Genomic DNA, 144,179 nt, shown 5'->3' with positions numbered 1-144,179 from the left:
CCGGACCCCCAGAACACAGAAATAAGAACCAGGATCCCCTAAACCCCCAGAACACAGAAATAAGAGCCAGGATCCCCCGAGAACACAGATGAGAACCAGGATCCCCCCCGAACCCCCAGAACACTGAGAAGAGAACCAGGATCCCCCGAGAACACAGATGAGAACCAGGATCCCCCCCCTGGACCCCCAGAACACTGAGAAGAGAACCAGGATCCCCCAAAAACACAGAGATGAGAACCAGGATCCCCCCGGACCCCCAGAACACAGAGATGAGAACCAGGATCCCCCCGGACCCCCAGAACACAGAGATGAGAACCAGGATCCCCCCAGAACACAGAGATGAGAACCAGGATCCCCCCGGACCCCCAGAACACAGAGATGAGAACCAGGATCCCCCCGGACCCCCAGAACACAGAGATGAGAACCAGGATCCCCCCAGAATACAGAGATGAGAACCAGGATCCCCCCAGAACACAGAAATGAGAACCAGGATCCCCCGGACCCCCAGAACACAGAGATGAGAACCAGGATCCCCCGGACCCCCAGAACACAGAGATGAGAACCAGGATCCCCCGGACCCCCAGAACACAGAGATGAGAACCAGGATCCCCTAAACCCCCAGAACACAGAAATAAGAGCCAGAATCCCCCCAGAACACAGAGATGACAACCAGGATCCCCAGAGAACACAGAGATGAGAACCAGGATCCCCCCGAACCCCCAGAACACAGAGATGAGAACCAGGATCCCCCGGACCCCCAGAACACAGAGATGAGAACCAGGATTCCCCCAGAACACAGAGATGAGAACCAGGATTCCCCCAGAACACAGAGATGAGAACCAGGATCCCCCCAGAACACAGAGATGAGAACCAGGATCCCCCGGACCCCCAGAACACTGAGATGAGAACCAGGATCCCCCGGACCCCCAGAACACAGAGATGAGAACCAGGATCCCCCCGGACCCCCAGAACACAGAGATGAGAACCAGGATCCCCCCAGAACACAGAGATGAGAACCAGGATCCCCCCAGAACACAGAGATGAGAACCAGGATCCCCCCAGAACACAGAGATGAGAACCAGGATCCCCCCAGAACACAGAGATGAGAACCAGGATCCCCCCGGACCCCCAGAACACAGAAATGAGAACCAGGATCCCCCGGACCCCCAGAACACAGAGATGAGAACCAGGATCCCCCGGACCCCCAGAACACAGAGATGAGAACCAGGATCCCCCGGACCCCCAGAACACAGAGATGAGAACCAGGATCCCCCGGACCCCAAGAACACAGAGATGAGAACCAGGATCCCCTAAACCCCCAGAACACAGAAATAAGAGCCAGAATCCCCCCAGAACACAGAGATGAGAACCAGGATCCCCCGAGAACACAGAGATGAGAACCAGGATCCCCCCGGACCCCCAGAACACAGAGATGAGAACCAGGATCCCCCGGACCCCCAGAACACAGAGATGAGAACCAGGATCCCCCCGGACCCCCAGAACACAGAGATGAGAACCAGGATCCCCCGGACCCCCAGAACACAGAGATGAGAACCAGGATCCCCCCGGACCCCCAGAACACAGAGATGAGAACCAGGATCCCCCGGACCCCCAGAACACAGAGATGAGAACCAGGATTCCCCCAGAACACAGAGATGAGAACCAGGATCCCCCGGACCCCCAGAACACAGAGATGAGAACCAGGATTCCCCCAGAACACAGAGATGAGAACCAGGATCCCCCCAGACCCCCAGAACACTGAGATGAGAACCAGGATCCCCCGGACCCCAGAACACAGAGATGAGAACCAGGATTCCCCTAGAACACAGAGATGAGAACCAGGATCCCCCCAGAACACAGAGATGAGAACCAGGATCCCCCGGACCCCCAGAACACAGAGATGAGAATCAGGATCCCCCGGACCCCCAGAACACAGAAATAAGAACCAGGATCCCCCGGACCCCCAGAACACAGAAATAAGAACCAGGATCCCTTAAACCCCCAGAACACAGAAATAAGAGCCAGGATCCCCCGAGAACACAGATGAGAACCAGGATCCCCCCGGACCCCCAGAACACTGAGAAGAGAACCAGGATCCCCCCGGACCCCCAGAACACTGAGATGAGAACCAGGATCCTCTGAAACCCCTTCCCCCAGCCCCCAAGAACACTGAGATGAGAACCAAGATCCCCCCGGACCCCCAGAAAACAAGATGACAACCAGGATCCCCGGACCCCCAGAACACAGAGATAAGAACCAGGATCCCCCGGACCCCCAGAAAACAAGATGACAACCAGGATCCCCCGGACCCCCAGAACACAGAGATGACAACCAGGATCCCCCGGACCCCCAGAACACAGAGATGACAACCAGGATCCCCCGAGAACACAGATGAGAACCAGGATCCCCCCCTGGACCCCCAAAACACTGAGAAGAGAACCAGGATCCCCGAGAACACAGATGAGAACCAGGATCCCCCCCTGGACCCCCAGAACACTGAGAAGAGAACCAGGATCCCCCAAGAACACAGAGATGAGAGCCAGGATCCCCTAAACCCCCAGAACACAGAAATAAGAGCCAGAATCCCCCCAGAACACAGAGATGAGAACCAGGATCCCCCGAGAACACAGAGATGAGAACCAGGATCCCCCCGGACCCCCAGAACACAGAGATGAGAACCAGGATCCCCCCGGACCCCCAGAACACAGAGATGAGAACCAGGATCCCCCCAAAACACAGAGATGAGAACCAGGATCCCCCGAGAACACAGAGATGAGAACCAGGATCCCCCCGGACCCCCAGAACACAGAGATGAGAACCAGGATCCCCCCGGACCCCCAGAACACAGAGATGAGAACCAGGATCCCCCCAAAACACAGAGATGAGAACCAGGATCCCCCGAGAACACAGAGATGAGAACCAGGATCCCCCCAGAACACAGAGATGAGAACCAGGATTCCACCAGAACACAGAGATGAGAACCAGGATTCCCCCAGAACACAGAGATGAGAACCAGGATCCCCCCGGACCCCCAGAACACTGAGATGAGAACCAGGATCCCCCGGACCCCCAGAACACTGAGATGAGAACCAGGATCCCCCCGGACCCCCAGAACACAGAGATGAGAACCAGGATTCCCCCAGAACACAGAGATGAGAACCAGGATTCCCCCAGAACACAGAGATGAGAACCAGGATTCCCCCAGAACACAGAGATGAGAACCAGGATTCCCCCAGAACACAGAGATGAGAACCAGGATCCCCCGGACCCCCAGAACACAGAGATGAGAACCAGGATCCCCCAGACCCCCAGAACACAGAAATAAGAACCAGGATCCCCTAAACCCACAGAACACAGAAATAAGAGCCAGGATCCCCCGAGAACACAGATGAGAACCAGGATCCCCCCGGACCCCCAGAACACTGAGATGAGAACCAGGATCCTCCGAAACCCCTTCCCCCAGCCCCCAAGAACACTGAGATGAGAACCAAGATCCCCCCGGACCCCCAAGAACACAGAGATAAGAACCAGGATCCCCCGGACCCCCAGAAAACAAGATGACAACCAGGATCCCCCGGACCCTCAGAACACAGAGATGACAACCAGGATCCCCCGGACCCCCAGAACACAGAGATGAGAACCAGGATCCCCTAAACCCCCAGAACACAGAAATAAGAGCCAGGATCCCCCGAGAACACAGATGAGAACCAGGATCCCCCCCTGGACCCCCAGAACACTGAGAAAAGAACAAGGATCCCCCAGAACACAGAGATGAGAACCAGGATCCCCCGGACCCCCAGAACACAGACATGAGAACCAGGATCCCCCGGACCCCCAGAACACTGAAATGAGAACCAGGATCCCCCGGACCCCCAGAACACAGAGATGAGAACCAGGATCCCCCGGACCCCCAGAACACAGAGATGAGAACCAGGATCCCCTAAACCCCCAGAACACAGAAATAAGAGCCAGGATCCCCCGAGAACACAGATGAGAACCAGGATCCCCCCCTGGACCCCCAGAACACTGAGAAGAGAACCAGGATCCCCCAAGAACACAGAGATGAGAACCAGGATCCCCCCAGAACACAGAGATGAGAACCAGGATCCCCCGGACCCCCAGAACACAGAGATGAGAACCAGGATCCCCCGGACCCCCAGAACACAGAGATGAGAACCAGGATCCCCCCAGAACACAGAGATGAGAACCAGGATCCCCCCAGAACACAGAGATGAGAACCAGGATCCCCCGGACCCCCAGAACACAAACATGAGAACCAGGATCCCCCGGACCCTCAGAACACAAACATGAGAACCAGGATCCCCCGGACCCTCAGAACACAGAGATGAGAACCAGGATCCCCCCGGACCCCCAGAACACAGAAATAAGAACCAGGATCCCCTAAACCCCCAGAACACAGAAATAAGAGCCAGAATCCCCCGAAAACACAGATGAGAACCAGGATCCCCCGGACCCCCAGAACACAGAGATGAGAACCAGGATCCCCCGGACCCCCAGAACACAGAGATGAGAACCAGGATTCCCCCAGAACACAGAGATGAGAACCAGGATCCCCCCGGACCCCGAGAACACAGACATGAGAACCAGGATTCCCCCAGAACACAGAGATGAGAACCAGGATCCCCCCGGACCCCCAGAACACAGAGATGAGAACCAGGATCCCCCCGGACCCCCAGAACACAGAGATGAGAACCAGGATCTCCCGGACCCCCAGAACACAGAGATGAGAACCAGGATTCCCCCAGAACACAGAGATGAGAACCAGGATCCCCCAGAACACAGAGATGAGAACCAGGATCCCCCCGGACCCCCAGAACACAGAGATGAGAACCAGGATCCCCCCGGACCCCCAGAACACAGAGATGAGAACCAGGATGAGAACCAGGATCCCCCCGGACCCCCAGAACATTGAGATGAGAACCAGGATCCCCCTGGACGCCCAGAACACAGAAATAAGAACAGGGATCCCCTGAGAACACAGAGATGAGAACCAGGATCCCCCCGGACCCCCAAGAACACAGAGATAAGAACCAGGATCCCCCCGGACCCCCAGAACACTGAGAAGAGAACCAGGATCCCCCCGGACCCCCAGAACACTTGAGATGAGAACCAGGATCCTCTGAAACCCCTTCCCCCAGCCCCCAAGAACACTGAGATGAGAACCAAGATCCCCCCCGGACCCTCAAGAACACAGAGATAAGAACCAGGATCCCCCCGGACCCCCAGAACACAGAAATAAGAGCCAGGATCCCCCCGGACCCCCAGAACACTGAGAAGAGAACCAGGATCCCTCGAAACCCCTTCCCCCGGCCCACAAGAACACTGAGATGAGAACCACAGATCCCCAGAACAAGATGAGACCCTGGATCCCCCCGGTATCGCCCATAATGGGGGGGGGGGGGGGTTTCGGGGTTTTTGTTTCTTCTGGCTCTATTAGGGGGGGGGTCACTAGGGCTTGTACTGTTGTACTGTTCCCGGACCCCCAGAACACAGAGATGAGAACCAGGATCCCCTGGACCCCCAGAACACAGAGATGAGAACCAGGATTCCCCCAGAACACAGAGATGAGAACCAGGATCCCCCTAACCCCCAGAACACAGACATGAGAACCAGGATTCCCCCAGAACACAGAGATGAGAACCAGGATCCCCCCGGACCCCCAGAACACAGAAATGAGAACCAGGATCCCCCGGACCCCCAGAACACAGAGATGAGAACCAGGATCCCCCGGACCCCCAGAACACAGAGATGAGAACCAGGATTCCCCCAGAACACAGACATGAGAACCAGGATTCCCCCAGAACACAGAGATGAGAACCAGGATCCCCCCGGACCCCCAGAACACAGAGATGAGAACCAGGATCCCCCCGGACCCCCAGAACACAGAGATGAGAACCAGGATCCCCCGGACCCCCAGAACACAGAGATGAGAACCAGAATCCCCCGGACACCCAGAACACAGAGATGAGAACCAGGATCCCCCGGACCCCCAGAACACAGAAATAAGAGCCAGAATCCCCCCAGAACACAGAGATGACAACCAGGATCCCCCGAGAACACAGATGAGAACCAGGATCACCCGGACCCCCAGAACACCGAGATGAGAACCAGGATCCCCCGGACCCCCAGAACACTGAGATGAGAACCACAGATCCCCAGAATAGGATGAGACCCTGGATCCCCCCGGTATCGCACATAATGGGGGGGGGGGGTTTCGGGGTTTTTGTTTCTTCTGGCTCTATTAGGGGGGGGGTCACTAGGGCTTGTACTGTTATAGGGGCTTTATGGCTTGCTGGCTCTATTATGGGAGGCAATAGGGCTGGCTCTGATATGGGGGCACTATGACCGGGTGGTACTGATATGGGGGCACTATGACCGGCTGGTACTGATATGGGGGCACTATGACCGGCTGGTACTGATATGGGGGCACTATGACCGGCTGGTACTGATATGTGGGCACTATGACTGGCTGGTACTGATATGGGGGCACTATGAACGGGTGGTACTGATATGGGGGCACTATGACCGGCTGGTACTGATATGGGGGCACTATGAACGGGTGGTACTGATATGGGGGCACTATGACCGGCTGGTACTGATATGGGGGCACTATGACCGGGTGGTACTGATATGGGGGCACTATGACCGGCTGGTACTGATATGAGGGCACTATGACCGGCTGGTACTGATATGGGGGCACTATGACAGGCTGATACTGATATGGGGGCACTATGACCGGCTGGTACTGATATGGGGGCACTATGACCGGCTGGTACTGATATGGGGGCACTATGACCGGCTGGCTCTGATATGGGGGCACTATGACTGGCTGGTACTGATATGGGGGCACTATGACCGGCTGGTACTGATATGGGGGCACTATGACTGGCTGGTACTGATATGGGGGCACTATGACCGGCTGGTACTGATATGGGGGCACTATGACCGGGTGGTACTGATATGGGGGCACTATGACTGTCTGGTACTGATATGGGGGCACTATGACCGGCTGGTACTGATATGGGGGCACTATGACTGGCTGGTACTGATATGGGGGCACTATGAACGGGTGGTACTGATATGGGGGCACTATGAACGGGTGGTACTGATATGGGGGCACTATGAATGGGTGGTACTGATATGGGGGCACTATGACCGGCTGGTACTGATATGAGGGCACTATGACCGGCTGGTACTGATATGGGGGCACTATGACAGGCTGGTACTGATATGGGGGCACTATGACCGGCTGGTACTGATATGGGGGCACTATGACCGGCTGGTACTGATATGGGGGCACTATGACCGGCTGGCTCTGATATGGGGGCACTATGACTGGCTGGTACTGATATGGGGGCACTATGACCGGCTGGTACTGATATGGGGGCACTATGACTGGCTGGTACTGATATGGGGGCACTATGACCGGCTGGTACTGATATGGGGGCACTATGAACGGGTGGTACTGATATGGGGGCACTATGACCGGCTGGTACTGATATGGGGGCACTATGACCGGCTGGTACTGATATGGGGGCACTATGACAGGCTGATACTGATATGGGGGCACTATGACCGGCTGGTACTGATATGGGGGCACTATGACCGGCTGGTACTGATATGGGGGCACTATGACCGGCTGGCTCTGATATGGGGGCACTATGACTGGCTGGTACTGATATGGGGGCACTATGACCGGCTGGTACTGATATGGGGGCACTATGACTGGCTGGTACTGATATGGGGGCACTATGACCGGGTGGTACTGATATGGGGGCACTATGACTGTCTGGTACTGATATGGGGGCACTATGACCGGCTGGTACTGATATGGGGGCACTATGACCGGCTGGTACTGATATGGGGGCACTATGACCGGGTGGTACTGATATGGGGGCACTATGACTGTCTGGTACTGATATGGGGGCACTATGACCGGCTGGTACTGATATGGGGGCACTATGACTGGCTGGTACTGATATGGGGGCACTATGAACGGGTGGTACTGATATGGGGGCACTATGAACGGGTGGTACTGATATGGGGGCACTATGAACGGGTGGTACTGATATGGGGGCACTATGACCGGCTGGTACTGATATGAGGGCACTATGACCGGCTGGTACTGATATGGGGGCACTATGACAGGCTGATACTGATATGGGGGCACTATGACCGGCTGGTACTGATATGGGGGCACTATGACCGGCTGGTACTGATATGGGGGCACTATGACCGGCTGGCTCTGATATGGGGGGCACTATGACTGGCTGGTACTGATATGGGGGCACTATGACCGGCTGGTACTGATATGGGGGCACTATGACTGGCTGGTACTGATATGGGGGCACTATGACCGGCTGGTACTGATATGGGGGCACTATGAACGGGTGGTACTGATATGGGGGCACTATGACCGGCTGGTACTGATATGAGGGCACTATGACCGGCTGGTACTGATATGGGGGCACTATGACAGGCTGATACTAATATGGGGGCACTATGACCGGCTGGTACTGATATGGGGGCACTATGACCGGCTGGTACTGATATGGGGGCACTATGACCGGCTGGCTCTGATATGGGGGCACTATGACTGGCTGGTACTGATATGGGGGCACTATGACCGGCTGGTACTGATATGGGGGCACTATGACTGGCTGGTACTGATATGGGGGCACTATGACCGGGTGGTACTGATATGGGGGCACTATGACTGGCTGGTACTGAGCGGTGTGGCTGTCTGGCAGAAGGCGTCTCGCTCTCTCAGTCATGTCTGTTTTGCCCGGGGGCACCAGGCGCGGGGAGGTTGTTGTACCCGGGGGGCACCAGGCGCGGGGAGGTTGTTGTACCTGGGGGGCACCAGGCGCGGGGAGGTTGTACCTGGGGATGATGCCAGTTCAGTTGCGGCTGAAGAGAAAAGAAGATAATTCTAGTTGTCTCATCTCCTGTAATAACCACCAACTCCCTGAGCCCTGCGGGGGCGACCACAGACAGTATCCCACAGGACAGGCTTAGATACACTGACTCCGCAGACGGTATCCCACAGGACAGGCTTAGATACACTGACTCCGCAGACGGTATCCCACAGGACAGGCTTAGATACACTGACTCCGCAGACGGTATCCCACAGGACAGGCTTAAATACACTGACTTCGCAGACGGTATCCCACAGGACAGGCTTAGATACACTGACTCTGCAGACAGTATCCCACAGGAAAGACTTAGATACACTGACTCCGCAGACAGTATCCCACAGGACAGGCTTAGATACAATGACTCCAGAGACAGTATCCCACCGAACAGGCTTAGATACAATGAATCCGCAGACGGTATTCCACAGGACAGGCTTAGATACAGTGACTCCTCAGACAGTATCCCACAGGACAGGCTTAGATACAATGAATCCGCAGACTGTATCCCACAGGACAGGCTTAGATACAATGACTCCGCAGACAGTATCCCACAGGACAGGCTTAGATACACAGGATAGACAGCATCCCACTGGACAGGCTTAGATACACCGGCCTGAGCTCATTTCCTCACATCTGTCTCTATCATAATATTTACTCGCAGTTTTCCTCTCGCTGTGACATTGAATTTGTCAACAATTGTCGGGGGGGGGGGGGGGGGGGGGGGGGGGGGGGGGGGGGGGGGGGGGGGTTAGGAGAATGACCCCCACTCCCATCTGTGCACAGTTACCCCCCTCCCCTGCAGCCATGTGTCCAGCTGAGCATGCACTGCACAGACACCAGCAGGGGGCAGCAGAATTGTGAGCGCAGCTCTGACTGTGAGTGGAGCTCTGGATAGGACGCACCTCTGAGTGTAAGTGCAGCTCTGACTGTGAGTGGAGCTCTGGATAGGACGCAGCTCTGAGTGTAAGTGCAGCTCTGACTGTGAGTGGAGCTCTGGATAGGACGCAGCTCTGAGTGTGAGCGCAGCTCTGGTTGTGAGCGGAGCTCTGGGTGTGAGTGGGACTCTGGGTGTGAGCGGAGCTCTGGGTGTGAGCGGAGCTCTGGGTGTGAGCGGGACTCTGGGTGTGAGCGCGGCTCTGAGTGTGAGCGCAGCTCTGACTGAGTGCAGCTCTGACTGAGTGGAGCTCTGACTGTGAGTGGAGCTCTGGATAGGACGCAGCTCTGAGTGTGAGCGGAGCTCTGGATGGGAACGCAGCTCTGGATGGGAACGCAGCTCTGAGTGTGAGCGGAGCTCTGGTTGTGAGCGCGGCTCTAGATGGGAACGCGGCTCTGGGTGTGAGCGTGGCTCTGGGTGTGGGCGCGACTCTGGATGGGAACGCGGCTCTGGGTTTGAGCGGAGCTCTGGGTGTGAGCGCGGCTCTGGGTGTGAGCGGGGCTCTGGGTGTGAGCGGGGCTCTGGGTGTGTGCGGGGCTCTGGGTGTGTGCGGGGCTCTGGGTGTGAGCGGGGCTCTTGGTGTGAGCGGAGCTCTGGGTGTGAGCGGAGCTCTGGGTGTGAGCGGAGCTCTGGGTGTGAGCGGGGCTCTGGGTGTGAGCGGGGCTCTTGGTGTGAGCGGGGCTCTTGGTGTGAGCGGGGCTCTGGGTGTGAGCGGGGCTCTGGGTGTGAGCGGGGCTCTGGGTGTGAGCGGGGCTCTTGGTGTGAGCGGAGCTCTGGGTGTGAGCGGGGCTCTGGGTGTGAGCGCGGCTCTGAGTGTGAGCGCAGCTCTGAGTGTGAGCGTAGCTGTGACTGAGTGCAGCTCTAACTGAGTGGAGCTCTGACTGTGAGTGGAGCTCTAGATAGGACGCAGCTCTGAGTGTAAGTGCAGCTCTGAGTGTGAGCGCAGCTCTGAGTGTGAGCGCAGCTCTGGGTGTGAGCGCAGCTCTGAATGGGAACGCAGCTCTGGATGGGAACGCAGCTCTGAGTGTGAGCGGAGCTCTGGATGGGAACGCAGCTCTGGATGGGAACGCAGCTCTGAGTGTGAGCGGAGCTCTGGGTGTGAGCGCAGCTCTGGTTGTGAGCGCAGCTCTAGATGGGAACGCGGTTCTGGGTGTGAGCGGAGCTCTGGGTGTGAGCGCAGCTCTGGTTGTGAGCGCAGCTCTAGATGGGAACGCGGTTCTGGGTGTGAGCGGAGCTCTGGATGGGAACGCGGCTCTGGGTTTGAGCGGAGCTCTGGGTGTGAGCGCGGCTCTGGGTGTGAGCGCGGCTCTGGGTGTGAGCGGGGCTCTTGGTGTGAGCGGAGCTCTGGGTGTGAGCGGAGCTCTGGGTGTGAGCGGGGCTCTTGGTGTGAGTGCGGCTCTGGGTGTGAGCGGAGCTCTGGGTGTGAGCTGGGCTCTGGGTTTCAGCGGAGCTCTGGGTGTGAGCGCGGCTCTGGGTGTGAGCGGGGCTCTTGGTGTGAGCGGAGCTCTGGGTGTGAGCGGAGCTCTGGTTGTAAGCGGAGCTCTTGATGTGAGCGGAGCTCTGGGTGTGAGCGGGGCTCTGGGTGTGAGCGGGGCTCTTGGTGTGAGCGCGGCTCTGGGTGTGAGCGGGGCTCTTGGTGTGAGCGGGACTCTTGGTGTGAGCGGGGCTCTGGGTGTGAGCGGGGCTCTTGGTGTGAGCGGGGCTCTTGGTGTGAGCGGGGCTCTGGGTGTGAGCGGGGCTCTTGGTGTGAGCGGGGCTCTTGGTGTGAGCGCGGCTCTAGGTGTGAGCGGGGCTCTTGGTGTGAGCGCGGCTCTGGGTGTGAGCGGGGCTCTGGGTGTGAGCGGAGCTCTTGGTGTGAGCGGGGCTCTGGGTGTGAGCGGGGCTCTGGGTGTGAGCGGGGCTCTTGGTGTGAGCGCGGCTCTGGGTGTGAGCGGGGCTCTTGGTGTGAGCGGGGCTCTTGGTGTGAGCGGGGCTCTTGGTGTGAGCGGGGCTCTTGGTGTGAGCGGGGCTCTTGGTGTGAGCGGGGCTCTTGGTGTGAGTGCGGCTCTAGGTGTGAGCGGGGCTCTTGGTGTGAGTGCGGCTCTGGGTGTGAGCGGGGCTCTGGGTGTGAGCGGGGCTCTGGGTGTGAGTGGAGTCCGTTGGGGGTGAGATGAGTCGGTGTTTCCCGCCCTCATGGTGTCTCCCTTCCCCCAAGTTCTTCGCTTTGTCTCTTTTTGGCGGAGACGCTGAGAAATTTCCTTTGTATCCAACTCCAGCTGATCTGGACGGACGTGTAATATAATATAACGGGTGAGGACACCGGGCTGGGAAGTCCCCATCATCCCTGATCCAGAGCGTGGGACCGCAGACAGAGGGAAACCCTGCACCCCCTTCCCAGAATGTGTAATGGTGGGAGGTGTGCCGAGGAAACCCCGCCCCTCGCCGAGGTAACCCCGCCCCTCCTCTGTAACATATATAAAGGTTTCCATCATGTCCTCCTTTCCCTTCTTCCTCCTGTAACATATATAAAGGTTTCTATCATGTACCCCCTTTCCCTTCTTCCTCCTGTAACATATATAAAGGTTTCCCTCATGTCCCCTCCTTTCCCTTCTTCCTCCTATAACATATATAAAGGTTTCCTTCATGTCCCTCCTTTCCCTTCTTCCTCCTGTAACATATATAAAGGTTTCCATCATGTCCCCCCTTTCCCTTCTTCCTCCTGTAACATATATAAAGGTTTCCATCATGTCCCCCTTTCCCTTCTTCCTCCTGTAACATATATAAGGGTTTGCATCATGTTCCTCCTTTCCCTTCTTCCTCCTGTAACATATATAAGGGTTTCCATCATGTCCCCCCTTTCCTTCTTCCTCCTGTAACATATATAAAGGTTTCCATCATGTCCCCCCTTTCCCTTCTTCCTCCTGTAACATATATAAAGGTTTCCATCATGTCCTCCCTTTCCCTTCTTCCTCCTGTAACATATATAAAGGTTTCCATCATGTCCCCTCCTTTCCCTTCTTCCTCCTGTAACATATATAAAGGTTTCCATCATGTCCTCCCTTTCCCTTCTTCCTCCCCCTGTAACATATATAAAGGTTTCCATCATGTCCTCCCTTTCCCTTCTTCCTCCTGTAACATATATAAAGGTTTCCATCATGTCCTCCCTTTCCCTTCTTCCTCCTGTAACATATATAAAGGTTTCCATCATGTCCTCCTTTTTCCTTCTTCCCTCCTGTAACATATATAAAGGTGTCCATCATGTCCCTCCTTTCCCTTCTTCCTCCTGTAACATATATAAAGGTTTCCATCATATCCCCCCTTTCCCTTCTTCCTCCTGTAACATATATAAAGGTTTCCATCATGTCCCCCCTTTCCCTTCTTCCTCCTGTAACATATATAAAGGTTTCCATCATGTCCTCCTTTTTCCTTCTTCCCTCCTGTAACATATATAAAGGTGTCCATCATGTCCCCCCTTTCCCTTCTTCCTCCTGTAACATATATAAAGGTTTCCATCATGTTCTCCCTTTCCCTTCTTCCTCCTGTAACATATATAAAGGTTTCCATCAAGTCCCCTCCTTTCCCTTCTTCCTCCTGTAACATATATAAAGGTTTCCATCATGTCCCCCCTTTCCCTTCTTCCTCCTGTAACATATATAAAGGTGTCCATCATGTCCCTCCTTTCCCTTCTTCCTCCTGTAACATATATAAAGGTTTCCATCATGTCCCCCCTTTCCCTTCTTCCTCCTGTAACATATATAAAGGTTTCCATCATGTCCCCCCTTTCCCTTCTTCCTCCTGTAACATATAAAAAGGTTTCCATCATGTCCCCCCTTTCTCTTCTTCCTCCTGTAACATATATAAAGGTTTCCATCATGTCCTCCCTTTCCCTTCTTCCTCCTGTAACATATATAAAGGTTTCCATCATGTCCCCCCTTTCCCTTCTTCCTCCTGTAACATATATAAAGGTTTCCATCATGTCCCCCCTTTCCCTTCTTCCTCCTGTAACATATATAAAGGTGTCCATCATGTCCCTCCTTTCCCTTCTTCCTCCTGTAACATATATAAAGGTTTCCATCATGTCCCCCCTTTCCCTTCTTCCTCCTGTAACATATATAAAGGTTTCCATCATGTCCCCCCTTTCCCTTCTTCCTCCTGTAACATATAAAAAGGTTTCCATCATGTCCCCCCTTTCTCTTCTTCCTCCTGTAACATATATAAAGGTTTCCATCATGTCCTCCCTTTCCCTTCTTCCTCCTGTAACATATATAAAGGTTTCCATCATGTCCCCCCTTTCCCTTCTTCCTCCTGTAACATATATAAAGGTTTCCATCATGTCCCCCCTTTCCCTTCTTCCTCCTGTAACATATATAAAGGTTTCCATCATGTCCCCCCTTTCCCTTCTTCCTCCTGTAACACATAGTGTAATTTTTTACTTACCATAAATTATCTTTCCTGTAGTCCTAAGCAGCAGCACGAATGGGGAAGATTCTATCTCCCTGCAATGATAGGACAGATGGTAACAAGTAATTAAAGACTTAATTGAACCCCGCCTGTAAGAACCTGGCCTAAGGGCCCTATTCCACCGGACGATTATCGTTCAGATTATAGTTAAATCGTTCGCATCTAAACGATAATCATTCGGTTGAAATGCAGTTAACGATTAACATCCGAATGAGAAATCGTTGATCGCTTTATAAGACCTGGACCTATTTTTATTGTTGCTCGTTCGCAAAACGTTCGCAAATCGTTCGCATTGAATAAGACATCGCTCGGTCGTTCACAATAGATACGAACGCAATAGCGAATAAATAGCAAAGAGAAAACGATCGCAATTACGATTATAAGTAACGATTATCGTTCCATGGAAATAAGTGAACGTTTTCAGGTCTTTCGCAATAGTGGTCGTTTGAGATCGTTAATCGTTAACGATTATGCAAACGATAATCGTCTGGTGGAATAGGGCCCTAACCTAGGCTCCTTGGGTAATTCTAACAACAATACTTAAGAAAACATTTGGGAGGCTAGTCCGTGCTGCTGCTTAGGACTACAGGAAAGATAATTTACAGTAAGTAAAAAATTACCCTTTCCCTTACGTCCTAAGCAGCAGCACGAATAGGGATGTAGCAAGCCACATAAGAAGGGGAGGGGACATTTGCCATACAAACAACCTTCAGAGGAAGTGTGGTTATCACCTAATGTCCAGTCTATAAGCAAGAAGCAGTCATGCAGATTTTGTCAAGTATAGAATTTGTGGACATTGCCCTTGTAAAGGGGGCTTTAATAGGCTGAGGTACTATAAACCTGCCTTCCTGGTACAATACTGACTGGGCTGTATTATCCACTTAGACTTCAAGGATCTGCAGATTCTTGCTTTTCTTCAACTCTTCTTCATTGAAGGGTTTCAGCAGGAACAAAGGCAACTCAATCTGTCGATTTGTATTAAATTAAAGATGCAACCTTTGGGTAAAATTCTCACCAACACCCAATCCTACAGAAAAATAAGGCAGGGCTCCGACCCCCCAGTGCTGGAATTTTACTTACCCAATTTGCTGAGGTAACAACGGACAGAAAGCAGAGTTTCTGAGACAAGAAGTCAACTGGAAAGTCTCACAGAGCTGATCGACTAATGCTGGGTTTACACAAAACGATAATTGGCCCGATCGTATGATTAACTATGTCGGAGTAACGATTTTTTTTTCATAACGATCAGCGTTTAGACGGTACGGTACGATATATTGTACGGAAAAATCGTTTTGCGATCTCGCGCCCGCAGCCCGGCCCCCCGCTCATCCGCAGCCCGGCCCCACAGTCAACCGCAGCCCCCTGCGCTGCCTCGATCGCCCCCCCCCCCACCGCTCCGATCACCCCCGCCACGAGCATACGTTACCTGCTCCGCGTAGCAGGTCTTCGAAATCCTCGGCTCCCCTCTTCAGTGCATTGATTGGCTGAAGAAGTGAGCCGGGAATTTCAAACGGCTCCTCTTCAGCCAATCATTGCTCCTCTTCAGCCAATCAGTACTCCTCTTCAGCCAATCAGTGCTCCTCTTCAGCCAATCAGTGCTCCTCTTCAGCCAATCAATGCACGGCTTTACTGCATTCTTAACCCCTTTGTGACCAGGCTAATTTTCGTTTTTGCGTTTTCGTTTTTTCCTCCTTGTGCTTAAAAGGCCATAGCACTTGCATTTTTACACCTAGAGACCCACATGAGCACTTATTTTTTGCGTCACTAATTGTACTTTGCAATGACAGGCTGAATTTTTGCATAAAATATGCTGCGAAACCAGAAAAAAATTATATGCGCAGTGAAATAGAAAAAAAAAAATATTCTTTTTCTTTGGGGGGACTGTGTTTTTACGCCGTGTGTCCTATGGAAAAACTGACATGTTTTATATGTTCCTCAAGTCGTTACGATTAAAACGATATGTAACATGTATTTTCTTTTATCTGATGGCCTGTAAAAAATTCAAACGATTGTTAACAAATATACGTTCCTTAAAATCGCTCCATTCCCATACTTATAGCGCTTTTATCCTTTGGTCTATGGGGCTGTGTCAGGTGTCATTTTTTGCGCAATGATGTGTTCTTTCTATCGGTACCTTGATTGCGCATATGCGACTTATTACATTTTTTCTGGATTTGATGCGACCAAAAATGCGCAATTTTGCACTTTGTGATATTTTTGCACTGACGCCGTTTACCGTGCGAGATCAGGAATGTGATTAATTAATAGTTTGGGCGATTACGCACGCAGCGATAGCAAACATGTTTATTTATTTATTTACTTTTATTTATAACCTGGGAAAAGGGGGGTGATTCAGACTTTTATTAGGGGAGGGAGCTTTTTATTGACAACAATACCTTTTTTTTTTTTTTTACACTTATACTAGAAGCCCCCCTGGGGTTAGGGTTGTTAGGGTTATTCCCCCTGGGGTTAGGGTTATTCCCCCCTGGGGTTAGGGTTATTCCCCCTGGGGTTAGGGTTATTCCCCCTGGGGTTAGGGTTATTCCCCCTAGGGGACTTCTAGTATACACTTTGATCTCTCATTGAGATCTTTGCTGTATACTTATACAGCAAAGATCAATGAGATCGGCACTCGTTTGCTTTCGGGTGCTGCAGCTGAAAACAAACGAGTGCCAAGGTGGGGCTGGCGCCATTATGGAGCGGACCCCGTCCGGCTTCAGTAACGATCTCCCCCACTAGACACCAGGGAACGTCTGAATCCGGTAATCGGAGGCAGCTGTCATCTTTGACAGCTGCCTCTGATTATCTAATTAGCGGGCACGACGATCGGACCGTGCCCGCTAATAGTGCGATCCCGGGCTACATGAGGCATCCGCGCGGCCCCGCTCTGAACGCCCGCACCTGCACGAGGACGTACAGTTACCTCCTCATGCGGGAAAAGGTTAAATAGCCGCACTGGAGCAGCGCACAAAGGCTTCATAGAATCACTGCATCATCTGATAGCAGTATTAAGTAATCAGATAGCAGGTGTATCCAGTACACATCCAGCAGCTCTAAGGACCCTTTTACACGGAAAGATTATCTGCCAAAGATTTGAAGCCAAAGCCAGGAATGGACTACAAACAGAGATCAGGTAATAAAGGAAAGCCTGAGATTTCTCCTCTTTTCAAATCCATTCCTGGTTTTGGCTTCAAATCTTTGGCAGATAATCTGTCAGATAATCTTTCCGTGTAAAAGGGTCCTTATGGTGCATTTACACAGAGAGATTTATCTGACAGATTTTGGAAGCCAAAGCTAGGAATGGATTTGAAAAGAGGATAAATCTCAGTCTTTCCTTTATGACCTGGTCCCTGTTTATAGTCTGTTCCTGGCTTTGGCTTCCAAAATCTGTCAGATAAATCTTTCTGTGTAAACGCACCATTACATAGATCACTCATATAGTGAAGCAGTCTAAGGGTGCGTTTACACAGAAAGATTTATCTGACAGATTTTGGAAGCCAAAGCCAGGAATGGATTTGAAAAGAGGATAGATTCTAGTCTTTCCTATATGACCTGATCCCTGTTCATAGTCTGTTCCTGGTTTTGGCTTCAAAGATCTGTCAGATAAATCTGTCTGTGTAAATGGACCCTTACAGGACTTGCACAACAAATGTAAAAAAGTGAAAGATATTGAAACAAAACATTTAAGGCGTAAAAGCCTCATACAACATATATATATATATATAGCCTGGTGGATTATCTAGTCATATTGTATATGTATATATATATATATATATATATATATATATATATATATATACAATATGACTAGATAATCCTCCTGACACACAGGCCAGGCTTCCAGCTCAAAAAGAAAAAGCAGCATATCTTACCTTGCTGAAGTATCAAGAACCATCAGCAGCCGCCCAGGTGAGGACACAGATCTGGCAGCACCATGATACTTACTGCAGCAGCTTCATAGCTTCCCTCACACGGCGGCTTCATAGCTTCCCTCACACGGCGGCTTCATAGCTTCCCTCACACGGCGGCCTCATAGCTTCCCTCACACGGCGGCCTCATAGCTTCCCTCACACGGCGGCCTCATAGCTTCCCTCACACGGCGGCCTCATAGCTTCCCTCACACAGCGGCTTCATAGCTTCCCTCACACGGCGGCTTTATAGCTTCCCTCACACGGCGGCTTCATAGCTTCCCTCACACAGCGGCTTCATAGCTTCCCTCACACGGCGGCTTCATAGCTTCCCTCACACAGCGGCCTCATAGCTTCCCTCACACGGCGGCTTCATAGCTTCCCTCACACGGCGGCTTCATAGCTTCCCTCACACGGCGGCCTCATAGCTTCCCTCACACGGCGGCTTCATAGCTTCCCTCACACGGCGGCTTCATAGCTTCCCTCACACGGCGGCTTCATAGCTTCCCTCACACAGCGGCCTTATAGCTTCCCTCACACAGCGGCTTCATAGCTTCCCTCACATAGCGGCTTCATAGCTTCCCTCACACAGCGGCTTCATAGCTTCCCTCACACAGCGGCTTCATAGCTTCCCTCACACAGCGGCTTCATAGCTTCCCTGACACAGCGGCTTCATAGCTTCCCTCACACAGCGGCTTCATAGCTTCCCTCACACAGCGGCTTCATAGCTTCCCTCACACAGCGGCTTCATAGCTTCCCTCACACAGCGGCTTCATAGCTTCCCTCACACAGCGGCTTCATAGCTTCCCTGACACAGCGGCTTCATAGCTTCCCTGACACAGCGGCTTCATAGCTTCCCTCACACAGCGGCTTCATAGCTTCCCTCACACAGCGGCTTCATAGCTTCCCTCACACAGCGGCTTCATAGCTTCCCTCACACAGCGGCTTCATAGCTTCCCTCACACAGCGGCCTCATACAGCTGAGTGAAGCTGAAGCTAAATGATAGCTCTACTAAAAAAGTAAAAAATAATCTCTCTGATACAGCAGAGCAGGAAAAACAACATTTTATAAACTCCCCCTCTCCACACAACCATGTGGAAAGGAAGAATCATTGGAAAGGAAAGCCAGACACAAACATAGGCCTGAGCCTGCTTCCCTCTCCTACCACCTGTCCCGCAGGAGGACAGAAAAAAACACAAGGAGCCTAGGTTAGGCCAGGTTCTTATAGGTGGGCTTTAATTAAGTCTTTAATTGCTTGTTACCATCTGTCCTATCATTGCAGGGAGATAGAATCTTCCCCATTCGTGCTGCTGCTTAGGATGTAAGGGAAATAAAGGTTTCCATCATGTTCCTCCTTTCCCTTCTTCCTCCTGTAACATATATAAAGGTTTCCATTATGTCCCCCCTTTCCCTTCTTCCTCCTGTAACATATATAAAGGTTTCCATCATGTCCCCCCTTTCCCTTCTTCCTCATGTAACATATATAAAGGTTTCCATCATGTCCTCCCTTTCCCTTCTTCCTCATGTAACATATATAAAGGTTTCCATCATGTTCCTCCTTTCCTCTGTATGGCACTGTTACATGGGCACTGTTTTACCCTATTACATAGGCAATGTATGGCACTATTACATAGGTACTGTATGGCCCTTATATGTAGCCACTCTGTGGTACTATTACATAGATGCATGCACTGTTATATGGGCACTGTGTGCCACTATTATGCAAGCAGTGTATAGCACTGTTAGATAGGTATTGAATGGCACTATTATGCAAGCACTGTATGGCACTGTTAGTTGGGCACTGTATGGCACTGTTAGATGGGCACTGTATGGCACTAGTATGTAGGCACTGTATGGCACTGTATGGCACTAGTATGTAGGCACTGTATGGCACTAGTATGCAGGCACTGTATGGCACTAGTATGCAGGCACTGTATGACATTGTTAGCTGGGCACTGTATGGCACTAGTATGCAGGCACTGTATGACACTGTTAGATGGGCACTGTATGGCACTAGTATGCAGGCACTGTATGGCACTGTTAGCTGGGCACTGTATGGCACTAGTATGCAGGCACTGTATGGCACTGTTAGCGCACTGTATGGCACTGTTAGATGGGCACTGTATGGCACTAGTATGCAGGCACTGTATGGCACTGTTAAATGGGCACTGTATGGCACTAGTATGCAGGAAGTGTATGGTACTGTTAGATGGGCACTGTATGGCACTGTTAGATGGGCACTGTATAGCACTAGAATGCAGGCACTGCATGGCACAGTCAGATGGGCACTGTATGGTACTAGTATGCAGGCACTGTATGGCACTGTTAGATGGGCACTGTTAGATGGGCACTGTATGGCACTAGTATGCAGGCACTGTATGGCACTGTTAGATGGGCACTGTATGGCACTGTTAGATGGGCACTGTATGGCACAATTAGCTGGGCACTGTATGGCACTAGTATGCAGGCACTGTATGGCACTAGTATTCAGGCACTGTATGGCACTTTTAGCGCACTGTATGGCACTGTTAGATGGGCACTGTATGGCACTAGTATGCAGGCACTGTATGGCACTGTTAAATGGGCACTGTATGGCACTAGTATGCAGGAAGTGTATGGTACTGTTAGATGGGCACTGTATGGCACTGTTAGATGGGCACTGTATAGCACTAGAATGCAGGCACTGTATGGCACAGTCAGATGGGCACTGTATGGTACTAGTATGCAGGCACTGTATGGCACTGTTAGATGGGCACTGTATGGCACTGTTAGATGGGCACTGTATGGCACAATTGGATGGGCACTGTATGGCACTAGTATGCAGGCACTGTATGGCACTGTTAGATGGGCACTGTATGGCACAATTAGCTGGGCACTGTATGGCGCTAGTATGCAGGCACTGTATGGCACTGTTAGCTGGGCACTGTATGGCACTACTATGCAGACACTGTATGGCACAGTCAGATGGGCACTGTATGTCACTAGTATGCAGGTACTGTATGGCACTAGTATGCAGGCACTGTATGGCACTGTTAGCTTGGCACTGTATGGCACTAGTATGCAGGCACTGTATGGCACTGTTAGCTGGGCACTGTATGGCACTAGTATGCAGGCACTGTATGGCACTGTTAGCTGGGCACTGTATGGCACTACTATGCAGACACTGTATGGCACAGTCAGATGGGCACTGTATGTCACTAGTATGCAGGTACTGTATGGCACTAGTATGCAGGCACTGTATGGCACTGTTAGCTGGGCACTGTATGGCACTAGTATGCAGGCACTGTATGGCACTGTTAGCTGGGCACTGTATGGCACTAGTATGCAGGCACTGTATGGCACTGTTAGCTGGGCACTGTATGGCACTGTTAGCTGGGCACTGTATGGCACTGTTAGCTGGGCACTGTATGGCACTGTTAGATGGGCACTGTATGGCACTATATACAACAGTTCCGGTGGACAACACAAACAGTACAACTGTATAGGACTGTGCCTATTTAATATATCTAGTCCACCAAACACATAACTTAAGGCGATCTATCTACAAGAATTATACCAAAGAACACCCAGATCATAGCCAAAAACATCATATATTTTATTCAACAACAATTATTATTATTTTTTTTTTAATGCATAAAAACTCAAGGAAACAACACTCCAGTACTTAATCATGTAACTTGCTTGGTGGGTATTAAAGTATTACTTGTATAACATCAATGCATTTTCATGTAATAACAGAGCACATTGATATAGTAACTAGGGGGCATATATTTAATCCAAGTGGAGAATGCACTTAGCTGGGCACTGTATGGCACTAGTATGCAGGCACTGTATGGCACTAGTATGTAGGCACTGTATGGCACTAGTATGCAGGCACTGTATGGCACGGTATGGCACTAGTATGCAGGCACTGTATGGCACTGTATGGCACTAGTATGCAGGCACTGTATGGCACTGTATGGCACTAGTATGCAGGCACTGTATGGCACTGTATGGCACTAGTATGCAGGCACTGTATGGCACGGTATGGCACTAGTATGCAGGCACTGTATGGCACTGTTAGCTGGGCACTGTATGGCACTAGTATGCAGGCACTGTATGGCACTAGTATGCAGGCACTGTATGGCACTGTTAGCTGGGCACTGTATGACACTAGTATGCAGGCACTGTATGGCACGGTATGTCACTAGTATGCAGGCACTGTATGGCACTGTATGGCACTAGTATGCAGGCACTGTATGGCACTGTTAGCTGGGCACTGTATGGCACTGTTAGATGGGCACTGTATGGCACTAGTATGCAGGTACTGTAGGGCACTAGTATGCAGGCACTGTATGGCACTAGTATGCAGGCACTGTATGGCACGGTATGACACTAGTATGCAGGCACTGTATGGCACAGTCAGATGGGCACTGTATGGCACTGTTAGCTGGGCACTGTATGGCACTAGTATGCAGGCACTGTATGGCACGGTATGGCACTAGTATGCAGGCACTGTATGGCACTGTTAGATGGGCACTGTATGGCACTAGTATGCAGGTACTGTAGGGCACTAGTATGCAGGCACTGTAGGGCACTAGTATGCAGGCACTGTATGGCACAGTCAGATGGGCACTGTATGGCACTGTTAGCTGGGCACTGTATGGCACTGTTAGATGGGCACTGTATGGCACTAGTATGCAGGTACTGTAGGGCACTAGTATGCAGGCACTGTATGGCACTGTTAGCTGGGCACTGTATGGCACTAGTATGCAGGCACTGTATGGCACTGTTAGCTGGGCACTGTATGGCACTAGTATGCAGGCGCTGTATGGCATTGTTAGCTGGGCACTGTATGGCACTAGTATGTAGGCACTGTATGGCATTAGTATGCAGGCACTGTATGGCACTGTTAGCTGGGCACTGTATGGCACTAGTATGCAGGCACTGTATGGCACAGTCAGATGGGCACTGTATGGCACTAGTATGCAGGTACTGTATGGCACTAGTATGCAGGTACTGTATGGCACTAGTATGCAGGCACTGTATGGCACTAGTATGCAGGCACTGTATGGCACAGTCAGATGGGCACTGTATGTCACTGTTAGCTGGGCACTGTATGGCACTAGTATGCAGGCACTGTATGGCACTGTTAACTGTGCACTGTATGGCACTAGTATGCAGGCACTGTATGGCACTGTTAGCTGGGCACTGTATGGCACTAGTATGCAGGCACTGGATGACACTGTTAGCTGGGCACTGTATGGCACTAGTATGCAGGCACTGTATGGCACTGTTAGCTGGGCACTGTATGGCACTAGTATGCAGGCACTGTATGGCACTGTTAGCTGGGCACTGTATGGCACTAGTATGCAGGCACTGTATGGCATTGTTAGCTGGGCACTGTATGGCACTAGTATGTAGGCACTGTATGGCACAGACAGATGGGCACTGTATGGCACTAGTATGCAGGCACTGTATGGCACAGTCAGATGGGCACTGTATGGCACTGTTAGATGGGCACTGTATGGCACTAGTATGCAGGCACTGTATGGCACTGTTAGATGGGCACTGTATGGCACTAGTATGCAGGCACTGTATGGCACTTATCTGGGCACTGTATGGCACTGTTAGATGGGCACTGTATGGCACTGTTATTTGGACACTGTATGGCACTGTTAGATGGGCACTGTATGGCACAGTCAGATGGGCACTGTATGGCACTGTTAGCTGGGCACTGTATGGCACTAGTATGCAGGCACTGTATGGCACTGTTAGCTGGGCACTGTATGGCACTAGTATGCAGGCACTGTATGGCATTGTTAGCTGGGCACTGTATGGCACTAGTATGTAGGCACTGTATGGCACAGACAGATGGGCACTGTATGGCACTAGTATGCAGGCACTGTATGGCACAGTCAGATGGGCACTGTATGGCACTGTTAGATGGGCACTGTATGGCACTAGTATGCAGGCACTGTATGGCACTGTTAGATGGGCACTGTATGGCACTAGTATGCAGGCACTGTATGGCACTTATCTGGGCACTGTATGGCACTGTTAGATGGGCACTGTTATTTGGACACTGTATGGCACTGTTAGATGGGCACTGTATGGCACAGTCAGATGGGCACTGTATGGCACAGTCAGATGGGCACTGTATGGCACTAGTATGCAGGCACTGTATGGCACTGTTAGCTGGGCACTGTATGGTACTAGTATGCAGGCACTGTTAGATGGGCACTGTATGGCACTGTTAGCTGGGCACTGTATGGCACTAGTATGCAGGCACTGGATGACACTGTTAGCTGGGCACTGTATGGCACTAGTATGCAGGCACTGTATGGCACTGTTAGCTGGGCACTGTATGGCACTAGTATGCAGGCACTGTATGGCATTGTTAGCTGGGCACTGTATGGCACTAGTATGTAGGCACTGTATGGCACAGACAGATGGGCACTGTATGGCACTAGTATGCAGGCACTGTATGGCACAGTCAGATGGGCACTGTATGGCACTGTTAGATGGGCACTGTATGGCACTAGTATGCAGGCACTGTATGGCACTGTTAGATGGGCACTGTATGGCACTAGTATGCAGGCACTGTATGGCACTTATCTGGGCACTGTATGGCACTGTTAGATGGGCACTGTATGGCACTGTTATTTGGACACTGTATGGCACTGTTAGATGGGCACTGTATGGCACAGTCAGATGGGCACTGTATGGCACAGTCAGATGGGCACTGTATGGCACTAGTATGCAGGCACTGTATGGCACTGTTAGATGGGCACTGTATGGTACTAGTATGCAGGCACTGTTAGATGGGCACTGTATGGCACTGTTAGATGGGCACTGTAAGGCACTGTTAGATGGGCACTGTATGGCACAGTCAGATGGGCACTGTATGGCACTGTTAGATTGGCACTGTATGGCACAGTCAGATGGGCACTGTATGGCACTGTTAGATGGACACTGTATGGCAGTAGTATGTAGGCACTGTATGGCACAGTCAGATGGGCACTGTATGGCACTAGTATGCAGGCACTGTATGGCACAGTCAGATGGGCACTGTATGGCACTATTACCTTGGCCCCATGTTGTGTATGGAGGGATTATTTAGGGCCACTATGGCTCTCTGTTGGTTACTCTCTATGGGGGGGGCGCTCTTGTTTTGCCCCGGTCCCTCCATGCGCAGCGTGTTACGGCCGTCGCTCCGCACTGTATCCCAGACGTCTCCTCTAGGTCAGGAGGTCAGAGATGTGTCAGCCAGCCGCCATCCCGCCCCGCTGCGGTCTCTGATCTCACCGCTGTGTCATTACCTGGACACCGTGACTCATCGCACATCTGCTTCACTCTTACTCACCGGGAATATCTCCCTACATGTCACCACGTCCTGCAGCGCAGCCGGGAACATGGATCAGCATAACCATCGTATAGTGCTGGGGGGCAACGTATAGTGCTGGGGGCAACGTATAGTGCTGGGGGGCAACGTACCCAGCCGCCCTGCCGCACAGCCGGGAACATGGATCAGCATAACCATCGTATAGTGCTGGGGGCAACGTATAGTGCTGGGGGGCAACGTATAGTGCTGGGGGGCAACATATAGTGCTGGGGGGTGACGTATAGTGCTGGGGGCAACGTATAGTGCTGGGGGCAACGTATAGTGCTGGGGGGCAACGTATAGTGCTGGGGGGCAACGTTTAGTGCTGGGGGGCAACGTACCCAGCCGTCCTGCCGCACAGCCGGGAACATGGATCAGCATAACCATCGTATAGTGCTGGGGGCAACGTATAGTGCTGCGGGGCAACGTATAGTGCTGGGGGGCGACATATAGTGCTGGGGGGTGACGTATAGTGCTGGGGGCAACGTATAGTGCTGGGGGCAACGTATAGTGCTGGGGGGCAACGTATAGTGCTGGGGGGCAACGTACCCAGCCGTCCTGCCGCACAGCCGGGAACATGGATCAGCATAACCATCGTATAGTGCTGGGGGCAACGTATAGTGCTGGGGGGGGCAACGTATAGTGCTGGGGGGCAACATATAGTGCTGGGGGGCAACGTATAGTGCTGGGGGCAACGTATAGTGCTGAGGGGCAACGTATAGTGCTGGGGGGCAACGTACCCAGCCGTCCTGCCGCGCAGCCGGAAACATGGATCAGCATAACCATCGTATAGTGCTGGGGGGCAACGTATAGTGCTGGGGGGCAACGTATAGTGCTGGGGGGCAACGTATAGTGCTGGGGGGCAACGTACCCAGCAGTCCTGCCGCACAGCCGGGAACATGGATCAGCATAACCATCGTATAGTGCTGGGGGCAACGTATAGTGCTGGGGGGCAACGTATAGTGCTGGGGGGCAACATATAGTGCTGGGGGGTGACGTATAGTGCTGGGGGCAACGTATAGTGCTGGGGGCAATGTAAAGTGCTGGGGGGCAACGTATAGTGCTGGGGGGCAACGTACCCAGCTGTCCTGCCGCACAGCCGGGAACATGGATCAGCATAACCATCGTATAGTGCTGGGGGCAACGTATAGTGCTGGGGGGGCAACGTATAGTGCTGGGGGGCAACATATAGTGCTGGGGGGCAACGTATAGTGCTGGGGGCAACGTATAGTGCTGAGGGGAAACGTATAGTGCTGGGGGGCAACGTACCCAGCCGTCCTGCCGCGCAGCCGGGAACATGGATCAGCATAACCATCGTATAGTGCTGGGGGGCAACGTATAGTGCTGGGGGCAACGTATAGTGCTGGGGGGCAACGTATAGTGCTGGGGGGCAACGTATAGTGCTGGGGGCAACGTATAGTGCTGGGGGGCAACGTATAGTGCTGGGGGGCAACGTATAGTGCTGGGGGCAACGTATAGTGCTGGGGGGCAACGTACCCAGCCGTCCTGCTGTACAGCCGGGAACATGGATCAGCATAACCATCGTATAGTGCTGACGGGCAACGTATAGTGCTGACGGGCAACGTACAGTGCTGGGGGCAACGTATAGGGCTGGGGGCAACGTATAGTGCTGGGGGGCAACGTATAGTGCTGGGGGGCAACGTATAGTGCTGGGGGGCAATGTATAGTGCTGGGGGGCAACGTATAGTGCTGGGGGCAACGTACAGTGCTGGGGGGCGACATATAGTGCTGGGGGGCAACGTACCCAGCCATCCTGCCGTGCAGCCGGGAACATGGATCAACGTATAGTGCTGGGGGCAACGTAGAGTGCTTTTGGGGCAACGTATAGTGCTGGGGGCAACGTATCGTGGTGGGGGGCAATGTATAGTACTGGGGGGCAACGTACCCAGCCGTCCTGCCGCGCAGCCGGGAACATGGATCAGCATAACCATCGTATTGTGCGTGGGGGCAACGTATTGTGCTGGGGGGCAACGTATTGTGCTGGGGGGCAACGTATAGTGCTGGGGGGCTACATATAGTGCTGGGGGCAGAGTATAGTGCTGGGGGGCAACGTACCCAGCCGTCCTGCCGCGCAGCCGGGAACATGGATCAGCATAACCATCGTATAGTGCTTGGGGGCAACATATAGTGCTGGGGGGCAACGTATAGTGCTGGGGGCAACGTATAGTGCTGGGGGGCAACGTATAGTGCTGTGTGCACCGTATAGTGCTGGGGGGCAACGTATAGTGCTGGGGCAACATATAGGGCTGGGGGGCAACGTATAGTGCTGGGGGGCAACGTATCCTGCTGGGGGGCAATGTATAGTGCTGGGGGGCAACGTACCCAGCCGTCCTGCCGCGCAGCCGGGAACATGGATCAGCATAACCATCGTATAGTGCTGGGGGGCAACGTATAGTGCTGGGGGGAACGTATAGTGCTGGAGGAACGTATAGTGCTGGAGGAACGTATAGTGCTGGGGGGCAACATATAGTGCTGGGGGGCAACGTACCCAGCCGTCCTGCCGCACAGCCGGGAACATGGATCAGCATAACCATCGCATAGTGCTGGGGGCAACGTACCCAGCCGTCTTGCCGCGCAGCCGGGAACATGGATCTGCATAACCATCGTATAGTGCTGGGGGGCAACGTATAGTGCTGACGGGCAACGTACAGTGCTGGGGGCAACGTATAGGGCTGGGGGCAACATATAGTGCTGGGGGGCAACGTATAGTGCTGGGGGGCAACATATAGTGCTGGGGGGCAACGTATAGTGCTGGGGGCAACGTATAGTGCTGGGGGGCAACGTACAGTGCTGGGGGGCAACGTACCCAGCCATCCTGCGGCGCAGCCGGGAATATGGATCAACGTATAGTGCTGGGGGCAACGTAGAGTGCTTTTGGGGCAACGTATAGTGCTGGGGTCAACGTATAGTGCTGGGGGGCAACGTATAGTGCTGGGGGGCAACGTATAGTGCTGGGGGCAACGTATAGTGCTGGGGAGCAACGTACTCAGCCGTTCTGCCGCGCAGCCGGGAACATGAATCAGCATAACCATCGTATTGTGCTGGGGGGCAACGTATTGTGCTGGGGGGCAACGTATTGTGCTGGGGGGCAACGTATAGTGCTGGGGGGCTACATATAGTGCTGGGGGCAGAGTATAGTGCTGGGGGGCAACGTACCCAGCCGTCCTGCCGCGCAGCCGGGAACATGGATCAGCATAACCATCGTATAGTGCTGGGGGGCAACATATAGTGCTGGGGGGCAACGTATAGTGCTGGGGGCAACGTATAGTGCTGGGGGGCAACGTATAGTGCTGGGGGGCAACGTATAGTGCTGGGTGCACCGTATAGTGCTGGGGGGCAACGTATAGTGCTGGGGCAACATATAGGGCTGGGGGGCAACGTATAGTGCTGGGGGGCAACGTATCGTGCTGGGGGGCAATGTATAGTGCTGGGGGGCAACGTACCCAGCCGTCCTGCCGCGCAGCCGGGAACATGGATCAGCATAACCATCGTATAGTGCTGGGGGGCAACGTATAGTGCTGGAGGAACGTATAGTGCTGGAGGAACGTATAGTGCTGGGGGGCAACATATAGTGCTGGGGGGCAACGTACCCAGCCGTCCTGCCGCACAGCCGGGAACATGGATCAGCATAACCATCGCATAGTGCTGGGGGCAAAGTACCCAGCCGTCTTGCCGCGCAGCCGGGAACATGGATCTGCATAACCATCGTATAGTGCTGGGGGGGGGGGGGGGCAACGTACCCAGCCGTCCTGCCGCACAGCCGGGAACATGGATCAGCATAACCAACGTATAGTGCTGGGGGGGCAACGTATAGTGCTGGGGGGCAACGTACCCAGCCGTCCTGCCGCACAGCCAGGAACATGGATCAGCATAACCATCGTATAGTGCTGGGGGGGCATTGTATAGTGCTGGGGGGCAACGTATAGTGCTGGAGCAACGTATAGTGCTGGGGGGCAATGTATAGTGCTGGGGGCAACGTATAGTGCTGGGGGCAACGTATAGTGCTGGGGGGCAACGTATAGTGCTGGGGGGCAACGTATAGTGCTGGGGGGCAATGTATAGTGCTGGGGGCAATGTATAGTGCTGGGGGGCAACGTATAGTGCTGGGGGCAACGTATAGGGCTGGGGGGCAACGTATAGTGCTGGGGGCAACGTATAGTGCTGGGGGCAACATATAGTGCTGGGGGGCAACGTATAATGCTGGGGGCAACGTATAGTGCTGGGGGGCAACGTATAGTGCTGGGGGCAATGTATCCAGCCGTCCTGCCGCACAGCCGGTAACATGGATCAGCATAACCCATGTATAGTGTTGGGGGGGCAACGTATCCAGCCGTCCTGCCGCACAGCCTCGTAGGGATCTGTCATCTTTGAGGGTCACATGTGAATGGGGGTCCTCGCGTGTCTGTTGGGATGAGGAACATATAAGCCATAATATTGATACACGACCTTCATGGATCTTCTTTGTTTTCGGGAGGGGGGGGGGATAAGATCATTATCTATGGAATGCCTTGAGACTTGTCCCTAATTGACTGTAAGTTATGGGTGAGCCCCCCCTGCTCGCCCCCTCCCCGCCGGCCCCCGACTCCTCCATCGGGGGCTGGGTTGCCTTCGGTGGTCCTTCTGTGGCTTCTCGTGTACACAATGAGAAATCTTTTTGGAAGTGTCCGGCTTGTTTTCCTCCATCTGTCTCTCGTCTCCCGGCTTCTCTCTCAGAAGGTTTTGGGGAGGGGATGGGGGCAGCGGGGTCGGAGACCTCCCATAAGGCATGTAGGTGGTGAGTCACTGTAGGGTACACATGTGTGGCTGCCCCCCCCCCAGAGCCAGTGACTAGGAAGAAGCTCCCCCCCCCCAGAGCCAGTGACTAGGAAGAAGCTCCCCCCCCCCCCCAGAGCCAGTGACTAGGAAGAAGCTCCCCCCCCCCAGAGCCAGTGACTAGGAAGAAGCTCACCCCCCCCCAGAGCCAGTGACTAGGAAGAAGCTCCCCCCCCCCCAGAGCCAGTGACTAGGAAGAAGCTCCCCCCCCCAGAGCCAGTGACTAGGAAGAAGCTCCCCCCCCCATAGCCAGTGACTAGGAAGAAGCTCCCCCCCCCCAGAGCCAGTGACTAGGAAAAAGAGCTCCCCCCCCCCAGAGCCAGTGACTAGGAAGAAGCTCCCCCACCCCAGAGCCAGTGACTAGAAAGAAGCTCACCCCCCCCCAGAGCCAGTGACTAGGAAGAAGCTCCCCCCCCCCCCAGAGCCAATCACTAGGAAGAAGCTCACCCCCCCCCCCCCCAGAGCCAGTGACTAGGAAGGAGCTCCCCCCCCCCCAGAGCCAGTGACTAGGAAGAAGCTCACCCCCCCCCCCCCAGAGCCAGTGACTAGGAAGAGCTCACCCCCCCCCCAGAGCAGTGACTAGGAAGAAGCTCCCCCCCCCCAGAGCCAGTGACTAGGAAGAAGCTCACCCCCCCCCCCCCCCCAGAGCCAGTGACTAGGAAGAAGCTCCCCCCCCCAGAGCCAGTGACTAGGAAGAAGCTCCCCCCTCCCCCCCCCAGAGCCAGTGACTAGGAAGAAGCTCCCCCCCCCCCAGAGCCAGTGACTAGGAAGAAGCTCCCCCCCCCCCCAGAGCCAGTGACTAGGAAGAAGCTCTCCCCCCCCCCAGAGCCAGTGACTAGGAAGAAGCTCCCCCCCCCCAGAGCCAGTGACTAGGAAGAAGCTCACCCCCCCCCATAGCCAGTGACTAGGAAGAAGCTCCCCCCCCCAGAGCCAGTGACTAGGAAGAAGCTCACCCCCCCCAGAGCCAGTGACTAGGAAGAAGCTCCCCCCCCCCAGAGCCAGTGACTAGGAAGAAGCCCCCCCCCCCAGAGCCAGTGACTAGGAAGAAGCTCACCCCCCCCCCCCATAGCCAGTGACTAGGAAGAAGCTCCCCCCCCCCCAGAGCCAGTGACTAGGAAGAAGCTCACCCCCCCCCCCAGAGCCAGTGACTAGGAAGAAGCTCCCCCCCCCAGAGCCAGTGACTAGGAAGAAGCTCACCCCCCCCCCCAGAGCCAGTGACTAGGAGGAAGCTCAACCCCCCCCCCCAGAGCCAGTGACTGAGGAAGAAGCTCCCCCCCCCCAGAGCCAGTGACTAGGAAGAAGCTCCCCCCCCCCAAGCCAGTGACTAGGAAGAAGCTCCCCCCCCCAGAGCCAGTGACTAGAGAAGAAGCTCCCCCCCCCCAGAGCCAGTGACTAGGAAGAAGCTCACCCCCCCCCCAGAGCCAGTGACTAGGAAGAAGCTCACCCCCCCCCAGAGCCAGTGACTAGGAAGAAGCTCACCCCCCCCCAGAGCCAGTGACTAGGAAGAAGCTCCCCCCCCCCCAGAGCCAGTGACTAGGAAGAAGCCCCCCCCCCAGAGCCAGTGGACTAGGAAGAAGCTCACCCCCCCCCCCCCCCGAGCCAGTGACTAGGAAGAAGCTCCCCCCCCCCCCAGAGCCAGTGATAGAAGAAGATACCCCCCCCCCCCCCCCAGAGCCAGTGACTAGGAAGAAGCTCCCCCCCCCAGAGCCAGTGACTAGTGAAGAAGCTCCCCCCCCCCCAGAGCCAGTGACTAGGAAGAAGCTCAGCCCCCCCCCCCAGAGCCAGTGACTAGGAAAGAGCTCCCCCCCCCCCAGAGCCAGTGACTAGGAAGAAGCTCCCCCCCCCCCAGATCCAGTGACTAGGAGAGAAGCTCACCCCCCCCCCATAGCCAGTGACTAGGAAGAAGCTCACCCCCCCCAGAGCCAGTGACTAGGAGAGAAGCTCCCCCCCCCCCCCATAGCCAGTGACTAGGAAGAAGCTCCCCCCCCCCCCATAGCCAGTACTAGGAGAAAGCTCCCCCCCCCCCCAGAGCCAGTGACTAGGAAGAAGCTCCCCCCCCCCCCCAGAGCCAGTGACTAGGAAGAAGCTCCCCCCCCCCAGAGCCAGTGACTAGGAAGAAGCTCACCCCCCCCCCCCCAGAGCCAGTGACTAGGAAGAAGCTCCCCCCCCCCCCAGAGCCAGTGACTAGGAAGAAGCTCCCCCCCCCCCAGAGCCAGTGACTAGGAAGAAGCTCAGACCCCCCCCAAAGCCAGTGAATAGGAAGAAGCTCCCCCCCCCCCCCCCGAGCCAGTGACTAGGAAGAAGCTCCCCCCCAGAGCCAGTGACTAGGAAGAAGCTCACCCCCCCCCCCCCAGAGCCAGTGACTAGGAAGTAGCTCACCCCCCCCCCCCCAGTGCCAGTGACTAGGAAGAAGCTCACCCCCCCCCCAGAGCCAGTGACTAGGAAGAAGCTCCCCCCCCCCCAGAGCCAGTGACTAGGAAGAAAGCTCCCCCCCCCCCCCAGAGCCAGTGACTAGGAAGAAGCTCCCCCCCCCCCAGAGCCAGTAACTAGGAAGAAGCTCCCCCCCCCCCCCAGAAGCCAGTGACTAGGAAGAAGCTCCCCCCCCCCCCCCAGAGCCAGTGACTAGGAAGAAGCTCCCCCCCCCCCCCAGAGCCAGTGACTAGGAAGAAGCTCCCCCCCCAGAGCCAGTGACTAGGAAGAAGCTCACCCCCCCCCCCAGAGCCAGTGACTAGGAAGAAGCTCCCCCCCCCCCCCAGAGCCAGTGACTAGGAAGAAGCTCCCCCCCCAGAGCCAGTGACTAGGATGAAGCTCACCCCCCCCCCCCCCATAGCCAGTGACTAGGAAGAAGCTCACCCCCCCCCCCCCCCCAGAGCCAGTGACTAGGAAGAAGCTCACCCCCCCCCATAGCCAGTGACTAGGAAGAAGCTCCCCCCCCCCCATAGCCAGTGACTAGGAAGAAGCTCCCCCCCCCCCCATAGCCAGTGAACTAGGAAGAAGCTCCCCCCCCCCCCAGAGCCAGTGACTAGGAAGAAGCTCCCCCCCCCCCATAGCCAGTGACTAGGAAGAAGCTCCCCCCCCCCCAGAGCCAGTGACTAGGAAGAAGCTCACCCCCCCAGAGCCAGTGACTAGGAAGAAGCTCCCCCCCCCCCATAGCCAGTGACTAGGAAGAAGCTCCCCCCCCCCCCAGAGCCATTGACTAGGAAGAAGCTCCCCCCCCACTAGTCCAGTCACTAGGAAGAAGCTTCCCCCCCCCCCCATAGCCAGTTGACTAGGAAGAAGCTCCCCCCCCCCCCCCAGAGCCAGTGACTAGGAAGAAGCTCCCCCCCCCCCCACCCCCAGAGCCAGTGACTAGGAAGAAGGCTCACCCCCCCCCCCCATAGCCAGTGACTAGGAAGAAGCTCCCCCCCCCCCAGAGCCATTGACTAGGAAGAAGCTCCCCCCCCCAGAGCCAGTGACTAGGAAGAAGCTCACCCCCCCCCAGAGCCAGTGACTAGGAAGAAGCTCCCCCCCCGCCCAGAGCCAGTGACTAGGAAGAAGCTCCCCCCCCCCCCAGAGCCAGTGACTAGGAAGAAGCTCCCCCCCCCCCCCAGAGCCAGTGACTAGGAAGAAGCTCCCCCCCCCCATAGCCAGTGACTAGGAAGAAGCTCCCCCCCCCCAGAGCCAGTGACTACGAAGAAGCTCCCCCCCCCCATAGCCAGTGACTAGGAAGAAGCTCCCCCCCCAGAGCCAGTGACTAGGAAGAAGCTCACCCCCCCCCCCCCAGAGCCAGTGACTAGGAAGAAGCTCCCCCCCCCCAGAGCCAGTGACTAGGATGAAGCTCACCCCCCCCCCCCCCATAGCCAGTGACTAGGAAGAAGCTCACCCCCCCCCCCCCAGAGCCAGTGACTAGGAAGAAGCTCACCCCCCCCCATAGCCAGTGACTAGGAAGAAGCTCCCCCCCCCCCCATAGCCAGTGACTAGGAAGAAGCTCCCCCCCCCCCATAGCCAGTGACTAGGAAGAAGCTCCCCCCCCCCCAGAGCCAGTGACTAGGAAGAAGCTCCCCCCCCCCCCCCCCCATAGCCAGTGACTAGGAAGAAGCTCCCCCCCCCCCAGAGCCAGTGACTAGGAAGAAGCTCCCCCCCCCCCCCAGAGCCAGTGACTAGGAAGAAGCTCCCCCCCCCATCGATCAGGTTCCCACCATGTCTAGGACCCTCGGGTGGCCGACCATCTGACGGGTGGGGGGGGGGGGCAGTGGTCGATGACTAATCTCTGGCTACACGAGTTCTCCGTATGTTTTGGATAATGGGGGGGGGGGGGATAAGGAGATTATTTGTATTTCCAGAACTGAGAGAAAGAAAACGCTGACAATGCGAAAGAGGCGGCGGCTGCGGTTATGGTGTCTGGCCCTTTAAATGATCCCTAAGACTGAAGCTTCCATCCCGGCTGGATGCTCTGGCCTGCTGGGAGTTGTAGTTCTCCAGGTGTACACTCGCTGCCCCCTCCCTGGTACCGGGATCTTGTCTCACAATCTGGGATCCAAGGAAACCTCGGAGCTGTGACGGCCGTTCCTGGGCAGGCGCAGTGCTGCCACCACCATAGAGTGTAATGGAAGCTGGCAATGGTGGCTGCACAGGGGCGGAGCCAGAGGGAGCAGCGCTAATAAGATATATATATACACTTCTGTGATAGATATGATGCAGCTCTGGGTGTGGCTGGAGTAGTAGATATGATGCAGCTCTGGATGTCACTAGAGTAGTAGATATGATGCAGCTCTGGATGTGACTGGAGTAGTAGATATAATGCAGCTCTGGATGTGACTGGAGTAGTAGATATATGATGCAGCTCTGGATGTGACTGGAGTAGTAGATATGATGCAGCTCTGGATGTGACTGGAGTAGTAGATATGATGCAGCTCTGGGTGTGACTGGAGTAGTAGATATGATGCAGCTTTGTATGTGACTAGAGTAGTAGATATGATGCAGCTTTGTATGTGACTAGAGTAGTAGATATGATGCAGCTCTGGATGTGACTGGAGTAGTAGATATGATGCAGCTCTGGGTGTGACTGGAGTAGTAGATATGATGCAGCTTTGTATGTGACTAGAGTAGTAGATATGATGCAGCTCTGGATGTGACTGGAGTAGTAGATATGAAGCAGCTCTGGATGTGACTGGAGTAGTAGATATGAAGCAGCTCTGGATGTGACTGGAGTAGTAGGTATGCAGAGGCTCTTGGTGTAACTGAAGTAGAAGATATGCAGAGGCTCTGGGTGTGACTGGAGTGATAGATATGACGCAGCTCTGGATGTGACTGGAGTGATAGATATGAAGCAGCTCTGGATATGACTAGAGTAGTAGATATGAAGCAGCTTTGGATGTGACTGGAGTGATAGATATGAAGCAGCTCTGGATATGACTGGAGTAGTAGATATGAAGCAGCTTTGGATGTGACTGGAGTAGTAGATATGAAGCAGCTCTGGATGTGACTGGAGTAGTAGATATGATGCAGCTCTGGATGTGACTGGAGTAGTAGTCATGAAGCAGCTCCGGGTGTGACTGGAGTAGTAGATATGATGCAGCTCTGGATGTGACTGGAGTAGTAGATATGATGCAGCTTTCGATGTGACTGGAGTAGTAGATATGATGCAGCTCTGGGTGTGACTGGAGTAGTAGATATGATGCAGCTATGGATGTGACTGGATTAGTAGATATGAAGCAGCTCTGCGTGTGACTGGAGTAGTAGATATGATGCAGCTTTGTATGTGACTGGAGTAGTAGATATGTGATGCAGCTCTGGATGTGACTGGAGTAGTAGATATGATGCAGCTCTGGAAGTCTGGAAGTGACAGAGCACTGATGTGCTATGAGCTGATCTCTTCTTCTATCATGTGATGAATTGTCACTTGTGCTTTAGATGTAACTGGAGGACATTGACCTTGGCTTACTCTTGCGGAGCATTGTCCTGTCCATGAGGTCCTTGTCACCAAGAGGGGAGAACCTTATATCTCTAAATCTCTGTACAACCAGTACAGACCCCCCACACACAGCTCGGTCACCCAGCTTTCCCGGACCCTGAGAGGCAAATGTACTAAATGACCGGAGAAACATCTGGAGTCTAATACACCTAGAGGGAGAATTACCTGCAGCAATGCAGAGGCAGCCATATAGTCACCCAGCTGGAAGCAGGAGCCATGCTGCAGCTCTGGATGTGACTGGAGTAGTAGATATATGATGCAGCTCTGGATGTGGCTGGAGTTGTAGATATATGGAGTAGATATGATGCAGCTCTGAATGTGACTGGAGTAGTAGATATGAAGCAGCTCTGGATGTGACTGGAGTAGTAGATATGATGCAGCTCTGCATGTGACTGGAGTAGTAGATATGAAGCAGCTCTGGATGTGACTGGAGTAGTAGATATATGATGCAGCTCTGGATGTGGCTGGAGTAGTAGATATATGATGCAGCTCTGGATGTGACTGGAGTAGTAGATATATGATGCAGCTCTGGATGTGGCTGGAGTAGTAGATATGAAGCAGCTCTGGATGTGTCTGGAGTAGTAGATATGAAGCAGCTCTGGACCTAAGTCAGTGCAGCTGCTGCTTCGGATGTGACTGGAGTAGTAGATATGATGCAGCTCTGGATGTGACTGAGGTAGTAGATATGATGTAGCTCTGGATGTGACTGGAGTAGTAGATATGATGCAGCTCTGGATGTGACTGGAGTAGTAGATATGATGCAGCTCTGGATGTGAATGGAGTAGTAGATATGAAGCAGCTCTGGATCTAAGTCAGTGCAGCTGCTGCTTCGGATGTGACTGGAGTAGTAGATATGAAGCAGCTCTGGACCTAAGTCAGTGCAGCTGCTGCTTCGGATGTGACTGGAGTAGTAGATATGATGCAGCTCTGGATGTGACTGTAGTAGTAGACATGAAGCAGCTCTGAATGTGACTGGAGTAGTAGATATGATGCAGCTCTGGATGTGACTGGAGTAGTAGATACGATGCAGCTCTGGATGTGACTGGAGTAATAGATATGATGCAGCTCTGGATGTGACTGGAGTAGTAGAAATTAAGCAGCTTTGGATGTGACTGGAATAGTAGATATGATGCAGCTCTGGATGTGACTGCAGTAGTAGATATGATGCAGCTCTGAATGTGACTGGAGTAGTAGATATGAAGCAGCTCTGGATCTAAGTCAGTGCAGCTGCTGCTTCAGATGTGACTGGACTAGTAGATATGATGCAGCTCTGGATGTGACTGGAGTAGTAGATATGAAGCAGCTCTGGATGTGACTGGAGTAGTAGATATGATGCAGCTCTGGATGTGACTGGAGTAGTAGATATGAAGCAGCTCTGGATGTGACTGGAGTAGTAGATATGAAGCAGCTCTGGATCTAAGTCAGTGCAGCTGCTGCTTCGGATGTGACTGGGGTAGTAGATATGATGCAGCTCTGGATGTGACTGGAGTAGTAGATATGATGCAGCTCTGGATGTGACTGGAGTAGTAGATATGATGCAGCTCTGGATGTGACTGGAGTAGTAGATATGAAGCAGCTCTGGGTGTGACTGGACTAGTAGATATGATGCAGCTCTGGATGTGACTGGAGTAGTAGATATGAAGCAGCTCTGGATGTGACTGGACTAGTAGATATGAAGCAGCTCTGGATGTGACTGAAGTAGTAGATATGATGCAGCTCTGGATGTGACTGGAGTAGTAGATATGAAGCAGCTCTGGATCTAAGTCAGTGCAGCTGCTGCTTCGGATGTGACTGGGGTAGTAGATATGATGCAGCTCTGGATGTGACTGGAGTAGTAGATATGATGCAGCTCTGGATGTGACTGGAGTAGTAGATATGATGCAGCTCTGGATGTGACTGGAGTAGTAGATATGATGCAGCTCTGGATGTGACTGGAGTAGTAGATATGAAGCAGCTCTGGATGTGACTGGAGTAGTAGATATGATGCAGCTCTGGATGTGACTGGAGTAGTAGATATGAAGCAGCTCTGGATCTAAGTCAGTGCAGCTGCTGCTTCGGATGTGACTGGGGTAGTAGATATGATGCAGCTCTGGATGTGACTGGAGTAGTAGATATGATGCAGCTCTGGATGTGACTGGAGTAGTAGATATGATGCAGCTCTGGATGTGACTGGAGTAGTAGATATGATGCAGCTCTGGATGTGACTGGAGTAGTAGATATGATGCAGCTCTGGATGTGACTGGACTAGTAGATATGAAGCAGCTCTGGATGTGATTGGACTAGTAGATATGAAGCAGCTCTGGATGTGACTGGAGTAGTAGATATGAAGCAGCTCTGGATGTGACTGGACTAGTAGATATGAAGCAGCTCTGGATGTGACTGAAGTAGTAGATATGATGCAGCTCTGGATGTGACTGGAGTAGTAGATATGAAGCAGCTCTGGATCTAAGTCAGTGCAGCTGCTGCTTCGGATGTGACTGCAGTAGTAGATATGATGCAGCTCTGGATGTGACTGGATTAGTAGTCATGAAGCAGCTCTGAATGTGACTGAAGTAGTAGATATGATGCAGCTCTGGATGTGACTGGAGTAGTAGATATGATGCAGCTCTGGATGTGACTGGAGTAGTAGATATGATGCAGCTCTGGATGTGACTGGAGTAGTAGATATGATGCAGCTCTGGATGTGACTGGAGTAGTAGATATGATGCAGCTCTGGATGTGACTGGAGTAGTAGATATGATGCAGCTCTGGATGTGACTGGAGTAGTAGATATGATGCAGCTCTGGATGTGACTGGAGTAGTAGATATGATGCAGCTCTGGGTGTGACTGGACTAGTAGATATGAAGCAGCTCTTGATGTGACTGGAGTAGTAGATATGAAGCAGCTCTGGATCTAAGTCAGTGCAGCTGCTGCTTCGGATGTGACTGGGGTATAATAGTGGGTGGATTTCTAGCCCAGTGGCAGCTCTGATGATGTTCTGCAGCAGTCGCCTATGGGCAGCAGCCATAGTTGGTTATGTACTCGGCTTCCCTGGGGTGGTGGACTCTTTAAGCGTGGCGAGGCATTGCGGTGTAATGGGAAGCATGTGTGGGGACGCGGTTACACGTGTTTCCATGGTTATTCCTGCAGGTTTCTCTCAGTGTGTTTCGGTCCTTCCCTGTCCCATCCTCTCCTGTGCTGTCTGCACCTCCTATTCGCACCGTGAAGGTGAAACCCGGCCATGTTGGAAAAGATGGTGGAGCTGTGGTATAACTGCGCTGATCTCTGGAGTGATATACACTGTGATCCCCCTGCCGCGGTGTGCCATAGTATCCGCCATATTTGCCCCAGTTCTCTCTCACCCTCTGAGCCCCAGTCCACCGGCGCGGCCTCGCTCCCTGCAGCCATGTTATATCAGCGCAGTCCGGGGATTCCCAGTCTGATCTGCGGAATTCCCACCGTCTACCTTCTAGAATGTAATGGCCGCATGTCAGCCCACACCCGGCATCTCCTAACCAGAACCACATGTCGGCCTCCGCCACCGTACCTAGACACCGCGGGGTGAAGTGAGGACGGTGCCGTGGCCTCAGTGTTAAACCCCCTTTGGCGTTTGCGGGATGCTTTTGCGTTCCGAACACCCCGGTGAACACATGTTGTTTTGGCCACGGTCCGGCCTCGTGGATGGGATCTTGGAAAGCGATGGTTACGCGTCTGTTTTGCTTGGTCTGGTCCGGTGAGCGCTCCTGAGGGGGAGATAGGTTTCAGAGAGTGCAAGCGGGGACATAGGCCGGGGCGGCGGCGGAGCGGGAGGCTCAGACTGTTACATATTCCAGCAGCCCCCCCCATACACCATGTTACACTGTCTGAGATCGACCACTCAACCACCTTGTGATTGGGGACAAAAGCCGGACAAGGGGGAGAGTCCCATAAGTCATGCATTGGTTAAATCTCCCCGTCTCTCCCCCCGGCTGCACCGCACGCTCCCCCTCACCCCCACAATTGTATTAAAGGGAAATGGGAACATTAAACTCCGTCTGGACGTTCAGACTGGTGAATATCTGCCGGATCACACTGGTGAATCTCTGCCGGATCACACTGGTGAATATCTTACAGATCACACTGGTGAATATCTGCCGGATCACACTGGTGAATCTCTGCCGGATCACACTGGTGAATCTCTGCCGGATCACACTGGTGAATCTCTGCCGGATCACACTGGTGAATCTCTGCCGGATCACAATGGTGAATATCTGCCGGATCACACTGGTGAATATCTGCCGGATCACACTGGTGAATCTCTGCCGGATCACACTGGTGAATCTCTGCCGGATCACACTGGTGAATATCTGCCGGATCACACTGGAGAATATCTGCCGGATCACACTGGTGAATATCTGCCGGATCACACTGGTGAATATCTGCCGGATCACACTGGAGAATATCTGCCGGATCACACTGGTGAATATCTGCCGGATCACACCGGTGAATATCTGCCAGATCACACCGGTGAATATCTTACAGATCACACCGGTGAATATCTGCCGGATCACACTCGTGAATATCTTACAGATCACACTGGTGAATATCTGCCGGATCACACTGGTGAATATCTGCCGGATCACACCGGTGAATATCTGCCAGATCACACCGATGAATATCTGCCGGATCACACCGGTGAATATCTGCCGGATCACACTGGTGAATATCTGCCGGATCACACTGGTGAATATCTGCCGGATCACACTGGTGAATATCTGCCGGATCACACTGGTGAATATCTGCCAGATCACACTGATGAGTATCTGCCGGATCACACTGGTGAATATCTGCCGGATCACACTGATGAGTATCTGCCGGATCACACTGGTGAATATCTGCCGGATCACACTGGTGAATATCTGCCGGATCACACTGGTGAATATCTGCCGGATCACACTGGTGAATATCTGCCGGATCACACTGGAGAATATCTGCCGGACCACACTGGTGAATATCTGCCGGATCACTCTGGTGAATATCTGCCGGATCACACTGGTGAATATCTGCCAGATCACACTGATGAGTATCTGCCGGATCACACTGGTGAATATCTTACAGATCACACTGGTGAATCTCTGCCGGATCACACTGATGAATATCTGCCGGATCACACTGGTGAATATCTTACAGATCACACTGGTGAATATCTGCCGGATCACACTGGTGAATATCTGCCGGATCACACTGGTGAATATCTGCCGGATCACACTGGTGAATATCTGCCGGATCCCACTGGTGAATATCTGCCGGATCACACTGGTGAATATCTTATGGATCCCACTGGTGAATATCTGCCGGATCACACTGGTGAATATCTGCCGGATCCCACTGATGAATATCTGCCAGATCACACTGGTGAATCTCTGCCGGATCACACTGGTGAATATCTTACAGAATCACACTGGTGAATATCTGCAGGATCACACTGGTGAATATCTGCCGGATCACACTGGTGAATATCTGCCGGATCACACTGGTGAATATCTGCCGGATCACACTGGTGAATCTCTGCCGGATCACACTGGTGAATATCTGCCGGATCACACTGGTGAATATCTGCCGGATCACACTGGTGAATATCTGCCGGATCACACTGGTGAATCTCTGCCGGATCACACTGGTGAATCTCTGCCGGATCACACTGGTGAATCTCTGCCGGATCACACTGGTGAATATCTGCCGGATCACACTGGTGAATATCTTACAGATCACACTCGTGAATCTCTGCCGGATCACACTGATGAATCTCTGCCGGATCACACTCGTGAATATCTTACAGATCACACTGGTGAATATCTGCCGGATCACACTGGTGAATATCTGCCGGATCACACTGGTGAATATCTGCCGGATCCCACTGGTGAATATCTGCCGGATCACACTGGTGAATATCTTATGGATCCCACTGGTGAATATCTGCCGGATCACACTGGTGAATATCTGCCGGATCCCACTGATGAATATCTGCCGGATCACACTGGTGAATATCTTACAGATCACACTGGTGAATATCTTACTGATCACACTGGTGAATCTCTGCCGGATCACACTGGTGAATATCTTACAGATCACACTGGTGAATCTCTGCCGGATCACACTGGTGAATATCAGCCGGATCACACTGGTGAATATCTGCCGGATCACACTGGTGAATATCTGCCGGATCACACTGGTGAATATCTGCCGGATCACACTGGTGAATATCTGCCGGATCACACTGGTGAATCTCTGCCGGATCACACTGGTGAATCTCTGCCGGATCACACTGGTGAATATCTGCCGGATCACACTGGTGAATCTCTGCCGGATCACACTGGTGAATCTCTGCCGGATCACACTGGTGAATCTCTGCCGGATCACACTGGTGAATATCTGCCGGATCACACTGGTGAATCTCTGCCGGATCACACTGGTGAATCTCTGCCGGATCACACTGGTGAATCTCTGCCGGATCACACTGGTGAATCTCTGCCGGATCACACTGGTGAATATCAGCCGGATCACACTGGTGAATCTCTGCCGGATCACACTGGTGAATATCTGCCGGATCACACTGGTGAATATCTGCCGGATCACACTGGTGAATATCTGCCGGATCACACTGGTGAATATCTTACAGATCACACTGGTGAATCTCTGCCGGATCACACTGGTGAATCTCTGCCGGATCACACTGGTGAATATCAGCCGGATCACACTGGTGAATCTCTGCCGGATCACACTGGTGAATATCTGCCGGATCACACTGGTGAATATCTGCCGGATCACACTGGTGAATATCTGCCGGATCACACTGGTGAATATCTTACAGATCACACTGGTGAATCTCTGCCGGATCACACTGGTGAATCTCTGCCGGATCACACTGGTGAATATCTGCCGGATCACACTGGTGAATATCTGCCGGATCACACTGGAGAATATCTGCCGGATCACACTGGTGAATATCTGCCGGATCACACTGGTGAATATCTGCCGGATCCCACTGGTGAATATCTGCCGGATCCCACTGGTGAATATCTGCCGGATCACACTGGTGAATATCTGCCGGATCCCACTGGTGAATATCTGCCGGATCACACTGGTGAATATCTGCCGGATCACACTGGTGAATATCTGCCGGATCCCACTGATGAATATCTGCCGGATCCCACTGATGAATATCTGCCGGATCACACTGGTGAATATCTTACGGATCACACTGGTGAATATCTTACACATCACACTGGTGAATATCTTACTGATCACACTGGTGAATATCTTACTGATCACACTGGTGAATCTCTGCCGGATCACACTGGAGAATATCTGCCGGATCACACTGGTGAATATCTGCCGGATCACACTGGTGAATATCTGCCGGATCCCACTGGTGAATATCTGCCGGATCACACTGGTGAATATCTGCCGGATCACACTGGTGAATATCTGCCGGATCCCACTGATGAATATCTGCCGGATCCCACTGATGAATATCTGCCGGATCACACTGGTGAATATCTTACGGATCACACTGGTGAATATCTTACACATCACACTGGTGAATATCTTACTGATCACACTGGTGAATATCTTACTGATCACACTGGTGAATCTCTGCCGGATCACACTGGAGAATATCTGCCGGATCACACTGGTGAATATCTGCCGGATCACACTGGTGAATATCTGCCGGATCACACTGGTGAATATCTTACAGATCACACTGGTGAATCTCTGCCGGATCACACTGGTGAATATCTGCCGGATCACACTGGTGAATATCTGCCGGATCACACTGGTGAATATCTGCCGGATCACACTGGTGAATATCTGCCGGATCACACTGGTGAATATCTGCCGGATCACACTGGTGAATATCTGCCGGATCCCACTGGTGAATATCTGCCGGATCACACTGGTGAATATCTTACGGATCACACTGATGAATATCTGCCGGATCACACTGGTGAATATCTTACGGATCACACTGGTGAATATCTTACGGATCACACTGGTGAATATCTTACTGATCACACTGGTGAATATCTTACTGATCACACTGGTGAATCTCTGCCGGATCACACTGGTGAATATCTGTCGGATCACACTGGTGAATATCTGCCGGATCACACTGGTGAATATCTGCCAGATCACACTGATGAATATCTGCCGGATCCCACTGGTGAATCTCTGCCGGATCACACTGGTGAATATCTGCCGGATCACACTGATGAATATCTTACAGATCACACTGGTGAATCTCTGCCGGATCACACTGGTGAATATCTTACAGATCACACTGGTGAATATCTGCCGGATCACACCGGTGAATATCTGCCGGATCACACTCGTGAATATCTTACAGATCACACTGGTGAATATCTGCCGGATCACACTCGTGAATATCTGCCGGATCACACCGGTGAATTTCTGCCAGATCACAGCGATGAATATCTGCCGGATCACAGCGATGAATATCTGCCGGATCACACTGGTGAATATCTGCCGGATCACACTGGTGAATATCTGCCGGATCACACTGGTGAATATCTGCCGGATCACACTGGTGAATCTCTGCCGAATCACACTGGTGAATCTCTGCCGGATCACACTGGTGAATATCTGCCGGATCACACTGGTGAATATCTGCCGGATCACACTGGTGAATATCTGCCGGATCACACTGGTGAATATCTGCCGGATCACACTGATGAATATCTTACAGATCACACTGGTGAATCTCTGCCGGATCACACTGGTGAATATCTTACAGATCACACTGGTGAATATCTGGCGGATCACACTGGTGAATATCTGGCGGATCACACTGGTGAATATCTTACTGATCACACTGGTGAATATCTGCCGGATCACACTGGTGAATCTCTGCCGGATCACACTGGTGAATATCTGCCGGATCACACTGGTGAATCTCTGCCGGACCACACTGGTGAATCTCTGCCGGATCACACTGGTGAATATCAGCCGGATCACACTGGTGAATCTCTGCCAGATCACACTGGTGAATCTCTGCCGAATCACACTGGTGAATCTCTGCCGGATCACACTGGTGAATATCTGCCGGATCACACTGGTGAATCTCTGCCGGATCACACTGGTGAATCTCTGCCGGATCACACTGGTGAATATCTGCCGGATCACACTGGTGAATCTCTGCCGGATCACACTGGTGAATCTCTGCCGGATCACACTGGTGAATATCTGCCGGATCACACTGGTGAATATCTTACGGATCACACTGGTGAATCTCTGCCGGATCACACTGGTGAATCTCTGCCGGATCACACTGGAGAATATCTGCCGGATAACACTGGAGAATATCTGCCGGATCACACTGGTGAATATCTTATGGATCACACTGGTGAATATCTTATGGATCACACTGGTGAATCTCTGCCGGATCACACTGGTGAATATCTTACGGATCACACTGGTGAATATCTGCCGGATCACACTGGTGAATCTCTGCCGGATCACACTGGTGAATATCTGCCGGATCACACTGGTGAATATCTTATGGATCACACTGGTGAATATCTTATGGATCACACTGGTGAATATCTGCCGGATCACACTGGTGAATATCTTACGGATCACACTGGTGAATATCTTACGGATCACACTGGTGAATATCTGCCGGATCACACTGGAGAATATCTGCCGGATCACACTGGTGAATATCTTACGGATCACACTGGTGAATATCTGCCGGATCACACTGGAGAATATCTGTCATGTTTTGAGGATTTCCTTCATATGTCACAGGTGATATAATTATACTCAGTGCATCAGGTATTATCACAGGTGATATAATTATACTCATCAGGTATTATCACAGGTGATATAATTTTACTCAGTGCGTCAGGTATTATCACAGGTGATATAATTATATCCAGTGCATCAGGTATTATCACAGGTGATATAATTATACTCATCAGGTATTATCACAGGTGATATAATTATACTCATCAGGTATTATCACAGGTGATATAATTATACTCAGTGCATCAGGTATTATCACAGGTGATATACCTATACTCAGTGCATCAGGTATTATCACAGGTGATATACCTATACTCAGTGCATCAGGTATTATCACAGGTGATATAATTATACTCAGTGCATCAGGTATTATCACAGGTGATATAATTATACTCAGTGCATCAGGTATTATCACAGGTGATATAATTATACTCAGTGCATCAGGTATTATCACAGGTGATATATTATACTCAGTGCATCAGGTATTATCACAGGTGATATAATTATACTCAGTGCATCAGGTATTATCACAGGTGATATAATTATACTCAGTGCATCAGGTATTATCACAGATGATATACTCATCAGGTATTATCACAGGTGATATTATTATACCCGTCAGGTATTATCACAGGTGATATATAATTATGCTCAGCTGTATAGGGTCAGTGCTGCACACCTCTGCCTTAAATGTGGAAGCCGGTGCTCAGTGGTAAATGGGTTCTTCACCCATGAATCTTGTATCGGAAAGAACCACGGCACTTCGGTATTTGCAAGAATAAGTGAAAAGTTTATTTTAACAAAATGATATACGGTATTTTACTCCGACCATACATAGAAAGTATAAGGCATGAGACCAGGTGCAACGTTTCGGTCCGCTATGGACCTTCCTCAGGCAGTAGGGTCTCTTTAAACGCTGTATGCAGGGAGAGAGGTCGGTGGACCACCGACCTCTCTCCCTGCATACAGCGTTTAAAGAGACCCTACTGCCTGAGGAAGGTCCATAGCGGACCGAAACGTTGCACCTGGTCTCATGCCTTATACTTTCTATGTATGGTCGGAGTAAAATACCGTATATCATTTTGTTAAAATAAACTTTTCACTTATTCTTGCAAATACCGAAGTGCCGTGGTTCTTTCCGATATATAATTATGCTCAGTGCATCAGGTAGTATCTCAGGTGATATAATTATACTCATCAGTTATTATAACAGGTGATATAATTATACTCATCAGGTATTATCACAGGTGATATCATTATACTCAGTGCATCAGGTATCACAGATGATATTATACCCATCAGGTATTATCACAGGTGATATAATTATACTCATCAGGTATTATTACAGGTGATATCATTATACTCATCAGGTATTATTACAGGTGATATTATTATACTCAGTGCATTAGGCATTATCATAGGTGATATTATTATACACAGTGCATCAGGTATTAGCACAGGTGATATAATTATACACAGTGCATCAGGTATTAGCACAGGTGATCTTTGTATGGGAAATCCTCAAAACATGACCTGTTGGTGAGGCCTGAGGACTGGAATTGAGAAGTACTGTGCTAGATCACACTGTTGAATATCTTTCGGATCACACTGGTAAATATAAATAGCATCACACTTGTGAATATCTGCCGGATCACACTGGTGAAGTTGCTGTAGGTGTTTCAATGAACATGAGATAATGTTCCAGTGGAGTTGCGGTGAAGTTGCAAAGGAGTTACGGTAGGTTGCTGTAGGTTGCTTTAGGTGTTGCAAACTTATGGTAGGTTGGGGTAGGTGTTGCGGTACAGTTGCAGTAGGTTGCTGTAGGTGTTGCGGTGGAGTTGTGGTAGGTTGCTGTAGGTGTGGTAGGTTGCTGTAGGCGTTGCAGTAGGTTGCTGAAGGTGTTGCGGTGGAGTTGCAGTAGGTGTTGCGGTGGAGTTGCAGTAGGTTGCTGTAGGTGTTGCAGTGGAGTTGCAGTAGGTTGTTGTAGGTGTGGTAGGTTGCTGTAGGCGTTGCAGTAGGTTGCTGAAGGTGTTGCGGTGGAGTTGCAGTAGGTTGTTGTAGGTGTTGTGGTGGAGTTGTGGTAGGTTGCTGTAGGTGTTGCGGTGGAGTTGTGGTAGGTTGCTGTAGGTGTGGTAGGTTGCTGTAGGCGTTACAGTAGGTTGCTGTAGGTGTTGCGGTACAGTTGCAGTAGGTTGCTGAAGGTGTTGCGGTGGAGTTGCAGTAGGTTGCTGTAGGTGTTGCGGTGGAGTTGCAGTAGGTTGCTGTAGGTGTTGCAGTGGAGTTGTGGTAGGTTGCTGTAGGTGTTAACGAAAATTATATAGTCCTCTAAGGGCCCTATTCCACCGGACGATTATTGATTAGACTATCGTTCAGATTATCGTTAAATCGTTCGAATCTAAACGATAATCGTTCAGTTGAAATGCAGTTAACGATTAACGACCGAACGAGAAATCGTTGATTGTTTTATAAGACCTGGACCTATTTTTATCGTTGCTCGTTTGCAAAACGTTCGCAAATCGTTCGCATTGAATAAGATGTCGTTCGGTCGTTCGCAATAGATACTAACGCAATAGCGAATAAATAGCGAAGAAAAAACTATCGCAATTACGATCATAAGTAACGATTATCGTTCCATGGAAATGAGTGAACGTTTTCAGGTCTTTCGCAATATCGGTCGTTTGAGATCGTTAATCGTTAACGATTTTGCAAACGATAATCGTCCGGTGGAATAGGGCCCTAAGTCACAGCAGCCCTATGTGATTTAGTATTGAAACATAATAAAATAACAATATAAAATGCTGATTTAATTAGAATATATAAAATCACATATAATGATCATGGAAACAATAAAATACAATAAAGATACTAGTAAAAATGCCGCCGGGCCCTGGCGGGAAAATCAATAAATGAATATTTGGATACCAGCACTGCGGGTTAAGTCTGTAATGGGTGATGTCTGAACAGCAATAGGCAGAGTAGCTGTAGATATAATAGGCAGCTATGTGCCACGGAGTTTGCTGGTTACAGTAGTTCAGATGCAGTCACGTAGTTGTGGCAGTTTGTGCTCCACAAGGTAGCAACCTTGTATCAATCAGCAACAATGAAAGTTTTTCTGGATAAACGGATAGCGATCCATAGATAGTCTATAACAGATAACGATCCATAGATAGTCTATAACAGAGAGCGATCCATAGATAGTCTATAACAGAGAGCGATCCATAGATAGTCTATAACAGAGCGATCCATAGATAGTCTATAACAGATAGCGATCCATAGATAGTCTATAACAGAGAGCGATCCATAGATAGTCTATAACAGAGAGCGATCCATAGATAGTCTATAACAGATAGCAATCCATAGATAGTCTATAACAGATAGCGATCCATAGGTAGTCTATAACGGATAGCGATCCATAGATAGTCTATAACAGAGAGCGATCCATAGATAGTCTATAACAGATAGCAATCCATAGATAGTCTATAACGGATAGCGATCCATAGGTAGTCTATAACGGATAGCGATCCATAGATAGTCTATAACAGAGAGCGATCCATAGATAGTCTATAACAGATAGCGATCCATAGATAGTCTATAACAGATAGCAATCCATAGATAGTCTATAACAGAGACTGATCCATAGATAGTCTATAACAGAGACCGATCCATAGATAGTCTATAACAGATAGCGATCCATAGATAGTCTATAACAGAGAGCGATCCATAGATAGTCTATAACAGAGAGCGATCCATAGATAGTCTATAACAGAGAGCGATCCATAGATAGTCTATAACAGAGAGCGATCCATAGATAGTCTATAACAGAGAGCGATCCATAGATAGTCTATAACAGAGAGCGATCCATAGATAGTCTATAACAGAGAGCGATCCATAGATAGTCTATAACAGAGAGCGATCCATAGATAGTCTATAACAGATAGCAATCCATAGATAGTCTATAACAGAGAGCGATCCATAGATAGTCTATAACAGAGAGCGATCCATAGATAGTCTATAACAGATAGCGATCCATAGATAGTCTATAACAGAGAGCGATCCATAGATAGTCTATAACAGAGAGCGATCCATAGATAGTCTATAACAGAGAGCGATCCATAGATAGTCTATAACAGATAGCGATCCATAGATAGTCTATAACAGATAGCGATCCATAGATAGTCTATAACAGAGAGTGATCCATAGATAGTCTATAACAGAGAGCGATCCATAGATAGTCTATAACAGAGAGCGATCCATAGATAGTCTATAACAGAGAGCGATCCATAGATAGTCTATAACAGAGAGCGATCCATAGATAGTCTATGGATCGCTCTCTGTTATAGACTATCTATGGATCGCTCTCTGTTATAGACTATCTATGGATCGCTATCTGTTATAGACTATCTATGGATCGCTATCTGTTATAGACTATCTATGGATCGCTATCCGTTTATCCAGAAAAACATTCATTGTTGCTGATTGATACAAGGTTGCTACCTTGTGGAGCACAAACTGCCACAACTACGTGACTGCATCTGAACTACTGTAACCAGCAAACTCCGTGGCACATAGCTGCCTATTATATCTATAGCTACTCTGCCTATTGCTGTTCAGACATCATCCATTACAGACTTAGGCTATGTTCACACTACGTATATGTCCGGCCGCATATTTTTCGCGACCGGACATATACGTGTAAAACTCCGGGCGGAATTTACGCAAGAATTTACACGGTCCGCGAACTTACGCCCATAAGCTACGTACGCTTCCCGAGCAGCGTACGTAGCGATCTGACAGCGGTATTTTACTGGGATATCTTCGGCTAGCCCCGGACACCCCACAGAACCTTTTGGATCGGCAAATCAAAGTGGAAAAAAGAAGAAATCACCGCTCCGTACGGGACCGCATGTGACGCTACGGGCGTAAGTTACAGCATTTCCGTCCTCAAACAACGGTCTGGTTAATTTTTTACGGCGCCGCATACGACCCGGGCGTAAGTTCGTACGTAGTGTGAACGTGTGCAGCCGTAGATCGTATACTTTGCATTGTACGCAAACTACATAAATCTCCGGCCGCTTATTCACGGAGCGCGCTGCGGCCGGAAACTCACTTAGTATCTTTTATTGTATTTTATTGTTTCCATGATCATTATATGTGATTTTATATATTCTAATTAAATCAGCATTTTATATTGTTATTTTATTATGTTTCAATACTAAATCACATAGGGCTGCTGTGACTTAGAGGACTATATAATTTTTGTTAACACTTCTTGGTGCTCATATGCCACTATAGGTAGGGGCAGACTATATTTTAACCTCAGTCATTTGCACTTAGACCTGTGAGCTGCACCACTTCCCCCCTTGCGTTCTAGGTTGCTGTAGGTGTTGCAGTAGGTTGCTGTAGCTATTGCGGTGGAGTTGTGGTAGATTGCTGTAGGTGTTGCAGTAGGTTGCTGTAGGTATTGCGATGGATTTGTGGTAGGTTGCTGTAGGTGTTGCGCTAGGTGTTGTGGTGAAGTTGTGGTAGGTTGCTGTAGGTGTTGCTGTAGGTGTTGGGGTGGAGTTGCTGTAGGTGTTGCGGTGTTGTGGTAGGGTGCTGTAGGTGTTGCGGTGGAATTGTGGTAGGTTGCTGTAGGTGTTGCGGTAGGTGTTGCGCTAGGTGTTTTGGTGAAGTTGTGGTAGGTTGCTGTAGGTGTTGCGGTTGAGTTGCGGTAGGTTGCATTAGGTGTTGGGGTGGAGTTGCTGTAGGTGTTGCAGTGGAGTTGCGGTAGGTTACTGTAGGTGTTGTGGTGAAGTTGTGGTAGATTGCTGTAGGTGTTGCGGTGGAGTTGCGGTAGGTTGCTGTAGGTGTTGCGGTAGGTTGCTCTAGGTGTTGCGGTGAAGTTGTGGTAGATTGCTCTAGGTGTTACGATGGAGTTGCAGTAGGTTGCTGTAGGTGTTGCGGTAGGTTGCTGTAGGTGTTGTGGCGTTGGCGTGGCTCCTGATATTAATGGCTATTTCTGTACAGGTGCAGAGGCGCTTTATCTGGCGGCGGCCGCGGCCTGGGAGATGTTAAGTCATTCCTTCACAGAAGACTGGGCAGGCGGGGGGCGAGGGGCTTCATGTCATACCTGCTCCCCTGGTTTTGAGAGGGGGCAAAAAGCCAATGAGTGAACTTCCAGTGGTCAATAAAACGCTGAAAATGTGTGTCATGTCCCCTGCTGCCACCTACTGGCCCCACAGAGAACAGCAAGGGACTGGAGAAGAGCCAGAGCCACATCCAGGGCCTCTGGTAATTCTGAGGGTCACTGTGAGGTCCAGTGCCATCTCCCCAGATAGTAAGTATAGGTTCCACAATCTGTGGCAAAACTACATCTCCCATCATGCTTCTGTTCACTACAGCCACCTATAGGCATCCTATAGAGCAGAGTTCCCCAGCCTGCAGCTCTCCAGCTGTTACAAAACGACAACCCCCGGGAGGCGCATAGGAGCACAGGTGGAGCCACCCAGGAGGGGCAAAGGTGAAGCTGCCCAGGTGGAGCACGGCTGGAGCCCCCCAGGAGGAGCACAGGTGAGGCCGCCCAGGAGGGGCAAAGGTGAAGCTGCCCAGGTGAAGCACGGCTGGAGCCCCCTAGGAAGAGCACAGGTGGAACCGCCCAGGAGGAGCACAGGTGGAACCGGACAGGAGGAGCACAGCTGGAGCCGCCCAGGAGGAGCACAGGTGGAACCGCCCAGGAGGAGCACAGGTGGAACCGCCCAGGAGCATAGGGGGAGCAGGGGGAGCCACCCAGGAGGAACTGCCAACAAAGGGCACAGGTGGAGCCCCTCAGGAAAACCAAAGATGGAGCCACCTAGAAGCACAGGTGGAGCTGCCCAGGAGGAGCACAGGTTGAGCCGCCCAGGAGGGGCCTAGCAGCACAGGTGGAGCTGCCCAGGAGGAGCACAAGTGAAGCCGCCCAGGAGGGGCCTAGCAGCACAGGTGGAGCTGCCCAGGAGGAGCACAAGTGAAGCCGCCCAGGAGGGGCCTAGGAGCACAGGTGGAGCTGCACAGAAGGGGCAAAGGTGAAGCTGCCCAGGTGGAGCACAGCTGGAGCCCCCCATGAAGGGAATGGGTGGAGCTGCCCAGGAGGAGAACTGGAGCCCCCCATGAAGGGCATGGGTGGAGCTGAGAAAGGAGATTACTACTCCGAAACGTCGCGTGCTATGTAAAGTCACCATGATTGAGCATCCCACCGGCTTTGGAGGTCTCTGCTGGACAACTGTTATGTGGACTTCAACAGCGCCCTGAGCTGGACGCCAAGATGGAGTTCTATTAAGATTCCATTTTTTTGCACATGGGTGTTTTATGCAAAGACTTGAAAAGTAAAATTTGCTTTTTTGCTGAAAATGAATACAGAAAGAAATAAGAGAAAAGCTGTCGTGTCAGTTCATTTTTCTTGATGGGTGGAGCTGCCCAGGAGGAGAACAAGAGAACAACAGGAGCACAGCTGGAGCCCCCCATGAAGGGCATGGGTGGAGCTGCCTAGGAGGAGAACAGAAGCACAGGTGGAGCCGCCCAGGTGGAGCACGGCTGGAGCCCTCCAGGAGGGGCATGGGTGGAGCTGCCCAGGAGGAGCACAGGTGGAGCTGCCCAGGAGAAGCACAGGTGGAGCTGCACAGGTGGAGCCACCCAGGAGAAGCACAGGAGCACAGGTGGAGCCGCCCAGGAGGAGCACAGGTGGAGCTGCCCAGGAGGAGCACAGGTGGAGCCACCCAGGAGAAGCACAGGAGCACAGGTGGAGCCGCCCAGGAGGAGCACAGGTGGAGCTGCCCAGGAGGAGCACAGCGGGAGCCGGCCAGAAGGAGCATAGGTAGAGGTGCCCAGGAGGAGCACAGGGGGAGTCGCCCAGAAGCACAGGTGGAGCCACCCAGGAGAAGCAGAAGAGCACAGGTGGAGCTGCCCAAGAGGAGCATAGGTAGAGGTGCACAGGGGGAGTCGCCCAGGAGGAGCATAGGTGGAGCTTCCCAGGAGGAGCACAGGTGGAGCTGCCCAGGAGGAGCACAGCGGGAGCCGGCCAGAAGGAGCAAAGGTAGAGCTGCCCAGGAGGAGCACAGGGGTAGCTGTCCAAAAAGAACACAGGGAGAGTCGCCCAATAGGAGTACAGGTGGAGCTGCCCAGGAGGAGCACAGGTGGGAACTAAGTGTACAGGAGGAGAGATCTGTCGCCCTCCATAACCAGGACTCCCACAGGGAACTTGAATAATCTCAAGAGAATCCTCCATAAATGACACAACTAACACCAATAACTTCTATCCGGTGGGGGATGGTGACTACTATCAGGGCCGTCTTAACAGCATTATGGGCCCCTGGGCAGAGGTGCGAATTGGGCCCCACCCCCCGCGGCCGCCGCCATCAAAACCCCCCATCTTTGCAACCCCGCCCCTAGCCAGTACAATTACGTACAATAAAAAATACAAATTATTGTTAACATAAACTTTAATTCACAACACAATCTCTCAGCAGCGCAAAAACAAAAAATAACCGTGCGTGCCGCACCAAACCAGACCAGGTTGGCTTCAAAGTATCCAAAAAACGCAATGGAGACAGCACTTCCAACAGCAATCTGCAGGGTAACATGTCTCATATATAGAGAGGGGCAACAACATGACTATTATATATGAGAACCATGTTGTCTCCCTGTATGTATACTGTATAATACAATATACAGGGAAACAACATGTGTCATATATACAGAGGGGCAACAACATGACTATTATATATACAGAGGGGCAACAACATGACTATTATATATGAGAACCATGTTGTTTCCATGTATACAGAATACAGGGAAACAACATGGTTCATATATAATATAATAGTCATGTTGTTGCCCCTCTGTCTATATGAGACATGTTGTTTTGCCCTTCTCTATATATATGCCCCCCCCCCCCCCCGTATAGATGACTCCCCCTGTATTACCCCCTTATAGATGGCTCCCCCCTGTATTACCCCCTTATAGATGGCTCCCCCCTGTATCCCCCTTATAGATGGCTCCCCCCTGTATCCCCCCCTATAGATGGCTCCCCCGTATTCCCCCCTTATAGATGGCTCCCCCCTGTATCCCCCCCCCCTCGTATAGATGGCTCCCCCCTGTATCCCCCCCTATAGATGGCTCCCCCCTGTATCACCCCCTCGTATAGATGGCTCCCCCCTGTATCCCCCCTATAGATGGCTCCCCCTGTATCCCCCCCTATAGATGGCTCCCCCCTGTATCACCCCCTATAGATGGCTCCCCCGTATTCCCCCTTATAGATTGCTCCCCTGTATCCCCCCTATAGATGGCTCCCCCCTGTATCCCCCCTATAGATGGCTCCCCCGTATTCCCCCCCTATAGATGGCTCCCCCCTGTATCCCCCCCTATAGATGGCTCCCCCTGTATCCCCCCTTATAGATGGCTCCCCCCTGTATCCCCCCTTATAGATGGCTCCCCCGTATTCCCCCCTTATAGATGGCTCCCCCCTGTATCCCCCCCTATAGATGGCTCCCCCGTATTCCCCCCCTATAGATGGCTCCCCCATATTCCCCCCTTATAGATAGCTCCCCCCTGCAAAGCAGATAAAAAACAAACAAACACCCAACTCACCTACCAGCGCTCCCCCGTCGCTGCTTCCTCTCCTCTTCTGCCCCCGGCTGATGCGTCGCTCCTCGGGGGATTCTCCGGGAGCGCACACATCCGGAAGCTCAGTGTGCGCCCAGGCCGGGACTTCCGGTACAGGAAGCCCCAGCGACGCGCACTGAGGTTCCTGATGCGTGCGCTCCCAGAGAATCCCCCGGGGAGCGACGCATCAGTCGGGGCCGGATTTCCTCTTGCGACCGCAAGCAAGAAAGTGCTTGCGGTCGTAAGAGAAGGGGAAGGGGGGCGCGCAGGGCCGTCTTACCCATTGGGCATGGGAGGTGGCTGCCCGGGGACCCTTGCGTCCTAGGGGGCCCCTGCCCGCTGTCACAGCGGGCAGGGGCCCCCTAGGACACAAGGGCCCCCAGGCAGCCGCCTACCATGCCCAATGGGTAAGACGGCCCTGACTACTATCTCTATCTGTTACTGGATTGGGGTAACATGTACAGGCCACATCTTGGTAGGCCCTTGTCCGCCAGCCCTGGCATACATGACATTCAGAGTGTACGGCCAGCGCAGTTAGGCACCGTAACCACAGGCTCCCCCATGGCCGCCTCCGCTCCCCCCCATCCCCCCATGGCCGCTGCCGCTCCCCCCTCCTCTCTCCCAGGCCCGATCCTTTTGCTGACACATAGTGAATGCACATCTGGAAGTGATTGTCACTGTAAACAGAGATCATTCCGCCCGATCCAGCAGCGATAGACGCAGCCAGGGAGCCCGGTGTCTCCAGCCAAGATTGACATGTAATAGCCGCTGACATGGGGTACAAGTCATCATAACAACCCCCACCACAGGGGCAACATGGCCTCCAGCTGGGAACAGGGTAAAAACATATAAAAGCCACATAACATACTCTAGAGGGCGCCACCAGAGGCAACATGGCCTCCAGCTGGGAACAGGGCACATGACATACTCTAGAGGGCACAACCAGGGGCATCATCCTGTGACCATAACACAGCTATAATCTACAGCCGGGACCCCAAAAATCTGCAGAGAGGTCAGGGGTCTAATAATCTGCAGGATATATCACTATGTATCAGGAGGAGAGGACAGAGCGATGTTTTGCAGATCTGTAGAGAGGTCAGGGGTGTAATAATCTGCAGGATATATCACTATGTATCAGGAGGAGAGGACAGAGCGATGTTCTGCAGATCTGTAGAGAGGTCAGGGGTGTAATAATCTGCAGGATATATCACTATGTATCAGGAGGTAGAGAGGACAGAGCGATGTTCTGCAGATCTGTAGGGGGTGTAATAGCCTGCAGCGTATATCACTATGTATCATGAGGAAGAGAGGACAGAACGATGTTTTGCAGATCTGTAGAGAGGTCAGGGGGGTAATAATCTGCAGGATATATCACTATGTATCAGGAGGAGAGGACAGAGCGATGTTCTGCAGATCTGTAGAAAGGTCAGTGGGCTAATAATTTGCAGGATATATCACTATGTATCAGGAGGTAGAGAGGACAGAGCGATGTTCTGCAGATCTGTAGAGAGAGGTCAGTGGGGTAATAATCTGCAGGATATATCACTGTGTATCAGGAGGTAGAGAGGACAGAGCGATGTTCTGCAGATCTGTAGGGGGTGTAATAGTCTGCAGCGTATATCACTATGTATCATAAGGTAGAGAGGACAGAGCGATGTTCTGCAGATCTGTCGAAAGGTCAGGGGGGTAATAATCTGCAGGATTTATCACCATGTATCAGTGCGATGCTCTGCAGGTTGGATGGCGGAGTGACGCTGCGTTCTCCGGATTTCCCTCCTGGTTTCTGAACATGGAGCCGGATGTCCCCAAATCTCCCACATAAGACACAATAAATGGGGACAGATGTCAGAAAGCTGGAGAACATCTGGAGTAAGCCGCAGCGCCCCCATCTGGATTACGTTATATGTCTTCTATTATCATGCTGCATGGTCTGCTGGGAGTTGTAGTGCGATGCCCCTCAATAATCCCTGCTTTATCCCCTAGATATTATATAGAATGTTACATTCTATATACATGGACTAGGGCTGACAGGTAGTCAGGAGGAAGCACATCGCTTGTCTTTATAAATAAAGTTGATTGTAAAACATACATACAAGGCCTCATCCTGAACTACTAATAAAGAATGGAGCAGTTGCCCATAGCAACCCACCAGGCTGCAGCTTCCATTTGCCCAGCAAGAGCTAGCAGAGGAAAGAAGCCATCTGATTGGTTGCCATGGGAAACGACGGAGAACGCTGCAGGGTGCGCGGAATAGCAGAGCCAGAGAGACAAGCGCCACGTGTGGTTCTACTCAGCCAACATTAACCCTTACAGCATTACTACCCTATTAGATGCAGCAGACAGTATCACACATGGTGGGATTAGATACAACTGCTCAGCAGACAGTATCACACATGTTAAGATTAGAAACAGCAGCTCAGCAGACTGTATCACACAGTATAGGATTAGATACAGCAGACAGTATCACACAGGATAGGATTAGATACAGCAGCTGAGCATACAGTATCACACAGGATAGGATTAGATACAGCAGCTGAGCATACAGTATCACACAGGATAGGATTAGATACAGCATCTCAGCAGACAGTATCACACAGGATAGGATTAGATACAGCAGCTCAGCAGACAGTATCACACAGGATAGGATTAGAAACAGCAGCTAAGCAGACAGTATCACACAGGATAGGATTACATACAGCAGCTCAGCAGACAGTATCACACATGGTAGGATTAGATACAGCAGCTCAGCAGACAGTATCACACAGGATGGGATTAGATACAGCAGCTCAGCAGACAGTATCACACTTGGCAGGATTAGATACAGCAGCTCAGCAGACTGTATCACACAGTATAGCCCTGGGAAAGCTGGGTGATCTCCACTATGACTGCCAGCACAGCCCTGGGAAAGCTGGGTGATCTCCACTATGACTGCCAGCACAGCCCTGGGAAAGCTGGGTGATCTCCACTATGACTGCCAGCACAACCCTGGGAAAGCTCGGTGACCTCCACTATGACTGCCAGCACAACCCTGGGAAAGCTGGGTGATCTCCACTATGACTGCCAGCACAACCCTGGGAAAGCTCGGTGACCTCCACTATGACTGCCAGCACAACCCTGGGAAAGCTGGGTGATCTCCACTATGACTGCCAGCACAACCCTGGGAAAGCTCGGTGACCTCCACTATTACTGCCAGCACAGCTTTGGGAAAGCTGGGTGACCTCCACTATGACTGCCAGCACAGCCCTGGGAAAGCTGGGTGATCTCCACTATGACTGCCAGCAAAGTCCTGGGAAAGCTGGGTGACCTCCACTATGAATGCCAGTACAGCCCTGGGAAAGCTGGGTGACCTCCACTATGACTGCCAGCACAACCCTGGGAAAGCTGGGTGATCTCCAATATGACTGCCAGTACAGCCCTGGGAAAGCTGGGTGATCTCCAGTACACCACACGCCCAGCTATTCTCCATGCTGGATATCAGATCTGCCATGTGTCACGCTCGTTTAGCCTTCTCTGTGTATAGCTCTGCTCTGTCCTCCATGTTGGACGTCATCCAGCTTTCCCAGAAACAGATGTAAAGAACAGCCAGTGACATGAGTTGTGCAGCTAAGAATAGAGAGGTGTAGTGATGGTGCCCCCTGGAGGCAGACCTTCATATTACACAGCTTTGGGCTGCAGAAAATATAATTATAAATGTACAGAAGCCTATGAGGGTCCAAAAGGTGATGCACTGAGCACAAGGGCTGCGCTATGTGGTGCAGTGCATGACTAGCTGGGAGCAGTAGTGCACAGTCTATGTCATGTGACAGAATAGTGATGCTACCTCACACACAACTTTTAAAGGTGAAGTCCAGGTAGAGGTAAAAAAAAAATATGAAACTTCTTCAGAAGCATATAGCATTACTTACCTGTCTATCCCAGTTTTGAAACTACCAAAAATCTATTTACTTTGGGGAGGTTTTGTTCTGTTTTGTGTTTCTGTATTTCCTGGTTGAGCAGTTATACACAGTACTACAGGTTCCAGAATGCAATGCTTTCCCTCAGCTGTTCATCACAATCCTCCACCCTGCCCATTTCCCGCCCAAATCTGTTGCAGAACATCTAAGCTGTGTTCACACTGCAGTTTCTCTACCTGTAACACCACACAGCACTGTATTCTCTACCTGTAACACCACACAGCACTGTATTCTCTACCTGTAACACCACACAGCACTGTATTCTCTATCTGTAACACCGCACAGCTCGCTGTATTCCCTACCTGTAACACCGCACAGCACGCTGTATTCCCTACCTGTAACACCGCACAGCACGCTGTATTCTCTACCTGTAACACCGCACAGCTCGCTGTATTCTCTACCTGTAACACCACATAGCACGCTGTATTCTCTACCTGTAACACCACACAGCACGCTGTATTCTCTACCTGTAACACCACACAGCACGCTGTATTCTCTACCTGTAACACCACACAGCATGCTGTATTCTCTACCTGTAACACCACACAGCACGCTGTATTCTCTACCTGTAACACCACATAGCACTGTATTCTCTACCTGTAACACCACACAGCACGCTGTATTCTCTACCTGTAACACCACACAGCGCTGTATTCTCTACCTGTAACATCACACAGCACTGTATTCTCTACCTGTAACACCACATAGCACTGTATTCTCTACCTGTAACACCACATAGCACTGTATTCTCTACCTGTAACACCACATAGCGCTGTATTCTCTACCTGTAACACCACACAGCGCTGTATTCTCTACCTGTAACACCACACAGCACACTGTATTCTCTACCTGTAACACCACACAGCACACTGTATTCTCTACCTGTAACACCACACAGCACTGTATTCTCTACCTGTAACACCACACAGCACGCTGTATTCTCTACCTGTAACACCACACAGCACGCTGTATTCTCTACCTGTAACACCACACAGCACACTGTATTCTCTACCTGTAACACCACACAGCGCTGTATTCTCTACCTGTAACACCACATAGCGCTGTATTCTCTACCTGTAACACCACACAGCGCTGTATTCTCTACCTGTAACACCACACAGCACACTGTATTCTCTACCTGTAACACCACACAGCACTGTATTCTCTACCTGTAACACCACACAGCACGCTGTATTCTCTACCTGTAACACCACACAGCACGCTGTATTCTCTACCTGTAACACCACACAACACCCTGTATTCTCTACCTGTAACACCACACAGCACGCTGTATTCTCTACCTGTAACACCACACAGCACGCTGTATTCTCTACCTGTAACACCACACAGCACGCTGTATTCTCTACCTGTAACACCACACAGCACGCTGTATTCTCTACCTGTAACACCACACAGCACTGTATTCTCTACCTGTAACACCACACAGCACTGTATTCTCTACCTGTAACACCGCACAGCACTGTATTCTCTACCTGTAACACTGCACAGCACGCTGTATTCTCTACCTGTAACACTGCACAGCACGCTGTATTCTCTACCTGTAACACCTCAATGCAATGTATTCTCTACCTGTAACACCACACAGCGCTGTATTCTCTACCTGTAACACCACACAGCACACTGTTTTCTGTACATGTAACACCATACAGCGTGCTGTATTCTATACATGTGACACCACACAGCACGCTGTATTCTCTACCTGTAACACCACACAGCACACTGTACTCTCTACCTGTAACATCACACAGCACGCTGTACTCTCTACCTGTAACATCACACAGCACGCTGTATTCTCTACCTGTATCACCACACTGTATTCTCTACCTGTAACACCACTCAGCACGCTGTTTTCTGTACATGTAACACCATACAGCGCGCTGTATTCTCTACCTGTAACACCACACAGCACTGTATTCTCTACCTGTAACACCACACAGCGCTGTATTCTCTACCTGTAACACCACACAGCACACTGTATTCTCTACCTGTAACACCACACAGCACTGTATTCTCTACCTGTAACACCACACAGCACGCTGTATTCTCTACCTGTAACACCACACAGCACTGTATTCTCTACCTGTAACACCGCACAGCACTGTATTCTCTACCTGTAACACCGCACAGCACGCTGTATTCTCTACCTGTAACACCACACAGCACGCTGTATTCTCTACCTGTAACACTGCACAGCACCCTATATTCTCTACCTGTAACACCTCAATGCAATGTATTCTCTACCTGTAACACCACACAGCACACTGTATTCTCTACCTGTAACACCACACAGCACACTGTATTCTCTACCTGTAACACCACACAGCACGCTGTATTCTCTACCTGTAACACTGCACAGCACCCTATATTCTCTACCTGTAACACCTCAATGCAATGTATTCTCTACCTGTAACACCACACAGCACGCTGTTTTCTGTACATGTAACACCATACAGCGTGCTGTATTCTATACATGTGACACCACACAGCGCGCTGTATTCTCTACCTGTAACACCACACAGCACGCTGTATTCTCTACCTGTAACACCACACAGCACGCTGTATTCTCTACCTGTAACACCACACAGCACGCTGTATTCTCTACCTGTAACACCACACAGCACGCTGTATTCTCTACCTGTAACACCACACAGCACGCTGTATTCTCTACCTGTAACACCACACAGCACGCTGTATTCTCTACCTGTAACACCACACAGCAGCTGTATTCTCTACCTGTAACACCAGCACAGCACGCTGTATTCCTCTACCTGTAACACCACACAGCACGCTGTATTCTCTACCTGTAACACCACACAGCACACTGTATTCTCTACCTGTAACACCACACAGCACACTGTATTCTCTACCTGTAACACCACACAGCACTGTATTCTCTACCTGTAACACCGCACAGCACGCTGTATTCTCTACCTGTAACACCACACAGCACTGTATTCTCTACCTGTAACACCGCACAGCACGCTGTATTCTCTACCTGTAACACCACACAGCACCTGTATTCTCTACCTGTAACACCACACAGCACTGTATTCTCTACCTGTAACACCACACAGCACACTGTATTCTCTACCTGTAACACCGCACAGCACTGTATTCTCTACCTGTAACACCGCACAGCATGCTGTATTCTCTACCTGTAACACCACACAGCGCTGTATTCTCTACCTGTAACACCACACAGCACTGTATTCTCTACCTGTAACACCACACAGCACGCTGTATTCTCTACCTGTAACACCACACAGCACTGTATTCTCTACCTGTAACACCACACAGCACTGTATTCTCTACCTGTAACACCACATAGCACGCTGTATTATCTACCTGTAACGCGGATATCGGAATAAATTAAAGAACTTTTCAATTTTAATTTTACTTTTTCATCTCCACGCACATATTATGATCAAGCATCTTTTATCTATGAAGTTCAGCCTCACAATAAGGAGTTTATCATATATTTTCATACATGGGGTATACTGTTTATGCCTCGTTTTTTCTCCAGGTAGGACTGTCAGTGCCAACTCTGATTCTCCCTGCCGTTTAGGATCATTTACTTGTGTTACTGCATCATTTTTGTGACACTCCAATATGTGTGAACACTGCCCTAATTTCACTGCACACTTTTGCACAATCAATGAAATTAGTGCTGCACCTGCTTCTGGACGGTCAGAGATGGTGTATCGCTCAGGGGATTGGGGGATCCAGCCCCGCCTCCTGTGACATCACACCCTTACCCCTCTCTGCATCATCAGCCTGTCCTCAGCAAACACACACAATGTGAGACAGAGGCATGGAAGATTTGTCTCCTAAGGTGGGAGAGCAGAGGGAGCAGGAGACAAAGTGGATTTGCTCAGTGGCCATTTGTCTTCACTTCCTGGATTTCTATCAGCTACCAGTGTGGCAGAATCGTACAGATACAGTAATACATTGTATTCTATAAAGCTTTTAATGTACTTTAAATAGAAAACAACTTTTCCTTTCGTGGAGTTCCCCTTTAAGCGAGTTATTGTCGTCCTACAAAGTGCAGGGAACGACTGCTGGAAAATCAGGTCACTGTCCCTTTAAGGTCATTGCTTAGCAGTTGACCAGCTGACTGGCAGACATGGCCACTGGTTCACACCTGACTAGACTTGTCCCACTCCACCCTTTTAAGGACTACAGGGACTGCTCCCATTGGACGAGAGACATGAGGTGATCAGACTAGGAATTGCTCTCATTGGATGAGAGAGAGGTGATGACCAGACTGACATACTCTCATCCATGTGACTGGGTGTGGTGTAGTCATACACCAGAGATTAGTGAAAGGAGAATTTCAGGCAGGGGGCTTATTTGCTACGGCCGCTGACTAGCTGAGCGGGTCTGAAACGTTACGTCCTAGGTCCTCTATGACCAGACAGCAGACAGTGTCATACATGATAGGGTTAGATACCCAATTCAGTAAACAGTATCACACATGATCACATTAGATACAGCGGCTAAGCAGTTAGTATCACACATTATAGGGTTAGATACAGTAGCTCAGCAGACATTGCCACACAGGATAGGATTAGATACAGTAGCTCAGCAGGCAGTATCACACAGGATAGGATTAGATACAGTAGCTTAGCAGGCAGTATAACACTGGATAAGTTCAGATACAGCAGCTCAGTATATTATCACATATGATAGGATTAGATACACAGTGCAGCAGACAGTATCAAACATGATGGGATTAGATACAGTAGCTCAGTACAGTATCACAATGACAGCGTTTAGACCTATAAACTCCTCCTACACTGATGTCAATAATATTGTGAATACGCAGAGAAGTATATACACAGGTTGTGAGGTCATTATTTTATATACTATGTATATACAGCTGTGGACTGGCAGACAGATGATGGTAGCATATATATCACCGCCAGCTCCTAGAACCTTCCCGGATGTAGTATCATAGTCAATGTCTGTCCACATAGAAGGTCTTCCCCATCCGAGCCAGCTCCTCCTGATACTGAAGATACTCATCCTGCAGGAGACACCGCAATGCTGCCCGACGCACCTGCCAGAGACAGAGAGGTAGTAACATGACCAGACACAGGGGGCAGTATTATAGTAGTTATATTCCTGTATATAGGGGGCAGTAGTATAGTAGTTATATCCCTGTATATAGGGGCAGTAGTATAGTAGTTATATTCCTGTATATAGGAGCAGTATTATAGTAGTTATATCCCTGTATATAGGGAGCAGTATTATAGTAGTTATATTCCTGTATATAGGGAGCAGTATTATAGTAGTTATATCCCTGTATATAGGAGCAGTATTATAGTAGTTATATTCCTATATATAGGGGGCAGTAGTATAGTAGTTATATTCCTGTATATAGGAGCAGTATTATAGTAGTTATGTATAAAATAGAAAATAAGTCCAAGCACTCACCGGATGAAGGGATCTCTTTGTGCGTTTATTCAAGACATCACAGGGAGGGAGCGGTGGAAAGGGTGCGGGAGCTCCCGCACCCTTGCCACCGCTCCCTCCCTGTGATGTCTTGAATAAACGCACAAAGAGATCCCTTCATCCGGTGAGTGCTTGGACTTATTTTCTATTTTATACATCGTACTGCCCTTGTCTATGTTCGAGCACCGCGGCTACTTACCAGTGCAGTTTATTAGCCCTTAATACGACTCCAGCGCACAGCTACTGATTGAGCAGTATTCAGACAGTGCCGGCACCTGCATCTTCCTGAAGCATTATAGTAGTTATATTCCTGTATATAGGAGCAGTATTATATTTACCATTATCAGTTCCTTATTTGCCATCTGGACCTCCTGCTTCTTTTGGGTGTTGTGATGTTTCTGGATACGGGCAGCACTGACCCCTCGGGAATCCTCTTTCCACTCATATAGGAAACGGAGACTACGCTGACTGTCACAAGATAAGAAACATGAGAATTTTTTTTTTAGTACTAAGATATGTACAGGTCTCATAGGACATAAGTAAAGCATCACATATTATACTCCACATATAAGTGATATATTACAGTGACATCACCGCTCCCCACATATAAGTAATATATTACAGTGACATCACCGCCCCCCACATATAAGTGATATATTACAGCAGTGACATCACCGCTCCCCACATATAAGTGATATATTACAGTGACATCACCGCTCCCCACATATAAGTAATATATTACAGTGACATCACCGCCCCCCACATATAAGTGATATATTACAGCAGTGACATCACCGCTCCCCACATATAAGTGATATATTACAGTGACATCACCGCTCCCCACATATAAGTAATATATTACAGTGACATCACCGCTCCCCACATATAAGTGATATATTACAGTGACATCACCGCTCCCCACATATAAGTGATATATTACAGCAGTGACATCACCGCTCCCCACATATAAGTGATATATTACAGTGACATCACCACTCCCCACATATAAGTGATATATTACAGTGGCATCACATATTATACTCCACATATAAGTGATATATTACAGCAGTGACATCACCGCTCCCCACATATAAGTAATATATTACAGTGACATCACCGCCCCCCACATATAAGTGATATATTACAGCAGTGACATCACCGCTCCCCACATATAAGTGATATATTACAGTGACATCACCGCTCCCCACATATAAGTAATATATTACAGTGACATCACCGCTCCCCACATATAAGTGATATATTACAGTGACATCATCGCTCCCCTCATATAAGTGATATATTACAGCAGTGACATCACCGCTCCCCACATATAAGTGATATATTACAGTGACATCACCACTCCCCACATATAAGTGATATATTACAGTGGCATCACATATTATACTCCACATATAAGTGATATATTACAGTGACATCACCGCTCCCCACATATAAGTAATATATTACAGTGACATCACCGCCCCCCACATATAAGTGATATATTACAGCAGTGACATCACCGCTCCCCACATATAAGTGATATATTACAGTGACATCACCGCTCCCCACATATAAGTAATATATTACAGTGACATCACCGCTCCCCACATATAAGTGATATATTACAGCAGTGACATCACCACTCCCCACATATAAGTGATATATTACAGTGACATCACCGCTCCCCACATATAAGTGATATATTACAGCAGTGACATCACCGCTCCCCACATATAAGTGATATATTACAGTGACATCACCACTCCCCACATATAAGTGATATATTACAGTGACATCACCGCTCCCCACATATAAGTGATATATTACAGTGACATCACCGCTCCCCACATATAAGTGATATATTACAGTGACATCACCGCTCCCCACATATAAGTGATATATTACAGCAGTGACATCACCGCTCCCCACATATAAGTGATATATTACAGCAGTGACATCACCACTCCCCACATAAGTGATATATTACAGTGACATCACCGCTCTCCACATATAAGTGATATATTACAGCAGTGACATCACCGCTCCCCACATATAAGTGATATATTACAGCAGTGACATCACCGCTCCCCACATATAAGTGATATATTACAGTGACATCACCGCTCCCCACATATAAGTGATATATTACAGCAGTGACATCACCGCTCCCACATATAAGTGATATATTAGCAGTGACATCACCGCTCCCCACATATAAGTGATATATTACAGTGACATCACCGCTCCCCACATATAAGTGATATATTACAGCAGTGACATCACCGCTCCCCACATATAAGTGATATATTACAGCAGTGACATCACCGCTCCCCACATATAAGTGATATATAACAGCTGTGACATCACCGCTCCCCACATATAAGTGATATATAACAGCTGTGACATCGTTACTCTCCATATATCTGTGTGTTACCGTTTTACTTCCATCTCTTCCATCCTGAGGAGATCATCTCTCTGGAACATAAAGAAATGGGGGATAAATGATAGGAGGAGGAGACATGATCGGTTACGTATTGATACGCTCCATTCACCTGGGTCAGGCTTCTGGTGTCCTGTAAACTCCGAGTTCCCAGCATCTTCAGCACCTGAGAAAGAATGTAGCAGCACAGAGTATTTCAGGAGGGAAGACAGGGAGCTGCACAGATTCCACAGGCACACATTGTATAACTCCACTCACCCTGCTCTCAGGATCAGGTAACTCCTCCTCCCCCTCCTCCTGGGACTCTGCTACCATAGTAACAGCCAACAAAACTGCTAAACATGACATCATTTCCTTTTTTTTTTTTTAATAAACTTTATATAAAACTTTGTTTAGAAACTTTATTAAAAAAAAGAAACAAAACAATTATCCTTCAATCCCTAAATGTTTTCTGAACCAACACGTACTATATATTAGATATACAGTGTAATGTGGCCTCAGTATGTCCTGTAATACAGCAGCGTACACACTATTATATATTAGGCAATGTCGCCCCACGTCGGGCTGCAACTACAACTGCAACAGAGACTGAAGCAAGCCTGACGGCCGACCACCCCAATGACTTACAGTAACAGGAGACTGAAGCAAGCCTGACGGCCGACCACCCCAGTGACTTACAGTAACATAAGACTGAAGCAAGCCTGACGGCCGACCACCCTAGTGACTTACAGTAACATAAGACTGAAGCAAGCCTGACGGCCGACCACCCCAGTGACTTACAGTAACAGGAGACTGAAGCAAGCCTGACGGCCGACCACCCCAGTGACTTACAGTAACATAAGACTGAAGCAAGCCTGACGGCCGACCACCCCAGTGACTTACAGTAACATAAGACTGAAGCAAGCCTGACGGCCGACCACCCTAGTGACTTACAGTAACATAAGACTGAAGCAAGCCTGACGGCCGACCACCCCAGTGACTTACAGTAACAGGAGACTGAAGCAAGCCTGACGGCCGACCACTCTAGTGACTTACAGTAACAGGAGACTGAAGCAAGCCTGACGGCCGACCACCCCAGTGACTTACAGTAACATAAGACTGAAGCAAGCCTGGCGGCCGACCACCCTAGTGACTTACAGTAACATAAGACTGAAGCAAGCCTGACGGCCGACCACCCCAGTGACTTACAGTAACAGGAGACTGAAGCAAGCCTGACGGCCGACCACCCTAGTGACTTACAGTAACAGGAGACTGAAGCAAGCCTGACGGCCGACCACCCTAGTGACTTACAGTAACATAAGACTGAAGCAAGCCTGACGGCCGACCACCCCAGTGACTTAAGGCCCTATTCCACCAACAGATCTGACAACAGATTATCTGCCAAAGATTTGAAGCCAAACCCAGGAGTGGATTTGAAAAGAGGAGAAATCCAGTCTTTTCTTTATGACCTGTTCTCTGATTATAGTCTGTTCCTAGGTTTGGCTTCAAATCTTTGGCAGATAATCTGTCGTCAGATCTGTTAGTAGAATAGGGCCTTTACAGTAACAGGAGACTGAAGCAAGCCTGACGGCCGACCACCCCGACGACTTGGATGGGCGCTCCAGTGACTTATACTCTTTACGTGCAGGAAGACCACTAAAGACCAAGTACTACAATACTGCCCCCTATGGAGAATACAGATCTTCGTTAGGATCAGGAACGACACTTCAGTTTTGATTTAAATATTTATTTAATATTTTACATGAAAATTAAAAAAATTAAAATGTACAAAGCGGAGGGGACAGGAGTCCATAGTCATCCATCTGCTGGAGAGGCATCCCATCTACATGTCCGCAGTATATGCCTCCATGTAAGCGCGCCCTGGCCCTATATAAGCGTCAGCGGAGGCAGGTTAGTGGCAGGGATGACACTGGAGGTGTGGCTATCCGGTTGGCGGTACATTTGTGGGCATGCTCAATAACATACAGAGTGTAATTATTCTAATACAGACTGTGATCGTTACTGGACGATGGCACCATCCAGTGATCTTCAGCACGGTGCCCCTCGGTCAGGAGCCGCTCCAGCACTGCTCAGGACACAGGTCAGGATTCTGCCCATTAACCCTCTCCTCCACGACACCATGGTCATGCGATCTCATCCCTCCCTGGTGATCTAAGGAGTAGGGATCTCTGATGGTCACACATACCCTGCCCCTCATAGACTCATACACCACACCCTACTCCTAACACCGCTCCACACTCCTCACACCCTGCTCCTCACACACTGCCCCCTACTCCTCCCACACCGCCAGCTACTCCTAACACTGCTCCACACTCCTGACACAGCGCTCCCTACTCCTAACACTGCTCCACACCCTACTACTCACACAGCTCCACACTCCTCACACCGCCCCACACTCCTCACACCGCCCCACACTCCTCACACCGCCCCACACTCCTCACACCGCCCCACACTGCTCTCTGCTACTCACACACCGCACCCTACTCCTCACACCGCTCCACACTCCTCACACACCGCACCCTACTCCTAACACTGCCCCCTACTCCTAACACTGCTCTCTGCTACTCACACACCGCACCCTACTCCTCACACCGCTCCACACTCCTCACACACCGCACCCTACTCCTAACACTGCCCCCTACTCCTAACACTGCTCTCTGCTACTCACACACCGCACCCTACTCCTCACACCGCTCCACACTCCTCACACACCGCACCCTACTCCTCACACCGCTCCACACTCCTCACACCGCTCCACACTCCTCACACACCGCACCCTACTCCTCACACCGCTCCACACTCCTCACACACCGCACCCTACTCCTCACACCGCTCCACACTCCTCACACACCGCACCCTACTCCTCACACCGCTCCACACTCCTCACACACCGCACCCTACTCCTCGAACACTGCCTCCTACTCCTCACACACCGCTCCTACTCCTAACACTGCTCCCTGCTCCTCACACACCGCTCCTACTCCTAACACTGGACCCTGATACTCACAGACAGCTCCTCCTCACACCGCTCTCTGCTACTCACATGCAGCTCCTCACACGTCACCCCCCACTCCTCACATGCTGGCCCCTGCTCCCTATGCCCACCCCCTTTGTAGCTTGGCTCCACCTTCTTGACACTTGAGCATGATATGGAGCGGACCTTTGGGCTGCATTGTGTTCTCCAGCTCTAGCTTTCTAAATTTTGCCTGTATTACACCAAAGCCCTAAAGATGATGAAGTAGCAGAGCGCCCCCCACCTCCACTATCCCTGCACGTGACCAGCCACATGCTATAAGCAATAGTTTCCTCAGAAGTTCAGGAGAGATCGGTGACAACTCCAACACAGACGTCCAGTGCACGGCTGCCATGACGCTGGCCCCTCCCTGGGCGGAGCCATCACAAGGTGCTTTCCAGCGTGTTGTAATTGTCTTTGAAGCTCTTGAGCTCCAGGAAGTGTTTGGGCCTCTTGCTCTTCACGCTGGAGGGCAGGTAGGTCACCTGGATGGTGGGGGTCCCGGACAGGTCAGGGGACGCGGTGAGGTCTTTGGCAGCAGACTGCCGATGCCGGTGACTTCCTGCCTCCCTGGACTGAACGCTGAAGAAAGATGAAAAAAAAAAAACATGAGAGAAATCCGGACCAATCCCCCCCCACCACCATGATGGTTACAAATCTTACAATGTCGATAACTCTGCCAGCGCCTCCATGAACTTCTCATGCTCCACTCGTCCGTAAATCTGGAAAATATAAAAAAAATAAGGTGCAGGAATATTCTGTATTCATAGAGGCGTCCAAACTGTGGCCCGGGGGCCAGTGCAGCAGCTCAGTGAACACTGGCAGAATTAACAGGAATTCCATCTTAAGCAGTCAGTTAATGTGGAATTCCCCATATCTGGTAATGACGGGTGGGGGGACTTACCCCAGTGCCATAGCGGGCAGATTCATAGCCGTCCTTCAGAGTGTCCAGTAAGGTCTTGCGCACCCCCTTGAAGGGCGAGCTGGCATTGGTCATCTCCAGCAGGTAGGCCTGGAAGTTCTTCCCAACCGATGACTTAGGAAACTTCCCGTTTTCCTGGAAGGGAATGTCTGCAACAAGGAAAGAGAGACACTAATGGAACACGCCAAGGCTGCCCCCTTTCCCATCCCTTTTCATTCTAATCATGGAAACCCTCCGGCCTCCATGTTGGCTCTTCTGAACACACCACATTGGCTGATGACTTGTTATTTCTCACCTATGCCAGAACTGCTGTCCCTGCTCTTATTTCAGCCTTGTCTCTAAGTCTGAAGCCCTTCACGTCTTCACTCCCTCCACTTTAATCTCCCGGCTAAAATTTCGTCTCCCCTTCCTGTGGTCGGATAAAATATCTGTTTATACCCCCCTGACCCCCCCACACCTATAACGTCCCCCCTCCGCCTTCCTGGGTGGGGAGGAGAAATGACCTAAAATCTTATAGGTTGCCGCAATTCCCTCACCTCATCCACTGTATCCCATACACCTCCCAAGGGTCTTCCGGCGTTTTCTATGGCACAGGGGCCGGCCTCGCATCGCTTACCACAAAGCCTCCTGGTGGTTCCTCCTTACCAGACCTCAGGCCATATTATGGAGCTTCGCACCTTCCCTCCTCCGTCAGGACTGTATCCTCCGATATGGAATTGTCCCCCAAGAATTGTTACTCTGGAATCTTCTATTACTTAGTGTCTCTTCTTGCCCTAATGCCTCTCGGCCACTCTGTCAGTTCTGACAGAGGTGCCTGATCGGGCCGGTGCCTTCTCCATCCCCTCCCCACCTAAACAAGCCCCCTACTCTCCCCCCTGCCCCTTTGGAGTTGTCTATCATGTCTCCACCTTAGAGATCTATGTAAAGGCCCTATTACATTAAAATTATCGTTCAAAAATTCGCTAAAACGATCGAAATGAGTGATTATCTGTCCGTGTAATAGCATCCAACAATAAAACGACTAAAAAAAAACAAAAAAAACATTCATTTTGGTCTTTCAACACGTTGAAAAATGATTGTTGGTAGTTCGCCGATCGTTCGCATATTTGTTCTTGTAATAAGTCGTTCGCCGATAAAACATGTTGAACGATTAGCGACCATATGACGTAAAAACGATCGTTCTTAACAGTAATCAGTAAAAGTGATAACCTCAGAATCATTCACTACTAAATCGCCAGTGAACAATCGTTATAGAGAATCTTTGAAGGATAATGGCTGCGTGTAATACGGCCTTTATAAGCACAAGCCCCTGGACATAGCGCTCTTCTTCCCTCCAGACATCCCCAACATGTAGTAAACCTGCGCCAGTCCCACGCCACCGGCCGGCTGCCAGGCACTAACTGTTTCCTCATACCCCTAGGAGGCCGATCTCTGGAATATACGGGGGTCTCATCACCCCTTCAGGTGACTGTAAACCGCCGGGCCTCCATGGGAGCGGGAACTACAGATTTCCTTCACAGCTGAAGCATCTAATGTCGTGACCCCGTCATGGCTTCTCACTGCGTGAATCCAGAAATCCTCCTATAAATGGTTTTCCCCTGCTCTCCTATGCGAGTACGGCCCAATGACTTATGGGGATGGTGTAACCAAGTGGTCAGGTGACAGAGATGGTGGAGAGACGGTGTAACCAAGTGGTCAGGTGACAGAGAAAGGAGGGACGGTGTAACCAAGTGGTCAGGTGACAGGGATGATGGAGGGACGGTGTAACCAAGTGGTCAGGTAACAGGGATGATGGAGGGACGGTGTAACCAAGTGGTCAGGTAACAGGGATGATGGAGGGACGGTGTAACCAAGTGGTCAGGTGACAGGGATGGTGGAGGGACGGTATAACCAAGTGGTCAGGTGACAGAGATGGTGGAGGGACGGTGTAACCAAGTGGTCAGGTGACAGGGATGGTGGAGGGACGGTGTAACCAAGTGGTCAGGTGACAGAGATGGTGGAGGGACGGTGTAACCAAGTGGTCAGGTGAAAGGGATGATGGAGGGACGGTGTAACCAAGTGGTCAGGTGACAGGGATGATGGAGGGACGGTGTAACCAAGTGGTCAGGTGACAGGGATGATGGAGGGACGCTGTAACCAAGTGGTCAGGTGACAGAGATGGTGGAGGGACGGTGTAACCAAGTGGTCAGGTGACAGAGAATGGAGGGACGGTGTAACCAAGTGGTCAGGTAACAGGGATGATGGAGGGACGGTGTAACCAAGTGGTCAGGTGACAGAGATGGTGGAGGGACGGTGTAACCAAGTGGTCAGGTGACAGAGAATAGAGGGACGGTGTAACCAAGTGGTCAGGTGACAGAGAATGGAGGGACGGTGTAACCAAGTGGTCAGGTGAGAGGGATGATGGAGGGACGGTGTAACCAAGTGGTCAGGTGACAGGGATGATGGAGGGACGGTGTAACCAAGTGGTCAGGTGACAGGGATGATGGAGGGACGCTGTAACCAAGTGGTCAGGTGACAGAGATGGTGGAGGGACGGTGTAACCAAGTGGTCAGGTGACAGAGAATGGAGGGACGGTGTAACCAAGTGGTCAGGTAACAGGGATGATGGAGGGACGGTGTAACCAAGTGGTCAGGTGACAGAGATGGTGGAGGGACGGTGTAACCAAGTGGTCAGGTGACAGAGAATAGAGGGACGGTGTAACCAAGTGGTCAGGTGACAGAGAATGGAGGGACGGTGTAACCAAGTGGTCAGGTGAAAGGGATGATGGAGGGACGGTGTAACCAAGTGGTCAGGTGACAGGGATGATGGAGGGACGGTGTAACCAAGTGGTCAGGTGACAGGGATGATGGAGGGACGCTGTAACCAAGTGGTCAGGTGACAGAGATGGTGGAGGGACGGTGTAACCAAGTGGTCAGGTGACAGAGAATGGAGGGACGGTGTAACCAAGTGGTCAGGTAACAGGGATGATGGAGGGACGGTGTAACCAAGTGGTCAGGTGACAGAGATGGTGGAGGGACGGTGTAACCAAGTGGTCAGGTGACAGAGAATAGAGGGACGGTGTAACCAAGTGGTCAGGTGACAGAGAATGGAGGGACGGTGTAACCAAGTGGTCAGGTAACAGGGATGATGGAGGGACGGTGTAACCAAGTGGTCAGGTGACAGAGATGGTGGAGGGACGGTGTAACCAAGTGGTCAGGTGACAGAGATGGTGGAGGGACGGTGTAACCAAGTGGTCAGGTGAAAGGGATGATGGAGGGGCGGTGTAACCAAGTGGTCAGGTGACAGGGATGATGGAGGGACGGTGTAACCAAGTGGTCAGGTGACAGGGATGATGGAGGGACGCTGTAACCAAGTGGTCATGTGACAGGGATGATGGAGGGACGGTGTAACCAAGTGCTCAGGTGACAGAGAATGGAGGGACGGTGTAACTAAGTGGTCAGGTGACGGAGAATGGAGGGACGGTGTAACCAAGTGGTCAGGTGACAGAGATGGTGGAGGGACGGTGTAACCAAGTGGTCAGGTGACAGAGAATGGAGGGACGGTGTAACCAAGTGGTCAGGTGACAGGGATGATGGAGGGACGCTGTAACCAAGTGGTCATGTGACAGAGATGGTAGAGGGACGGTGTAACTAAGTGGTCAGGTGACGGAGAATGGAGGGACGGTGTAACCAAGTGGTCAGGTGACAGGGATGATGGAGGGACGGTGTAACCAAGTGGTCAGGTGACAGAGAATGGAGGGACGGTGTAACCAAGTGCTCAGGTGACAGAGATGGTGGAGGGACGGTGTAACCAAGTGGTCAGGTGACAGGGATGGTGGAGGGACGGTGTAACCAAGTGGTCAGGTGACAGGGATGGTGGAGGGACGGTGTAACCAAGTGGTCAGGTGACAGAGATGGTGGAGGGACGGTGTAACCAAGTGGTCAGGTGACAGAGAATGGAGGGACGGTGTAACCAAGTGGTCAGGTGACAGGGATGATGGAGGGACGGTGTAACCAAGTGCTCAGGTGACAGTCAGTCTGGACAATGCTGTGTGAATCTCTCCTACACCGACACATTGTAGCAACCTCTCAGCTCAGTGGATGCGGCACTACAACTCCCAGCCTGCCCTGTGTTTACTCACCCGAGTCCTTGACGGCATCCAGCGTCTTCATCCTGTACAAATAGTTGTAGCAGCCTGGAAGACACAGACAGAGGAGGTCACAGAGGGGGTTCGGCATGTGCAGGGAAGGGGGGTCCAACGAGGCGGACGTCACCACCCACCTGGCGTGTCCAGCTGCAGCAGCCGCTCGTCTCCCTCCGCCAGAAGCTGCGGCTCAAATCGGATGTCCTGCACCTTGGAGAGGCGGTTATCAATCTCCTCCTTCATATCCTGCAGGGGGAGGAGAAGGGAGGTGACCGAGGAGGGAGGAGAGGCGGACCCCTACCAGGAGCAGACCCCCACCACCACCAGGTGCAGACCACCCCCCATTACCAGGAGCAGACCACCCCCCATTACCAGGAGCAGACCAACCCCCATTACCAGGAGCAGACCCCCACCACCACCAGGAACAGACCAACCCCCATTACCAGGAGCAGACCAACCCCCATTACCAGGAGCAGACCCCCACCACCACCACCAGGAGCAGACCACCCACCACCACCAGGAACAGACCAACCCCCATTACCAGGAGCAGACCCCCACCACCACCACCAGGAGCAGACCACCCACCACCAGGAGCAGACCACCCACCACCACCACCAGGAGCAGACCACCCACCACCACCACCAGGAGCAGACCACCCACCACCAGGAGCAGACCACCCACCACCAGGAGCAGACCACCCACCACCACCACCAGGAGCAGACCACCCACCACCACCACCAGGAGCAGACCACCCACCACCAGGAGCAGACCACCCACCACCACCACCAGGAGCAGACCACCCACCACCACCACCAGGAGCAGACCACCCACCACCACCACCAGGAGCAGACCACCCACCACCACCACCAGGAGCAGACCATCCGCCACCACCAGGAGTAGACCCCCCCACCACCAGGAGCAGACCACCCACCATTACCAGGAGCGCCCCCCCCCCCCCCCCCCCCCACCCCATTACCAGGAGCAGACCCACCACCACCACCACCAGGAGTAGACCCCCACCACCACCAGACCACCCACCACCACCAGGAGCAGACCACCCCCCATTACCAGGAGCAACCTCCCCCCCCCCATTACCAGGAGCAACCCCCCCCCCCCCATTACCAGGAGCAGACCCACCACCACCAGGAGTAGACCCCCCCCCCACCACCACCACCAGGAGTAGACCCCCCCCCCCACCACCAGGAGTAGACCCCCCCCCCCCCACCACCACCAGGAGTAGACCCCCCCCCCCACCAGGAGTAGACCCCCCCCACCACCAGGAGTAGACCCCCCCCCACCACCACCACCAGGAGTAGACCCCCCCCCCACCACCAGGAGCAGACCCCCCCACCACCACCACCACCAGGAGTAGACCCCCCCCCCCCACCAGGAGTAGACCCCCCCCACCTCCACCACCAGGAGTAGACCCCCCCCACCACCACCACCAGGAGTAGACCCACCACCAGCAGTAGACCCACCACCAGGAGTAGACCCCCCCCACCACCACCAGGAGCAGACCCCACCACCACCACCAGGAGTAGACCCCCCCACCACCACCAGGAGCAGACCCCCCCCCACCACCATCACCAGGAGCAGACCCCCCCACCACCATCACCAGGAGCAAACCCCCCCACCACCATCACCAGGAGCAACATGCCCCCCCCCATCACCAGGAGCAGACCCCCCCCCACCACCACCACCAGGAGCAGACCACCCACAATCACCCCCAGGAGCAGACAGCCCCACCATCACCCCCAAGAGCAGACCACCCACCATCATCACCAGGAGTAGACCCCCCACCACCACCACCAGGAGTAGACCCCCCACCACCACCACCAGGAGCAGACCCCAACACCACCACCAGGAGCAGACCCCACCACCCACCACCAGGAGCAGACCACCCACCATCAACACCAGGAGCAGACCACCCACCATCAACACCAGGAGCAGACCACCCACCATCAACACCAGGAGCAGACCACCCACCATCAACACCAGGAGCAGACCACCCACCATCAACACCAGGAGCAGACCACCCACCATCATCACCAGGAGCAGACCCCACCACCACCACCAGGAGCAGACCACACCACCCACCACCAGGAGCAGACCACCCACCATCAACACCAGGAGCAGACCACCCACCATCAACACCAGGAGCAGACCACCCACCATCAACACCAGGAGCAGACCACCCACCATCATCACCAGGAGCAGACCACCCACCATCAACACCAGGAGCAGACCACCCACCATCAACACCAGGAGCAGACCACCCACCATCAACACCAGGAGCAGACCACCCACCATCATCACCAGGAGCAGACCACCCACCATCATCACCATGAGCAGACCACCCACCATCACCCCCAGGAGCAGACCCCCCCACCATCACCCCCAGGAGCAGACCCCCCCACCATCACCCCCAGGAGCAGACCCCCCCACCATCACCCCCAGGAGCAGACCCCCCCACCATCACCCCCAGGAGAAGACCCCCCGCCCCCCCCCCCCAGGAGAAGACCCCCCGCCCCCCCCCCCCCCCCCAGGAGAAGACCCCCCCCCCCCCCCCCCCAGGAGAAGACCCCCCCCCCCCCACACACACACACACACACCTTGGGCGCATTGTGTCCTACAGGAACATGGGGGCCTCTGCGAGATTTCATGGCGAATCTCATTATCTGCCGCTTCACAAAGATGAAGAGGAGGACGAACACCTGCAGAACACAAAGGGTTAATGAGCCCCCAGAATCCCCTGCTGCATCCTGGGATATGTAGTGTGTACACCGTGCCCTGCAGTCATGTGATGGGGCAAATAACTGCACCCCTCTTACTGCAAATCTGCTGACTGTCTCCACCACTCCTCTCCTCTATCCCTGCCAGCCTGCTGACTGTCTCCACCACTCCTCTCCTCTATCCCCTGCCAGCCTGCTGACTGTCTCCACCACTCCTCTCCTCTATCCCCTGCCAGCCTGCTGACTGTCTCCACCACTCCTCTCCTCTATCCCCTGCGAGCCTGCTGACTGTCTCCACCACTCCTCTCCTCTATCCCCTGCCAGCCTGCTGACTGTCTCCACCACTCCTCTCCTCTATCCCTGCCAGCCTGCTGACTGTCTCCACCACTCCTCTCCTCTATCCCTGCCAGCCTGCTGACTGTCTCCACCACTCCTCTCCTCTATCCCCTGCCAGCCTGCTGACTGTCTCCACCACTCCTCTCCTCTATCCCCTGCCAGCCTGCTGACTGTCTCCACCACTCCTCTCCTCTATCCCCTGCCAGCCTGCTGACTGTCTCCACCACTCCTCTCCTCTATCCCCTGCCAACCTGCTGACTGTCTCCACCACTCCTCCCCTCTATCCCCTGCCACACTGATGACTGTCTCCTCTGCTGGTTACAATGATGACTGTCTCCCCTGCCAGTAATACACTGATAACTGTCTCCTTTGCCTGTTACACTGATGACTGTCTCCCCTGCTGATGACTGTCTCCCCTGCTGATGACTGTCTCCCCTGCTGATGACTGTCTCCCCTGCCGGTTACACTGATGACTGTCTCCCCTGCTGATGACTGTCTCCCCTGCCGGTTACACTGATGACTGTCTCCTCTGCTGATGACTGTCTCCCCTGCTGATGACTGTCTCCCCTGCCGGTTACACTGATGACTGTCTCCCCTGCTGATGACTGTCTCCCCTGCCGGTTACACTGATGACTGTCTCCTCTGCTGATGACTGTCTCCCCTGCTGATGACTGTCTCCCCTGCTGATGACTGTCTCCCCTGCTGATGACTGTCTCCCCTGCTGATGACTGTCTCCCCCTGCTGATGACTGTCTCCCCCTGCTGATGACTGTCTCCCCCTGCTGATGACTGTCTCCCCCTGCTGATGACTGTCTCCCCCTGCTGATGACTGTCTCCCCTGCTGATGACTGTCTCCTCTGCTGATGACTGTCTCCCCTGCTGATGACTGTCTCCCCTGCCGGTTACACTGATGACTGTCTCCCCTGCTGATGACTGTCTCCTCTGCTGATGACTGTCTCCTCTGCTGATGACTGTCTCCCCTGCTGATGACTGTCTCCCCTGCTGATGACTGTCTCCTCTGCTGATGACTGTCTCCTCTGCTGATGACTGTCTCCCCTGCTGATGACTGTCTCCCCCTGCTGATGACTGTCTCCTCTGCTGATGACTGTCTCCCCTGCTGATGACTGTCTCCCCTGCTGATGACTGTCTCCTCTGCCTGTTACATTGATCACTACTGGCGGCCAGCTTGCTGACAGTTTCCAGTGACGTATTTCCTCCCCACTCACCTCCTCACCCCTGTGATACCGTAGCAGCCCTCCCTGTGGAGCAGACATCACTAATACTGTAGAATTAGACTGCCAGCTCTTGTGTCCAGCAGGTCTTTGGCTGCTGACATTACTAGACTGCCAGCTCTTGGGTCCGGTCCAGCCCTCCCCCGTGGCCCCCGTCACCCCCGCCGCCCTCACCAGGCTGCCATACGCCATGACCAGCACCACGTTCACCCCGGAGAGCCAGTTACTTCTGCTATTCGATGTCTTCCCCATCTTTGCCCGTTTTCCGCTTCGGTCATGTGACGCCTCCAGCCCTGAAGCCACGCCTCTCCCCCATCCGCCCAATCACCTCCCGAGCGAGACGTAGGACGCAAAGCCCGTGGAGCGCACAGCGCGTCCTGACGTTGGCAAGACGAAAAGCGTACGTGAGAGGGGGTGGAGCGGAAGGGAGGTCACGTGGTGTCAGAGCGGAGGAGCCGCAGGTAAGGACGGAGCTCTTCTCGTCGCACGGTGGGAGGGGGGAAGATAACGGGTGTGAGGGGCTGAGCGGCGGGAACCGGGCTCCAGGGGCGGGATAGGTGACGTGGGTGGCGGGCCGGATCCCTACTGAGCCCCTGCGGGCCCTCCCGCTCTGCGGCCTGCTAGGCCGGCTGAAGCCTCGGGCTGGAGTGACGTCTCCCGCCGCATAGGAACATCTCCCGCCGGGACTGCTTCGGGGCGGGTGTACGGTGTGATATCGGCAGCGGGCGAGGCGGGGTGTACGGGGTCTGTCTCCCGCCCCCCGGTAACGCGTCCCGGGAGCTTCACCCGGTGCTGGAGACAGGGGCCCATGTGAGAAAGCGAGGCATGCTGGGAGATGTAGTCCTTTGAGGAGGCGGCATGCTGGGAGATGTAGTCCTGTGAGGAGGAGGAGGAATGCTGGGAGATGTAGTCCTGTGAGGAGGAGGAGGAATGCTGGGAGATGTAGTCCTGTGAGGAGGAGGAGGAATGCTGGGAGATGTAGTCCTAGGAGGAGGAGGAGGCATGCTGGGAGATGTAGTCCTGTGAGGAGGAGGCATGCTGGGAGATGTAGTCCTAGGAGGAGGAGGAGGCATGCTGGGAGATGTAGTCCTAGGAGGAGGAGGAGGCATGCTGGGAGATGTAGTCCTAGGAGGAGGAGGAGGCATGCTGGGAGATGTAGTCCTAGGAGGAGGAGGAGGCATGCTGGGAGATGTAGTCCTAGGAGGAGGAGGAGGCATGCTGGGAGATGTAGTCCTAGGAGGAGGAGGAGGCATGCTGGGAGATGTAGTCCTAGGAGGAGGAGGAGGCATGCTGGGAGATGTAGTCCTAGGAGGAGGAGGAGGCATGCTGGGAGATGTAGTCCTAGGAGGAGGAGGAGGCATGCTGGGAGATGTAGTCCTAGGAGGAGGAGGAGGCATGCTGGGAGATGTAGTCCTAGGAGGAGGAGGAGGCATGCTGGGAGATGTAGTCCTAGGAGGAGGAGGAGGCATGCTGGGAGATGTAGTCCTAGGAGGAGGAGGAGGCATGCTGGGAGATGTAGTCCTAGGAGGAGGAGGAGGCATGCTGGGAGATGTAGTCCTAGGAGGAGGAGGAGGCATGCTGGGAGATGTAGTCCTAGGAGGAGGAGGAGGCATGCTGGGAGATGTAGTCCTAGGAGGAGGAGGAGGCATGCTGGGAGATGTAGTCCTGTGAGGAGGAGGAGGAGGCATGCTGGGAGATGTAGTCCTGTGAGGAGGAGGAGGCATGCTGGGAGATGTAGTCCTGTGAGGAGGAGGAGGCATGCTGGGAGATGTAGTCCTGTGAGGAGGAGGAGGCATGCTGGGAGATGTAGTCCTGTGAGGAGGAGGAGGCATGCTGGGAGATGTAGTCCTGTGAGGAGGAGGAGGCATGCTGGGAGATGTAGTCCTGTGAGGAGGAGGAGGCATGCTGGGAGATGTAGTCCTGTGAGGAGGAGGAGGCATGCTGGGAGATGTAGTCCTGTGAGGAGGAGGAGGCATGCTGGGAGATGTAGTCCTGTGAGGAGGAGGAGGCATGCTGGGAGATGTAGTCCTGTGAGGAGGAGGAGGCATGCTGGGAGATGTAGTCCTGTGAGGAGGAGGAGGCATGCTGGGAGATGTAGTCCTGTGAGGAGGAGGAGGCATGCTGGGAGATGTAGTCCTGTGAGGAGGAGGAGGCATGCTGGGAGATGTAGTCCTGTGAGGAGGAGGAGGCATGCTGGGAGATGTAGTCCTGTGAGGAGGAGGAGGCATGCTGGGAGATGTAGTCCTGTGAGGAGGAGGAGGCATGCTGGGAGATGTAGTCCTGTGAGGAGGAGGAGGCATGCTGGGAGATGTAGTCCTGTGAGGAGGAGGAGGCATGCTGGGAGATGTAGTCCTGTGAGGAGGAGGAGGCATGCTGGGAGATGTAGTCCTGTGAGGAGGAGGAGGCATGCTGGGAGATGTAGTCCTGTGAGGAGGAGGAGGCATGCTGGGAGATGTAGTCCTGTGAGGAGGAGGAGGCATGCTGGGAGATGTAGTCCTGTGAGGAGGAGGAGGCATGCTGGGAGATGTAGTCCTGTGAGGAGGAGGAGGCATGCTGGGAGATGTAGTCCTGTGAGGAGGAGGAGGCATGCTGGGAGATGTAGTCCTGTGAGGAGGAGGAGGCATGCTGGGAGATGTAGTCCTGTGAGGAGGAGGAGGCATGCTGGGAGATGTAGTCCTGTGAGGAGGAGGAGGCATGCTGGGAGATGTAGTCCTGTGAGGAGGAGGAGGCATGCTGGGAGATGTAGTCCTGTGAGGAGGAGGAGGCATGCTGGGAGATGTAGTCCTGTGAGGAGGAGGAGGCATGCTGGGAGATGTAGTCCTGTGAGGAGGAGGAGGCATGCTGGGAGATGTAGTCCTGTGAGGAGGAGGAGGCATGCTGGGAGATGTAGTCCTGTGAGGAGGAGGAGGCATGCTGGGAGATGTAGTCCTGTGAGGAGGAGGAGGCATGCTGGGAGATGTAGTCCTGTGAGGAGGAGGAGGCATGCTGGGAGATGTAGTCCTGTGAGGAGGAGGAGGCATGCTGGGAGATGTAGTCCTGTGAGGAGGAGGAGGCATGCTGGGAGATGTAGTCCTGTGAGGAGGAGGAGGCATGCTGGGAGATGTAGTCCTGTGAGGAGGAGGAGGCATGCTGGGAGATGTAGTCCTGTGAGGAGGAGGAGGCATGCTGGGAGATGTAGTCCTGTGAGGAGGAGGAGGCATGCTGGGAGATGTAGTCCTGTGAGGAGGAGGAGGCATGCTGGGAGATGTAGTCCTGTGAGGAGGAGGAGGCATGCTGGGAGATGTAGTCCTGTGAGGAGGAGGAGGCATGCTGGGAGATGTAGTCCTGTGAGGAGGAGGAGGCATGCTGGGAGATGTAGTCCTGTGAGGAGGAGGAGGCATGCTGGGAGATGTAGTCCTGTGAGGAGGAGGAGGCATGCTGGAGATGTAGTCCTGTGAGGAGGAGGAGGCATGCTGGGAGATGTAGTCCTGTGAGGAGGAGGAGGCATGCTGGGAGATGTAGTCCTGTGAGGAGGAGGAGGCATGCTGGGAGATGTAGTCCTGTGAGGAGGAGGAGGCATGCTGGGAGATGTAGTCCTGTGAGGAGGAGGAGGCATGCTGGGAGATGTAGTCCTGGGAGGAGGAGGAGGCATGCTGGGAGATGTAGTCCTGTGAGGAGGAGGAGGCATGCTGGGAGATGTAGTCCTAGGAGGAGGAATGCTGGGAGATGTAGTCCTGTGAGCAGGAGGAATGCTGGGAGATGTAGTCCTAGGAGGAGGAATGCTGGGAGATGTAGTCCTAGGAGGAGGAATGCTGGGAGATGTAGTCCTTGAGGAGGAGGAGGAGGAATGCTGGGAGATGTAGTCCTGTGAGGAGGAGGCATGCTGGGAGATGTAGTCCTGTGAGGAGGAGGCATGCTGGGAGATGTAGTCCTAGGAGGAGGAATGCTGGGAGATGTAGTCCTGTGAGCAGGAGGAATGCTGGGAGATGTAGTCCTGTGAGCAGGAGGAATGCTGGGAGATGTAGTCCTGTGAGGAGGAGGAGGAGGAGGAATGCTGGGAGATGTAGTCCTGTGAGGAGGAGGAGGAGGAGGAATGCTGGGAGATGTAGTCCTGTGAGGAGGAGGAGGAGGAGGAATGCTGGGAGATGTAGTCCTGTGAGGAGGAGGAGGAGGAGGACTGCTGGGAGATGTAGTCCTGTGAGGAGGAGGAGGAGGAGGAATGCTGGGAGATGTAGTCCTGTGAGGAGGAGGAGGAATGCTGGGAGATGTAGTCCTGTGAGGAGGAGGAGGAATGCTGGGAGATGTAGTCCTGTGAGGAGGAGGAGGAGGAGGAATGCTGGGAGATGTAGTCCTGTGAGGAGGAGGAGGAGGAGGAATGCTGGGAGATGTAGTCCTGTGAGGAGGAGGAGGAGGAGGAATGCTGGGAGATGTAGTCCTGTGAGGAGGAGGAGGAGGAATGCTGGGAGATGTAGTCCTGTGAGGAGGAGGAGGAGGAATGCTGGGAGATGTAGTCCTGTGAGGAGGAGGAGGAGGAATGCTGGGAGATGTAGTCCTGTGAGGAGGAGGAGGAGGAGGAATGCTGGGAGATGTAGTCCTGTGAGGAGGAGGAATGCTGGGAGATGTAGTCCTGTGAGGAGGCGGCATGCTGGGAGATGTAGTCCTGTGAGGAGGCGGAGGCGGCATGCTGGGAGATGTAGTCCTGTGAGGAGGCGGAGGCGGCATGCTGGGAGATGTAGTCCTGTGAGGAGGCGGAGGCGGCATGCTGGGAGATGTAGTCCTGTGAGGAGGCGGCGGCGGCATGCTGGGAGATGTAGTCCTGTGAGGAGGCGGCGGCGGCATGCTGGGAGATGTAGTCCTGTGAGGAGGCGGCGGCATGCTGGGAGATGTAGTCCTGTGAGGAGGTGTGCTATAGGATATGTAGTCCTTGCATATGTGGAGAGCCCCGGGGGTCCGGTCTATAGGGTGGAGAGCGGGGGGGGGGGGGGGGATGGTCCGGTCTATAGGGTGGAGCGGGGGGGGGGTCCGGTCTATAGGGTGGAGAGCGGGGGGGGGGGGGGGGGTTTGTGGTCCGTTCTATAGGATGCAGGGACATATGTGGAGAGACGGTGGTCTGGTCTATAGGATGCAGGGACATATGTGGAGAGACGGGGGTCTGGTCTATAGGATGCAGGGACATATGTGGAGAGCCGGTTCTATAGGGTGGAGAACCGGGGGTCCGGTCTATAGGATGCAGGGACATATGTGGAGAGCCGGGGGTCCGGTCTATAGGATGCAGGGACATATGTGGAGAGCCGGGGTCTATAGGGTGGAGAGCTGGGGGTCCGGCCTATAGGATGCAGGGACATGTGTGGACAAGGGGAGTACAAATTATCTCCTGAAATAGCGACACATAAGACAGGGGGCCGGCACTGGTGTCCTGCAGCTGTCGGGAGGTGTCATGTGGTGGTCGGGGGTCACAGGGGGCGAGGTGCTCAGAGCGGGGGCAACTGCTGCCTCATGTCTCCCCATCCTCCCACCCGGGTATAAGCTGTGCCACCATGTAGCATCACCTGGCAGCAGTTACTGCGCACTATGGGGTCACCAGGCCTTCCTGTACAGACCCCCAGCACAGCTCTTATCACCTTCTCTATCACAGCTCTATCACCTTCTCTATCAGCCATAACAGCCTATTTGGCGTCATACAGTGGGGGGATAGATCAGAGCGGTGACATCCTACGGGACATGTCTGGGGCCCCGCACAGCGGCGACATCCCACAGGACATGATTGGGGCCCTGCAGAGCGGCGACATCCCATAGGACATGATTGGGGCCCTGCAGAGCGGCGACATCCCACAGGACATGATTGGGGCCCTGCAGAGCGGCGACATCCCATAGGACATGATTGGGGCCCCGCACAGCGGCGACATCCCACAGGACATGATTGGGGCCCTGCAGAGCGGCGACATCCCATAGGACATGATTGGGGCCCTGCAGAGCGGCGACATCCCACAGGACATGATTGGGGCCCTGCAGAGCGGCGACATCCCATAGGACATGATTGGGGCCCCGCACAGCGGCGACATCCCACAGGACATGATTGGGGCCCCGCAGAGTGGCGACATCCCACAGGACGTGATTGGGGCCCTGCAGAGCGGCGACATCCCATAGGACATGATTGGGTCCCTGCAGAGCGGCGACATCCCACAGGACATGATTGGGGCCCTGCAGAGCGGCGACATCCCACAGGACATGATTGGACCCCCACAGAGCGGCGACATCCCACAGGACATGATTGGGGCCCCGCAGAGTGGCGACATCCCACAGGACATGATTGGGGCCCCGCAGAGTGGCGACATCCCACAGGACATGATTGGGCCCCCACAGAGCGGTCAGAGGGTATGGGGTCTGGGGGCACACATTACAGGGCTATGGGTGACCCTGGATGGATACATCCCATCATGAGGGGGTAGCACTAATATTGTATGTCAAGTTGGGAATGAGGTGACTGGTGTCCAGATCTCCTGGAAAGGTGTCATGTATTGGCTGTGATTGTACATGATGGGGTATCTGGGGGTCCGGTGATGCCATTAACCCTTTCTGTTGTGTCTCTTGCAGAGCTGTAACTTGTAAATACTGTTATTTGTATATACTGTAAATGATGACCTCGGTGGCCACAAACCGCACCCGGGGGAACTGGGAACAGACACCGACACAGAACCAGACGCAGCACAAACAGAGGCCTCAGGTACGGGGGTCACCACCCAACATGGCGCTTGCTCATATGTGATGTGCCTGCCCCAGCCTGGTGCCCCTCCTGTGTGACATACACCCCCTTCCCCCCAGCTTGGCGCCCCCTCCTGTGTGATGTAAACCTCCGCCGCCCCCCCCCCCCCCCCCCTCAACATGACACCCGCTCATACATGACTGCTCCCTTTCTCCTCTTCCCAGGCCACAGCAGAACAGATTCGGTTGGCACAGATGATCTCAGACCAGAATGACGCAGACTTTGAAGAAGAAGTAAAACAGGTGATGAAGTGAATGTAGAAGTGTAATGGTAATGGCCGCCACTTCCTGATACCAAGTGTCATTTCCTCATCATTACAATGTGTCCGGTCTACATGATCACATCCATAGTACAAGTCTCCCCACAGCTGAGGGGCTGTTACATTGTATCCAGTCTATATGACCACATCTGAGGGGCTGTTACATTGTATCCAGTCATATAACCACATCTGAGGGGCTGTTACATTGTATCCAGTCTATATAACCACATCTGAGGGGCTGTTACATTGTATCCAGTCTATATAACCACATCTGAGGGGCTGTTACATTGTATCCAGTCTATATGACCACATCTGAGGGGCTGTTACATTGTATCCAGTCTATATAAACACAGCTGAGGGGCTGTTACATTGTATCCAGTCTGAACAGTGACATCTGAGGGGATGTTACATTGTATCCAGTCTATATAACCACATCTGAGGGGCTGTTACATTGTGTCCAGTCTGAATAACCACATCTGAGGGGCTGTTACATTGTGTCCAGTCTGAATAACCACATCTGAGGGGCTGTTACATTGTTTCCAGTCTATATAACCACATCTGAGGGGCTGTTACATTGTGTCCAGTCTGAATAACCACATCTGAGGGGCTGTTACATTGTTTCCAGTCTATATAACCACATCTGAGGGGCTGTTACATTGTGTCCAGTCTGAATAACCACATCTGAGGGGCTGTTACATTGTGTCCAGTCTGAATAACCACATCTGAGGGGCTGTTACATTGTATCCAGTCTATATAACCACATCTGAGGGGCTGTTACATTGTATCCAGTCTATATAACCACATCTGAGGGGCTGTTACATTGTATCCAGTCTATATGACCACATCTGAGGGGCTGTTACATTGTATCTAGTCTATATGACAACATCTGAGGGGCTGTTACATTGTATCCAGTCTATATAACCACATCTGAGGGGCTGTTACATTGTATCTAGTCTATATGACAACATCTGAGGGGCTGTTACATTGTATCCAGTCTGAATAATCACAGCTGAGGGGCTGTTACATTGTATCCAGTCATATAACCACATCTGAGGGGCTGTTACATTGTTTCCAGTCTATATAACCACATCTGAGGGGCTGTTACATTGTATCCAGTCTATATAACCACAGCTGAGGGGCTGTTACATTGTGTCCAGTCTATATAACCACATCTGAGGGGCTGTTACATTGTATCCAGTCATATAACCACATCTGAGGGGCTGTTACATTGTATCCAGTCTATATAACCACATCTGAGGGGCTGTTACATTGTATCCAGTCATATAACCACATCTGAGGGGCTGTTACATTGTATCCAGTCTATATAACCACAGCTGAGGGGCTGTTACATTGTGTCCAGTCTATATAACCACATCTGAGGGGCTGTTACATTGTATCCAGTCTATATAACCACAGCTGAGGGGCTGTTACATTGTGTCCAGTCTATATAACCACATCTGAGGGGCTGTTACATTGTATCCAGTCTATATAACCACAGCTGAGGGGCTGTTACAATGTTTCCAGTCTATATAACCACATCTGAGGGGCTGTTACATTGTATCCAGTCTATATAACCACAGCTGAGGGGCTGTTACAATGTTTCCAGTCTATATAACCACAGCTGAGGGGCTGTTACATTGTATCCAGTCTATATAACCACAGCTGAGGGGCTGTTACAATGTTTCCAGTCTGGATGGTCACATCAGCAGCACATACCTCTCCCTTTCTGAGAGTTTGTTACAATGTATAAGGGCCCTATTACACGGGATGATTATCGTGCGAAAAAATTGTTAAATTGTTCGAATTTAAACGATAATTGTTCTGTGTAATTGCAGGCAACGATCGAAAGGTCGTTCGTATGTCGTTGATTTAGATCTGAACCTAAAATTATTGTTAATCGTTGGCTGTAATTCCACGTTCGTTAGCTGTAGTTCTGCATTTTTTCACTAATGGTTCAGTGTAATAGCACATTGTTCATTGTTTTTCTGGGATCAAAAGGGATTAACGATCATAGTAACGATCGCAACTAACGATTATCATTCTGTGAAATATGGTGAACGTTTTCAGGTTAACGAAAAACAATCTCGTTTGCAATCGTTAGTCGTTAATAGTTAAAAATCGCTCAGTGTAATAGGACCCTAAGACTGTATCTACACAGCTAAACTGAAACCTTGTTAAATACACACACTCCAGTGTATAATGTACGTTAACACATCTCATGTCTGTGCAATCAGTATCCTTCTCCTACTTGTGACCATGGAGACCCTATACATAAACATATCTACAGGAACACCCTATAAAAGAACTATCTTTATTATTTGCAAATACACATCAATACAAACAAGGCAATTCCAAACATGAAACAGACCAGGCTACAAAGTTTTGGGATTTGTATATATAGCGTTAAAAAGTAAGATAAATAATCGGTATGGTGATGTTAACAATGATAGTGGCAGCGCTGTAGTATACATGTAAACAAGCAGGGATTAACCTTAACCCCTTAAGGACAGAGCCAATTTAGATTTTTTCGTTTTCGTTTTTTCCTCCTTGTGCTTAAAAGGCCATAGCACTTGCATTTTTCCACCTAGAAACCCACATGAGCCCTTATTTTTTTTCTCCACTAATTGTACTTTGCAATGACAGGCTGATTTTTTTTTTTTATAAAGTACACTGCGAAACCAGAATAAAATAAATGTGTGGTGAAATTGAAAAAAAACCCCACATTTCGTTTATTTGGGGGGTATTTGTTTTTACGCCATTCGCCCTGGGGTAAAACTGAGTCATTACGATTACAACGATATATAACATGTATGACTTTTCTTTTATCTGATGGCCTGTAAAAAATTCAAACCATTGTTAACAAATATACGTTCCTTAAAATGGCTCCATTCCCAGGCTTATAGCGCTTTTATCCTTTGGTCTATGGGGCTGTATGAGGTGTGATTTTTTTGCGCCATGATGTGATCTTTCTATCGGTACCTTGATTGCGCCTATGCGACTTTTTGATCGCTTTTTATTACAATTTTTCTGGAATTGATGCGACCAAAAATGCGCAATTTTGCACTTTGGGATTTTTTTGCGCTTACGCCATTTACCGTGCGAGATCAGGAATGTGATAAATTAATAGTTTGGGCGATTACGCACGCGGCGATAGCAAACATGTTTATTTATTTATATTTATTTATAACCTGGGAAAAGGGGGGTGATTCAGACTTTTATTAGGGGAGGGGATTTTTTTTTTTTCTTCTTACACTTATACTAGGAGCCCCCCCTAGGGGACTTCTAGTATATACACTTTGATCTCTCATTGAGATCTTTGCTGTATACTTATACAGCAAAGATCAATGAGATCAGCACTCGTTTGCTTTCGGCTGCTGCAGCCGAAAACAAGCGAGTGCCGAGCCGGGGTCGGCGCCATCTTGGAGCAGACCCCATCCGGCTTCAGTCACGGAGATTGTGTCCCGGAGAAGCGATCTCCCCCACTTGACACCAGGGAACGGCTGCCTCCGATTACCTTATTAGCTGGCACGGCGATCGGACCGTGCCCGCTAATAGCTGTGATCCCGGGCTACATGAGGCACCCGGGACCGCAGCGGTTCAGAGCGGGGTTGCCATGCGGCCCCGTTCTGAACGGCCTTAATGACAACAGGGCGTAAATATACGCACTTTGTCGCTAAGGGGTTAAATAGAGATGAGCGAACCTGGAGCATGCTCGAGTCGATCCGAACCCGAACTTTCGGCATTTGATTAGCGGTGGCTGCTGAAGTTGGATAAAGCCCTAAGGCTATGAGGAAAACATGGATATAGTCATTGGCTGTATCCATGTTTCCAGACAACCTTAGAGCTTTATCCAAGTTCAGCAGCAACCGCTAATCAAATGCTGAACGTTCGGGTTCAGATGGACACTTACACACACACTTACACACACTTACACACACACTTACACACACACTTACACACACACACACTTACACACACACACACACTTACACACACACACACTTACACACACACACACTTACACACACACTTACACACACACACTTACACACACACACTTACACACACACACTTACACACACACACTTACACACACACACTTACACACACACACTTACACACACACACACACTTACACACACACACACTTACACACACACACTTACACACACACACACACACAACACACACTTACACACACACACTTACACACACTTACACACACACACACACACTTACACACACACACACTTACACACACACACACTTACACACACACACACACTTACACACACACACACACACTTACACACACACACACACTTACACACTTACACACACACACTTACACACACACACTTACACACACACACTTACACACACACACTTACACACACACACACACTTACACACACACTTACACACACACTTACACACACACACTTACACACACACACACACACTTACACACACACACTTACACACACACACTTACACACACACACACACTTACACACACACACACACACTTACACACACACTTACACACACACTTACACACACTTACACACACACACTTACACACACACACTTACACACACTTACACACACACACTTACACACACTTACACACACACTTACACACACACACTTACACACACACACTTACACACACACACTTACACACACACACTTACACACACACACTTACACACACACACTTACACACTTACACACACACACACACTTACACACACACACACACACACACACTTACACACACACACACACACACTTACACACACACACACACACACACTTACACACACACACACACACTTACACACACACACACACACTTACACACACACACACACACACACTTACACACACACACACACACACTTACACACACTTACACACACACACTTACACACACTTACACACACACACTTACACACACACACACACACACACACACACTTACACACACACACACTTACACACACACACACTTACACACACACACTTACACACACACTTACACACTTACACACACACACTTACACACTTACACACACTTACACACACACACACACACACACACTTACACACACACACACACACACTTACACACACACACACACACACTTACACACACACTTACACACACACACACACTTACACACACACACACACACACACTTACCCACTTACACCAGGGATAATGTACTCTTTATCATCTTATAATAGGTTGGTGCACAAGCACATATGTTATGATTTAGAAGAAGCCCGGCTAGACGAATAGAGCCGATGTGGGCACGTTGGCAGAGGGGAGGTTAACTGTGTGTGTGGGGGGGGGGACAGGTTTACTTTCCCTGGTGGTAGTACCCCACACATGTGATATGGGATAGGTTATGGTTAATCCCTGCCTGTTTACATGTATACTACAGCGCTGCCACTTTATCATTGTTTACATCACCGACATTATTTATCTTACTTTTTAATGCTATGTACAAATCCCCAAACTTTGTAGCCTGGTCTGTTTCATGTTTGGAATTGCCTTGTTTTTATTGATGTGTATTTGCAAATAATAAAGATGTTATTTTTATAGGGTGTTGTTCCAATTCCTGTAGATATAAAATGAAACATTGTGAACTGGGAGAAATATTACTATAAGTAATTCTCCATACAGAGGGGATGGTTGGGGGTCCTGATAGGTTACTATAAGTAATCCTCCATACACAGGGGATGACTAGGGGCGGGGGTCCTGATAGGTTACTCTATCTTCTATACACAGGGGATGACTAGGGACGGGGGGTCCTGATAGGTTACTATAAGTAATCCTCCATACACAGGGGATGACTAGGGACGGGGGGTCCTGATGGGTTAGTATAAGTAATCCTCCATACACAGGGGATGGTGGTCCTGATAGGTTACTATAAGTAATCCTCCATACACAGGGGATGGGTGGGGGTCCTGATAGGTTACTATAAGTAATCCTCCATACACAGGGGATGGGTGGGGGTCCTGATAGGTTACTATAAGTAATCCTCCATACACAGAGGGTGGGTGGGGGTCCTGATAGGTTAGTATAAGTAATCCTCCATACACAAGGGATGGTGGTCCTCATAGGTTACTATAAGTAATCCTCCATACACAGGGGATGGGTGGGGGTCCTGATAGGTTACTATAAGTAATCCTCCATACACAGGGGATGACTGGGGGCGGGGGTCCTCATAGGTTACTATAGGTAATCCTTCATACACAGGGGATGGGTGGGGACGGGGGGTCCTGATAGGTTACTATAAGTAATCCTCCATACACAGGGGATGACTAGGGGCGGGGGTCCTGATAGATTACTATAAGTAATCCTCCATACACAGGGGATGGGTGGGGGTCCTGATAGGTTACTATAAGTAATCCTCCATACACAGGGGATGGGTGGGGGTCCTGATAGGTTACTATAAGTAATCCTCCATACACAGAGGGTGGGTGGGGGTCCTGATAGGTTAGTATAAGTAATCCTCCATACACAAGGGATGGTGGTCCTCATAGGTTACTATAAGTAATCCTCCATACACAGGGGATGGGTGGGGGTCCTGATAGGTTACTATAAGTAATCCTCCATACACAGGGGATGACTGGGGGCGGGGGTCCTCATAGGTTACTATAGGTAATCCTTCATACACAGGGGATGGGTGGGGACGGGGGGTCCTGATAGGTTACTATAAGTAATCCTCCATACACAGGGGATGACTAGGGGCGGGGGTCCTGATAGATTACTATAAGTAATCCTCCATACACAGGGGATGGGTGGGGGTCCTGATGGGTTACTATAAGTAATCCTCCATACACAGGGGATGGGTGGGGGTCCTGATAGGTTACTATAAGTAATCCTCCATACACAGGGGATGACTAGGGACGGGGGGTCCTGATAGGTTACTATAAGTAATCCTCCATACACAGGGGATGGGTGGGGGTCCTGATAGGTTACTATAAGTAATCCTCCATACACAGGGGATGACTGGGGGTGGGGGTCCTGATAGGTTACTATAAGTAATCCTCCATACACAGGGGATGGGTGGGGGTCCTGATAGGTTACTATAAGTAATCCTCCATACACAGGGGATGACTGGGGGTGGGGGTCCTGATAGGTTACTATAAGTAATCCTCCATACACAGGGGATGACTGGGGGTGGGGGTCCTGATAGGTTACTATAAGTAATCCTCCATACACAGGGGATGGGTGGGGACGGGGGGTCCTGATAGGTTACTATAAGTAATCCTCCATACACAGGGGATGACTAGGGGCGGGGGTCCTGATAGATTACTATAAGTAATCCTCCATACACAGGGGATGGGTGGGGGTCCTGATAGGTTACTATAAGTAATCCTCCATACACAGGGGATGGGTGGGGGTCCTGATAGGTTACTATAAGTAATCCTCCATACACAGGGGATGGGTGGGGGTCCTGATAAGTTACTATAAGTAATCCTCCATACACAGGGGATGGGTGGGGGTCCTGATAGGTTACTATAAGTAATCCTCCATACACAGGGGATGGGTGGGGGTCCTGATGGGTTAGTATAAGTAATCCTCCATTCACAGGGGATGGGTGGGGATCCTGATGGGTTAGTATAAGTAATCCTCCATACACAGGGGGTGTCTAGGGGCGGGGGTTCTGATAGGTTACTATAAGTAATTCTGACAGTCCCCGTTGTGTGCTGCTCTGTTAATGCTACTGTCCCAGCCACAACAATTGTCCCTCCATTAACCTTCATCTTTCCATCTCTCCAGCTGATCGATATAACAGGGAAGAACCAGGACGAGTGTGTGATCGCTCTTCACGACTGCAATGGCGACCTTAACCGAGCCATCAATGTTCTGCTGGAGGGGAACCCAGACACTGTAAGTGCCATCTTCCTGTCATCCCCCAGTACACAGCGCCCGCCTCCTGCTAACACGGCCCGAGCGTCAGTCATTTACAGCCCTCACTCCCTGTCCCGTCATCCCTGACAACTCCAAAATCCTTTCCTCTGGTTTGTGTTATCATTTAGAGGGGAAGTCCACCCAAAACTGCTGGTTATTCCAAGCATAGAGGAATGTGAGGATGGGGTCTGCGACCTGAGAGCAGCGAGAAGTCTTCCTGAATATAGTGTGCGTCTGCCCCTGGTTTATACCCCACCAGACTGTCTATCACAGGGGTCAAACCCAGGCCCTCCAGCTGTTACAGGACTACCACTTCCATCATGCCCAGACAGCCAAAGCTTTTGCTCTCTAGGCATGATGGGAGTTGTAGATGTGTTACAGCAGGAGGGCCTGGGTGTGACCCCTGTGATCTCTATGTAGTATAGAATGCCAAGCTTTCCCCCCCATTACCTGCAGCAGGTACTAGGAGCACGGTGTTTGTAGTAACATATTTGGTTTGGGCATTTTTGGGTTTTCTTTCCTCCTGTCTATGGGGTCATGAGAGGGCAGATTTGTACGCTGTGTTATTGGCGTTAGCTTGACGTGTCTTCTTCCCGCAGCACTCCTGGGAGATGGTGGGTAAGAAGAAAGGAGTTTCTGGGCAGAAGGAAGCAGGGCAAGCAGAACAGACTGAGGAGACACGAGAAAACAGAGACAGAGAGCGAGACTTCAGCCGCAGGCGTGGAGGGGCACCCCGAAGAGGACGGGGCGGCAGCCGCAGCAGAGAGTGTAAGTGACGTCTGTGTGTCTGCTAGGCCGTGGTGACTCTGTATGTCTGCCATGTCTCACCTATGGCGATTGACTGCAGTGCATTGTGCATCTGCAGGGCAGGCATGGCGGTGTGGGCTGTCTGTAGTGCAGGCATGGTGGTGGGCGCTGGCTGTGGACAGGCATGGCAGTGTGGGCTGTCTGTAGGCCAGGCATGGCAGTGTGGGCTGTCTGTAGGGCAGGCGTGGCGGTGTGGGCTGTCTGTAGGGCAGGCGTGGCGGTGTGGGCTGTCTGTAGGGCAGGCGTGGCGGTGTGGGCTGTCTGTCTGTAGGGCAGGCGTGGCGGTGTGGGCTGTCTGGCTGTAGGGCAGGCGTGGCGGTGTGGGCTGTCTGGCTGTAGGGCAGGCGTGGCGGTGTGGGCTGTCTGGCTGTAGGGCAGGCGTGGCGGTGTGGGCTGTCTGGCTGTAGGGCAGGCGTGGCGGTGTGGGCTGTCTGGCTGTAGGGCAGGCGTGGCGGTGTGGGCTGTCTGGCTGTAGGGCAGGCGTGGCGGTGTGGGCTGTCTGGCTGTAGGGCAGGCGTGGCGGTGTGGGCTGTCTGGCTGTAGGGCAGGCGTGGCGGTGTGGGCTGTCTGGCTGTAGGGCAGGCGTGGCGGTGTGGGCTGTCTGGCTGTAGGGCTGGCGTGGCGGTGTGGGCTGTCTGGCTGTAGGGCAGGCGTGGCGGTGTGGGCTGTCTGGCTGTAGGGCAGGCGTGGCTGTGTGGGCTGTCTGGCTGTAGGGCAGGCGTGGCGGTGTGGGCTGGCTGTCTGTAGGGCAGGCGTGGCGGTGAGTATTTATATATTGGATGTGCTGATGCGGGATGTGTTTTTGGGGGGTTCCATTCGTGGTGATGTCTGTATGTCTGCCATCTCTTGTCTGAATCTCATCTGGTGACATGTGCGCCTGCCGAGCCTCTGGAGTGATGGCCGTGTGTCAGCCATGTTTGGGTCCTGTCCCCCTTGCACTTTTGGTTGTACCTCACTGACTGCTTCCTCTTTCTCCAGTTCGGGCACAGGAAAATGGTTTGGAAGGCAGTAAATCTGGTGGATCTTCTGGCAGAGGCACAGAGAGGGGGCGACGGGGCCGTGGGCGAGGCCGAGGTGAGTGCCGTGTCCTGGAGTACCTGCTGGTGGGTGACGGCCCGGTCATTAATTCTTGTATCTTTACCATTAGGCGGATCAGGAAGAAGAGGCGGCCGGTTCTCGGCGCAGGGCATGGGGTACGTGTATCCTCCACTGTTCTATACACAGAGGTAAGATTCTGCCTTACTGTAATGGACTCTTCTCTTCCAGGACCTTTAACCCTGCGGACTACGCTGAACCCTCCAACACCGAAGACAACTATGGAAACAGCAGCACTTGGAATAACACCGCCAACTTTGAACCCGATGATGGAACAAGTAGGTCCCCCTGCTCCCTCCTAACGGGTTACATCTCAACATGACAGAATTCCAGCTGTGTCCTGCGGATCCTGCTTCACCTATGCCCCAGGGGGTTCTGGGGAGGGAGGTCCTGGACACCAGGGGGGCCCACAAGTCAATGGAGGGGGGGGAGGAGGAGGAGGGGCCTTTTAGATTTGGGGTTTGTGGAGTTTCGGGGTACAACCTGCACTTCATCTCAATCTGATTTGTCTCTTTTTGTTTTGTTTTTTTTCCCTTTTTGTTTCAGGACTTGATTACATTGGGGGTGAGGGCTCAGATAATCCCCGAAAATTTTCCACTGCTCCTGGTATGACACATCCAGGTGCACTCACTGCCCCTGATCACCTCTTCATTTCTGCTTGTTGTGTGTTTTCTCTCCTAACCTGTCCCTCCCTGCACGGGCCGGGGGTGGAGAGCATGTTATACTGGGATGGGACCCCCAGCACTGGTCGGACCTCCTAGCTGCGTGATGATTCTGGGACTTGTAGTTCATTCTGGGGTGGGGAAGGCATGTTTGTAAGAATGGGCCACACTTGACAGACATCACTTTAGGTGACAGGTTCTGTGCTATTGGTGCAGTATAGAAGCTCGGCACCGTATGCAGGATCACATCTGTCCAGTGACGTCCTGTCCCTCCACGCTCTTCGCTGTATGTAGATTTGTGTACGAATATAAGACCCGCTATGGTTATGGGTGTTGCAGAGGGGACCGGGGTCTTGGCTCCGTCTATCACATACTGAACACTCTGATTTTTGGAATTTTTCCTGGATTCTGCAGGATGTTCATGGTGGTATAATGTAGACATAACTTCTCCAGTCTTACAGAGTCTATAGTCCACTCACAACCAAAGCTGTAACCACAAGCCTGCTGGCCATCATATCTGCTGGCTCTGTACTCAGTCTTAGGTCTCATTCACACTGGAAACAGCTGATTCCCTAGAATTAACCATGGAAGCAGCAGAATTGTGATTGCTGCTCTGGATGTGGTTGGAGTATAAGATATGTTGGTTTAGGAGATCTGTCTTCTCATTGCTGTAATGTGAGGACAACAGGATGGTTTAGCTTGCCATGTTTTACCCGCTTCTTCCCCGCAGCAGTCACCGGCATTGCCGTCCTCGATGTCACCTGGGATCCCTTTATGCCCTGAGGTTTAATGTTATTTTGGAAATCCAGGCGCTTTGTATGATTATACAGCGCAGTTTCTACAGGGTTAATACTGTGTGCGCGCAATGTCTCGCGTTCTGCACATCCACATGTGGCCGCTTGGGTGCCGGGCCCTGCCCTCGGGGTGGCCGCTTGGGTGCCGGGCCCTGCCCTCGGGGTGGCCGCTTGGGTGCCGGGCCCTGCCCTCGGGGTGGCCGCTTGGGTGCCGAGCCCTGCCCTCGGGGTGGCCGCTTGGGTGCCGGGCCCTGCCCTCGGGGTGGCCGCTTGGGTGCCGGGCCCTGCCCTCGGGGTGGCCGCTTGGGTGCCGGGCCCTGCCCTCGGGGTGGCCGCTTGGGTGCCGGGCCCTGCCCTCGGGGTGGACACCTTGTAACCCTCTTTGTTCTTTATGCTTGTTTACCAGGTGCCTGGAGGACGGCCCCAGAAGAATGGGGGACAGAGGACTGGAATGAGGATGTACGTATATGTGGCTGGGTTGATGTATACATGTCTGGCACCACTTCCAGGGTTTGTCCACCTCAGAGATGCGCTCCTTGCTTGTTCAGTGTCTGCACAGAGCTTACTGTGGGGACTTCCATTCTTAGAAAATGGTATCTCCGTGACCTCCGACTCTGTACAGCCATCTACCATATTGCAGACCATCCGCTTAGACTATACTATGGATTTCCCAGACTCCTGAGTGCACAGTGTGACACGTACCTATAACCCTGTACTGTAGAACCCCACCCCTGCTACTTGTTCTTTACATTAAAGGAGAAGGCTGGAGAAAATAATAATTTGGCAGCAGTTGCGGGGAAACACAAGAAACAAGTGCCCCCCCGAGTTTATTATGTTCCCTCCTTTCTACTTGACAGTTTGTATTAGCTCCTGACTTCTCCTTTAATGGTCTTTAGTTTCTGATTTTTTTTTTATTTTTTTTTCCATGCTGTTTCAGCTGTCTGAAACCAAGATCTTCACAGCATCCAGCGTGTCGTCTGTGCCCCTCGCCTCTGAGAGTGTGACCATCACTGCGGGCCAGAGGTAAGCGTGTCTGACCTGTAGAAAACCCCATGTCCTCAGGGGACAGGAACTTTGTGGATTTCTATCCACAATACGGAGGAGATCCACACAGTGTGAAAACCTTCTTTACAGGTTTACACCTGCACTGTGTGAATGAATGGTGCAGAGCGAGGATTTATGTAAATCCACAGGCCCTGGGGTTTGTCTGTTCACCTTCTGAGGCTTCTGCTGCTCCTCAGATAAGACCCTTCTGCTCCCCGTATATTTTGTGTTGTCATGAGACTGCCAGTGTCTTCAGTGGTCCCATGGCAAGATGTGATTGGACCTGGAAGAATGAGGACCTGACTGGCTATTTGTGGCTAATCTGACCTGTGGGCACTTACCAGTTAGCCGCTCTTACTCTTCATAGGATCGACCTGGCGGTATTGCTGGGGAAAAGCCCTTCATCGCTAGAGAATGAGGCCTCCAATCTGGACCCAGCGCAGAACCCCCCCTTGTCACAGCCCCTCGTGTTCAGCAACTCCAAGCAGGGCTCCCTGTCACAGGCCAGTCCCGGCAGCTCCTTCACTCACCACAGCATGGTAAGTCCTCTCCACGTGTTACTGGCATAAGTTTGTGTATGGAGCCAGTGCTGGATACTGGGTCAGGACGGCTCTGGATGGGGCTGGAGGTCAGCATGGCTTGGGATGGGGCTGGCGAGGTCTGGGTGCCTCTGGATATGGGGCTGGCGAGGTCTGGGTGCCTCTGGATATGGGGCTGGCGAGGTCTGGGTGCCTCTGGATATGGGGCTGGCGAGGTCTGGGTGCCTCTGGATATGGGGCTGGCGAGGTCTGGGTGCCTCTGGATATGGGGCTGGCGAGGTCTGGGTGCCTCTGGATATGGGGCTGGCGAGGTCTGGGTGCCTCTGGATATGGGGCTGGCGAGGTCTGGGTGCCTCTGGATATGGGGCTGGCGAGGTCTGGGTGCCTCTGGATATGGGGCTGGCGAGGTCTGGGTGCCTCTGGATATGGGGCTGGCGAGGTCTGGGTGCCTCTGGATATGGGGCTGGCGAGGTCTGGGTGCCTCTGGATATGGGGCTGGCGAGGTCTGGGTGCCTCTGGATATGGGGCTGGCGAGGTCTGGGTGCCTCTGGATATGGGGCTGGCGAGGTCTGGGTGCCTCTGGATATGGGGCTGGCGAGGTCTGGGTGCCTCTGGATATGGGGCTGGCGAGGTCTGGGTGCCTCTGGATATGGGGCTGGCGAGGTCTGGGTGCCTCTGGATATGGGGCTGGCGAGGTCTGGGTGCCTCTGGATATGGGGCTGGCGAGGTCTGGGTGCCTCTGGATATGGGGCTGACGAGGTCTGGGTGCCTCTGGATATGGGGCTGGCGAGGTCAGGGTGCCTCTGGGTATGGGGCTGGCGAGGTCTGGGTGCCTCTGGATATGGGGCTGGCGAGGTCAGGGTGCCTCTGGATATGGGGCTGGCGAGGTCTGGGTGCCTCTGGATATGGGGCTGGCGAGGTCAGGGTGCCTCTGGATATGGGGCTGGCGAGGTCAGGGTGCCTCTGGGTATGGGGCTGGCGAGGTCTGGGTGCCTCTGGCTATGGCTATGGGGCTGGCAATGTCGGGGCGCCTCTGGATATCATTTGACAAGATGTATATCTGAGGCTCGGTAAACCATTAATGCCCGTTTTCCTGTAGATCTGAGCTTTACATTGTGGTTTTTTTTTTTCTGTATCATTAACAAGTTCTGCAGCCAAGGAGACAGGAGCCATGCCGGTTGTTTCCATGGTTACTTAGCGTTACTTAGGCTTTGCCGCATGCCCGTAGACCCTCTATGGCTTTACATGTGGCCACTGAGGGGGGACAGCGCATGCAACAATAACCGTTCCTGTACCGGCCGTCTTCCGCTCATCGGCTGATGGATAGTGCGGGCACCACAGTGGGGTCAATTTTATTTGTTGAGGGCAGCAGATGGGGGAGGTGCAAGCGGGGGAGCGCGGCGGATGGGGCAGGTGCAGGCGGGGGAGCGCGGCGGATGGGGCAGGTGCAGGCGGGGGAGGCGGCGGGTGGGGCAGGTGCAGGCGGGGGAGCGCGGCGGGGGAGCGCGGCGGATGGGGGAGGTGCAGGCGGGGGAGCGCGGCGGATGGGGGAGGTGCAGGCGGGGGAGCGCGGCGGATGGGGGAGGTGCAGGCGGGGGAGCGCGGCGGATAGGGGACGTGCAGTCGGGGGAGCGCGGCGGATGGGGCAGGTGCAGGCGGGGGAGCGCGGCGGATGGGGCAGGTGCAGGCGGGGGAGCGTGGCGGATGGGGCAGGTGCAGGCGGGGGAGCGCGGCGGATGGGGCAGGTGCAGGCGGGGGAGCGCGGCGGATGGGGCAGGTGCAGGCGGGGGAGCGCGGCGGATGGGGGAGGTGCAGGCGGGGGAGCGCGGCGGATGGGGGAGGTGCAGGCGGGGGAGCGCGGCGGATGGGGGAGGTGCAGGCGGGGGAACGCGGCGGATGGGGGAGGTGCAGGCGGGGGAGCGCGGCAGTCATTGCCAAAGAATAGGTATAATAAACGGCACAATGAGAGAGACCTCGTCCAGTCCTCAGGCGTTGTGAGAGATATAAGAAGCTATAAGAGAATTCTCCGCTACACCTGGAAAGGAATTATGAATGAATCTAAAAACCCAAAGTAAGTGCAGGCAACAGCGTTCGGGGCAGGAACCACCCTCCAAGGGGCAGACAACAAGAGGGGATTAGTCAGTAGGCACCAATCACCTCAAATCTGGGTGGGGTGTGGGGGGGTGTTAGAGGAAACAAACTATTTCAGTGGCTGGCTTCTTTCCAGCAGTGGATGGCGGTAAAATGTGGCCAAAGGTTACAGGCACATAGTTATGTAGGTGGGTACAGGTGAAGTCTTTGCAGACCTGACTCTCGGAGCAGTACATCTGAGGCACGAGTCCCATTATAGAATTACGGTGGAGAGATCTAGGCCCTGTGTGTAATTTTAATCGCCATATCCCAATACGATGCGGCAGGGAGAAAATTTTGTGCCAGATCAGAGGAGGTGAGGTGCGGTGCGGTATATGTGGCAGCCATGTTGGGAAGTGGAGGAACAAAGATTGGAGGATTCAGTAGTGAGAGAAAAGATGCGGAGGGCTTCTCTTGTCCTCAAGAGAGTTGACTGTGAGATCTTCCTTTTCTTGGCATTTTACCGTCTATGTTCCTCGCATAGCTAGTGGCCCGCAAGTAGGGCAAGAAAGTGGAGGAAGGGAGGGTTAAGTTAGATTGTGCCTCGGAAAAGGACAGAATAGAGGTTGGTGTTGGGGATAATATGTCCAGGGCTTTGGTAGTATTGTGATGGGACTGCCAGGTGGAGAAGACGCAGGTAGGTGATATCGCCAGCGGGCAGCCTGCCAGGCTTTAATAGCCAGGGAGAGAAGTGTGTCCGCGGGCGCGTGTAGAGCAGGGATGGGGAACATTGGCCCTCCAGCTAAAGCTTTGGCTGTCCAGGCATTATGGGAATTTTAGTTTTGTAACAGCTGGAGGTCCGAAGGTTTCCATCCCTGGAGTAGGGAATAACGGCCTGTTAAGTTACTGCCTGTCCTATGAGGTATAGTGGGAGAGGCCATGGGTCCAGTCCCCCTAGCTATTCGTAATAGGAGGGAGGAAGTTGAGCCACCATTAATGTATTTCCCTCCATATAGCAGTCCCGGTGATGGCGTGTGCCCGTGTTTTGCAGGTCAGCATGCTGAGTAAGAGCTTTGGGGACGGGGAACCCAAGGGCGGCACCACCAGCGGCTCACAGTTCTTGGAGCAGTTTAAGACGGCGCAGGCTTTGGCTCATCTGGCAGCTCAGCATTCAGACTCCTCCAGTAACACCGCCTGGGACCTGGGCTCCTCGGCACAGACCTCCTCCCTGGGGCAGTTCGGTAAGACGTGACTCCACCTTAGAGGGGTCCTCCTCCCAGGTAACATTATGGCTGCCTCACGTCTCCGGTTCTCCCAGACTGCTTAATGCTGGATGTGTAGAAATGTCTGCTCCAGTGTATGATACATGGAGCCTGTGAGAGCTTGGGTGACTAATGGTGGCTATATCACCAGGGGTTTACCACACATCGGGGTAAGTGAAGGTTCAGATGACTCAGAGGTTCTGTCTATCCCTCCAGACCTGAAGAGCACATCTGACCCCTTTACCAAGCGCCAGAGCTTCTCTCCCGCTTCCACCATGATGGATGTGTACCTGCAGGAGAAGGTGCCCGTAACCAGCGCTCCTTCTGCAGTACCCGTGTGCCCATCCTCCCCTCTGACCGGCAAAACCAACCATCCCCCCCAGATGTCCCCAGTGTCACCCGAAAATCAATCTGGAAGTCCGCAGCCAGCCCACCAGAAGATGAAGGTGCAGAAGAAGAAAACGTCCCTGACGTCAAAGGTATGGATGATCCCTACCTCCCCAACCAGCTCTAGATCAATGCAAAGTGATACACCCTGAACCCCATAGTGTTCACAGAGAGAGATTGCACACTGTCCCAGACAGGGTGATACACGCAGGTACGCTGCCCTGTATAGATGCATATACATAGCCCTGTGTATTAACATACACACACGCATAGCCATGTATGTAGTGGCGCACACGTGGCTAACCCCATACGTAGAGATCGACAGTTTCCCGTGACATGCTTTCTTCTGCTTTACCTCATGCGTTTTTATTTCTGCTTTCTCCCCCAGATTCCGGCTCTGGCTGTAGAAATGCCGGGAACAGCTGACATATCTGGGCTGAACCTGCAGTTTGGGGCCTTGCAGTTTGGTTCTGAGCCAGTTCTCCCGGAGTACGAATCTTCTCAGACAACGAACACAGCTGTGAGCCAGACTCCGAACAGCCTGTACACCAGCCCGGCAAGGTGAGAAATGTGCCCGTATGGTGGGGGAAGCACGTGCACAACAGTAGACCCTTTCTGGCTTTCTCCATAGCAATAAAGGGGGGACAGATTGTGCAACAGCAACACACAGCGCGTGTAGACGACACCACAGATCACCCAATACAATTGTCTGTGGCTCTTCCATACAAGCGCACATGTCAGGTGGCCCCTTGGTGCACTGATACTATAGAGCAGGGATGGGGAACCTTCAGCCCTCCAGCTGTTGCAAAACTACAATTCCCATCATGCCAGAACAGCCAAAGCTTTAGCTTTGATGGGAATTGTAGTGGGAATGCATGATGGGAATTGTAGTTTTGCAACAGCTGGAGGGTTGAAGGGTCCCTATCCCTGCTATAGAGCCTGTCAGGCAGCCCCTTGGTGCACTGATACTATGGAGCCTGTCAGGCGGTGCACTGATACTATGGAGCCTGTCAGGCGGTGCACTGATACTATGGAGCCTGTCAGGCGGTGCACTGGTACTATGGAGCCTGTCAGGCGGTGCACTGGTACTATGGAGCCTGTCAGGCGGTGCACTGGTACTATGGAGCCTGTCAGGCGGTGCACTGGTACTATGGAGCCTGTCAGGCGGTGCACTGGTACTATGGAGCCTGTCAGGCGGTGCACTGGTACTATGGAGCCTGTCAGGCGGTGCACTGGTACTATGGAGCCTGTCAGGCGGTGCACTGGTACTATGGAGCCTGTCAGGCGGTGCACTGGTACTATGGAGCCTGTCAGGCGGTGCACTGGTACTATGGAGCCTGTCAGGCGGTGCACTGGTACTATGGAGCCTGTCAGGCGGTGCACTGGTACTATGGAGCCTGTCAGGCGGTGCACTGGTACTATGGAGCCTGTCAGGCGGTGCACTGGTACTATGGAGCCTGTCAGGCGGTGCACTGGTACTATGGAGCCCGTCAGGCGGTGCACTGGTACTATGGAGCCTGTCAGGCGGTGCACTGGTACTATGGAGCCTGTCAGGCGGTGCACTGGTACTAGGGAGCCTGTCAGGCGGCCCCTTGGTGCACTGGTACTAGGGAGCCTGTCTGGCGACCCCTTGGTGCACTGGTACTAGGGAGCCTGTCTGGCGACCCCTTGGTGCACTGATACTAGGGAGCCTGTCTGGCGGCCCCTTGGTGCACTGATACTAGGGAGCCTGTCTGGCGGCCCCTTGGTGCACTGATACTAGCGAGCCTGTCTGGCGGCCCCTTGGTGCACTGATACTAGGGAGCCTGTCTGGCGGCCCCTTGGTGCACTGATACTAGGGAGCCTGTCTGGCGGCCCCTTGGTGCACTGATACTAGGGAGCCTGTCTGGCGGCCCCTTGGTGCACTGATACTAGGGAGCCTGTCTGGCGGCCCCTTGGTGCACTGATACTAGGGAGCCTGTCTGGCGGCCCCTTGGTGCACTGATACTAGGGAGCCTGTCTGGCGGCCCCTTGGTGCACTGATACTAGGGAGCCTGTCTGGCGGCCCCTTGGTGCACTGATACTAGGGAGCCTGTCTGGCGGCCCAGTGTATATCACATGCCAAGCAGCCATGTAGAGTTCAGCATTGGATGTCGTTCGTGACGTCTGTTTTTTCTCTTGCAGTGAAGCGTCCAGCAACGTGGTCAGTAGTCAGAGCCCAGAGTCTGCTTACCAAGGGAGCAGCATCCAGACAGCAACGTTTACCTCACAGAGCAGCACTCAGGGCCCCTTATACGAACAGAGGTCCACACAGACCAGGCGCTACCCCATCTCCTCCTCCACCTCCTCCCCACAGAAGGATATCAGTCAATCCAAGGTGCGTTCTCTGGGGATGTACTCCGAGCTCTGTCCCTGCTGATGGGCAGACACATGTTCTTTATAGCATGCCTGTAGACCCTTTTTGGCTGTACAGTCACCATTAAGGGGGGACAGCGCATGCAAAAGTAATAGTTCCATCCCTGATCTGTCAGCCCAGCTCCCCGGCTGATGGGTTAGTGTGTGGTCACGACATCTGCAGACAGAGTTTTACCTCCAGATTCCCCCTCTAATGTGTTCCTTCTCTCTTCCCATAGAATGGCTATAACTCCACACAGACTTCCACCATGCAAACTCCTGTATCAGGAGAAGGTAAGTGTCCGGCAATATGAATGTTGTTGTCGCTGATGCTTTCAAGGGCGGATGCTGGGACACCAGTAGACCCTTTTCGGCTGTATATAGCCTTAAAGGGGGGACAGTGTGTCCAACAGTAATCAGAGCAGTCACAGGCGGTATCAGGTGATTGTGGTGTCTGATGCCTGTGACTGGTCAGTACATGCGGGGGGGGGGGGCGCTTTCTCCATCTACATTGAGGGGCTGCACCGTGGCTCCCAGGATTCAGCTCTCATGCTCTCCATCTATTTCGTTTGCAGTTCCCTCAGCCCCTACGATTAAAGCGGATTCGTCGTCTGCTTCCAGCATCACCCCCCTCAGCGACTCCTTACTGACCACTGCTGGAGCCCACTCCTCCCAGCTGAGCAGCCTGAGCCATGGCGAGGAGCTGCAGAACCCGGTGGCCTCTGCTCAGCTCAGCAGGTAGTGTGCATTAGAGCCGGGAGTGTGCCGCCCCCTGCCGGGATACCACATTGACAATGTCTCTATCTTTCCGCAGTTCTCTGCCCTCTCAGCACCAAACGCCCGTCTCCTCCACGGTGAGGACGTCCTCATCCACTCCTCTGGTGAGTCCTCGTGCCTCCCTAATGTCCTGCATGTCAGTTGACCCTTCCGGCTCTTTCCGTGGGCGTGAAGGGGGACAGTACATGCTAAAGCAATCGGGTTTGCCAGCCATGTGATCAATCCTAGCGTGATCATGTGCTTGCAGCATCCATACAGGTTTTTTACATTCTGCCTCTGCTGAGGGTTGTAGTTCTCTAATGGTCTGTGGTGTCTTCCGGTACAGCACACCAGTGTGGAGAGTGACGCCAGCTTACATTCAGTCGCTACTTTCTCCACGGTCTCCAATACAGTGGCCAGCGCTGCCCCCGCCTCTTCTTCGCTCAGCGTCAGCAGTCTTGGCCTGGGCCTCAGTACAAGCTCCACCATCGCTCCTTCTACACGGAACTCCATAGCTACCACGTCAGGTACTGCTCCTCATGGTGGGATCCTGAGAAGCCCCCCTTACTGCTCTATCCATAGCATTGGTATCTAATGTTCTTCTGTATTTCTTGCAGGTAAAGCTCCTCCAAACCTACCGCCAGGTGTTGCACCGCTGTTACCAAACCCATACATCATGGCTCCTGGTCTGTTACATGCTTATCCTGTAAGTGCTTAGAGCAGGGATTTTGGGTGGTCACCTCCACCCCGGACACTTTCCTTTATGTAATTGTCATCTCGCTGTGTTTTCCAGCCACAGGTCTATGGTTACGATGATCTGCAGATGTTACAGACAAGGTTCCCCCTGGTGAGTGATATGTTAGTGACTGAACACCGTGCACTGCCCCCCGTGTCGCCTCTGTGACTAACCGGACTGTATTATATTCTACATTATAGGATTATTACAGCATCCCATTTCCCACGCCCAGCACTCCACTAACCGGAAGAGACGCCAGCCTGACAAGTAACCCATACTCTGGTACGTCTGCAGTCACCAGATGTGTATGGTGTATAGATAGATATGTAAAGAATATAGACGTGTATGGTGTATAGATAGACATGTATAGTATATAGACGTGTAAGGTATCTAGATATCTATAGTATATAGACGTGTGTATAGATAGATATGTATAGTATACAGACGCGTATGGTATATAGATATCTATAGTATATAGACGCTTTTGTGTATAGATAGATATGTATAGGAGGAAGAGAAGGCGAGTAATGGTACGGTGATGAGAGGAGCGTATTACAGGCAGACGCATGTTTGCATCTGTCTTATTACCGCAAGGCCTGGCCTGACCATTGGTTTTGTGACACCAGGTGACTGGTCAGTTCGTGTCATTAGATCTGTGGTTAGTTTAGGGCTTACAGGCCTAAAGATTACCGCACAGTAAAAAAACTGACCGCACTGTACTTGAGACGGCTGCTCTCTTTATGCCTTTACAGAGCCTATTACATGGATCAGTAATGGAGGGGTGAGGGTCACTGGATCAATGCCCCCCGCCTCCTGTGTGTCTGTACACCCCCTATTATAACAGCCCGATCAGCCTATCTGGTTGGTGACCCTATTATATCAGCCACACGATATCGCATTCAGTAGAGACATCCCAAGATGATCCCTGCCCTGGATAGGTGATCATTCTGTGTTCTGTGAGCGTCCGATCCATACTGATCACAAGAAGCTGGGTCCCAAGTCCCCAGGTAGCTGCAGCGTTGGTCAAGCAGGCACATTTTCTCTCTGCTGTACCTGGGCGCGATGCTCTGCTGCCTTGGTGAATGGAGTTGTAGCTTACAGGCTTGTGATTGGTGGAGGTTCCAGTCTTGGTGAATGGAGTTGTTGCATACAGGCTTGTGATTGGTGGAGGTTCCAGTCTTGGTGAATGGAGTTGTTGCATACAGGCTTGTGATTGGTGGAGGTTCCAGTCTTGGTGAATGGAGTTGTAGCATACAGGCTTGTGATCGGTGGAGGTTCTGGTCCCGCTGAATGGAGCGGTGGCATACAGGCTTGTGATTGGTGGAGGTTCTAGGCCCGGTGAATGGAGTTGTAGCATACAGGCTTGTGATTGGTGGAGGTTCCAGTCTTGGTGAATGGAGTTGTTGCATACAGGCTTGTGATTGGTGGAGGTTCCAGTCTTGGTGAATGGAGTTGTAGCATACAGGCTTGTGATCGGTGGAGGTTCTGGTCCCGCTGAATGGAGCGGTGGCATACAGGCTTGTGATTGGTGGAGGTTCTAGGCCCGGTGAATGGAGTTGTAGCATACAGGCTTGTGATTGGTGGAGGTTCCAGTCTTGGTGAATGGAGCGGTAGCATACAGGCTTGTGATCAGTGGAGGTTCCGGTCCCGGTGAATGGAGCGGTAGCATACAGGCTTGTGATTGGTGGAGGTTCTTGTCCCGGTGAATGGAGCGGTAGCATACAGGCTTGTGATCAGTGGAGGTTCCGGTCCCGGTGAATGGAGCGGTAGCATACAGGCTTGTGATTGGTGGAGGTTCCAGTCTTGGTGAATGGAGTTGTTGCATACAGGCTTGTGATTGGTGGAGGTTCCAGTCTTGGTGAATGGAGTTGTAGCATACAGGCTTGTGATTGGTGGAGGTTCCAGTCTTGGTGAATGGAGCGGTGGCATACAGGCTTGTGATTGGTGGAGGTTCTAGGCCCGGTGAATGGAGTTGTAGCATACAGGCTTGTGATTGGTGGAGGTTCCAGTCTTGGTGAATGGAGCGGTAGCATACAGGCTTGTGATCAGTGGAGGTTCCGGTCCCGGTGAATGGAGCGGTAGCATACAGGCTTGTGATTGGTGGAGGTTCTTGTCCCGGTGAATGGAGCGGTAGCATACAGGCTTGTGATTGGTGGAGGTTCTAGGCCCGGTGAATGGAGTTGTAGCATACAGGCTTGTGATCGGTGGAGGCTCTAGTCTTGTTGAATGGAGTTGTAGCATACAGGCTTGTGCTCAGTGTAGCTTCCGGTCCCGGTGAATAGAGCGGTAGCATACAGGCTTGTGATTGGTGGAGGTTCCGGTCTTGATGAATGGAGTTGTAGCATACAGGCTTGTGATCGGTGGAGATCCCGGTGAATGGAGTGGTAGCATACAGGTTTGTGATCAATGGGGGTCCTGGTCTTGGTGAATGGAGTGGTAGCACACAGGCTTGTGATCGGTGGAGGTCCCGGTCCTGGTGAATGGAGCGGTAGCATACAGGTTTGTGATTGGTGGAGGTCCTGGTGCCCACAACCCTGCTGATTACCCTGATCCCGTGCTGAAGTACCTGGCTCCCTTTTAAGAATATGTAGTGTTCCTCTGGATGAGGTGGGCTAGTCCTGATCTCTCAGGTTCTTTACCCAGTCCCCATGCTGGTCACCCCCCATAGTGTTTTCCCTTATCTTGTTTCAGCCTCAGCTTAACATAACAGTAGTCTCCTCTTTCCTTTGCTTTAGGTGACCTCTCAAAGTTCGGTCGCGGAGAAGCCTCTTCCCCAGCCCCAGCGACCACATTGGCGCAACCACAACAGAGCCAGACGCAGGGTCATCACACGACGCAGCAAACATTCCTCAATCCAGCCCTGCCGCCCGGATACAGCTACACAAGTCTTCCCTACTACACCGGGGTACCGGGTCTGCCAAGCACCTTCCAGTACGGACCCGCCGTATTCCCAGTGAGTGCCCATTTCCGTTAGTAAACAGTGACACCCAAAGCGGTTTGGGGGAGGGGGAGATGGGAAGCTCTGAAAATAGCACCTTAAACACACGACCCCACAGCCAACCCCATAGTTACCCACCCCCGTCTAATCCCCACCCATCTTTTTCGGACAAGAGGCCCTTTCGTAACGGCAGTTATGAACTGTCAGAAGTCCTGGATTTGGATCGGCCACCTCTCCCCAAACCTTTAGGCCTTGCCGATACACTGTGGGGTACTTCAGGCCTTGGTGATACATTGCATCGTACCTCAGACCCTGGTGATACCCTGCGCGGTACTTCAGACCCTGGCGATGCGCTGTGCGGCACCTCAGGCCATGCCGATACACTTCGGGGTACCTCAGACCCTGGTGATACCCTGTGCGGTACCTCAGACCCTGGTGATACCCTGCGCGGTACTTCAGACCCTGGCGATACCCTGCGCGGTACCTCAGACCATGCCGATACACTTCGCGGTACCCAATAAACAATGGTGATACACTGCGTGGCTTACGTAGAGGACCTGTGGGTTTTTCTCTGTGGGGACTGGAAACATTTAGACCATCGGCAATGAATCCTAATCCCAATCTTCGCTGACATCGTCCTCCGCGGTCCAACCCAAAAAACTCCGACCTGATGCTGCGTTTTATTTCCGAGGGGACACGGCCCAGGTGGCGTTATGGTCGCCAGTGACGGATGTGTGTGGAGTCGGCACCTTGGTTCTGTATTAGCACGGCCATGATGGGACATTGAGAGCTGTGATCTCCTGTAGAGCGCCCCCCAGTGACCTGTAGGGTTTGGGGTGAAGCGGCATCCTCCTCGACTCCTGACAATCGCCCAGCTTTTTTTGTTTTGTTAAATGTTTTGATTTCTCTATCTGTAAATATCTTGATACTTAATAAAAGTATTTTGAATAAAGTGTGGCACCTCCGCTCCCTGTGAGCCGTCCCTTATTGCTGGTCTCATTTCCGGGGGTCTGGGGAGGTGGGGGGTGCTCGGACACAGCTGACCTCTGCAGCATGTGATTCTAGGTTACACCTTCTAGTAGACTTGGTGGAGCCGCCATGTCCAGTATATCTTATGTAGCGCCGTCGTCCTCGGATGTCTTAGACGGAGAGCCGCTCCAGGTACGTCCACGGTGAGGTGAGAACGCAGCCGCCTGCCTTCTGTCTGTCCGGGGCTCACTGCGTGTCCGCCTGTCCTTCGTGTAGGTTGTCTGCTTTATTCTTGTCTGATGAGCGCTACCTCCGGCAGTCATGTGTCCTATCCCCGGAGGACCCCACCTCACCATGCTAGACCCCCCCCTCTCTTCCTGATTACACAGGACAGCGGGCATGCCAACACGCGGGCAGCAAGTACCACCTCACCCCCTCTGACGAATAGTGTGCACGTGGAAGCGGCACCTCCGGCACACGTGTAGTGAGGAGGGGACAGGGTAGTGAACGTTGGTTGATTCGCCCACTTGCAATACGCCTGCAGCAGCGTCTGTTCTGTCACTAGGCGTCCCCGTTGTCCCTGTCAGAACGTTACAGGCTTTGTACCTCTCTTGTCTCTCCTCCAGGTGGCACCTACCACGTCCAAACAGCACGGAGTCAATGTCGGGGTCAACACGTCGGCCGGCGCCTTCCAGCAAGCGGCCAGTTACGGCTCCCACGCCTATAGCACGGGTAAGGAGATTGAGCGGGGGTTGGGGATGTAGATGTGAATACCCCTGTTCCCCCCCCCCCCCCCCCCCTTCCTTCTCCTCTGTCCTTCCTCTCCCCTGCAGCAGAGCGTCTGCCCCCGCTGGTGGTCCGAGCAGCAGCAGCAGGTGGTCTCAGCCGCTCAGGGTCTCCCCTCCTTCCCCCCTGTGTACTGTATGCTGTGATGTGGGGGGATCCCCGTGCTGAGGGCTGTGTCTGTTCACAGGCTTTGAGGACTTGGGCCAGGTTTCCAGCGTGGGGGAGTTCTGTAAGGGTGCTTTTAGTGGGGCTTCTGCTGCTCAAAGCAAACCTGCTGCTGCTTGCACCAATGGACCGGGCGCTGGTAAGTGCTCTCCTCTCCGCTTACGGCTTCATCTTCCTGGTCATCCCTCTGCCTGTCCCCTCCCCCCTCATCGCCTGCCACACCGCCCCTTTCTGCCTGCCTCCTCTCCATTATATACTGTATAATGCACTGTGACCTGAGAGCAGGGAGGTCCCAGTCTGTACGGGACCCTCTGATCTCCAGCCTTCTGTATTAACACATTAACACTTTGCCTGCCTTGTATTAGGAGCAGCTGCCTCAGGTCTCAGTGGTTAAAGGGGCTGTTCACAAAAATGTTCGTCTTATAAATCAACTGCTGTCAGAAAGTGACAGAGATTTGTAATTTACTACTTTATAAAAACCTCCAGTCTTCCAGTATTTATCAGCTGCTGTATGTTCTACAGGAGGTGGTGTATTCTCTCCAGTCTGATACAGTGCTCTCTGCTGCCACCTCTGTCCATGTCATGAACTGTCCAGAGCAGCAGCAAATCCCCATAGAAAACCTCTCCTGCTCTGGACAGTTCCTGGCATAGACAGAGGTGGCAGCAGAAAACACTTAGTTAGACTGGAAAGAACACACCACTTCCTGCAGGACATACAGCAGCTGATAAGTACTGGAACACTTAATAGAAGTAAATTATAAATCTCTGGCACTTGCCGTCCCAAGTTGATTTTAAAGAATTTTTTTGTGAACAATCCCTTTAATGATTTCTAGAAGGGTTTGTCTGTAGGTGATTGTGAGGCTCAGGGGTTACTGTGATCACATGACTGGTTTAGCACATGTGTCTCTGCTGTTCCTGCAGGTGTGTCTGTCACCTCCAGTAACACTGGCGTTCCAGATATTTCCGGCTCGGTCTATTCTAAGACGCAGGTAGGTGATGAGATTACACTCGTCCTAGCTGGGGCTCATCTCTCTGGGGCTCAGTGTCACAGTTTTTGTCTTCTCCTTCCAGCAATCATTCGAGAAGCAGGGATTTCATACCGGGACCCCCGCCACCTCATTTAACTTGCCCTCAGCGCTGGGCAGTGGTGGCCCCATGAACCCGGCAACAGCAGCTGCGTACCCACCCGCTCCATTTATGCATATACTGGCTCCACATCAACAGCCGCACTCCCAAATACTTCACCATCACCTCCAGCAGGACGCTCAGGTGAGAAGTGATATCGCTGTATACATCACTGGTGAGAGGGCACTAGTATAGTGATCAGTACTACACACCTGTATATATAGAGAGCAGGGATATCACTGTATATACATCACTGGTGAGAGGGCACTAGTATAGTGATCAGTACTACACACCTGTATATATAGAGAGCAGGGATATCACTGTATATACATCACTGGTGAGAGGACACTAGTATAGGGATCAGTACTACACACCTGTATATATAGAGAGCAGGGATATCACTGTATATACATCACTGGTGAGAGGGCACTAGTATAGTGATCAGTACTATACATCAGGATATAGCAGTGATATCACTGTATATACATCACTGGTGAGAGGTCACTAGTATAGTGATCAGTACTACACACCGGTATATAGAGATCAGTGATATCACTGTATATACATCACTGGTGAGAGGACACTAGTGATCAGTACTACACACCTGTATATATAGAGAACAGTGATATCACTGTATATACATCACTGGTGAGAGGGCACTAGTATAGTGATCAGTACTACACACCAGGATATAGAGAGCAGTGATATCACTGTATATATACATCACTGGTGAGAGGGCACTAGTATAGTGATCAGTACTACACACCAGGATATAGAGAGCAGTGATATCACTATATATACATCACTGGTGAGAGGGCACTAGTATAGTGATCAGTACTACACACCAGGATATAGAGAGCAGTGATATCACTATATATACATCACTGGTGAGAGGGCACTAGTATAGTGATCAGTACTACACACCGGTATATAGAGAGCAGGGATATCACTGTATATACATCACTGGTGACAGGGCACTAGTATACTGATCAGTACTACACACCTGTATATATATATATAGAGAGCAGTGATATCACTGTATATACATCACTGGTGAGAGGGCACTAGTATAGTGATCAGTATTACACACCAGGATATAGCAGTGATATCACTGTATATACATCACTGGTAAGAGGGCACTAGTATAGTGATCAGTACTACACACCAGGATATAGAGAGCAGTGATATCACTGTATATACATCACTGGTGAGAGGGCACTAGTATAGTGATCAGTACTACACACCGGTATATAGAGATCAGTGATATCACTGTATATACATCACTGGTGAGAGGGCACTAGTATAGTGATCAGTACTACACACCTGTATATAGAGAGCAGTGATATCACTGTATATACATCACTGGTGAGAGGTCACTAGTATAGTGATCAGTACTTTACACCAGGATATAGAGAGCAGTGATATCACTGTATATACATCACTGGTGAGAGGTCACTAGTATAGTGATCAGTACTACACACCAGGATATAGAGAGCAGTGATATCACTGTATATACATCACTGGTGAGAGGGCACTAGTATAGTGATCAGTACTACACACCTGTATATATAGAGAGCAGTGATATCACTGTATATACATCACTGGTGAGAGGGCACTAGTATAGTGATCAGTACTACACACCTGTATATATAGAGAGCAGTGATATCACTGTATATACATCACTGGTGAGAGGGCACTAGTATAGTGATCAGTACTATACACCTGTATATATAGAGAGCAGTGATATCTCTGTATATACATCACTGGTGAGAGGGCCCTAGTATAGTGATCAGTACTACACACCAGGATATAGCAGTGATATCACTGTATATACATCACTGGTGAGAGGGCACTAGTATAGTGATCAGTACTACACACCAGGATATAGAGAGCAGTGATATCACTGTATATATACATCACTGGTGAGAGGGCACTAGTATAGTGATCAGTACTACACACCAGGATGATGACACTAGTAGATTGGCGGTGGATGTGGCACAGATGACACGTGTCTTGCACGCGGCCGGACATCCATGTTGCACTGTCCCCGTCACTGTAGTGGGTTGTTTCCATGTGACCCCCATCTTTCCTTGCTCTAAAAGACTGTCCCTTTATTTTGAATATCCGGCCTCTATGTTCCCTCTGTCCTATTTGCAGATTTTGTGTTACCAGCTGCTGCACGATGAACAGGTAATTGTGATCAGACTTTATATCCTGCACATGGGTAAAGGGGAGACAGGCCGTCCTGCCATCACTATGGTGTCACACAGGATAACATGCCCCTCACCCCCTGGGGACAGCGTCTCTTCTGTGCACACCTGTTACTACACACTGATAGACTGCTGGAGGGGTTGCCCTGTCTCATCTGTGCTGAGGGGTGCCAGCTGCACATGGTGACCCCACCAGCAGAATAGTGAGTGCAGCTCTGGAGTATAATACAAAATGTTAGGGGATGTCCGCACTACGGAATCCCGGCAGATCATCCGGCACGGATTCCGCAGCTCACCCCGAGGTCATTCTGTGGGCAGGCGGTGGAATCTGCCATACCATAGAATGAAGCCTGTGGGACCAGCGGAGATGCGTGCAGGGGCGTGTGGCAGGTGATCCAACGGGATTCCATAGTGTGGACATACCCTAACTCAGGATCAGTATTGGATCAGTAATGTATGTACACAGTGACAAAACAGAGTAGTGAGTGCAGCTCTTGAGTATAACACTGGATGTAACTCAGGATCAGTAATGTATGTACAGTGACACCACCAGCAGAATAGTGAGTGCAGCTCTTGAGTATAACACTTGATGTAAGTCAGGATCAGTAATGTATGTACACAGTGACCCCACCAGCAGAATAGTGAGTGCAGCTCTTGAGTATAACACTTGATGTAAGTCAGGATCAGTAATGTATGTACACAGTGACCCCACCAGCAGAATAGTGAGTGCAGCTCTTGAGTATAACACTTGATGTAAGTCAGGATCAGTAATGTATGTACACAGTGACACCACCAGCAGAATAGTGAGTGCAGCTGTCAGGAATGTGGAGTCAGTAAGCCGCAGCTACAACTCCGACTCCGAAGTCAGAGTCGGTCCTGATAAAATTCAGACTTCTGCTCCTTGATAAATGTCCGGTCATATAACAGGGGAGTTATCTATCACACTGGTTCAGCAGCTTTTCCCTAATGTCCTACATGATCCTGGGGCGACTTCTGAGGGAATAAGGAAAGATATAAAGCAGCTTCTCCTGTGTGTGCAGTCAGTCTCCAGCCTCCATGTCCTGAACTACTCACAACTAGACTAGATGGAGCAGGTGGTCTTTTCTTACTGACATCTTCTATGTTTCTAACTAAATATTCACCAGACACACAGAAACACTAACACTGCCAGACCCTGTAATATAGAGGTCAGCCATAGTGATATAGAGGTCAGCCATAGTGATATAGAGGTCAGCCATAGTGATATAGAGGTCAGCCATAGTGATATAGAGGTCAGCCATAGTGATATAGAGGTCAGCCATAGTGATATAGAGGTCAGCCATAGTGATATAGAGGGGGGTCACACACAGTGATATAGAGGTGACACACAGTGATATAGAGAGGTGACACACAGTGATATAGAGAGGTGACACACAGTGATATAGAGAGGGGTCACACAGTGATATAGAGAGGGGTCACACGTAGTGATATAGAGAGGGGTCACACGTAGTGATATAGAGAGGGGTCACACGTAGTGATATAGAGAGGGGTCACACGTAGTGATATAGAGGGGAGGGGTCATACATAGTGACAGAGGAGTCACTGTGGGGGCACGCTATAGCACGCACATACACACGGCCTGCTGCAGCTATAGCACACATACACAATTTTCTTCCACACTGAGGACAGAGGTTACTGCTACACTACTTATGTCTCCTCCTCTATATTACACAGGATATCTCCATATTACACTGCTGCTCATATACAGTCATCAGCATCCAGGGAGAGACCAGCACAGATCTCCCCCCCCCCACACACACACACACAATGGACTCTTCCAGCTCAGAAACAAACTGCCAAATAGTGATCAAGTTCATTCTTTGGACAGGGGAAGGAATCCGCCCATGCATAGAATGGAGTCTATGACACGGGCGGTGGCGCGAGCTGTGAATTCAGCGACGGAGGTTTCCGTCTGAATTCCTCAGTGTGATCATACTCTCATACAGGATGTAACTCAGGATCAGTAATGTATGTACACAGTGACCCCACCGGCAGAATAGTGAGTGCAGCTCTGGAGTATAATACAGGATGGAGCTCTGGATCAGTAATGTATGTACACAGTGACCCCACCAGCAGAATAGTGAGTGCAGCTCTGGAGTATAATAGATGATGTAACAGAGTGTCTTGCCCCGGTTGCTTCTGGTACAGGGTCCTGTTCTCACCTCAGTGAGGCAGTAAGTGATGTCTCTTGCTCTTCTCTCTACAGACCGGCTCCGGCCAGAGAAGCCAAGGCGCCTCCATGCCGCAGAAGTCTCAGGCCAGCAAGTCGGCATACAGCAGTTACAGCTGGGGGTCGAACTGAGTGGTAGACATATGGCCCTTCCCCCCAACCGAACCACAGGATCAGCACAGGAAAGAGTGGTGTGCCCTCTGCCTCCTCCATGCTGAGCCTCCGCCCCTCCCCTCCCCCTCCTCGTATGTAACATAGAATTTGTATTCTCCTTCCACTCTTCTGGGTTATACAATGTTTGCTCTTTTATGGGGAGGGGCTGGTCTTATTTTTCTTGTCCCCCCCTTCCCTTTTTTTTTTTTTAACCTCTTGATGCAGAGGTGAGGGGGATCAGCGTGCCGCCTCTGCCTCCCCTAGGAAGGATCGCTATGAGTTCTGCATTGTATCAATCATTAGTTGATGTGTTTTTTTTTTTTTTTGTACTGTGTTCTAAATTTAATGGATAAATGTGTCTTGTATATATAAAAGGAAAACACAGCTGCACGTCTGCGCCTCCGCTGCTTTATTCCTCCACCAGAGCCCGGGGAGCTATCGGAGACTGCCGATGGAAGGAGTCACTGCCGCGACACATCATTCTCCTCCAGCCAACGGGATGGGACTGGCCCCGGAGCATGGATACCCATATAACATGATGGGACCAGCCCCGCAGCCTGGATTGCCATATAACAGAATGGGACCAGCCCTGCAGCCTGGTTACCTATATCACATGATGGGACAGGCCCCGGAGCATGGATACCCATATAACATGATGGGACCAGCCCGGGACCCTGGATACCCATATAACATGATGGGACTAGCCAGGGACCCTGGATATCCATAACACATGATGGGACCAGCCCCGCAGCCTGGATTGCCTTATAACAGAATGGGACCAGCCCTGCAACCTGGTTACCCATATCACATGATGGGACTAGCCCTGCAGCCTGGTTACCCATTTAACATGATGGGACCAGCCCGGGACCCTGGATACCCATATAACATGATGGGACCAGCCCGGGACCTTGGATACCCATATAACATGATGGGACCAGCCCGGGACCCCGGATATCCATATCACATGATGGGACCAGCCCGGGACCCCGGATATCCATATCACATGATGGGACCAGCCCGGGACCCCGGATATCCATATCACATGATGGGACCAGCCCGGGACCCCGGATACCCATATCACATGATGGGACCAGCCCGGGACCCCGGATACCCATATAACATGATGGGACCCTGGATACCCATATCACATGATGGGACCAGCCCAGGACCCTGGATATCCATATCACATGATGGGACCAGCCCCGCAGCCTGGATTGCCATATAACAGAATGGGACCGGGAGCAGCCCTGCAGCCTGGTTACCCATATCACATGATGGGACTAGCCCGGGACCCCAGATACCCATATCACATGATGGGACCAGCCTGGGACCCTGGATACCCATATCACATGATGGGACTAGCCCGGGACCCCAGATACCCATATCACATGATGGGACCAGCCCGGGACCCAGGATACCCATATCACATGATGGGCCCCCGGATACCCATATAACATGATGGGACCCCGGATACCCATATAACATGATGGGACCAGCCAGGGACCCCGGATACCCATATAACATGATGGGACCAGCCCGGGACCCCGGATACCCATATAACATGATGGGACCAGCCCGGGACCCCGGATACCCATATAACATGATGGGACCAGCCCGGGACCCCGGATACCCATATCACATGATAGGACCAGCCTGGGACCCTGGATATCCATATCACATGATGGGACCCCGGATACCCATATCACATGATGGGACCAGCCTGGGACCCTGGATACCCATATAACATTATGGGTCCAGCCCCGCAGCCTGGATACCCATATAACATTATGGGTCCAGCCCCGCAGCCTGGATACCCATATAACATAATGGGACCAGCCCGGGACCCTGGATACCCATATAACATACATTTTTCATACACACACCAGCAATGTTGCAGCCTCAGCTTCCACTGACTATAGGTTCTCTCTATTACAAAACCATCAGCCAGGGCCTGCTGGAAGTTGTAGTTCACTTTGTGGGTACAGAACGATAGTTATCCGGGGCTCTATGGCGGACGTACCGCCCTCGGTGAACAGGAATAGCATCAGATCAAGCTGCCCTGATAACGGAGGAAGTTTGGTCCTTTTCGCTTATCGTCTAACGGAATACAGTGGTTGGCGGAAGTGACGTATCGCAGCTGCAGAAGGCTGTAAACCCGAGTACGTCACAGGCTGGCGGAAGTGTGAGGGGAGCCGCTGTTCTGTGCTCGTGTGGTTGGCGGAAGCGCTGGTGTGAGGGTGTCCCGTGTACTGGCCGGGGACATGAGTGTGTTCGACCTGTTCCGAAGATTCTTCCATCCCCCGGGGACGAGGTGAGGAGTCCGGGCTGTAATACAGCGGAGGTAGCAGTGCGCGTCACACGGATTACCATGGGTTACATCAGTCACCTCCAGAGCTGCGCTCACACTTCTGCTCAGCTGTTACAGCAGGATGAGGGCCTAGTAGCTTCCTAACAGCTGCTGACTGACAGGTTGGAGAGGAATGCTGCGCTGCATTGTGGGAGTGTATATGATTACATCGCCAGCAATGCTGTGCAGCAGAAGGACGGGCCCAGCAAGTATAGTATACCAGTGATGTCACTCAGGGGGCGGGGCTGTGACTACCTCTATACACATGATTATACAGGGGGCGGGGCTGTGACTACCTCTCTATACACATGATATACAGGGGGCGGGGCTGTGACTACCTCTCTATACACATGATATAGAGGGGAGGGGGCTGTGACTACCTCCCTATACACATGATATACAGGGGGCGGGGCTGTGACTACCTCTCTATACACAGGATATACAGGGGGCGGGGCTGTGACTACCTCTATACACATGATATACAGGGGGCGGGGCTGTGACTACCTCTCTATACACATGATATACAGGGGGCGGGGCTGTGACTACCTCTCTATATACAAGATATACAGGGGGCGGGGCTGTGACTACCTCTATACACATGATATACAGGGGGCTGGGCTGTGACTACCTCTCTATACACATGATATACAGGGGCGGGGCTGTGACTACCTCTCTATACACATGATATACAGGGGGCGGGGCTGTGACTACCTCTCTATACACATGATATACAGGGGGCGGAGCTGTGACTACCTCTATACACATGATATACAGGGGCGGGACTGTGACTACCTCTCTATACACATGATATACAGGGGGCGGGGCTGTGACTACCTCTCTATACACATGATATACAGGGGCGGGACTGTGACTACCTCTATATACATGATATACAGGGGGCGGGGCTGTGACTACATCTCTATACACATGATATACAGGGGGCGGGGCTGTGACTACCTCTCTATACACATGATATACAGGGGGCGGGGCTGTGACTACCTCTATACACATGGTATACAGGGGGCGGGACTGTGACTCCCTCTCTATACACATGATATACAGGGGGCGGGGCTGTGACTACCTCTCTATACACATAATATACAGGGGGCGGGGACTACCTCTCTATACACATAATATACAGGGGGCGGGGACTACCTCTCTATGTAAACATGATATACAGACTGGTTGTCAGCAGTTATAGATTGGGTGGTGTTCCCCTTTAAGCCCAGCTGATGTGGTTTGGTTGCAGGGACCCGTTTTTCGGGGGGATGACACAGGACGATGAGGATGAGGAGGAGGATGATCTCTTCTTCGGTCAGCAGTCTCCATTTCATGACCCCTCCGGCTTTGAAGACTTTTTTAGGGATTTTAATGAGCTGTTTGCAGATTTTGGATCAATGATTCGAGACGTCCCCCGTAAGTTCCTGCCCCCCCCCCGGGAGTGTACTGTACGTCATCCATGTCACACCAGTCACCTCCAGAGCTGCACTCACTGTTCTGCTCTTACATCATGTCTCATCCTCCAGAGCTGCACTCACTGTTCTGCTCTTACATCATGTCTCATCCTCCAGAGCTGCACTCACTGTTCTGCTCTTACATCATGTCTCATCCTCCAGAGCTGCACTCACTGTTCTGCTCTTACATCATGTCTCATCCTCCAGAACTGCACTCACTATTCTGCTCTTACATCATGTCTCATCCTCCAGAGCTGCACTCACTGTTCTGCTCTTACATCATGTCTCATCCTCCAGAGCTGCACTCACTGTTCTGCTCTTACATCATGTCTCATCCTCCAGAGCTGCACTCACTGTTCTGCTCTTACATCATGTCTCATCCTCCAGAACTGCACTCACTATTCTGCTGTTACATCATGTCTCATCCTCCAGAGCTGCGCTTACTATTCTGCTGTTACATCATGTCTCATCCTCCAGAGCTGCGCTCACTTTTCTGCTGTTATATCATGTCTCATCCTCCAGAGCTGCGCTCACTTTTCTGCTGTTATATCATGTCTCATCCTTCAGAGCTGCACTCACTATTCTATTACATCATGTCTCATCCTCCAGAGCTGCACTCACTATTCTACTGTTACATCATGTCTCATCCTCCAGAGCTGCGCTCACTATTCTGCTGTTACATCATGTCTCATCCTCCAGAGCTGCACTGACTATTCTGCTGTTATATCATGTCTCATCCTCCAGAGCTGCACTCACTATTCTGCTGTCTCATCCTCCAGAGCTGCGCTCACTATTCTGCTGTTACATCATGTCTCATCCTCCAGAGCTGCACTCACTATTCTGCTGTTATATCATGTCTCATCCTCCAGAGCTGCGCTCACTATTCTGCTGTTATATCATGTCTCATCCTCCAGAGCTGCACTCACTATTCTGCTGTCTCATCCTCCAGAGCTGCGCTCACTATTCTGCTGTTACATCATGTCTCATCCTCCAGAGCTGCACTCACTATTCTGCTGTTACATCATGTCTCATCCTCCAGAGCTGCGCTCACTATTCTGCTGTCTCATCCTCCAGAGCTGCGCTCACTATTCTGCTTTTACATCATGTCTCATCCTCCAGAGCTGCACTCACTATTCTGCTGTTACATCATGTCTCATCCTCCAGAGCTGCACTCACTATTCTGCTGTTATATCATGTCTCATCCTCCAGAGCTGCGCTCACTATTCTGCTCTCATCCTCCAGAGCTGCGCTCACTATCCGGCAGTCAGCAGTGCGGCTGTGCCCGCGGTTGGAGTTCAGCTCTGGAGGTGACTGTCTTGTATGGTTCCCTCAGGGCTCCCGGGGGTCGGGCCCCCAGCTCCGCACCCAGGAGGCTCCCGGTCGGGCTCAGTGCGGGATTTCATGCTGAAGTATCCGGACTCCCACCTGCCCCGCGAGCAGACGCCTCCGTGCCGGGACCCCGACCCTCCAAGATGGCCTCCAGCTTGGGTGAGTGGTGTGGGGGTATACAGGGGGTATACAGGGGTCAGCCAGTAGGTGGCGCTGTCTGTACCGCACTCACTGTCTTCTCTCTGTGCCAGCGGGAGGACGATGCAGGCCCCGCCCCCCCGGGAGACTATAAGCAGGATAAAAGTAAGTGCCCCCCCCAGCGCCTCCTGGTGGCCGCTCCCGGTATTACAGCCATCTTACTGACATCTCTTCTCCGTCTAGTTCTGGACTCGGAGGTGTCGTCTCGCGGTCTGGACTCCATCCTGAGGCCGGAGGATCGCTCGCCGTCACCGTATTACAGGAGCGTCTCCGTCTCCAAAGTGGTGCGACCTGATGGGGTGAGTCCTGCGGCTCCGCCTGCCGCTATAGGGGGCGCCATTGTCCCTCCCCCATACCGACACTATGCTACATCTCCCTGCAGACGGTGGAGGAGAAAAGAACCGTACGAGACAGCGAAGGGAACACCTCCACCACGGTGACCGTGAGCAGCGGCGATCAGGTGATCAGCAGCGGGATCAGCGAGCCCTCCACAGGTGATATAACACAGCGCCCCCTAGTGGTGTCCACAATACATTACACTCTCCTCCTCCTCCTGATGTAACACAGCGCCCTCTAGTGGTGTCCACAATACATTACACTCTCCTCCTCTTATATAACACAGCGCCCCCTAGTGGTGTCCACAATACATTACACTCTCCTCCTCTCATATAACACAGCGCCCCCTAGTGGTGTCCACAATACATTACACTCTCCTCCTCTCATATAACACAGCGCCCCCTAGTGGTGTCCACAATACATTACACTCTCCTCCTCCTCCTGATATAACACAGCGCCCCCTAGTGGTGTCCACAATACATTACACTCTCCTCCTCATATAACACAGCGCCCTCTAGTGGTGTCCACAATACATTACACTCTCCTCCTCCTGATATAACACAGCGCCCCCTAGTGGTGTCCACAATACATTACACTCTCCTCCTCTCATATAACACAGCGCCCCCTAGTGGTGTCCACAATACATTACACTCTCCTCCTCCTGATATAACACAGCGCCCCCTAGTGGTGTCCACAATACATTACACTCTCCTCCTCCTGATATAACACAGCGCCCCCTAGTGGTGTCCACAATATATTACACTCTCCTCCTGATATAACACAGCGCCCCCTAGTGGTGTCCACAATACATTACACTCTCCTCCTCTCATATAACACAGCGCCCCCTAGTGGTGTCTACAATATATTACACTCTCCTCCCCTCATATAACACAGCGCCCTCTAGTGGTGTCCACAATACATTACACTCTCCTCCTCCTGATATAACACAGCGCCCCCTAGTGGTGTCCACAATACATTACACTCTCCTCCTCCTCCTGATATAACACAGCGCCCTCTAGTGGTGTCTACAATACATTACACTCTCCTCCTCTCATATAACACAGCGCCCTCTAGTGGTGTCCACAATATATTACACTCTCCTCCTGATATAACACAGCGCCCCCTAGTGGTGTCTACAATACATTACACTCTCCTCCTCTCATATAACACAGCGCCCCCTAGTGGTGTCCACAATACATTACACTCTCCTCCTGATATAACACAGCGCCCTCTAGTGGTGTCCACAATACATTACACTCTCCTCCTGATATAACACAGCGCCCTCTAGTGGTGTCCACAATACATTACACTCTCCTCCTGATATAACACAGCGCCCTCTAGTGGTGTCCACAATACATTACACTCTCCTCCTCTCATATAACACAGCGCCCCCTAGTGGTGTCCACAATACATTACACTCTCCTCCTCTCATATAACACAGCGCCCCCTAGTGGTGTCCACAATACATTACACTCTCCTCCTCATATAACACAGCGCCCTCTAGTGGTGTCCACAATACATTACACTCTCCTCCTCCTGATATAACACAGCGCCCCCTAGTGGTGTCCACAATACATTACACTCTCCTCCTCCTGATATAACACAGCGCCCCCTAGTGGTGTCCACAATACATTACACTCTCCTCCTGATATAACACAGCGCCCTCTAGTGGTGTCCACAATACATTACACTCTCCTCCTCCTCCTGATATAACACAGCGCCCTCTAGTGGTGTCCACAATACATTACACTCTCCTCCTCATATAACACAGCGCCCCCTAGTGATGTCCACAATACATTACACTCTCCTCCTCATATAACACAGCGCCCCCTAGTGGTGTCCACAATACATTACACTCTCCTCCTCATATAACACAGCGCCCTCTAGTGGTGTCCACAATACATTACACTCTCCTCCTCTCATATAACACAGCGCCCCCTAGTGGTGTCCACAATACATTACACTCTCCTCCTCTCATATAACACAGCGCCCTCTAGTGGTGTCCACAATACATTACACTCTCCTCCTCCTGATATAACACAGCGCCCTCTAGTGGTGTCCACGATACATTACACTCTCCTCCTCCTGATATAACACAGCGCCCTCTAGTGGTGTCCACAATACATTACACTCTCCTCCTCCTCATATAACACAGCGCCCCCTAGTGGTGTCCACAATACATTACACTCTCCTCCTCCTCCTGATATAACACAGCGCCCTCTAGTGGTGTCCACAATACATTACACTCTCCTCCTCTCATATAACACAGCGCCCCCTAGTGGTGTCCACAATACATTACACTCTCCTCCTCTCATATAACACAGCGCCCCCTAGTGGTGTCCACAATACATTACACTCTCCTCCTCATATAACACAGCGCCCTCTAGTGGTGTCCACAATACATTACACTCTCCTCCTCCTGATATAACACAGCGCCCCCTAGTGGTGTCCACAATACATTACACTCTCCTCCTCCTGATATAACACAGCGCCCCCTAGTGGTGTCCACAATACATTACACTCTCCTCCTGATATAACACAGCGCCCTCTAGTGGTGTCCACAATACATTACACTCTCCTCCTCCTCCTGATATAACACAGCGCCCTCTAGTGGTGTCCACAATACATTACACTCTCCTCCTCCTCCTCTCATATAACACAGCGCCCCCTAGTGATGTCCACAATACATTACACTCTCCTCCTCATATAACACAGCGCCCCCTAGTGGTGTCCACAATACATTACACTCTCCTCCTCATATAACACAGCGCCCTCTAGTGGTGTCCACAATACATTACACTCTCCTCCTCTCATATAACACAGCGCCCCCTAGTGGTGTCCACAATACATTACACTCTCCTCCTCTCATATAACACAGCGCCCTCTAGTGGTGTCCACAATACATTACACTCTCCTCCTCCTGATATAACACAGCGCCCTCTAGTGGTGTCCACGATACATTACACTCTCCTCCTCCTGATATAACACAGCGCCCTCTAGTGGTGTCCACAATACATTACACTCTCCTCCTCCTCATATAACACAGCGCCCCCTAGTGGTGTCCACAATACATTACACTCTCCTCCTCTCATATAACACAGCGCCCCCTAGTGGTGTCCACAATACATTACACTCTCCTCCTCCTGATATAACACAGCGCCCTCTAGTGGTGTCCACAATACATTACACTCTCCTCCTCTCATATAACACAGCGCCCTCTAGTGGTGTCTACAATACATTACACTCTCCTCCTCCTGTTATAACACAGCGCCCCCTAGTGGTGTCCACAATACATTACACTCTCCTCCTCTCATATAACACAGCGCCCCCTAGTGGTGTCCACAATACATTACACTCTCCTCCTCCTGATATAACACAGCGCCCCCTAGTGGTGTCTACAATACATTACACTCTTCTCCTCATATAACACAGCGCCCTCTAGTGGTGTCCACAATACATTACACTCTCCTCCTCTCATATAACACAGCGCCCTCTAGTGGTGTCCACAATACATTACACTCTCCTCCTCCTGATATAACACAGCGCCCCCTAGTGGTGTCCACAATACATTACACTCTCCTCCCCTCATATAACACAGCGCCCTCTAGTGGTGTCTACAATACATTACACTCTCCTCCTCCTGATATAACACAGCGCCCTCTAGTGGTGTCCACAATACATTACACTCTCCTCCTCTCATATAACACAGCGCCCCCTAGTGGTGTCCACAATACATTACACTCTCCTCCTCCTCCTCCTCCTCCTCCTCCTCATATAACACAGCGCCCCCTAGTGGTGTCCACAATACATTACACTCTCCTCCTCTCATATAACACAGCGCCCCCTAGTGGTGTCCACAATACATTACACTCTCCTCCTCTCATATAACACAGCGCCCCCTAGTGGTGTCCACAATATATTACACTCTCCTCTCATATAACACAGCGCCCCCTAGTGGTGTCCACAATACATTACACTCTCCTCCTCTCATATAACACAGCGCCCCCTAGTGGTGTCCACAATACATTACACTCTCCTCCTCCTCCTCCTCATATAACACAGCGCCCCCTAGTGGTGTCCACAATACATTACACTCTCCTCCTCCTGATATAACACAGCGCCCTCTAGTGGTGTCCACAATATATTACACTCTCCTCCTCATATAACACAGCGCCCCCTAGTGGTGTCCACAATACATTACACTCTCCTCCTCATATAACACAGCGCCCCCTAGTGGTGTCCACAATACATTACACTCTCCTCCTCTCATATAACACAGCGCCCCCTAGTGGTGTCCACAATACATTACACTCTCCTCCTCATATAACACAGCGCCCCCTAGTGGTGTCCACAATACATTACACTCTCCTCCTCATATAACACAGCGCCCCCTAGTGGTGTCCACAATACATTACACTCTCCTCCTCCTCCTCATATATAACACAGCGCCCCCTAGTGGTGTCCACAATACATTACACTCTCCTCCTCCTCCTCCTCCTCATATAACACAGCGCCCCCTAGTGGTGTCCACAATACATTACACTCTCCTCCTCCTCCTCCTCATATAACACAGCGCCCCCTAGTGGTGTCCACAATACATTACACTCTCCTCCTCCTGATATAACACAGCGCCCTCTAGTGGTGTCTACAATATATTACACTCTCCTCCTCATATAACACAGCGCCCTCTAGTGGTGTCCACAATACATTACACTCTCCTCCTCTCATATAACACAGCGCCCCCTAGTGGTGTCCACAATACATTACACTCTCCTCCTCTCATATAACACAGTGCCCCCTAGTGGTGTCCACAATACATTACACTCTCCTCCTCCTCATATAACACAGCGCCCTCTAGTGGTGTCCACAATAAATTACACTCTCCTCTCATATAACACAGCACTCCCTAGTGGTGTCCACAATACATTACACTCTCATATAACACAGCGCCCCCTAGTGGTGTCCACAATAAATTACACTCTCCTCTCATATAACACAGCGCCCCCTAGTGGTGTCCACAATACATTACACTCTCCTCCTCATATAACACAGCGCCCCCTAGTGGTGTCTACAATACATTACACTCTCCTCCTCCTGATATAACACAGCGCCCCCTAGTGGTGTCCACAATAAATTACACTCTCCTCTCATATAACACAGCGCCCCCTAGTGGTGTCCACAATACATTACACTCTCCTCCTCCTCCTCTCATATAACACAGCACCCCCTAGTGGTGTCCACAATACATTACACTCTCCTCCTCCTCCTCCTCTCATATAACACAGCGCCCCCTAGTGGTGTCCACAATACATTACACTCTCCTCCTCCTCCTCCTCTCATATAACACAGCGCCCCCTAGTGGTGTCCACAATACATTACACTCTCCTCCTCATATAACACAGCGCCCCCTAGTGGTGTCCACAATACATTACACTCTCCTCCTCTCATATAACACAGCGCCCTCTAGTGGTGTCTACAATACATTACACTCTCCTCCTCTCATATAACACAGCGCCCTCTAGTGGTGTCTACAATACATTACACTCTCCTCCTCTCATATAACACAGCGCCCCCTAGTGGTGTCCACAATACATTACACTCTCCTCCTCTCATATAACACAGCGCCCTCTAGTGGTGTCCACAATACATTACACTCTCCTCCTCTCATATAACACAGCGCCCCCTAGTGGTGTCCACAATACATTACACTCTCCTCCTCCTGATATAACACAGCGCCCTCTAGTGGTGTCCACAATACATTACACTCTCCTCCTCCTGATATAACACAGCGCCCCCTAGTGGTGTCCACAATACATTACACTCTCCTCCTGATATAACACAGCGCCCCCTAGTGGTGTCTACAATATATTACACTCTCCTCCTGATATAACACAGCGCCCTCTAGTGGTGTCCACAATACATTACACTCTCCTCCTCCTGATATAACACAGCGCCCTCTAGTGGTGTCCACAATACATTACACTCTCCTCCTCTCATATAACACAGCGCCCCCTAGTGGTGTCCACAATACATTACACTCTCCTCCTCTCATATAACACAGCGCCCTCTAGTGGTGTCCACAATACATTACACTCTCCTCCTCTCATATAACACAGCGCCCCCTAGTGGTGTCCACAATACATTACACTCTCCTCCTCTCATATAACACAGCGCCCTCTAGTGGTGTCCACAATACATTACACTCTCCTCCTCTCATATAACACAGCGCCCTCTAGTGGTGTCCACAATACATTACACTCTCCTCCTCTCATATAACACAGCGCCCCCTAGTGGTGTCCACAATACATTACACTCTTCTTTTTCTCTCCTCTAGATGAGAAGGATCCCAGCATGATCCCGCACCGATCTCTACCAGATCTCTCAGATTCTCAGACTATTATCAGCCGCATCCTACAGAGATGGTTCTCCAAATGAGGGCGGAGCATCACCAGAACAGTGTTATATAATGTATGAAGGGGAGGGGACAGCTCCTTCCGAGGCTGAACTACTGAGACATCTTAATGACACCATGGTTCCTGATCACCAATGACATCACGTTTCCTGATCACCACGTTTGCTGATCACTGATGACATCACATTTCCTGGTCCCTGATGACATCACTGTCTTCCTGCGGCATGGTACGGTGGTACGGACATTGATGCGGATGGTTTCTGCAGGACGAGCTCTCAGTAGTGCAGCCTCAGGCTTTAGGCCTTCATCATCCTGGGATCAGATCTCAGGGGCCCTGGACTTCACCTTCTCGTTGATCTCCTTGTACATTTCTTCTTTTGGTCATGTGATTCTACTTATAGAGGATTTATAGTCAGCGAAGGAGCAGGGAAAGCTGGGAAATGTACCGAATAAATGTAAACTATGTGTAATGTCTCCGATGTCAGCACTTATAGGGGTACGGGATAGTGACACTTGGGGTGCAGGATAGTGACACTTGGGGTGCAGGACGCTGGAGTAGATGAGCTCTGGGTTATGTTGAGGTTGGTGCAGTTCCTGCTGCTGGTCACCAGGTGATGCTGTCTCTCTCCTGGCTTTTATCCTGGTGTAATATCCTCAGTATTGTGGACAGACCTGAGGATATGTTCCCCTGTAGCAGTGCTTCTCAATTCCAGTCCTCAGGCCTCACCAACAGCTCATGTTTTGAGGATTTCCTTAGTATTTCACAGGTGATATAATTATACTCAGTGCATCAGGTATTATCACAGGTGATATTATTATACACAGTGCATCAGGTATTATCACAGGTGTTCTTTGTATGGGATATCCTCAAAACATGACCTGTTGGTGAGACCCGAGGACTGGATTTGAGAAGCACTGCCCTATAGACATCTATGGCAGGAGACACAACGCTCAGCCGCCTCCACTACATCAAACCGCCAGACGTCCCAGCACACATGGGGTTAATGATTGCTGCAACCACTAAGAACACTACAGGAAGGAATGCTGGAGAAGTGGTACTGTGAACTATATACTGAGGATAACACTCTGTATACAGGACAGGAGAAGTGGTACTGTGCACTGTATATATATATATATATATATATATATATATATATATATAAACACTGAGGATTACATCCAGCATACAGGACAGGAGAAGTGGCACTGTGCACTGTGTATATATATATATATATATATATATATATATACACTGAGGATTACATCCAGCATACAGGACAGCAGAAGTGGTACTGAGCATCCACTCAATTTCAACATTGTGTGAACAGATCCTTTCTGTGTTTTTAATCCACTCCTGGTTTTGGTTGCAATACTAACTGAAATATACTGACTGAAATATACGTAGTGTGAACGCAGCCTAAGTGTGTGTGTATATATATATATATATATAGGACAGGACAGGTTGTACTGTGCAGTGTCCATGTCTGGAGGCTCGAGTTCTTAGAATCCCCCTCCCCCGGGTCATCTTGCTCTGTGGAGTTGTTCCAGGTATTGGGGGGGGGGGGTCGGGGTTGATGATTGATCGGGGGGACAAGGTGCAGGTGTATAATAAGCAGGTCAGGGGAGGATAGGTGGCATGGTGCTGATGAGTGATGGGGACAATGCTGAGCTTTGTAGTCCTCTTATCGTGTCGGCTGGGGATCTGGACGGGATTTTGCTGATCTCAGCTCCCGGTGAGTTCATTCCATTCTCGAGGGCGTTATTAATAGCGGCCGTTGAGATAAGAGCCTTTCATCTCCACAATATTCTGATCAATTCCTCCTTTCATCAGCCGCTTATTATCAACTATAAAACTCTGAGGACTTTATAGAGGGATGTGACCAATCAGTCCTCCGCTGCACTGATCACCATCCCGTCATGTGACCGATCAGTCCTCCGCTGCACTGATCACCATCCCGCCATGTGACCGATCAGTCCTCCGCTGCACTGATCACCATCCCGCCATGTGACCGATCAGTCCTCCGCTGCACTGATCACCATCCCGCCATGTGACCGATCAGTCCTCCGCTGCACTGATCACCATCCCGCCATGTGACCGATCAGTCCTCCGCTGCACTGATCACCATCCCGCCATGTGACCGATCAGTCCTCCGCTGCACTGATCACATACCATCATGTGACCGATCAGTCCTCTGCTGCACTGATCACCATCCCGCCATGTGACCGATCAGTCCTCCGCTGCACTGATCACATACCGCCATGTGACCGATCAGTCCTCCGCTGCACTCATCACCATCCCACCATGTGACCGATCAGTCCTCCGCTGCACTAATCACCATCCCGCCATGTGACCGATCAGTCCTCCGCTGCACTGATCACATACCGCCATGTGACCGATCAGTCCTCCGCTGCACTGATCACCATCCCACCATGTGACCGATCAGTCCTCCGCTGCACTAATCACCATCCCGCCATGTGACCGATCAGTCCTCCGCTGCACTGATCACCATCCCGCCATGTGACCGATCAGTCCTCCGCTGCACTGATCACCATCCCACCATGTGACCGATCAGTCCTCCATTTCAGCACACGGGGGCTTCTCACATGGGGCACCATCGGCACACAAGGACTTTTCACCAGGCACACCATGGGCACATAAGGGCTTCTCACATGGTGCTCATCAGCACACAAGGGCTTTTCACCCTGCACACCATTGGTACATGGAGGGTTGTCATTCAGTGCACCATCAGCACACGACAGTTTCTCACCCGGCGCACCATTGGAACACGAGGGCTTGTCACATGACGCACCATCAGCACACGAGGGCTTCTCACCCGGCACACCATCGGCACACGAGGGCTACTCACCCAGTGCACCATCAGCACACAAGTGCTTCTCACCTGGTGCACCATTGGCACACGAGGTCTTCTTAGATGGTGCACCATCAGCACATGAGGGCTTCTCACCCGGCGCACCATCAGCACACGAGGGCTTCTTACATGGTGCACCATCAGCACACGAGGGCTTCTTACATGGTGCACCATCAGCACACGAGGGCTACTCACCCAGTGCACCATCTGCACACGAGGGCTACTCACCCAGCGCACCATCAGCACACAAGGGCTTCTCACATGGCGCACCATCAGCACACAAGTGCTTCTCACATGGCGCACCATCAGCACACGAGGGCTTCTTACATGGTGCACCATCAGCACACGAGGGCTACTCACCCAGTGCACCATCTGCACACGAGGGCTACTCACCCAGCGCACCATCAGCACACGAGGGCTTCTCACATGGCGCACCATCAGCACACAAGGGCTTCTCACATGGTGCACCATCAGCACACGAGGGCTTCTTACATGGTGCACCATCAGCACACGAGGGCTACTCACCCAGTGCACCATCTGCACACGAGGGCTACTCACCCAGCGCACCATCAGCACACGAGGGCTTCTCACATGGCGCACCATCAGCACACGAGGGCTACTCACCCAGTGCACCATCAGCACACGAGGGCTACTCACCCAGTGCACCATCTGCACACGAGGGCTACTCACCCAGCGCACCATCAGCACACGAGGGCTTCTCACATGGCGCACCATCAGCACACAAGGGCTTCTCACATGGCGCACCATCAGCACACGAGGGCTTCTTACATGGTGCACCATCAGCACACGAGGGCTACTCACCCAGTGCACCATCTGCACACGAGGGCTACTCACCCAGCGCACCATCAGCACACGAGGGCTTCTCACATGGCGCACCATCAGTACACAAGGGCTTCTCACATGGCGCACCATCAGCACACGAGGGCTTCTCACCCGGCGCACCATCAGCACACGAGGGCTTCTTACATGGTGCGCCATCAGCACACGAGGGCTACTCACCCAGTGCACCATCGGCACACGAGGGCTTCTCACCCAGCGCACCATCGGCACACGAGGGCTTCTCACCGAGCGCACCATCAGCACACGAGGGCTACTCACCCAGTGCACCATCGGCACACGAGGGCTACTCACCCAGTGCACCATCAGCACACAAGGGCTTCTCACCCGGCGCACCATCAGCACACAAGGGCTTCTCACATGGCGCACCATCGGCACACAAGGGCTTCTCACCCGGCGCACCATCAGCACACGAGGTCTTCTTACATGGTGCACCATCGGCACACAAGGGCTTCTCACCCGGCACACCATCAGCACACAAGGGCTTCTCACATGGCGCACCATCAGCACACGAGGGCTTCTCACATGGCGCACCATCAGCACACGAGGGCTTCTCACCCGGCGCACCATCAGCACACGAGGGCTTCTTACATGGTGCGCCATCAGCACATGAGGGCTACTCACCCAGTGCACCATCGGCACACGAGGGCTACTCACCCAGTGCACCATCGGCACACGAGGGCTTCTTACATGGTGCACCATCAGCACACGAGGGCTTCTCACATGGCGCACCATCAGCACACAAGGGCTTCTCACATGGCGCACCATCGGCACACGAGGGCTACTCACCCAGCACACCATCGGCACACGAGGGCTACTCACCCAGTGCACCATCAGCACACAAGTGCTTCTCACCTGGTGCACCATTGGCACACGAGGTCTTCTTACATGGTGCACCATCAGCACATGAGGGCTTCTCACCCGGAGCACCATCAGCACACGAGGGCTTCTTACATGGTGCACCATCAGCACACGAGGGCTACTCACCCAGTGCACCATCGGCACACGAGGGCTTCTCACCCAGCGCACCCAGGGCTACTCACCCAGTGCACCATCGGCACACGAGGGCTACTCACCCAGTGCACCATCAGCACACGAGGGCTTCTCACATGGCGCACCATCAGCACACAAGGTCTTCTTACATGGTGCACCATCAGCACACAAGGGCTTCTCACATGGCGCACCATCAGCACACAAGGGCTTCTCACCCGGCGCACCATCAGCACACAAGGTCTTCTCACCCGGCGCACCATCGGCACACGAGGGCTACTCACCCAGCACACCATCGGCACACGAGGGCTTCTCACCCAGCGCACCATCAGCACACGAGGGCTTCTCACCCGGCGCACCATCGGCACACGAGGGCTTCTCACCCGGCGCACCATCGGCACACGAGGGCTTCTCACCCAGCGCACCATCGGCACACGAGGGCTTCTCACCGAGCGCACCATCAGCACATGAGGGCTTCTCACCCAGCGCACCATCGGCACACGAGAGCTACTTACCCGGCGCACCATCAGCACACGAGGGCTTCTCACCCAACGCACCATCAGCACACGAGGGCTTCTCACCCAACACACCATCAGCACACGAGGGCTTCTCACCCAACACACCATCAGCACACGAGGGCTTCTCACCCAGCGCACCATCACATCAGAACATAAAATCTGTGAAAATAAGAATATACAAAAGTTTAACCCCTTTTCCCCGATGTCACCCAACCCCCCCCCCCCCCCCGCACATATTCCCTGGCTATGGTCCCCGCTGTGACCCCCTGCGCCTAGTCCCCGCTGTGACCCCCTGCGCCTAGTCCCCGCTGTGACCCCATGCGCCTAGTCCCCGCTGTGACCCCCTGCGCCTAGTCCCCGCTGTGACCCCATGCGCCTAGTCCCCGCCTATGGTCCCCGCTGTGACCCCCTGCGCCTAGTCCCCGCTGTGACCCCATGCGCCTAGTCCCCGCTGTGACCGCTCTCTGAACCCCCTAGTGCACAACATGGGAATAAAGAAAGTAACAAACGTTATATCCAGTAAAAAAAGCCGATCGGTAAAATAACTATTATAAAAATAATAAATAACGTAACATTCTTGTTGTTATCACCTAAGAATGATGTAGCACAGCAGAGTATGTCCTGAGCTCAGCTCTGCTACATCCCCAGACACATGATGTTGTGGGAGTTGTCCCGGCGGGGTGTGGGGGAGGGGTAGCAGATAGTGGGGCAGATGACTGGTTGGGTGACCCTCTTATCTCCCTGTGATAGGAACCTTTATAAGGAGACGTCTCCCCTGCGGACACTTACTCCTCTCAGCTATTCCTCAGCAGCAGCAGCATGGCCCCCTGGGACCTCCGAGAGCGAACACAGGAACTGCTCCGCATCAGGAACCCCCTTATCCGCGAATGTCTGGCCGAATTTCTGGGGGTCTTTGTACTGCTTGTAAGTGACAAAAATGTGTGATACAGTACAGGAATAGCAGAGTGATGGCGGTGTAGTGGGGAGGTGTGTGATACAGTACAGGAATAGCAGAGTGATGGCGGTGTAGTGGAGAGGTGTGTGAGGACAGTACAGGAATAGCAGAGTGATGGCGGTGTAGTGTAGAGGTGTGTGATACAGTACAGGAATAGCAGAGTGATGGCGGTGTAGTGGTGAGGTGTGTGATACAGTACAGGAATAGCAGAGTGATGGCGGTGTAGTGGAGAGGTGTGTGATACAGTACAGGAATAGCAGAGTGATGGCGGTGTAGTGTAGAGGTGTGTGTGTGTGAGGACTGTGTCTGTTTCCTGTCCATGGTGTCCCTGTTGTCTGTGTCCTGTCCCTGGTGTCCCTGTGGTCTGTGCCCTGTCCCTGGTGTCCCAGTGGTCTCTGTCCTGTCCCTGGTATCCCAGTGGTCTGTGTTCTGTCCCTGGTGATCCAGTGGTCTATGTTTTGTCCCTGTGGTCTGTGCCCTGTCCCTGGTGTCCCAGTGGTCTCTGTCCTGTCCCTAGTGTCTTAGTGGTCTGTGTTCTGTCCCTGGTGATCCAGTGGTCTTTGTTTTGTCCCTGTGGTCTGTGCCCTGTCCCTGGTGTCCCAGTGGTCTCTGTCCTGTCCCTGGTGTCTTAGTGGTCTGTGTTCTGTCCCTGGTGATCCAGTGGTCTTTGTTTTGTGCCTGTGGTCTGTGCCCTGTCCCTGGTGTCCCAGTGGTCTCTGTCCTGTCCCTGGTGTCTTAGTGGTCTGTGTTCTGTCCCTGGTGATCCAGTGGTCTTTGTTTTGTCCCTGTGGTCTGTGCCCTGTCCCTGGTGTCCCAGTGGTCTCTGTCCTGTCCCTTGTGTCCCTGTGGTCTGTGCCCTGTCCCTGGTGTCCCAATGGTCTGTGTTCTGGCCTTGGTGACCCAGTGGTCTGTGCCCTTTCCCTGGTGTCCCAGTGGTCTCTGTCCTGTCCCTGGTGTCCCAGTGGTCTGTGTTCTGTCCCTGGTGATCCAGTGGTCTTTGTTTTGTCCCTGTGGTCTGGGCCCTGTCCCTGGTGTCCCAGTGGTCTGTGTTCTGGCCCTGGTGACCCTGCGGTCTGTGTTCTGGCCCTGGTGACCCTGTGGTCTGTGTTTTGTCCCTGGTATCCCAGTGTTCTGTGTCCAGAGACCATGTTTAGGACACATGAGGAATGATGCTGTTCCTACCTGGAGTATTATATGATTATTACAGTCTCCTCGGTGGGGGTGATTACACAACGTCCGCTGCCCTCAGCTTCTCCATTTCTCGTCCTTTCCTTTCACTTCCGTTTTTTTTAACCTTGTGCAATTTTCAATTCCTGAAAAAGTCCTAAATAGCCTAAAAGTGAGCGATCCCTCGAGAGATTGCCCAACGGCCCGCGGGATCTGCCACCTCAGACGTTCACACCAACAGGTGTCCCAAAGAGTGCAGGTGCATCATGGGTAATACAATGATCCAGGAGCCTCATCCAGTCTCCAGCACTATCTTCTTGTCTTCCAGTTCATCACCACCGCGGCTGTGGCCCAAGGCGTCACCAGCTCTGAGACCAAAGGCAACTTCTTCTGCATGTACCTGGCAGGGGCCATCGCTGTGGTCATCGCTATATATGTGTCCGGAGGAGTGTCAGGTGGGTGACATCACTGACCAGTCAGGTCATATCCCCCCCCCCCCCCAATTTATATTACCACCATGTTCTGTATTACAGGTGGACACCTCAACCCGGCCTACTCACTCAGCTTGTGCGTGCTCGGACGCTTCCCTTGGCGGAAATTACCCCTTTATGTTTTGATTCAGCTGCTGGGGTCATTTATTGGGGCAGCAGCAACCTTCGCTCTGTACTATGGTGAGAAATATTTCCCTTCCACACAAGTTCTATCATCTCCAGGGGCATTACTAGAAATAGCCCTTTTGTGCCCCTATAAAGTAGTTAGGCCTCTCTATCTCCATATCATATACAGTAGTAGTTAGGACTCTCTGTGCCCCTGTATAGTAGCCAGGCCACTCTGTCTCCATATACAGTAGTAGTTAGGACTCTCTGTGCCCCCATATAGTAGTTAGGCCCCTCTGTCTCCATATACAGTAGTAGTTAGGGCTCTCTGTGCCCCCATATAGTAGTTAGGCCCCTCTGTCTCCATATACAGTAGTAGTTAGGGCTCTCTGTGCCCCCATAAAGTAGTTAGGCCCCTCTGTCTCCATATACAGTAGTAGTTAGGGCTCTCTGTGCCCCCATAAAGTAGTTAGGCCCCTCTGTCTCCATATATAGTAGTAGTTAGGGCTCTCTGTGCCCTCATAAAGTAGTTAGGCCCCTCTGTTTCCATATACAGTAGTAGTTAGGGCTCTCTCTGCCCCCATAAAGTAGTTAGGCCCCTCTGTTTCCATATACAGTAGTAGTTAGGGCTCTCTCTGCCCCCATAAAGTAGTTAGGCAACTCTGTCTCCATATACAGTAGTAGCTAGGGCTCTTTGTGCCCCTGTATAGTAGTCAGGACACTCTGCAAAACAATAGTCCGTGGAGCCTCGGTTGATCAGTGAAAAAATTCCAATCAAGAACTCAATCAAGAGTCTCCACTGATGCCCCCAAAAATTTAAATATGCAAAACAAGAGTAAGTGGAGCCTCGGTTGCGAGTCTCAAAACATGGGATAGCCAAATATCTCTAACCTGTTGCCACAGGGTGCCTCCATGATGGAGAGAGCACTGCACCACACTCGGTTGTGAGTGGGGCTTAAGGGGTACCTATCAGGGTGGTGTGGTGCTCTCCCCATCATGGAGGCACCCCGTGGCAACAGGCTAGAGATATCTGGCTATCCCGTGTTTTGAGACTCGCAACCGAGGCTCCACTTACTCTTGTTTTGCATACTTAAATTTTTGGGGGCATCAGTGGAGACTCTTGATTGAGTTCTTGATTGGAATTTTTTCACTGATCTCCTTGAGTTCAGTGATTATTGTGTTTTGTTAGTCAGGCCACTCTGTCTCCATATACAGAAGTAGTTAGGGCTCTCTGTGCCCCTGTATAGTAGTTAGGCCACTCTGTCTCCATATACAGTAGTTAGGGCTCTCTGTGCCCCTGTATAGTAGTTAGGCCACTCTGTCTCCATATACAGAAGTAGTTAGGGCTCTCTGTGCCCCTGTATAGTAGTTAGGCCACTCTGTGTCCATATACAGTAGTTAGGGCTCTCTGTACCCCCATATAGTAGTTAGGCCCCTTTGTCTCCATATACAGTAGTAGTTAGGGCTCTCTGTGCCCCTGTATAGTAGTAAGGCTATTCCGTCTCAATATACTGTAGTAATTAAGGCTCTCTGTGCCCCCATATAGTAGTAAGGCCCCTCTGTCTCCATATACAGTAGTAGTTAGGGCTCTCTGTGCCCCTGTATAGTAGTTAGGCCACTCTGTGTCCATATACAGTAGTAGTTAGGGCTCTCTGTGCCTCTGTATAGTAGTTTGGCCCTTCTGTCTCCATGTATAGTAATAGTTAGGGCTCTCTGTGCCCCTTTATAGTAGTTAGGAGTTAGGCCACTCTGTCTCCAAATACAGTAGTAGTTAGGGCTCTCTGTGCCCCTGTATGTTAGGCCCCTCTGTCTCTATATACAATAGTAGTTAGGGCCCTCTGTGCCCCAATAAAATAGTTAGTCCCTTCTATGCACCCATATAGTAGTTAGGCCACACTGTCTCTTCATATACTCTTTGGGCCCTCTGTCTCCATCTACAATTGTAGTTAGGGCCCTCTGCCCCCATATAGTAATTAGGCCCTTCGGTGCCCCTATATAGTAGTTAGGCCACTCTGTTTCTTCATATATATGTCAGGCCCCTCTGTATCCATATACAGTAGTAGTTATTGCCCTCGTTGCCCCCATGTAGTAGTTAGGTCCTTTTGTGCACCCATATAGTAGTTAGGCCACTCTGTCACTTCATATTCTAGTCAGGCCCCTCTGTCTTCATATACAATAGTAGTTATAGCCCTCTGTGTCCCCATATAGTAGTCAGGAGCAGTATTATTGTAGTTATATTCTTGTATATAGGAGCAGTAATATAGTAGTTATATTCCTGTTTATAGGGGCAGTATTATAGAAGTTATATTCTTGTATATAGGAGCTGTATTATAGTAGTTATATTCTTGTATATAGGGGCAGTATTATAGTAGTTATATTCCTGTATATAGGAGCAGTATTATAATAGTTATGAACTGGAGAGAATGGAACCGCTGCACATCCCATCTATGGCTGATACTAATGCCGCTAGGCCTATATTAAAAATCAACACCAGAGTGTCTGTATATGAATTGATCAAGCCATATTGCCCCGTGTACCACAGTGCAGGTCCTCTGGTCCACACGGGTCCCTACGCTAACTCCACACCGTGTCGGTCAGCGACCGCCAACGGCGCAAAGCGTGCACGTGCAGGGAAGGGAGGCCATGGAACAGCCCTGCAACCCCAATGTCACAGGACCAGACCCAAAAAGCCCCACCAAAACCCAGCCAGCACCACCGGCGGGGAAGGCTGCCCCCAAACGACACAAGTATGGATATGGTATTACACTTACCATTGCTGATGTGTTTTTTATTTAGCCTAGGGGCACTAGTATCAGCCATAGGTGTGAGGTGCAGCGCTCTTTTTCTTCCCTTACCCGCATTTTGTTTCTCTCTTTTCTCCTTGTTTTGCACTCCTCCTGGTGAGACCCACATGACCGCAATTAGCAGGAGACACCTGAGTGCACATGGTTTTAATCCCTCCTGTCTTTTCCCATTCTGTCTGCAGCAGCTATGGTGAGCGCAATACCTCATCCAGACTTGTGCTGTTTGGGGGCGACCTTCTCCGCCGGCGGTGCTGGCCGGGTTCTGGTGTGGTGTTTTTGGGTCTGGTCCTGTGACATGGGGGTCGCAGGGCCGTCCCATGGCCCCCGTTCCCTGGCTGTGCACGCCTGCGGGGTTGGTGGCCACTGACTGGCACGGTGTGGACTTAGTGTAGGGACCCATGTGTATCAGGTACGTGGGGCAGTATGGCTTGATCAATTCATACACAAAATTCTGATGTTTTTTATTTAGCCTAGCGGCACTAGTATCAGCCATAGGTGTGAGGTGCAGCGCTCTGTTTCTTCCCTGAACCGCATTATAGTAGTTATATTCCTGTATATAGGAGCAGTATTATAGTAGTATATCCCTGTATATAGGGGCAGTATTATAGTAGTATATCCCTGTATATAGGAGTAGTATTATAGTAGTTATATCCCTGTATATAGGAGCAGCATTACAGTAGTTATATTCCTGTATATAGGAGCAGTATTATAGTAGTTATATCCCTGTTTATAGGAGCAGTATTATAGTAGTATATCCCTGTATATAGGGGCAGTATTATAGTAGTATATCCCTGTATATAGGAGTAGTATTATAGTAGTTATATCCCTGTATATAGGAGCAGCATTACAGTAGTTATATTCCTGTATATAGGAGCAGCATTACAGTAGTTATAGTTCAGGGAAGAAAGAGTGCTGCACCTCACACCTATGGCTGATACTAGTGCCCCTAGGCTAAATAAAAAACACATCAGAATTTTGTGTATGAATTGATCAAGCCATACTGCCCCATGTACCGCGTGCAGGTATCTGATACACATGGGTCCCTACACTAAGTCCACACCGTGCCAGTCAGTGGCCACCAACCCCGCAGGCGTGCACAGCCAGGGAACGGGGGCCATGGGACGGCCCTGCGACCCCCATGCCACAGGACCAGACCCAAAAACACCACACCAGAACCCGGCCAGCACCGCCGACGGAGAAGGTCGCCCCCAAGCAGCACAAGTCTGGATAAGGTATTGCGCTCACCATAGCTGCAGCAAACAGAATGGGAAAAGACAGGAGGGATTAAAACCATGTGCACTCAGGTGTCTCCTGCTAATTCTGATGTGTTTTTTATTTAGCCTAGCGGCACTAGTATCAGCCATAGGTGTGAGGTGCAGCACTCTGTTTCTTCCCTTACCCGCATTTTCTTTCTCTCTTTTCTCCGTGTTTTGCACTCCTCCTGGTGAGACCCACATGACCGCAATTAGCAGGAGACACCTGAGTGCACATGGTTTTAATCCCTCCTGTTTTTTCCCATTCTGTCTGCAGCAGCTATGGTGAGTGCAATACCTTATCCAGACTTGTGCTGCTTGGGGGCGACCTTCTCCGCCGGCGGTGCTGGCCGGGTTCTGGTGTGGTGTTTTTGGGTCTGGTCCTGTGGCATGGGGGTCGCAGGGCCGTCCCATGGCCTCCCTTCCCTGACTGTGCACGCCTGCGGGGTTGTTGGCCACTGACTGGCACGGTGTGGACTTAGTGTAGGGACCCATGTGTATCAGATACCGCCACGAGGTACATGGGGCAGTATGGCTTGATCAATTCATACACAAAATTCTGATGTGTTTTTTATTTAGCCTAGGGGCACTAGTATCAGCCATAGGTGTGAGGTGCAGCACTCTGTTTCTTCCCTGAATTACAGTAGTTATATTCCTGTATATAGGAGCAGTATTATAGTAGTTATAATCTTGTATATAGGAGCAGTATTATAGTAGTTATATCCCTGTATATAGGAGCATTATTATAGTAGTTATATTCTTGTATATAGGAGCAGTATTATAGTAGTTATATTCCTGTATATAGGAGCATTATTATAGTAGATATATTCCTGTATATAGGAGCAGTATTATAGTAGTTATATTCCTGTATATAGGGGGCAGTATTATAGTAGCTATATCCCTGTATATAGGAGCAGTATTATAGTAGTTATATCCCTGTATATAGGAGCAGTATTATAGTAGTTATATTCCTGTATATAGGAGCAGTATTATAGTAGTTATATTCCTGTATATAGGAGCAGTATTATAGTAGTTATATTCCTGTATATAGGAGCAGTATGATAGTAGCTATATTCATGTATATAGGAGCAGTATTATAGTACTTATATTCCTGTATATAGGGAGCAGTATTATAGTAGCTATATTCCTGTATATAGGAGCACTATTATAGTAGTTATATTCCTGTATATAGGAGCAGTATTATAGTAGCTATATTCATGTATATAGGAGCAGTATTATAGTAGTTATATTCCTGTATATAGGAGCATTATTATAGTAGATATATTCCTGTATATAGGAGCAGTATTATAGTAGCTATATTCATGTATATAGGAGCAGTATTATAGTAGTTATATTCCTGTATATAGGGAGCAGTATTATAGTAGCTATATTCCTGTATAAAGGAGCAGTATTATAGTAGTTATATTCCTGTATATAGGAGCAGTATTATATTAGTTATATTCTTGTATATAGGGAGCAGTATTATAGTAGTTATCCGACATGGAGGGAGAGGAGCAGTATTATAGTAGTTATATAAGCACAAGCCATTGAGGTAGACAGTAAAAACCAGCGGCACTCACCGGGTTAATGCAGTAATTGTGGTTTATTTACAGGATGTCATCATACAGGCAACTTCAGGGCAGCTAGAGACAGGTCCAAGGGTGTTGTGCACCGTGGCTACAGCCGTTTCGCAGGCTAACTTTCCCGCTTCATCTGGCCTCCGGGGTTTGAATCGGTTGTCAGTTTAAAGCCTCGTCTTCTGACATCACCGATAGGGGGGGGGGTGTAAAACACGCAATCCAAAACAAAACACCATGTGAACAAGTGCTACAATTAAAAACATGTAAACAAGATGTGGGGATGTAAAGAACAGGTCAGATAGCTAATGCACCGGTTCTTATGCATCTGACAATGTACTATGTGGTTTGTGGCGAATGTGGCGAATGTGACTTGTTGTGACTAGTAGGCTCATTTAAGAATGGATACAATGTGTATAGTAGCCTGCTGTGACACTCTGTGGATTTACCAGTGGTAACAATGTGACAATGATGTGCAGCCTCCTGGGGCTGCCGGATGGCTCTGCTGG

General features: G+C 51.7%; 5 protein-coding genes across 16 annotated transcripts in view; 3 read left to right on the top strand and 2 right to left on the bottom strand.

The window, feature by feature from the left end:
- Positions 1-64,581: 64,581 nt before the first annotated feature.
- Positions 64,582-67,962, bottom strand: CFAP141 (cilia and flagella associated protein 141). Its single transcript, XM_069950203.1, has 5 exons — positions 67,894-67,962; positions 67,748-67,801; positions 67,630-67,670; positions 65,534-65,663; positions 64,582-64,800 (listed from the first exon to the last, which is right to left on the bottom strand). The coding sequence occupies exons 1-5, from the start codon at positions 67,948-67,950 to the stop codon at positions 64,699-64,701; spliced, it is 384 nt and encodes a 127-aa protein (XP_069806304.1). The 5' UTR covers positions 67,951-67,962; the 3' UTR covers positions 64,582-64,698.
- A 2,124-nt stretch (positions 67,963-70,086) lies between these two features.
- On the bottom strand, positions 70,087-80,300 carry C13H1orf43 (chromosome 13 C1orf43 homolog). 2 transcript variants are annotated; one of them, XM_069950439.1, is made up of 7 exons: positions 80,167-80,300; positions 78,306-78,407; positions 75,831-75,939; positions 75,691-75,744; positions 71,553-71,719; positions 71,312-71,370; positions 70,087-71,230 (listed from the first exon to the last, which is right to left on the bottom strand). In XM_069950439.1, the coding sequence occupies exons 1-7, from the start codon at positions 80,242-80,244 to the stop codon at positions 71,032-71,034; spliced, it is 768 nt and encodes a 255-aa protein (XP_069806540.1). In that variant the 5' UTR covers positions 80,245-80,300; the 3' UTR covers positions 70,087-71,031. The 2 variants fall into 2 exon arrangements, with proteins under 2 accessions (XP_069806540.1, XP_069806541.1); XM_069950440.1 differs by having other exon boundaries at positions 80,220-80,285.
- A 64-nt stretch (positions 80,301-80,364) lies between these two features.
- UBAP2L (ubiquitin associated protein 2 like) lies at positions 80,365-118,387 on the top strand. Of its 10 annotated transcripts, none has more exons than XM_069950434.1 (29): positions 80,365-80,453; positions 86,566-86,695; positions 86,899-86,976; positions 94,795-94,905; positions 95,526-95,694; positions 96,712-96,807; positions 96,881-96,926; positions 97,000-97,106; positions 97,375-97,392; positions 98,691-98,743; positions 99,222-99,307; positions 99,696-99,867; positions 102,989-103,178; positions 103,416-103,678; positions 103,975-104,147; positions 105,750-105,942; positions 106,199-106,253; positions 106,535-106,700; positions 106,774-106,840; positions 107,062-107,242; positions 107,333-107,421; positions 107,509-107,562; positions 107,652-107,733; positions 110,187-110,404; positions 111,985-112,090; positions 113,231-113,298; positions 113,381-113,578; positions 115,592-115,624; positions 117,890-118,387. In XM_069950434.1, exons 2-29 carry the CDS (start codon positions 86,606-86,608, stop codon positions 117,983-117,985), a joined length of 3,258 nt encoding a protein of 1,085 aa, XP_069806535.1. In that variant the 5' UTR covers positions 80,365-80,453; positions 86,566-86,605; the 3' UTR covers positions 117,986-118,387. The 10 variants fall into 10 exon arrangements, with proteins under 10 accessions (XP_069806535.1, XP_069806532.1, XP_069806531.1 ...); XM_069950431.1 differs by having other exon boundaries at positions 97,375-97,434; XM_069950430.1 differs by having other exon boundaries at positions 97,375-97,449; positions 106,535-106,697.
- Positions 118,388-120,167: 1,780 nt separating this feature from the next.
- Positions 120,168-130,556, top strand: HAX1 (HCLS1 associated protein X-1). Of its 2 annotated transcripts, none has more exons than XM_069949848.1 (7): positions 120,168-120,317; positions 121,603-121,769; positions 123,141-123,295; positions 123,388-123,439; positions 123,518-123,633; positions 123,717-123,828; positions 130,005-130,556. In XM_069949848.1, the coding sequence occupies exons 1-7, from the start codon at positions 120,268-120,270 to the stop codon at positions 130,103-130,105; spliced, it is 753 nt and encodes a 250-aa protein (XP_069805949.1). In that variant the 5' UTR covers positions 120,168-120,267; the 3' UTR covers positions 130,106-130,556. The 2 variants fall into 2 exon arrangements, with proteins under 2 accessions (XP_069805949.1, XP_069805950.1); XM_069949849.1 differs by having other exon boundaries at positions 120,261-120,347.
- Positions 130,557-136,132: 5,576 nt separating this feature from the next.
- The window catches only part of AQP10 (aquaporin 10), a 22,309-nt gene continuing 14,262 nt past the window's right edge, over positions 136,133-144,179 (top strand). The window contains exons 1-3 of the mRNA XM_069949714.1: positions 136,133-136,242; positions 137,769-137,895; positions 137,974-138,111. Coding sequence (XP_069805815.1) covers positions 136,138-136,242; positions 137,769-137,895; positions 137,974-138,111 — 370 coding nt within the window. The 5' untranslated portion in view covers positions 136,133-136,137. The remainder of the gene's footprint in view (positions 136,243-137,768; positions 137,896-137,973; positions 138,112-144,179) is intronic.

The sequence above is a fragment of the Dendropsophus ebraccatus genome, chromosome 13 (assembly GCF_027789765.1).
Source record: "Dendropsophus ebraccatus isolate aDenEbr1 chromosome 13, aDenEbr1.pat, whole genome shotgun sequence".
Taxonomy (NCBI): domain Eukaryota; kingdom Metazoa; phylum Chordata; class Amphibia; order Anura; family Hylidae; genus Dendropsophus; species Dendropsophus ebraccatus.
The sequence above is the reverse complement of the archived record's forward strand: the minus strand, read 5'-3'. Positions and strand labels throughout refer to the sequence as shown.

Excerpts from the sequence above, each read along its gene's own strand:
- UBAP2L (XM_069950429.1), top strand. The coding sequence starts at position 86,606 with ATGATGACCTCGGTGGCCACAAACCGCACCCGGGGGAACTGGGAACAG. Across the intron at positions 103,179-103,415 it reads CTCCTCCCTGGGGCAGTTCG|ACCTGAAGAGCACATCTGAC; the intron begins GTAAGACGTGAC and ends CTATCCCTCCAG. Across the intron at positions 113,299-113,380 it reads CGGTCTATTCTAAGACGCAG|CAATCATTCGAGAAGCAGGG; the intron begins GTAGGTGATGAG and ends TTCTCCTTCCAG.
- HAX1 (XM_069949848.1), top strand. The coding sequence starts at position 120,268 with ATGAGTGTGTTCGACCTGTTCCGAAGATTCTTCCATCCCCCGGGGACG. Across the intron at positions 120,318-121,602 it reads TTCCATCCCCCGGGGACGAG|GGACCCGTTTTTCGGGGGGA; the intron begins GTGAGGAGTCCG and ends GTTTGGTTGCAG. Across the intron at positions 123,296-123,387 it reads CAAGATGGCCTCCAGCTTGG|CGGGAGGACGATGCAGGCCC; the intron begins GTGAGTGGTGTG and ends TCTCTGTGCCAG.
- CFAP141 (XM_069950203.1), bottom strand. The coding sequence starts at position 67,950 with ATGGTAGCAGAGTCCCAGGAGGAGGGGGAGGAGGAGTTACCTGATCCT. Across the intron at positions 67,671-67,747 it reads ACACCAGAAGCCTGACCCAG|AGAGATGATCTCCTCAGGAT; the intron begins GTGAATGGAGCG and ends TTTATGTTCCAG. Across the intron at positions 64,801-65,533 it reads CAAATAAGGAACTGATAATG|GTGCGTCGGGCAGCATTGCG; the intron begins GTAAATATAATA and ends TGTCTCTGGCAG.
- C13H1orf43 (XM_069950439.1), bottom strand. The coding sequence starts at position 80,244 with ATGGGGAAGACATCGAATAGCAGAAGTAACTGGCTCTCCGGGGTGAAC. Across the intron at positions 78,408-80,166 it reads TCATGGCGTATGGCAGCCTG|GTGTTCGTCCTCCTCTTCAT; the intron begins GTGAGGGCGGCG and ends TGTGTTCTGCAG. Across the intron at positions 75,940-78,305 it reads TAGGACACAATGCGCCCAAG|GATATGAAGGAGGAGATTGA; the intron begins GTGTGTGTGTGT and ends CTCCCCCTGCAG.